At 40.0% G+C, this 124,739-nt stretch overlaps 2 protein-coding genes across 7 annotated transcripts; one reads left to right on the forward strand and one right to left on the reverse strand.

Annotated features, from left to right (window-relative positions):
* The first annotated feature begins 6,355 nt into the window (after nucleotides 1-6,355).
* Nucleotides 6,356-63,486, forward strand: NFKB1 (nuclear factor kappa B subunit 1). Of its 2 annotated transcripts, none has more exons than XM_065634974.1 (24): nucleotides 6,356-6,479; nucleotides 19,377-19,423; nucleotides 20,556-20,640; nucleotides 28,069-28,109; nucleotides 30,700-30,798; nucleotides 37,778-37,926; nucleotides 39,460-39,623; nucleotides 40,413-40,571; nucleotides 42,537-42,641; nucleotides 44,534-44,625; nucleotides 45,152-45,290; nucleotides 47,763-47,885; nucleotides 48,941-49,030; nucleotides 49,586-49,777; nucleotides 52,140-52,281; nucleotides 55,558-55,672; nucleotides 57,182-57,383; nucleotides 58,568-58,737; nucleotides 59,343-59,445; nucleotides 60,333-60,457; nucleotides 61,227-61,293; nucleotides 61,608-61,780; nucleotides 61,916-62,093; nucleotides 62,707-63,485. In XM_065634974.1, exons 2-24 carry the CDS (start codon nucleotides 19,385-19,387, stop codon nucleotides 62,892-62,894), a joined length of 2,940 nt encoding a protein of 979 aa, XP_065491046.1. In that variant the 5' UTR covers nucleotides 6,356-6,479; nucleotides 19,377-19,384; the 3' UTR covers nucleotides 62,895-63,485. The 2 variants fall into 2 exon arrangements, with proteins under 2 accessions (XP_065491046.1, XP_065491045.1); XM_065634973.1 differs by having other exon boundaries at nucleotides 6,403-6,479; nucleotides 28,072-28,109; nucleotides 62,707-63,486.
* MANBA (mannosidase beta) lies at nucleotides 60,410-114,804 on the reverse strand. 5 transcript variants are annotated; one of them, XR_010606226.1, is made up of 21 exons: nucleotides 114,302-114,804; nucleotides 105,739-105,833; nucleotides 105,157-105,262; nucleotides 103,062-103,232; nucleotides 100,308-100,431; nucleotides 97,715-97,890; nucleotides 94,593-94,703; nucleotides 89,136-89,287; nucleotides 88,225-88,342; nucleotides 85,322-85,408; nucleotides 84,574-84,741; nucleotides 81,811-82,029; nucleotides 80,336-80,500; nucleotides 79,000-79,144; nucleotides 74,863-75,005; nucleotides 72,786-73,040; nucleotides 68,866-70,602; nucleotides 67,308-67,467; nucleotides 64,118-64,203; nucleotides 62,171-62,344; nucleotides 60,410-62,075 (listed from the first exon to the last, which is right to left on the reverse strand). XR_010606226.1 is itself a non-coding variant. In XM_065634975.1 (17 exons), exons 1-17 carry the CDS (start codon nucleotides 114,509-114,511, stop codon nucleotides 70,378-70,380), a joined length of 2,670 nt encoding a protein of 889 aa, XP_065491047.1. In that variant the 5' UTR covers nucleotides 114,512-114,804; the 3' UTR covers nucleotides 67,948-70,377. The 5 variants fall into 5 exon arrangements, 1 of the variants encoding a protein (XP_065491047.1); XR_010606225.1 differs by having other exon boundaries at nucleotides 68,318-70,602; XR_010606227.1 differs by lacking the exon at nucleotides 62,171-62,344 and having other exon boundaries at nucleotides 68,318-70,602.
* Between the last annotated feature and the right edge of the window lie 9,935 nt (nucleotides 114,805-124,739).

Raw genomic sequence — 124,739 nt, forward strand, 5'->3', positions numbered from 1 at the left:
GAAAGAAACTAGAATAAGGAGAACACTCTGCTTCCTTCACTACCATCACTCATTGTTTTTCTTGTGGGACTGAGGTCTCTCCCTTTTCCTGAAACCCTGCTCTATCACAGGGCTCTTGTTACAGCATACTCTCTTGCTTATCATCAGCCTATTGCATCTTATCACAATCTTAGGTAGCACCTATACTGTTTCTGATGTTGCAGCTTTAAGTACAGAATACTATCCTAAAAAAAAAAGTTTATGGCCCTCACAGCTCTGGAGCAAAGATAGAGAACATGAGCTTTTATGAAACCAAATCCATGAGACAACTTGCCTTTCCTACTGTCCTCCAAATATTCTTTTATAATGTAATATTTTAGAAGGCCTGATCCATTACACTAGTGATTTGGCTTAGCTCACCATTCATTGTTGTTAACCCCCACCATTACAAAATTATAAACAAAGTCCCCCAAATCCACAAGATTTGCCTAACGAGAATTACATCAATTTAAAAAATACCTTTTGAAAGACGATACTTCTGAGTTTTTAAACATAAGTTTTAAGTTTTCATCAAACGTGAGAGAAAACTAGCCATGTATCTAGAGATTCTAGGACTGGAATTTTAAGGAGAATATCACAAGTTATGGTAAAGGCATACAAGTTGCATAAGAAACAGTTCAGGAAATCAATACTTCTATCAACAGTTGAGCAGAAGACTTAAATGATTCCCTGTATGAGCTCAAACAGTAATGAGAATGCCGCTTTGTGCTTCCATAGTCTGTTTTCCATTATATATTTAGATGTTGGAAATTCTGCAGCAGCAGCAGTCTCTTCCCTGTTTATCTGCACAGTGCTTAGCTGTGGAAGCATAAAAAAGCAGTAATACAAAGTCAAGTTAGCTAAATTCTGCTTTCTCTATAGAGTTAACATTGGTAATATTCAGTACACCTGACTCAAAACGACCCCATAAATTGAGCTGAGCATATATTTAAGTACTATTAACAAAACAAAGTGACAAAGATAACAAAAATCAAACAGCTGTTCTTGTTTGCATTAGCTAACTGGGTGAAATATTGCTGAGGCTCTAAAGCTGCAGTCACGTAAAGGGAAGAACTTGTGTCTTGAGAAAACAACTGGGCCCCTGAACCAGGTACTGACAAGTGTAATTAGATAAAAGTTAGAAGTACATTGCATTCAGATATGCAAAAGTCTATGAAGAGAAACTGACTACTCATGTAAGAAATACTGAATATAGTGTAGTATTAATCATAACACAGGGAGGGTAGACGGGAAGAGAAGGGAGTGAATGCAGTGGACTGGAAAGAACCTTGGGTCACTGAACTCGAATGGCAAAAGCCCATTGCTCTGCTTTCAGTGGTTGGCCAAGGTGTTAGGCAGCTGAGCAATGGAAGAGTAAATGGCTCACAGTCTGTACTAAGTCCAAATTCTGAAGAACGGACTGGCAGACTTAGATTTATTACCAGAAAGCAAGACTCTTAACTGTGACTCTACTTGCTGTAGCAGTTTGCTTTTGGCTACAAGGTGCATGTCCTTCACATTATTACACTGCTACATACCACTAATCATCCCATAAATAGTTTCTATAAACATAATCATTTATATTCTGATAATACATGTACATACTATTGTACACCATTACACAGCTCAACCTCTAAACCTGGACTGAAAACTAGGACCAGCCTAGGAAACATTTTCAAAGCTGTCTGCATCTTTTGCATAAAGCAGCTTCAGGGCCCAGGGGAGCTGGTCAGTTAACAACTTCTCACAGTGCTCCCCATTGAGAGCAGCTACCTTGCAGCAAGTTCACACAATATATAAACCACTATTTTCAGTGTAACAGAGGTTTGCTGTGAAATGCTCCTTACTATCAGGAAGGAAGGACGGAAAGGATTAGCATTACACTGCCGAACTGAGGGGAGGGTAGGCCAATCATTCCAAAAATGATATGCATAAAATTGCTTTCTCTGCTTGGCTCTTTCCACATCTTTAAGTAAGTGATGCTCTACATTGTATCATAGCTATGAAAGTCAATGTTGACCAGTCATACATGAAGACAAAGCAGATTTTTTCAGAGCTAGAGTGGTTATCATAACACCTAATCTGAGCATTCATACCTAGATTTATTTTCTAAGATAAATGAAAGGCTTACTTTGTGGAAGAAGATATAAAAGTAGACTCACAACTGTATCTATCAGCTATTAATGCAAGAAAACTCCAGAAGACAAAAGGCAATATGATAGATCCCTATTCATTCAGATCTTCTCCCCACTTGGAGCATAGGTCTGAGCTAACCTGTTATTTACTCTATTCAAGGTTTCATGATCACTTTTTTTGTTTGGTTGGGGTTTTTTTGTTTATTTTAATAATTCTTTACTCTTCCTTTTCTTGTTTGCTTCTAGCTCTCTCTAAAGGTTCCCCTTTCTCTGTTAATTATACACATCTGCAATGTCCATAGCCTCATGGTTCTCTTATTTAAATCTATTTTTTCCCCCAACAGCTATTAACTACTGAAATCTTCTCCTGCTTTAGGTCTGGAACTTTTACCTAAAATCTTTTTTAGCCTTTTAGCATAGTTACAGGTCTGAACCACTTTGGAGGTAATATGAGATCCCATATCTGATTTGCGGTTCTGTAGGAAGCAAGTGAAATGTATGTTTGGGATGCGACCTGTGTAACTACAGGTGACACCACCCTGTTCTGAGTTTGGCGGGGTGTTCCTGTGTCCATCTAAGTGCTGATGAAATACATGACAAATTGAGGCCAGGTCATCACCCATGTGAAGGTATGGGGATTCAGCAGCATCACTGAACTCTAGACCCTGCTCTAGCTGCAGTTCAAATCAGTTGGCTTTGCATATGTACTTTGGCTATTCAGAGATATTTTTTTTAAAAATACATTTTCTGTTCTCTACTTCACTAGAGCTCGATATATATTGTGTCTCAGAATAATAGCGCTATCTTAAAAATACAAACTATTTTTAAGCATATTGTCTTCTTATGTTCCTGGCAGATTCAAGTTACAGGAGATAACGGCAACACCAACAGCAAATGTTGGCTAAGCATTTATAACCTCTATGAGGACTGGAGTGTGTATAAGACAATCACTGGCTACTATCCAAGGCAAAGTAGTTTTTAAGTTAAAACTTCTGGATTATAAAGAAATAATGGATTAACCAGAAAGAAATTTGGATCGTACTACATAGCAGGCCAATGAAGACAGGAAGGTGAAAGCTTTAAAAGAAAGCATCCCTCAGTAGCTATTTTAGACTTTCCCTTATCTCTTCCTGGTTTAGTATCAAAGCTACTAGGTTAAAGGGAATGAAGAGATCCTGTCCCAATTCCAATAAATACTTCAGAAACAGGGAAAAAAAAATTAAACACCCCCCCCCCCCCATGCAAAACAAACAAACAAAACAAAAAACAAACAAAAAAACAAAGCATGAAACTTTTTTTAAGTTTAGGCATACCAATTAAAGAGTGATTATTTTGAAAATCTCTGCTAATCTTACACATTTATCTTCTTTCAGACACCCCTAGAGAAATAAAGCTTAATTCTCAGCAACAATACTTCGTTCCTGAGCAGAAACTGTATTAGTTACAGGATTAAAAAGTACTGAGGCCAAAAATTTCTGACCTTGGAAAGGGATCTGTACTCTCAGACTAAACCTAGCAGAGCACAGACACAGCTCCTAGCCTGCATTTACATATCACGGAAATTAAATACACACAACCTTAGTAAGGTAAGACAGCCTAGGTAAGTGTACAACTAGAAAGCCTTACCTCTAATACAACTCGCCAGCTACCAAAGGCTGTAACGTGGCTAAAAACATTTCACAATGTCTCTCTCAGCTTAGCAACATATGCATTTGCTCCTTTGGTTTCACTTGTAATCACCAGCTCTTCATTTGTGAGGTGATGTTGTCCAGGCACTGAAGTATCTTGATGGCAATAGTGCAAACATGTGTCACTCAGGAAAGAGGCACCACTTGATTACCACAAACCACTCACACCAGAGTCTATATTATCTGCCTAATTTCCCTAGTAGCTGGAAACAGGACTGGAGAAATAATTGCTCATTTTGCTCTTCTGGTGAGAATCTTGTGTTTAAAAGCAGTTCATTTAGCTAGAGTATCCTATGAAGATAATTTTAACAAACTCTGAGGTTACAATCTGGCACTATTGTGGGCTTCAGTAAAAATAACATTTTCATTAGAGTGAAAAGTTATAAGAAAGACAAAATGATGTTTTAAATATAATTAAGAAGAGGATTTTCTTTTAAAATTTAGATGTTTGTGGAAGCTGATTAGGATTTCATGGGGAAAGCAGAGCCTGAGTACTTGATAATGTGTCCTTTAAAAATAAATCAACCAGGTAAGTCTCCTTTGGAACTTTTCCACCTTGTCTGATTTCCTGGTACTTGTTCATACAGGTTTTGCCCTGTGAGCATGCCTTTGACTAGCTGTGACATGGCACCTTTCATTTCTAATGAATTTTATCTGAAGCACTTCTTCTATTTTAAATCCATCTAGACTTCCTTCTTAAAGGGTTTTGGGGTCTGATTATCTCCTTACTTGCTCTGCTTACTTCAGTGCACTTGCTTCCACAGGGAAGATTAATATTGGGTTTTGAGTGTTCAGAAAATACCCCCATTTAATAAGAAAAAACATGTTTTACTCAGAACTGCTGAGTCATTCTGAATTCCCAATTTGGACTGGGAAGAGAATGCAGGAATGCATTTTTAGAACTCCATCACAGAACATGAGTGGCAATCCAAGTAAAGGAAATGACTGTCTCTTCATACCTATGTGTAACCTGTATGAGATTTCAGTTCTTTTATCAAGAGACAGAGAAAATCCTTGGCATTTTCAAGCTCGCTCTCAGTCTCAGCACTGATTTTCAATAAGTACATCTCTGTTCCAACCTAGAGATGGGGCAGAAAGTAACATTTGAATCTACTCCCTTTCTAGGAATGAAATCAGCTATTACTTGGACTAGAAGTGTTCAGCAGTATTGTTTCCCTATATGACATGACTGGACTACCTATAGAGTGTAAAAGATATGGTTCTAATAGCTCCCCGGTAAAAATACCCCTTTCTTCCTGTTCCAGTCAACAGGTGGCTTATGATTTGACTCTATTTCTTTTTAATCCATTTTTGCTCTAGATTACAGTTCCTTGCTTCAATACAAGAAGCAATAGTCATATTACTTCATTAATTTATGGAGTTTTAAAATCCTTCTTATAACATTATGATTTTTATTAGTCTCAATTCAACTCTGAGATAATCAGTGAAGTTCCACCTTGTGGTCTTTGCATAACAAAATCCCTCACATGTGCTTTTCAGGTGTGCTGCTGAATTTCTGGGCTAAAACCCATCAGGTGAGCCATGCTGGCTGCTGATTTGAGATGCTCTTCACTCTGATCAAACCCAGACATTTAAGACTCAGTATTGAGATGTTTGAACTTAAATGTTTCGCATAATATTTGTGCCAATTAAACATGGCACTAGCTGACTTGGTTAGATGCATCTGGATGACTTGGTTACTGTCCTACAAACCTGGATTTCAGTATTAAGACCAGTGTATCATTGATGGCTGGCACTATTTACCAGAAGTTAACCAACCTGGGAGTCTGCTCTGTCAGAAGCTGTAGAAATCCACAGAAAAATGGTACTGTGTAGCCTGTACTCTGCTGTTTTCGGACATCAGGTGACAGTCGATCAGCAAACCTCCTTTTATTAAGTACCCATGAAAGGCAGCCAACAGCCAGGCACTATGTCAGTAGGTCTAAATTCGCTCTACGCAGTCTCTTCGAATCTTTTTAGGGGTTAACCAACAAGAAAACGTTGGCAGCCACCAGGTCTGGCCTGACTCCACCTAAGCGTCCAGCATCGCTATGTGACGGACAACGGCAGGATTACACTCGTGGCGGTAGCAGTTCCCCCGGGGTGGAAAGGCTCCCTCCAGGCGGGAGGGATTTCGGCTCCACGGGGTGTGCGGCAGGCGCTCCCCTGGCTCCCGCTGCCCTGCTCCCTCTCCTCGCCACCCCAGCGTGGGCTTCACCGGAGCCGTGAGGCGGCGAGCGGCCGTTACCGCGCGCGGCGCTGAGGCGGCTGCACGGGCGCCCCCTTTCCCGCCCAACGGCCGCCCGCGCCGCCCCGCCCCTCCCGCGCGGCTTTTGCGCTGCTGGAGCGTCTGCGGGAATTTCCAGTCAGGAAGTGCGGCGGGCCGGGGGGCAGGGGCGGGCGGCGGCGGGGGCTACGGAGGCGGCGGCCGCGCAGGCCGGGAGCGCTCTGCTGCCCTCGCCAGCGGGACGGGCGGGAGGGAGAGAGAGGGGAAAGTCCGCGCGGAGCCAGGGCGCGGGCGGCGCCGGTGGCGTCACGCCGGTTACATGGCGCGGCGCTGAGGGGACGCGCGGCCGCGATCCGCCAGCGGCAGACGACGACGAGGAGGCGCCGCCAGCCCTGCCCTGCCCTGCCCCGGGTGAGCCTCAGGCGGCCCCTGACCCGCCGCTCGCTGCCCTCTTTCTACCCTGCCCTTACCTCGGTGCCTCTGGCTGCCTTTCCGCCGTCCCGCGGCCCGATGCGGGGCGGGCGGCGGGGCAGCGCCGTGGGGTGCGCGGCGGCCCCCGGGGGAGGGGGCGGTTTGCCGGCGGGAAGCGTGTGCCCCGCGCCAGCCCCACGCCGGGCGGCCGCTCGCCTGTGACCTCGGCCCGGGCGCGGAGCTCCCGCTGCAGCGCCGGGAGCGGCTGATTGCCGCGGGCTTTGCGAGGGCAACCGGCAGCAGCGGCCGGTGCCGCGATTCGGGGTGTCGCGGGGGTGCGGGTCGTGCGGAGGGGGTGACCCGGGAGGCGGACAGCCCTTCTTCCCGGTGCGGAGTTTCTGAGAAGGGCGGTTGCCACCTCGCTTTCCTTTCTGTTGCGGATCTGCAAAGTTGCGCGGTTAGTGCGTGAACCGCCTTGCGCCTCTTCTCTGATTTATTTTTTTTTAAGCTCGTGATAGGCTTAATATATTATATGGGTCTTCCGAGCCAGGAAGGGGTGTTTGTGAAGGACTTTAACATGAAAAAGTTTGAAAGCCAAGCTTCTGCTGATCGTATAGTAGGTGCGTGTGGGCAAAGGAGTTGCTGCCTTTTACGCTTTTGGTTTCGAAGGTGACATACGTGACAACTTGAGACACGGTTTGGAGCGTCTGCTGCTGGATAGGCACTGACTTACCTTTAAAAAACACACGGTTACGGTGCAAACGTAGGTTTGCTGCGGGCAGCTTGGCGTCCTGGTCTTGGATGGGGCTTGCAGTGGTTCCCTAAGTGACACAACTGGTAAAAATAAAGACTGGTTGCAAAGGTAGTAAACAGTGAGTTTTTTAAAGGCGATTTAGTGGTAAGTGATGAAACGGAAATGTTCTCACCATGACAAGCAATATTATCAGACATCTGATCTTAAAAACAAGAATATTTGACTGTTCATCATCACAGTGTTGTGGGATTTTTATTTATTTTTTTTTAACCTATTGATTTTTTCTGCTTTGGCAACTTTGGTAAAGAAGCACTATTGACTTATTTTATGTGAACATATGTGAGCTAGTTGTTATTTGGCCATTGTCAAAACGCAGTGTGCTGCTATGTAACTTCATTCAAATAAGTAAATGAGTGCCTGTAAGCATTTGTAGAATAAGGCTTTGTAGGCAAGGGATCATAACAACTTCAGTGCTGCATTTCAACTTCCTGTTTTAAAATGCTCAAAATCTTTGCTAAAGATTAACTTTGTTAAAAAAGAAATACAGGCTATATTGTTAAAAAATGGTTTTAAAGTACTGATCCTGTTTGACATGTTTTGTGCTTCAGAAGTCCTCTTTTCATTTATTCTGTTCATGGAGAAAATTAGTACTAAGCGGATGAGTTTTCTGCCATATCATCTTGTGCCTTATATGCTGTAAGGTGCTACACGGCCACCATCAAGTTTACAGAACAGAGTTGAAAATGTAGCTCTTTGGATTTTTTGACATCCAGAGTCGATGTACTGTTGAAGTATCAGCTTTTGAAATAGTATTTCAGTTAAAGCGTTTTTATTCTTTCGAAACAGAATGTAGCTGTCGATTCTAGGAAAGCATTAATTAAGACATCATTTTAAGACGTCATCCTGTCTGCAGTATTTTGTAATCTACAGAAATGACTACAGTTTGAGAAAACGAAAGAGGAAAAAGCAGCCTGTAACTGTCCAGAGGCAGATCCTCTGTTCTGTAAACTTCCCTGGCTCAAGAATTTAACTGACAGTTATGCTGAAATATTCTCGTCAGGATCTGCCACAGAGTGTGGAGATTTCAAGGAAACTCGGTGCTGAAATATGTGCGAGATCTGTTAAATAATTTAATCTGAAATATTAAATACAAGGGGAAAAGCTGCCTTCTTTTCACCTTTTGTCCTCTCTTTAATGAAAGAAGGGCCAGTGGTAGAGTCATCAAAAACTGAAATGATTTTCTCGTGCAAGTGACAAATGCACTTTGAGTAGAGTTAAGGTTGTAAAACTGAGAACAGTTTTGTATTGCTTTGTGTCATGTTGTGTGTTTTCAAAAAATTATGTAGCAGGTAAACTTCATGCCTGTAGAGGCTTAGGTTACCAGCACCTTGGTAATGTTTTTGTAGTATGTATTTTGAAATTTAAAAAGTTAAATGGAAAAAAAAGAAGTATGCTAGGAGAGAGAACAAGGGAATCTTGGGAGAGAACGAGAGGAAAGCTGACGGTGATACTTCATTTCTATGCACATTCTAAAATTTTCTACTTCGTTTATTGAAAATCAGCAATTGTTTCTCTTACTATATGCATTTGACTTGTAAAATTAATTTTAATAAATTTAAATTTACTTTTTAATTGAAGTGGCATTATGTGAATTCACTAATGGATACCTGCAAATAAATATCACTGATGCCAATTTGCTAATTAATAGATTTTTGAGTTTTCATGAAAACAATACTCTTTTCATCATTGCCTTTTCCCAAAATCCTGCCACGCCACTGTCTCATTAATCCATGCCAGCTCCAGAAATAAGTGCAGCTCAGAATTAATGTTATCATGCTTATCATTACTGAATCTGGAAGGGCAGAAACCAAGTTTGAAGGCCTGTGAGTCCTCACTGTCAAAGATGCTCTATGCTGACTAGAAAGTTCAAGTCTCCCTCACTCCTTACAAGCATACAAAGTGAATGTTGTTTTGAAGTTACAAAGACACAGTGAAAGACAACATATTTTTTACTAACTTACAGTTTGCTTTCTGATGTAGCTAGTGATGAGAAGATTCTGCGGTCTTCAGAGGTTCTGGTTAATGACTTTGTGTTTCCACAGATCGCTTCAAAATGTGCTTTTCTCACCTTTCGGTACTGTAAATGTTTGCCAACTCTAAATTCAGAAGTATTAGCCTTAAAGAGAATTGTTACTTATTTCAATAAGCAACTAGTGAAAACTAGTTTAATTTTTTATTTCCCAACATGTTCATAACTTTTCTTTGGTTCTCAGAAACAAAATAACACAGCTATTATAAAACAGAGGAGACGCTGTTTTGGCCAAATAATGAAAAAGAAATTCCTGGTCTTGGTCACTTTTAGCTCTGACACAAGTATTTTAGAAGTGGAAGTTGTAGTTTGATGTCCTTTGAACAAGCTGTGAACATTTTATGAATTTATACATTGATAAGATCATAATTACAGTTGTAGTTAACTGTGCCCTTAGGTCAGTCAGGCCCTAAGTTTGCATCTAATTTTGAGCATAGAAATAATACAGCGAGTCTTCTTCAGTGCTCTCATTTAAACAGATGTATTTTGCTGAAGCACTCTCGACAGTTTCAGAAGGTCTTAAAAGATTATTCAAATTATTCTACTGTCAAGGTAAAAGTCCTTTGTTTAGGATTTAGGTGGAGCTGACAGACCACGTGTAGGGAGGAAACTACTAATGCAACTAGCAGTGTTTTTTACCTCTTCCAACTTTTATGTTCTTTTGAAAAGCAGTGCCAGGTATATATTTTTTCTTCATTTAAAATGCAGAATTAGCTATACTAAACATTGCATACTCTAAGCAAACTGTACTGGTGTGAACAGATCAAGAACAAAGTAAGTCTGAGCTGTGTAGTATTGCTTTTTGTTTGTTTGTTTCTTTTAAAGGTCATATTTCTATCTGTTTAAACACAGATTTTACCACACAAATGAAATTAAAACAAAGCGAGCAGATTTTGGGGGGGTCTCATTAGTTTAGTCTAAGCAGGCTTTGCTATATTGTAGGTTACTGTAGAAAATTGAGGCTGCAGGAATTTTACTATTTCTTTGTAACAGAACAAAAAAAAATAAGCCCTAGTAACCACTTTGCACCTGTAGATTTCAAGCCTAAGGTGTAACTAGAACAGTGCTAGACTCGGTTCTACCTGTTTGGTCCCACTTACTGATGCTATTTAACTGACCTTCTCTGTCGTGTTACATTTCAGTGGCTGTTCAAAGCCAAAAGGACACTGAGAATCCCTTAGCTCACTTTTGTGATTGCAGTGACAACAGCCTTTGGTGTTGTCTGAGCCCTCCCTCTCCTACCGCCGTGTTCATGAGATGAACTGTGTCTTCAGTAGAGACCCCAGAACCTGTGTGAAAGTACCAGCTGATACAGCAAACCTTGTGTGAACTGGACTTCTGAAATCTTGGGTTTGCTTGTTAGTTGGCTTCTCAGGAATGCTGTTCTTCCCCCCCAAAAAAGGAAAAGATTCGCTGTTTAATATTGATGATTCATTGCACTTAAGACTTACGAAATTGGTATGTGTGGCTTTTTAAGTTAAAATTTTACTTTGAACAACTTCATATGAACTAGAACTGTTTCTAAAGAACACTCAGTGATTCTTTGTAATCTGTAGGGAAAAAGTAGCAGCATTTTACCATAATATTCAGGCTAGTTCAAGTAGTGTTATCACCTCACATGGCTGAAATACAGTGTAGTTACCAGAGTTGTTTTGCTGTGTTGAACCTCAGTATTTTTACATATACTTAGCATTATACATATAACAGATTATGCTTGCCATATATTTGAATATTGTTTATTCCTTTGGTTTAAGTTACTTTGAATGTGTTTTAACAAAAACATTCTGATTTTATTCAAACAACATACTGGAAAAAACAGTTTATATATTTGTGGCATTTTAGTGTTTCTTCTTATCATATTCACTACTTTGATGTTTGGGAAAGGAATCAAACACCAAAAAATTCTGTTTGTAAAGATACTTAATAAAACAACCATTCAGGTAGTCCCGTTACCTTTGCCAAGTGAATTTTTTCATGCAATGAATTGGTCTTCAAATTTAGTCGTTATCTGGTGTAATAAATTTGAGTCTAGATTTCCTACAATCATTCTGCACCCAACAATTCTGATTCAGAGCATAACACTTCCAAAATCTCTTTAATACTTGTGATTGATTTAATTTCTTAGTTTTTGTACTGTTGTCCAATAATGCAGCTGCTCATGACTGAAAATATTTGAAAATTTTAACTTAGTTTTTAAATTTTAAAAATAAACAGCCAGAACTCCCAGGTCCCACCCACCAGGAAATAATAAGCAGACTTAATAACAAGAGCAAGCAATTTGTGTTGTTGTACTAGAAAAACAAACAATGTCATTAAGGGTTATGTGGTGTTATTGCAACTGCAGCAGTCTACGGATGAGGAAAAAGTCTGCAGAGAAAAGTAGTATCTTTGATAAAAATGCCTGTCTGCACAAACCTTTTCTCACTTGTATACTGAGAAATTATACTCAAATTTTTATTCAGAGATTACATGTCTTTGTAGCAGTTGAAGTAAAGTTAAAAAAAAAAAAAAAAAGAAAACCAAACAACAACAACTTCCGTATGCCACTTTTGCGGAAACTGAGCGTTGCTGGGTTTTATACTGAGCATATGGTTTCCTTAAAACAGCCTCCTGCACCTCCAGGTATTGAAATCATAGATGGGATAACTATTAATAAACTTTTAGCATTTAAAGGCAAACTTCACATTCCAAGTCTGTTTCATTACTGAGTTAAACTCCCTTCAAAAAGACATAGTTGATGGGACTCCTTGTTAACTTGAGCAAGTTAGCAATCGCTTCTCATATTTTTTAAAATTATTTTTCTTTCCTGTTTGCTCTTAAGAGATCTATGCCAATAATATGAGTGAAAGCTGCATGATGTTCCCTTAATATTTTGGTTCTGTTTACTTTGCATATTTCAGAATACTATAACTGTTTGTCACCTCTGATTTTGAATAATCCTGGGATTTGCTGTCTGTGGCACATTTTTCTTCTTTTATTTTAAAAAGAAAGACGTGTGTATCTATGTATAGCTTGTATTTTCCATTTTTTTCTGGTCTGTGTATCAGGATAGCATTCATCTAAATGATAAGTATTTGGTCCTGTCTTAACATTTGCCTGGGGACTTCAGAAACAGTATAATTTATTAAAATGGAAGCAATCAAAATGAGTAGCTGAGAACAATGTAAATAAAATAACTATTGATGAAATCTTTTCTGTGTTAAGATTTTTCTTGATTAGTATTTGGGAGGGGGATGTCTCTGTCCTCGCCCTGCTCTCCCTGTCCAGAAAATTTTCTTCTGCAGCAGCTTCATTAATGGCAACAGTCATGGAAGTGCTGGTCCTGGTAGCTCCCAGCTGTTACGAGTTCAGGTGTGTAGACCTGCTTTAAGCAGGCTCAGACAATATGTGTTTAGAGTGCCAGCAACTGTTTGGATTCCTGCCTGTACAATATTCCCACTGTTGCTACATTGCTTTTAACAAAAATGGGATTGATTTTTCCTAAGAAAAGCATCTTTTATTCAGCCTTTAAAAAATAAAGTGGTCAAAAGGGCATGCACAGCTTAAACTAAGGGTTGTCCATGTAAACGTTGTAGGTTCATGACCCAACCTCTCTGTTCTCTGAAGCTTCAGAAGACCTAAGCCTGTGTATACATATGGCCTGCTATTTTGTGCTGAGGTAGAAGATAGCACTTCTCAAGCTTCTACTTTTCCCTCATTATGCTTCTCTAAGAAGATATTCTGTACCACAGGTTTTTTTGTTCTGGAGCTGTGCTCCCACTGTTTTGGGAAAGGTACTGGGTTCCAAGGGAAATGGGAGTGCTGGATGAAGTTGAGAGAAGGTCACTAGAGCTAAGGTGAAGAGGCCAGGCGTTGAAAGGGATGGGCAGCATCCTGACTTTGAAGGCACTTCAATGATGAAGGCTTGAGACTAAACATCTTGGATCAGTATCTGTCCTGTCAGAGCAGCCTGCTCTGTCCTCTAGCCAAAATCATCTCAGCAGCTCTTGTCCTTCCAGGCCTGACCCAGCAGCTCTCAGTGTCTATTGCACAATATGTTTCCCAGCATCTCCATTTGGGAAATGCAGATTTCTAAAACAATTGTCTCTATGCAGATTATGTTTTGCAAAGGTCAGAAAATTGAGGCTCAAGGTTGGATAGTTACCACTAAAAGAAGTAAACAATACGAGGTAAAATACATTGTAGAGACTGCACAGTACAACAGTTACTGTATCTACTGTTTCTGTATTTCATAGCTGCTACAGGATTTCAGAGAACTTCACACTGTTCCTGAAAACACAGTTCTCTGCAATCAGATAGTCTACTCTGTTTTATAGCCACGATGTAGCAAAATATACTTAGAGTGTAATATATAACACTCAAATGTCTTCACCTCTCATCCTCATTCTTCTCTATTTTTAATAAGCAAAATAAACAGGCTAAGAGCATAATCACAGTGAATTTCATTACTTTCATTCAGTGTCCAGTTAAAGAAGTTTATTTTTAACAGGTAAATTCCAGTGAAAGCCAAGTTAAAGGGAAAAAACAACCTGCTAGAAAACTTGGCAGGAAGGACTATGCTTTCAATATATCAAGTCAACTGAAGTATAGTAGTTGAGTTTCTCATCTTGGGGCTTGCTTTCTGAATCTCAGCCTTGAAAGGTGGGAGGAGTTGATGAAAAATGTCTCGCAAAGGAAGAGATGGACATTGTTTGACATAGAAATTTGTTTAAACCATCAGACTAATTCCAATTCACAAGTATAGTGAACTCTGGGTAATAAAGATCATGATTCACTAACATATATATCTTCAGTGTACCTTTTACAGAATATGCCTTGTTTTCTATCCTGTTAAACTGATCTGTGCTATAACCAAACCTTCTTCCATAATATATTAATTTTTCCTGAACTCAGTCTTTACCCTGAATTAATTAAAAAGTAACGGACAAGGTTTAGAAAGGATGAGTCGATTCTTTGTATCTTAAAAAAACAGCAGGCAGACACCCTGATGCTAGTGTTTTGCATTCATTTTCTGAGGATATGATGGTCACCCTATCACATCAGGTTTTATGCTTTTATTTTGTTTGACTGGTTCAAAGTACAGAAAGTTTAGAAGAGATGAGTGGCTGATAAGAATTTCCACCAGGCATCGCCCTCTTTTATGAGGCAGGTCTTTGTGGAGTAGAGAAGTTGGTCATACTGTTCATCCTTCATCTCTCCAAGTTGATTAAAAAAAATACATTTATATTCAAAGAACACAGATTAAAAGTAGAGACCTGCTTACCATGTCTGTCTTTGAAAATCTGGGAAAGGAAGTATGTGTCATGTTTTGGTGTAGCTTTTTTTTTTCCTTTGCTCCTATTTGTAATGTTAGCTTCATTAGTAAGTGCACTCATGCACTTTAAAATACTAATAGGTAGATTTTTGGCTACTAAAGCTCCTTTCTTTTTTTTTTTTTTCGGGGGGGTGTTGTTCAGCTATTTAGGGTAATATTCACATGATTTTATTTCCTACTTGAAGGAATAAGAAGTCTTCCTAATTTGTTAACATTTATACTGTTCAGGCTTTTAGCCAGGCCAGTATGAGAACAAAGCTAGAAAGAAAAAGAATTAAGTTTATTAGTTTTTTAAAAGGCATGCATCTGCTGGGTGAGATGTCTGTAAATGTTTTCAGAAATACCTGTACTATTAGTATATGAATCAAAAATTAAAGCTTGATTCCTCTTAGATGATGAAATTTGCGTTGGGTTTTGCTTGTCTGTAGAAAGATATTAGGAAGAAGTCCCATGCCCTCTTTGTAGGTATTAGATTGGGTACTGATATCAAAGAGGAAAATGTTTTACTTCATTTTTAAAATTCAGGCTGGAAAGTTGAAGAGGAACAGCAGAGGGAAGGATCTGGGCTCCAAAAAATCAGGGGGCTAAAAAAAGTTGGTTAGATAAACCTATCTTTGTTTTTAAAAAGTTTTCAGATACAGTGGATGTTGGAGAACAGCAGGAGAGAGATCTGAAATCAAATGATTGAGATAAACAGAAATGAGAATTCTTGTTCCTGGATGAGAGCATTCTTACACTAGTTATGTTGTTTCCATTTTAAATGCCTGATCTTTTTGAAGCTTTAAAACATATTCAGAATACAATAAATGAACTTGTGTTCTTCCAGCTGTGCTTACTTGTACTTGCTATTACTTCATTATTAAGGAGGAATAGTAATGCAAAGTAACTTGCATTATGTTTGCTCGGTTCGTTGGCGCAACCCCATCATCTTCCATATATTTTAATCTATATATAGATATATATCATCCTAGGTTTTTTCTTTTTCTCCTGTTGTTTTTTTGACCTTTTTCACAATGGCAGCTGACGTGCTGTGGGGAGAAAGGAATACTGCACACATATGCAGATGCATACACACTTACAGTCACTCAGGAGGCACTGCTGTGTGGTTTTGGACCAGTTTAGCTGGATTTAATGTTTTCCCATTGCACTAGGATCTAAATGACATTTCTTCACCCACCTTTGAATTTTCACATTAAAAAATACTGTGAGTTGAAATGTTTAGTTTCCTGTGCCCCAGTAGCTGAAAGACTTCAGAAGATCTCCAGGGTGGAGACTGTCGTGATTGATTGTGGTCTGCAGTTGTAGGGGTATTTTTTATTGTAGATGCAAGTTTGCAGTACGGTTTGTGGGAATCGGAGGTTATGTGGGAAGCAGGCATACGTGGTAACATGAACTTCCACAAAGCAATTTTAATCCCAGTCATCTTCAAATGAGAGAGAGGTGGGTTTGACCTGACTTCTCTAAGATGCATATAGCAGCAAATACAGCTTGGATAAAAGCAATCTCTGCCCCAAAATACAGCTCATGTGAGGAGAAAATGAGTGAAGATACTCTGGTGGATGTTAATCTTACCACTTAATGCATGTACAATAGATGCTTAGAAACTCAAGCATTAAGGGAAGAGGCTAATTAAAAATCATACAATTAATGCTAGGGCCTGTTTTTCTACAAGTGTCTTTTTGGTTTTTAGTCATATTATTGACTCCCTGGATTTGCCCCAGTTTTCTTGTAAGAAGAGGAAGCTTTGGGATTTGTTAAATAAAAAAATCCCAAGCGAACAGATTTTAGAGTCATGACTCCTGGAATATTTTTGTCATTTGTTTGTCTTTGAAAGAGGACAAAACACAAAGTGAAACTGAGAGTGTTTTCAGTCATTTAGAGGGGTCATTTTAAACTGCTGAGTTAATTTTTGTCTAGGCCCTGAAAAGGCAATGAAGTGTCTGTTTACATACACAAAGGCGTATGTTTGCACATCTAAATCATCGTGTGTTCATAATAAACTGGTTTAGCCTTCAATCCAGAGAGAATGTCTTTAACCTCACCTCCAAACCTGCAGCTGACTGTTGAACACAAAAGATCTCAAGCAAGAGACACCTATGCTTTTGGTGTGAGAAAGGTTGTGTTTAATACCTGGTTAGAAACTCATTAGTACACACCTACAGCAGGGCAGTATGTGGGTAATTACCTTGCTGCTTCCAAGTGTAACGTTTATCTTTAATGACTGCTGTTTGCTCTCATGACATTGTTCATTGCATCAGCCAAAAAGCCAGAAATGAGCATTTTGATCAGGTGAAACTGAAGGACTGATTCGAGTAGACATAGGTTTTATTTCTGTATGGAGTCTAAATTTGATATCAAAGTGCCTTAAATGAAAAGTTTTCAGAAATTCTGCCTCTGTGGTATTTTTCCACTTTGTTGAAGTCGTGTATTGTAGAACTGTAAATGTGACTGTAGAATAGTAACTGTGACCAGCAAGTGGAGCAGGTGTGAGAACTGCCCTTCTCCTATGGAGTTCTGCTGGAGTGAGTGTGATGCAGTCTGAGAAAACAGAATAGGACAAAGACAATAAAACATGCTGTTAAATTTATCGTATTAGGCTTACAGAAAAAGCTGTGAGATGCTTTGTTTGAAAGTTTTGCATTAAGTATACATTTAGGAAACAGGCAAGTGGGCAGATGCTAGTCATATTAGATCCTCAGAACTCTTTTTTCTGAACAAGCATACTTACTGTGGTTTTTGGGTACTTTAGGTATTTTGGAACACAGTTGTGCAATATGCGACTCATAAAATAGTAAGCGATTAAATAGGAGAGGTCACAAACCGAGACTTTTAGAACGAGTTTTTATTCTGTTTATGCAGAAGAAATCTGGCATTTGCAGTCACAGTTCCGTAATCAGGGTGCATCAGCAGAGTGGGTATTTTCTGATGCTTCCTAAAAACTGTTGACTGTTGAAGTCTTCGGATTGTTTTCTGTAATATCTACACCTTTAACTGTGAAGTGTTTGCCAAAAACTAAATTACAGTTATTTCAGTGATGTCAGTAACTTGTCAACTGGTGGTGAGGGTTATGTTCTTTCTGTGGAATGGAATGTCAAATAAAAACATCTAGTAAAGTTTGTTGTATTGCTGAAGGTTTTGTTATGCCTTGTATGTTAACTTTTTCCTTAATGGTTGATAATAACAACAGAATGCTTTGCAGAATATGCCCATGAGGTAATGTGATTGACTAGTATTTTTTATATACCTGAAATCCTGATGTATTAGGTGATGAAGTACAGCATGGGTTTCTGTGGCTGCCAGTTATATCTGTTATTCATTTTTGGCTGAAAACTTGTGACCAGTTATTTGATACTTGCTCAAATACTACAAATAAGTATTACCCATTAAATTTTTCTCTCTCAAATTAAATTACAAACGGATGAGTTCTTTTATTTTCTAGGTTATGAATGATTTTATTCTCAGGGACCTCTTTTTCCTGTAAATCAAGTGGAAGTTAAGTGTCTCCTATTTCTCCATTTAAAATGTTCTTTCGTTTTCTACTTGTGTGGGATGGGTGGCTATATGTTGTCTTTGGAGCTTGTTAACAAGCTGAGTTGAGCTTCCATCAAACTGAAGTACCTAGGTATTCCAATTCTTTTTGATATTTTCCTTTCTAGTTCCTGTAGAAGGTAGATGGTGATTCAGTTTTTCCCTGCTGGTTTACTGATCACTTCTCACTCTTTCATAGGGCAGTAGGTTTTCACAGTTCACTTTGCTTTGCTGGAAAACATTGTTCATGGTCAGTGTGGTGGAACATGAGGGCTGGTGACATGTCTCTATCTTCTATTAGCTATTAACCTTATTTAGAGTGTCTACTTGCATGCAGACATGACTCTCTTGAAATATTCACTAGTTATTTTCAGATATTCTCTTGGAGAGCCTTTTTTAGTAAGATCAACGTAAATGAAATTGTAATTCTTTCAATAACTTCTACATGAAAGGAAATAACACTGATTTTTTAAAATTATTTTTTTTTTTTAAATAATAGACCTAATAAATTCCTAAAAAAATTTCCAGGCTCTACAGATGGCTTGCTACTGGCCCCAGGAAAACTAAGCCAGGCTAAACTTTCCCAGTGTTCAGTATTTACCTGTAGACAGTGAGAGAGAGTGAGGTAGTTTGTACATCCATAATTGTCATTGTCAGCACTCAGTTGTTGTGGGTGCAAAGCACTTGTGGACCTCTGGGAATAAAGGTGTCCAAAATTAATCAATGCTTGACTGTTTTTACTTAAAGAAAAAATATTGGATGTTCTTTCTAAGGCATCTTTATCTTGCATTTAGTAATAACTTCCGAAGAAAACCATTAGGCATACATGAATGCTCAGAAGTCTTTTTATTGTATAAAAATGCAGAGTCCTGTTTTTGCTAAACTATGATAATTAATTGTGCCTAAACTCTAATGGCAGAATAGTCAGAGCAAAGCCAGAAACAAATTGATTGCCAATTTTAATAAATTTTGACTTAAAGATTTTGACTGTAATTTTTGTAGTAGTTGCTTGGGAGCAGACAATGGAAAATCCTAGCTGTAGCCTGCCCCTTGCAAATACTGAGGAATTTTAAGGGTGTTTTAGAAATCATTAACATTATGATTAAAATAAGAAGGGTCAGAGTTAGGACTTTAAACTCTAACATTTTTCAAATTTCTCTATTGATATACATTTAAAAAAATGAGCATTCTGATCATGTTTTTGTGTTTCAGGACTTAAAATGGCAGGAGAAGATTCCTATATTATGTCCGATCCCCAAGTAAGTGGATTTGTATATTTTCAATATCCCCGTATTGTCTCCTAGCTCTCTGTTTTGGCTTCCTCTCATATTGTCCTGTCATTTCCTAGACTTGACAACACAGATATAAAAGCATTCCAGCTATTGGCAGACATCAGGTTTGGGGAAATCTAGATTTTTTTTTTTCTCAAAGGTATCTTGTATGTGACCTGTAAATTGCCTTGCTGCTGGTGAAATGGCTGAGTGAAAAGGAAAGCTAGGCCAAAGAAGCAATTGAAAAAATACTCATTTTTATGCCCTGTCTGCTTGTGACACTTGCTCTGAAATTTCTTCTGTCGTAGACATTGGACTTTATCTGCAAATAAAGCCCCTTATACCCTAAAAGGCCCCTTTATATCATTTTTTGTGAAATTTGCATTAACATTGATGACTAAAATGTTCCTTCACTCATACAGATCAGTAGGCCTAGTTCTTCAGAAGCTCTTCCTGATCTCATTAGGTCATTTTATGATTCATTTGAATTGTGAGACTTGCACTCAAGTGAAAAGTTTGAGTGGAGAACAGATCATTTCTGCTCACCTTAATTTCAAAAAATAAACTATTTAATCCTTCGTGCTCGCTCCACTTTGGAAGAAGATAGATTTATACCTAACAATAATTACAGTGAGTTAAGACATGTCAGTGTGTTAAAAAAAATTAAATTTTAACCTGGGTATACTGTTTTCTCGCATTAGAGCTTATAAACATATTTAGATCAGGAATGTAGTCTGGTGAGGTTTAATCAAAGAAGTGCAAATGAAAACTCAGGTACCCAGCAAGGCTTTGGGCAAGACATCTAGGGTCAGATTTTCAGAACTGACCATCTAAGCAATTTCAAATGTATAACTGTTAGTGCATATAGGCGAAATGTGTGCTTAGAAACTGATGAGCTCAGTGCAGTCTCATGATACTGCTGAAAGTTGGTCATTACTATCAGCTTTGCTTGCACTGCTGCTGCCAGCAAAAATAAAAGATACATAAAACATTTACGTACTGCACTGGGGCGTTTGCAGTTTTCAGTATTTGCAGAGAACTTTGAAATTCTCTGCTGATAGATGCTTTATGAAATTACCTATATATGTAGTAATGAAGAGTATATTTTCTTTCAATACAGATGTTTACAATGGATCAGTTCATGGGAATGAATGCGTTATTCAATAATACAAATTACATCACTTCAGACTTACCACTACGAACAGGTAAGAACTGTTGGTCTTTGATTGTGCTATTGTCCTCCTATTTCTTCCAGTTTGGTTTTTTTTGTGAAGCTCTTTTCAGAGGCTTTTTGGTTTACGCTCTTGTATTTCATAATACTAGATCCCAAAGTTGTCAACTAGACTTTTTATGACCCCCTTATGCATCTCTTTCTTACCCTCATGAAACTTAAAACAGTGAAGCTAATCTGAATTTCTTTGGGCTTGTACAGAAACTGAAAGTTTAAATTAGTTAAATGGTTTGAGTGACGGAAGAGTGACATGTTTTTATAAATTATTTTGTATTTTTTTCTAAATTTGCGTCTGCAATGACCTAAATGTTTGTATTGCCAGTTTTCAGGGTGCAACATGTACTTGTTTTTTCTTCTGAATGGTGTTTCAGTTGTAATTACTCTTAAGGTGCTTGTTTTTCACTAATAAAATATAGAGTATATTCAACTTCCTGTATCATTCAAATCTGTTTTTCCTTCTTGGTGACTTCTCTGTTTCCTGTAAAGCAACAGTCTGGTATTAAAAGTACCTGACAATTTCCTGAATAATAACACTAGTTTGAAAGCTCAGAGTAAAATTTTGCAACCCACCACTGAAAATAAGCAAATAGTATTCTGCAAAAGTGTGATATGCACTTCTTCCAGTATGGTTCCAGCACAGGAATATCAAATAGAAGTGTGTTGTATCTCAGCCAGTATTAGCTGCTTGATGAACCTTGGTTTGGTTTTGCTTATAAAATTTGTTTGTAAGTATTACTTCTTGCTTGAATTTGGAAAACTCTTGTTTCCCCTGCTTAGTTTATTAGAATAGCCGATATGAAAGGAGAAAGGAAATAAAAATTTATATAAGCATATACATCTCAAATAATGTATCTCCAATAAACTATTAATGTCTTTTAACGTGACAACTTCCTGCTGTTGATCTGTTTGGCTCTGTTGTATCAGGATGTAGTTGGTATCTTCTGTATTGCAGGTTGCTTTCTTTTGTTGAAAATGCAAATCGCTCTTGTTTGAAATATTTTATACACTTGGCAGCAGTGAAGGTTTGAAGGGTAAAATTAAATAAGCAATTAGCCTTTTATTCATAGGTAAAGTTCCACCCTAAATTAACAATAAATGATGATTTTAAAATAAAAATTGAGGCATGCTTACCGTTTCAGTGTTTCCTGATTTAAACCATACTTCAGGTTTCTTGACTAAATAGTAGCAAGGAAGGATGAAGAAATACATATGGTACAGATAATTTTGTTTCAAGATAAAATGTTCTGGTGAGCAAAGCTCTTGACAAATATGAACAAGCATCCAACAGATTAATGTTGCAATCATTCGTTTGCAGTGTGTTTTGAATCAAGACAGATACAATTTTCAGTAAGATTCATCTGTTTAGGATTAAAGGGCTTGTCCATTTTATACCAAAGGTTTTTTTTCACTGTTCTCACAGAGTTTCTGTGGAACAAATAAGATTGTTGGAATTTTGATTTCCCTATGATGATCTCTCTTACACATACTTTTTAAGCTTATTCTGTACTCCTTGTACCAGACTCATTGCATACAAATTATTCAGATATATAAAATGGATTTTCAGATATCTATGTCCTGTCTAAACTAGAAAACAGCTGTTTTTAAAACTGTGTTGGGGGAGTCAAGAATTCACTGAGTTCTGAAGTCACAGAGAACTCGAGCTCTATCCTTAATTTGCAAAATTGCTTAGAAAAGGCCTTTTTCTAAATGGCACTGCTCTTGTTGACTGCTGCACTATAGGTGGCAAGTTCCCTGTGTACAAAACAGGATTTGATAAAGGATCATGGATTTCAGGTTATCACAACCAAAAAGTTAATAATAAGCTTTAGAAAAAGTTGATAATTTCAATGCCATCTGATGATGCCATAGTGGTTTTGTTTCTTGGGTAGTATCACTACAATGCTTGCTTCCTCTCCTGCCTGAAACTAGGATGCAGCATTACTGTGGACTAGCTCTTCAGCTATAACGTCATATAATAATTTGTATATTATGCTTTAATTGCTTCCAAGCAGGAATTAATAATTTCTTTATAAGCAGCAAGGTCAGTTTAAAATTCATGCGGGATTTTCCAAAAGTTCTTCCAGCCGAGATATGGAGGAGGCAAAATAAGTGCTCTAAAAAGGACTTTTCTCTAGAACAGTTGGATGATTTAAATAGGAAAATCAAAGACATAGTTGTTGCTCGTGATTTGGTGTAGTGCCTACGTCTTCCAGCCTGTGCATTCATGAATGCACAATGTCAGATTTACTACGTTGGCAGGCAGGTTTAATGTATAACTGTGGATTGCCATATCATGTCAGCGTAGCTGAATCAACAAATAGCTGGGGAATTTGGGGACTTCCTGATGATTCTGCTGTGATGTTAATATTTACATTAATAGTAGAAAACCTTTGAGATGTTGGGGCAAGGATTTTCTCAATATAGTTGTCAGTGTCTTTGCTGGCTTCTTTTTTTATCTCATGTATGTCAGTTTTAAGTAAGGATTAAGCATGGAATTGGGTAGAGCTCTGAGCAAAATGTTTTATAATTTTGGGTGTTTCTTACATACTCCTGATTATACAAGGCCATCTACAACCATGTAACGTAGCAATCTGTGTGCCAGTTCGAGATGGTTTTGGGAACTGGTATCGTTTTGTTTTTTAGAGGCTCTGGTCTAACTAGCTGTTGGCATTGAGGTGTCGTGGGTTTTTTATTGCAGTCAGGCTAAGCCTGTAAAGTTGAAGCAGAGCCATCAGCAGCTGAACAGTATTGCCTGGAGGCTGCTAGAATTAGTTTTCTGTTATTTCTTTAACCTCCTCTGCCCAACCCTCTGTGATGCGTGCTGTTGAGAAGTGAGATGGGCATAGAGAGAAAAAGAAGTCACTTACAAAAATCTTGATTTCATATTTTTTCAGAGAGAGATGATGTTAGGAAGAGACTCAAAGACGCCTGACCATCACCAAAAATTAGATGAGTGTTCGTTTTCCCTGTCCCATAGCAGTGGCCCTAATCTTCAGAAACATGAGCAGACACGCATACTGCTTCTGGTGTTTTTTCTAGGTCTTCTGTGCTTGTATTTTGAAAAGTGCACGGAGGGAAGAGACAGGTTAAGCAAAGCCTGTGCGCTGCTTGCTGTGAGCATCATGCTTTGAACACCACAGAGCCGAGATACAGGAGAGTGTTCCTGTGCAGGTGAACCCCTGAGGGGAAGGACATACAAATGCTATGATGGGCCTTCAGGAAGGATATGACTCTAGATCGAGAGTCTGAGCTTTTAGGCGCAAGGTTCCACTGCCAGGATGGACACAAGAAGGATGGTGTTAGATTTTACAATCAAAACCTCGAGGCTATGAGTGTTTTCATCCATGTCCACAGAACAAACCAGCACACAGTTACAAGGGTGAGATACCTTTTCTGGAAGACCCACTAACAGAGAGGAGGTGAGAGGGGGACTTGACCACAGCTGGTTGCAGGTTAAATTGAATGGCTTCAGGTATGAGGTAAGCCGTTAGATAAAGGACCCCACCAGTCCTGTGGTGCTGCCAGGCTTGGAGGGATATCCCACCAACCTCACTGACCCTTTTTTTTCTTGACTTTGCTGTGATGGGAAGAAGAAACCAAGAGGAAGCCTAAGATGGATGCTCCTTTGGGAAGTGTGTGTGCAGGGTGATGCCGGTCAAGTGGAAGAAAGAATGTTAAGTGGTGGGAGTGTCAAGATGCAGGAGGGCCTCTGACTCAGGCAGGAAGGAAAATGAAGAAATGTAGCCGTTGAAGAAGACGTGGGGAAGTGGGACTGTGACTCAGACTGGAGAGGAGGCAGTGGGATGCGAGTAGGTCTGTGGCAACTGAGGCGAGAAGACAGAAAAGGAAGCGCTGAAGCATAGCCAGGATGTGACAGGCTGCACCAAAGCCCCTCCAGGCTGGAGGACTGCATGTCTTAGTTGCAATTTTCAGCCCTCCTGACTGCAGCAGTGCCAGGGAAATCAATGAGGAGTGTTCATGTCAAAACTTGGCTCTTGGCAACCGTGAGACTCATGCCAGTATAGAGGCCAGCTCCATGATTCTGTGCCGCTTGAGCCTCTCCGTAGGGCAAAAGCAGAATTTATGCTATGCATTAAGTAGCATTCCTTCTTGTGGTTGTTTAACACTTAAAAGGAGGTTGCTCATTAAACAAGAATTTTCCAGCAGCAATTTTCCAGCCTAGAACAGAGGTACAAAAGATCGTCACAAATCTTGTCATTATTAGTTCCTCTTGCAAGGTGCGCATCTTCAGGTTCCTGCTGTCTGCTTAGACCAGACGTGCCTACTAATAGAAACAAAATATTAAAAACTTCCTGGTGCAAAACACTAAACATCTTTTCTTTTCTCCATGGGAAAGGATGAGAGAGAGAAAGAAGGAGGAACCACACATAGCCAATGTTAGGCTCTCTGTCTAATGTACTTCTGAAAAGCATTCAGAGTTTAGTGAAGACAACTGTGTGAGACCTTTCATTAAGTAAAAAATCCTTTTTATTGTCAAAATAAGATGCCATTTGTGCTTGGAAGTTGCCTTGAATATTGCTGCTTTGTTTTTAAATAGACTTGCATTAGAGTGCCTTCTCTGTACTGTTACTTGGATCTGGTTCAGATGCTGTACTAGAGAACTACTTAGTCATTGTAAAAAAGAAAACGTTTAGTCACAAAACCCAAAGTTTAAAATAAGACCTTGCAAATTTTTTTAAAAAAATACGTTGGTATATGATTTATGTAATCTGGATTAATGATAACAGGCATCTAATTTGCCTTTGTACATTTACACTACACCTTTTTTGCACTTTCAGAGTATTTGTATGTGAGGGGGTTTTTTGTATTAGTATATTTATATGCTTTTTATAAACTTTTTTTCCAAGGGGGCATAAGAACCACAGTCCTAAGTTTTCCATTTTATTTCATTTTCTCGAGGGCCATGCAAGGTAGAACATTTCAGCAGTATGAAGAGTTCCCCTTGAGCTTTCCAATATGCCAATATAGTGTATTTCCCTCTTTTGGGAGGTTGAATTTCCTTATGCTGAGGAAAAGTTGGAACCTGGGTCTGCTGCATCCTGGGGGACTGCTGGAGCCACTTAGCCGTTGAATAAAAGAGAACTTCCTTTTCTGGCTAATGTTTAAGAAAAAGCAATGGTATTTTGTGCCTATACTAACCCAGTGTATATGCCTTGAAAATGAATTCCTAAGGGGAGAACAGCCAAAGAAAATTACTTGGCAGATCCTGCCCTAGAGGCTTCACTGGAAGTTGGAACTACGCAGTTGGATTTTAGGTGCGTTATTTCTGCCAGTGCCCGGAAGATATACAAGGCCTCTGGATCTTTAAACTATAAAATGTTAGGTGCCTAAAGCATGAGGAGGGTTAGAGGTCTGTGAACAAAAATCTTAAATTTAAGTGTTGATATAATGCTTAAACCAAACTGGACTCGACTCTGTATTACAGACAAAAACTGAAAAATAAAACCACACCAAAGCTAAATATTGTTCTATGCCTGTTAAAGTTTCTGAAGTCCAAACTGTTTTTCATGCTTTCTAATGTAAGTTGATGTGTATATGATCTCGGGGACACTGTTTTGCATGACTTCAGGATTTTAATTGTAGCAGTGTTTACTTTTTCACAGGAAGAGTGTTGGACTTGGGAAATAAATGAACTTTATATGTGAAATTGCTGCGACTGATGCGCAATATAACTTTGGCTTGAAGATAATTCAGTTGCTGAGTCAGCCAACTTCAACAGCAAAATACTAGTTTCATCTATTAGCATATTTATCAAAACTTTCCTTTTGAGAGAAGCCTGTTCTGTTAAGACCTGTGCTGAGTAAAGGCACGAAGGTCTGTTTTATTGAAGTTGTATTGAGGAGCTGAGAAGGATGCGTGTAGTCGTCCCACAAACTATAAATTAATGAATCCTCTGCCATTTTTAATGATCAGTGTACATTAGGCCTATTGGCAAGTGGAAGTTGATGTACGTAGTTCTGTGCTGAAGCCAAGTGCTGCCTAGTTGAGGTAGCTGGGTGGTGTGGTACTTGCAGATGGTGCAGTTGTGCCAAGGCAGATCACACATGCAGGCTGGCAGGGCACGATATGCGTCATATGCTTGCAGGCTCTGCCACATAGCTGTGGCTTGTCTGCTTTGAAGGTCTCGTGTCCCAGTGAGCTCGCTTGATTCCTTAGCTTTAATACCTTTAATAGAGTGTAAGAGGTGATACATAATTCCAACAGGAATGTAGCGGGCAAAATATTGTGTAAGTATTCACAGCGAAGCTGTCATTTGGCAACTGCTTTGATAACAATTGAATTTTTAGCGTTGAAATCCAAATCATGTTCTCTGCTTAGCAGGAGGTAGGGAAGAAATCATACCTCTCGGAACTGTCATTTTCAGACTCGGAACTGCCTTGCATTTTACTAGGTATTTCACAGCCATCCACTGAGGGAGCTTTCCTATTTAATGTAATAATCTGAACAATCGGAGTTGGAGCTAAGGTTTGATTAGGTGAAGAATTCTTAACTCTGGTGGCACAGAGTTCTCATTGGATTTAGGGCCTGCTCAAAGGCTATTTAAACTGGTGGATTTTGAATGAGGTTTATGATATGGAAGTTAGTCACTGTTGAGGGAGTGGTGCAAGACTAAAAGTTGTTTAAGGAAGCCTTCTTTGAAAGACACAAATAAAATTTTAGTAGAACGTAATCCTGTGTATTGGCATCATGCTCAAAGATGGATCTCATTATGGAGTCTGCATCTCTAGTCAAATAGAGTATGTTCAGTGTTTTTAGAGGCACAGCAGAACAGTATATTTTAAAGTGTATCTGAAATTATTAAAATAATGTAAATTGTTTAGTCTGCTCAATTACAGGGTGTTTTTTTAAAGCAGTTATGACTGTTAGGGCATGTTGAGACAGCTTAAATTCCTCCTATATTCCCATACCTCAGAGCCTCCCATTGGCTGTCTCTAGACTTTCAAAAGAACCTATTCAGTAGAAAGCCCTAGGGCCAAAAGCTTGTGAATATAGTCTTCAGAGCCCAGGGGGTTTAAATACAAAAGTTAACCTTGGCTCAGGAGGCCAGGCTGCTTGTCAGTGGCAAGGGGAGGATCCCGTTGTTACTCACCCTTGAGAGTATTAACTGAGTGATCAGAATTGCCCATTTATGCTCTCTGAGCTAAAATTAACTTTTTTGTGTTAATCCTTCCCTTCTTACTCCACTGGTCTTACAGAACATTGGAAATGACAGACTACCAGGTGAACAAATAATTTTTTTAAATTTAAGTTCTGAAGATGCTTAGGTGCTTTCAAAAATTTTATCTCAAAACATTCGAGGACATCAGTTTTACTCCTTCAACTTATCTTGATAGTAATAGAAATAAATTTTTTATTTTCACTTTTCTTTCTTTTATGTTAGCAGATGGACCCTATCTTCAAATCATAGAACAACCAAAACAGGTAAGAACACTACATTTTGAAAATCTTTAAGGTAGCTATGTCACTATGCTCAGCTTTGAATAAAATTATGATTTAAGATTAGAAAAAAAGAGTATTGAAGAAATTGAACTCTCATGACAAATGTGGCACTTAACCATGAGCAGTTTTTCCTCTGTCTTTTGTCGTTAAATCATTTCCTGTTTTGTTCTGTTTTCATCTTAGTGTCTCTCTGGAAGTGTCATAAGACCAAAAAAAAATCCTGAGGGTTTTAAAAAAATGTCTTGCTAAGTATAGACTCTTCATCTTAAAAGTGACTCTTACAGTACCCCCAGTATTTTGAAACATAAATGACTAGACCGAACATGGAAAACTTTTAGAATTTGTTTCATGTTTCTTGAAACATATGAAAGAAAAAATAAAAACATTTTATTCTGTTCCCAAGTTACAGAAACTTTTGACTTGTGTGTTGTCATCGCTAAGAAATTCTGTTGCCCATTGACATTCCTTTCATCATCTTGGCTGTTTTGAATAACCCAAGAAAAATGAAGATAAATGCTTGAATGTAGATTTTTGTGTGTGTGTCACTCTGTAGCAAACACTCACACTTCCCTGCCAGTATGAAAGTCATCCCGATGCACTGGTTAGTTTTCATGCAACTGATTTACAGAGTAATTGCTGGGTGAAGATAGCCCTAAAGAATGCCAGGTGTTGTTCCCCTTTAGCTGGTGGCATCAGCAATTACAAGTGTTCCTCCTTAAGCTATTACAGAATGGAGACCACTTTCCTGCCTCTCCCAATCAGTTGCATAAAATCCTACCTTAGGGAGCTGTTAAGTAGACAGGGAAAGAGAGTGACCAAAAGCTGTCCCATCCTAGCTTGGTCTTCTGCAGAAGCATGCCACAATCCAGTCTTCCTTTTAGGAGTTGGTAGAAAATATTTTTTTCAGCCACACACCAAAGACATTTTTGTGCTCCAGCATCCCTCAAGGAACAGGGACACTTCGTGGTCATGAGTCAAGCAGCAGTGTACTGTAAACTCTTGGAAGAATATGCTGCCTCTTCCTTGTTTTAGTTCATCCCAAATCAAGCCATATCTTTGCATGGCAGAGCCTACAGTGTGCAGCGCCTAAGGGGAAACCATCGTTTCCACGCATGACTTCTCAGCAAGCAGCTCCTGCATTGGAGCACCCATGTGGCAAGCTGGGCAGTGGTTTATAACAGGGTGATGAGGGTGATCCATCAGCAGAGTGCTGTGCTTGTGATCATTTTTGGAGCAAAGAGACAGCTGGGGGAGTAAGACCGTAGGTGTGAAAACATAGCTAGGATAGCAAGAGTAATAGGTGGGGGAAGGCCGCACAGATGACTTCTGGCTCTGTTGGACCAGAGACATAGAGGCGAAGACAGACTGAGTCATCTCATGCATCGTGACACCAGAGGTTGCTTTGCCTTTTGGACAACTTGAGTTCAAGCTTATCATAGCTGGGCGCTCAGTCACACATTTTGCCATAGGAAGGCAAATAAAATACGTACTTAAGGATGAATTACATTTTCTGGTCAGTATCTGAATAAAAGTCAGATTTTTCCACTTGCCTGGGAATCAAGTTTTTAAACTGGAAAGGCTTTAGTGAGATAGGTAGTGAAGCTAATGATTACAGAGCTATTTTTGAACCATGTTGTTTACCGTCAGCTAGTACAGCTAGTTCAGATTTTTCTGCTATTAGAAAGAAGCTGAATGATTCCAATGAAGGATATAATGCTAACTGGTGCTGTTAGAACAGGCACTGGGAGTCCTTTATAAGAGGGGGATTTTGCCAGAAATTGCAGTACTGTGGAGTACATCTGAAAGTATTCGATGTTGGGGGCCACATGAAATAATACAACTAAGCAGAATTACCAAATACATTTGCTTAAGAGTAGCATCTTTTGTGCCTTATAGATTACTTTGTAAAGGCAATGTGACTAACTGCAAATAGAAGTGGAATAAATGAACAGCTGTACTCTAGAGTGGCTGCTAATATCCTGCAGTTCCCTAAAGTATATTCAGATACCTGTTTATGTAGCTGAGATGAAAACTCAGCCATTCAAAGTCCCCTGAAGCATTTGTGCTGTTTCTGGATTCCACTTGGAGATACAACTTTCATATGCCCTGCCCAGAAGGAAGAATCATTTGTGTTTCATCCCTGTTCCTTTCTTTATGATGCTTTGGACTTCCTTGCTCATTATTGGCTTCAATTCTCTCTACCTAGCAGCAATCATGGGAGAAAGAGTATCTGCTCTTGCATTCTTGAGTTTTTATCTTGTTTTGAGAGTATAAATAGATCTCAGCTTCAAAATAGTTCCACTTACTGAAAGAAAAATTTGGGGTTGCTGCTGTGTGCAAGAGTGAGAATAGAACAGTTTCTCCAGGGCTACTGTTCAGTGGTGCTTTGTCAACCCGCACTCAGCATTTCAGGGATGAACAGTTATAACTTTTCTGTTTGTGAGCTGTTTGGGCAAGTCCTGTTTATGTATGTGTGTGTGCAAGCTTGCGCATGCGTGTTCTTTTTTTTTTTTTTTTTTTTTAAGTTTTGTTTCTAAACAGCTTTCAAGTTTATTTTCCTTTATTTCCACAGAGGGGGTTTCGTTTTCGATATGTATGCGAAGGGCCTTCACATGGTGGACTTCCTGGTGCTTCTAGTGAAAAGAACAAAAAGTCATACCCTCAGGTCAAAGTAAGTACAGAAATCGTTAATTTTGCAATCTGAATGCAAGTGCCATATATATGTGTGGAGAACCTTACTGCATATCAACATAAATTTGTATTAAATTACTCAAGACTGACTGCATTTCAATCCCAACTTTCAAAATGTAATTGATTTTGAAAAGGAAGTTGTCTTCAGCTTTATGGAGTTACTTTGGCACCATATTTATCTGCCAGCAGGTGATCAGTAAGCTTTCCTGCACGCACCACCCCAGTTCCCTCCTGCACACTAAGGGAGCTCTTCCTCAAGGTGCAGTTTTAGCATAAAGCAAGGCCTGAGCTGCTCGGTTACTCCACTTCTAGCATACTGCAAAGCATGAATCCAGTCAATTACTCCTTCAGTCTAAAATGCTGTTTCCCAACTTTTCCTTCTTTTTCTGTTCATGTTATTCCTTTTTCAATATCTCTAGGATACTCTGTTCATAAGGATTCCTTTAAAGTCAACAGAAATCTCATTTTAATAGGAGCAGCATCATGTTCAGGTGTTGGCTGAACATTTTTTGGTGCTTTTTTCCCTGGAAAAAATTCAAGTATGTTAATCAAAGAAACATTTTATGCTAGTGCAATAAGAAGATTATAACAGTGGTGATTAATCATTCTAGGATTAGAGAAGAACTGTCTTTGCCTATGATTCTTGCAGCAAGTTCTTTTTCTATGGAAATGGGGAAAAGATAAGCTGTGTCCTTTTGGTATTTTTTAACTTAATTAAAGTCTTAGTCTTGTTATTGCATTACCTCTTTGAACCATTGCACTAGAGATCGTCTCATGAGGAGCAGAGTTAATGTATTTTAATTCTGGTGTTAGCTCTTACACTCTCCTTTAGCAGGAGAGAAGGGAAGAGTGGCAAGCAGTCAGCCTGGGTCATCCCTCAGCTCTCTCAGCAGCATGCGTGTAGTTCTGCGGTTCCTGAGAAAGGCTGGAGTTTGGAACAGCTGCATTTCCCTAATGAATCAGTATGAGCATGACTCAATGGAAAATAATGGGCATTGGCTGAGATAGCCCAGGGTGTTAGTCTTGTAAATTGAGAAGAGGCTGGGAAAGCTGATTTTGTGTAGCCTTACAAAACTCCTGTGAAAACATTCTAGCCCAGGCAAAGGATCTACTTGCTTTTCCCTTTCCTATTGTGACGGTAATGATGAACTGATGAATGAAATTTCACTAGTATGTTTGGATATAAAATAGTTTATCTCATTTGAGCCAGATCTTTGGGCTCCAATCCTATCTGTATTGATAATATTACAGACGATACTTTATAAAGATGTGATAGGTCACACAATAGCATGACAAGGAGACATGCAATTAGGAGTTATACAGGAAGTGGAATTTCTCCATGAGTAAACTAGAAACCAAAATGTTCTTTGGCTTTCCATCAAACCTTCTGTTTTCATTGATCATCAGATTTTGATTTTGTCTAAAGCTTACACACACACGTGTCCCCTCCCCTCCCTCTCTCTCGTCCTACTGTGTGCATCTGGGTTTTTTCTAATACAAATCCCCACATGGCAACACCTGCTGGGAGAGGCTGGCAAGGGAACACAACAAGAAAATTCCTCAAGGCCATTGCTTGTTAGTGCCTGTTCTTGATTCAAGTGGTGCCAGTAAAGACAGAAGTGTTTCACACCTTTTCCTGTAAGTCTCTGCTGTGTTTTGTCAAAGAGTGCTTCACCTTGTCATCACTGAGGTGAGCACAATTGAAAATCGCTGGGTTTTTATTGTGTTTGGATTTTTTTGTTTTGTTTCAGGTTGGTGGGTTGGTTTTTTTTTAATTACTCTTGTGGCAAGGCTTTCACCATAAAACCTCTTTTAGTTGATCACAGTGCTGTGAAAGGACAGTAGCTTGAGCTTTGGTTGTACTGTAAAAAGGAGCTTTTGTCATAGATCTTAAAACCCTGGCCATGGTGTGGTCAGTGCAGTTCACACTGGGATCTCTCTTCTGCTTGGCCAATTCTGAAAAACAAGCTGATATAACTTACCAGTAGCTGCCAGGGGATGTCCTGAAAATTGACATATTTGGTGCCCAAAAATGTATTGCCGTCTCCCTACTCCCTTTTTGCAGGATTATGGGTTGACTGCCAAAAGAAAACACATTTATCTGATATGGCCTCTTGCATGATGTGGATTGTCAGCCTCACAGTTTGTGTTTGTTTGTTTGTTTTTTCTTGCACTTAGTCCCTAACTTGTACCTCGGCTGGAACACATCAAGATTTATCTTTCATTTAAAGGCTGGAGTGCTGAAGACTTTGCTGTGTCTCTAAGCAAGATGTTTTGGTAGTTAATAACATATTTAACCACCTCTTGTATAGTGTATTAGGAGATGGTGTAGATAAGGAGTTAGTGTAGCGGTTCTGCAATGCCACACTCTACACACTGAAGATAAATCTGTGCTGGCCAGTAAGGTGGAATTGATTTAAAACATCTCGTTTTAACAGCACAGTCATAATGAATGGAGTCTGGATAACAGTAGTATTTTTTTATAATATTAAAAATGGAATTAATTAATCTTTATGTTTTATGGAATTACATTGCTTTGTTTAATCCTGTCTTTGCTAACCGTAATCCTAATATCATGTTCAAAACATCTTCTATTTTCAGAGGATTTGATATAACTTTGCATGTAGTTATGGAGAGCAGAGAAGTTGTAGATACTGAAAATGTGATAATGAAATTACATTTTATGACAAGTTTCATGGTTACAGTAGAAAGCTACCTATAATTCTTCCTTTAAGTTTCATTTTCATCTGCTTAGTGTAAGTAACACAATGCTGGAAAATTTTACTGTCTAGAACAGTTGAAATCAAAGCTCCTGAGCTGAAATTTTTATTCCTAATTTCCTTGGGTTTATGTATTTGAAAAACTGTAAGAAAATCTGCACAGAAAATTTCCACTGGCTTTCTTACATGTTTACCATGTGTGTCCTGATCTTGCATACTGATGTTAGTGTAGGCATCTTCATGTTTTACACTGAGGTACTTGATCCAGCTTTGGGTGTGAAAAGAACTTGCTGAAAATAACAGTGTGAAGGAAATGTCCTGAATTTTCATCTCCTTGGGGGCAAATCTACATGGGTGGCTGCAAACTCAAGTTGCTCATCCTCTGTGAGCTGGATGTAAATCAGCTCCAGCCCAGAGGCTGAGTAACCAGTTAGTGGGAGGTGTACCCAAGCTACCAAGCACCATCTCTCTGCTGGTGAGTTTGGACATTGTGCAGTTCAGCTTGTGAATTGAAGCTGCGTACCAGTTAGGAGCCCTGAACCCAGGCACCTGAATGGGAGAACTGCCCATCCAGTCATGTCCTGGGGCTATCATACATTATACCTCAATTTGGAGATAAGCATTCTTATTGAAATCGGGGATTTCAGCATGTGCTTCGAGTTCAGGGTGTAAATTTATGGAAAATTAGGCAAGTTATTTTGTTGATGAGCCTTCTTGGTGAAGAAAGGAGCAGCATATTTGCTTTTTTTCTCCTGTGGGAATTAAATTGTGGAGTGATATATCGCTGATTACAAGTTAAAAGTTCATTTAACAGCTGAATTAAGGAACAGACATGAGACAAGAATGAGCAGACTTTTGATTAAGTCTTTACCCCTCCTAAATACCTGTAGTGCACCAAATTCAGCCAAAGCTAAGTTTGATGAGATTTGTGCCTTTTAGTGCTATGGTTAATTTGGCTGAATATGGGGCACTGAGTCCCTTTAGTTGGGCTCCTAAAGCAGAGCACCTAACTCTGTATTTTTGACGTGAGAGTGACCTCACACCCAGAGGATCAGAAGATCTTTCACTCCCATTGTTTTAAGTTACTTTACATTGCTTACTCTTAGATCTCTAAATGGGTATTCAGTTGCCTAAATGTTTCGTACCATATCTGAAATATTTTGTCTTAAACTAGGAACTGAAAAAAACCCAACGATGCTGCTCTGTGAAAATAAACAGTTTGTAAAGAGTGAGTGATGCCTCATCTGTGCGACACTTCTTGGATGCACGTATTGAGGCCAGCACTAGTCACACTCTGATGGTCAGGCAGGATTGGGGTATAGTTGCTATAACAAAATGATTAGAAGGAGAAATAGGGATTTTTATAGTTGCTGGCTTTGTAGGTTTGACATGGTCCTTTCCATCATTTGCTTTCTGTTGACCAGTTGCTTTCACTTCTTGCTTGTAAGAATAACTGGAAAAAACATCTTTGAAGTAGGAAAACATTCTTGTAAAGTTTTTTAAAGTTTCAGAAACTATACAATAATTGTCTGGGGTCTGGATCGCAAGAGGATGTGAAATAACTGAAAGAACTTTGAACACTTGTTTTGAAATTGACTCAATTTCAGGTTCACTGGGTCCTTTTAATCTCTCAGACAGATCTCTCAAATAGAAACAGCAGATAAATGTGAGCCTGCAGCTTTTTAACTTTATCAGATTAGATCAATTGAATGCTGCTTCAGTACAGGATGTAATGAAGTATTACAGCTATGCTCTTCCCAGGAACTCCTGATTTTCTTTTTTTCTCCCCTATCTTTAATTTGATGTTCAGTAGCTATTTTTCAGATCACAGCTCTGATTTTGAGCGGTACAGCACCCACATGCTGTTTCCCTCTTATGTTGAGTATATGTTTTTGTGTCAACACCGGAATCCTTAAGTTTCTCTAGATATTGAGCATTGTAATACACCGTCTACCTTTTGACAGTGTTTAAGTTCTTACATAAAAGGTGATACTTATTTGTATATCTTGGTGCCAGGATAAATTTTAAGTTATTCTGAAATTGTGGTGTCAGTAATTCAAGGACATCAATAAATTATTTCAGACTTAATTTGTGGTAAACAAGGATATTTAACCACTCAGACTGTGTTGCTGGGCACTGAGATAACCTGGGTGTCTCACAATAAGGTAGGAAAGTCTGTCTATATGAAATATAGGTATGAAACAGTTCGGGGACATTCTGTAGCCTTTGCAGTGTAGGACATCGGACTGGATGACAATAGTCCTTTTTCACCGTATGACCTACATAAGCTGTTACGTTTTAGGAACTCTTTTGTTTTTCCCCTCAGGGAGACTACAAAGATCATGCTGAGCTGATTAACAGGGGGAGATTGCAATCTGGTTACCGCTGCACTTATATGTTCTGCTTTCAGAGGCTGGAAAGTCCTTGACGTGCAGCAGTCCTACCTACAGTTTCACTGTGGTTTCTACAGCTGATGAAGGATTGTCTTGAACTTTTCTGATGTGATACTAGAATATGCATGTTACTCATACTGAATATAATGCTGTAGATGTGCTGGGAACTTTATAGCAGGAAAAGGCTTGTTTAGTGTGGGATAAAATGAAAAAAAGAATTTAAAGTCCTGCTCTTGAAAAGTTAATTGTAGTCGTGGTGGTGACATGTAGCATCAAATGCAGTCATTTTTATTTTTAGATGACTTTGTGTAATTACATAGGTATCTCTGCATTTTCTCACTGCTGGTAGATGGTGGAAACGGTAAAGCAGTGATTACTCTGCATCTCTGTATAGTTTCAGTCCAGGAGGGATTACAGTTTGGAAACAGGAGAGCAGCATGAGTACCCCATGATTTGTATTTTAGAAACTGCCGCTTGTAAAACGTGCATTAATACAGCATTAAATGGTTAAATAGCAGGCAGTGAGTAATGAGAGGACTTTTACACACCTATTTCTCCTGGAGCAGCTTTTCCATAGTTAAGATTTTTTTTGCTTTTAGCAGTGGATAGGAAGATGGAGAAGGGCACGCGTTATACATATGCAGAGGATTTCGGCTGTGGTGGAATGGATTCAAGAGAGGGGTTAACTGGAGTGAAGGAATCTAGCAAGACTTAGCAACATGGTGAAATCATGGCAATCCCTGCTTATCAGCATTTTATCAACAATATAACCTTTAAGTATTCAGTTCATCACTGATTCATCACTTTAATGTTTGTCGTGATCCTTTAATACCTTGGTTGATTAGATCTATAAGCTGCTCTAATACAAAGAACTTTGCCCAAGGCAAATTAGAAGAAAAATTAGGAGAGGCAGGGAAAAACCCCAACATTGATAAAAGGGTTAATTAAGTGAGTTGGAAGGGAAGGTAATGTTATGTTTGCTTTTTAAAAGTGGGGTATATTTATATTCAGCATAATTCAAAAGTGGTGCATAGTTGATACCTGACTTGAAGAGTGTTACTTGTGAGGACAGAAGGTTCTAAATAATATACATAAAGCAAATAACTTACCAATATGGTATATCGTTAGTAATTTTAAGTTTGGTTTTGAGGCGTTACCTGACATCACAATTTTGAAAGCTATTAAAAAATGCATGGTGATCAGAAATTATAACAGGGAGATAAAGCTTTGTAGGCCTCCAGAATTGGCTGTACTAAAGCACCCAGTTTATCACAGTTCCAGTCCTGCAAAATCCTAGGTGGGGATTTAGCATATATCCTCATATACACTTAAGGGTAGTATTTGCTGGACTGGGTAATTTGTGTTGATGTAACATATTGACCTAAAAAATACCTATGCAGATAGAATTATTTACTCACTTTAGTATCTCTACCTGAAGAGTCATTGTAATGACAGCAAAATGTTTAATATGTAAAACCATTTACTGTGAAACCATTTACTAACTGAAGTTTAAGGACAGCAACATGGAGTAACTGGCCAGAATGTAAAACTGAGATTCATGATTTGGGAAACAGAAGATTGCTTTCCTTTAGCTTTGTTTCATTTCTTAACTTCTTTGGTCACTGCTCCTGCCATTTGTACGTCAAGATTAACTACGAAAAAATGTTGGCTTTTCTTTGTGATGATCTGGTACAGTTAGTTTGTCATTTGTATTTTGTGAGGAAAGGCATACACATTTCTCCTATGTAAGTTTGATTGTATTTAGCTGACAGAAAATACTCAACTGGAATAATTACTTGTTCCATTAAAAAAAAAAAATCCCACATTTTTTTATATTTATTTACAGATCTGCAATTACGTTGGACCTGCGAAAGTAATCGTCCAGTTAGTTACTAATGGAAAATACGTCCACTTACATGCTCACAGCTTAGTGGGTAAATTTTGTGAAGATGGAGTATGCACGGTTAATGCAGGACCTAAAGATATGGTTGTAGGGTAAGTCTGTCAACTCATTTGTAAAGCTGAGCTAAGGAAGAGAGAATGAAGTATAAACACTGTAAAAAGCAATACAAAAATACTACTAAGAGGCAGCTAAGTGGAGCAATAGTCTTGCCACTCTGATCTCTCGGTTTTTTGTGTCTTAAATAGCAAAATAAATGGGGTTTCTTTTTACCTTTGTAGAATTTGCCCTAAGCAAGCTAAATAAGTTTCAGCAAATAATTTTCCTTTAAAATTTGTAGAGTTTCAATCTCTTGGTGTGCAGTCCAAATTTGTATTGTAAGCCCATTCTTTAAAATCCTAAGTAGTTTTGATCAAAGAGCAGGGACTGTACAATTAGTGAAGAAAAGCTTTTGTTACCATTTTGATCAATATTTTACTTTTGCTGAAATCTGCCAATAGGAATATAGTGAAGATAAAAGCATTAAGAAAATAGGGTTAGTAAATTTGAAATTAATGCAAGACATGTATAAACATGAAAATCCTAAATGAGTCAAACTTTTAAAGTTTAAAGCAGTAAGATTATAGTGAAATTGTAGTTGGTCTGTTCTTGTTTAATTTAAAAGAATAATTGGTTATATCAGTAAATGGAGCTGAGGCTCCTGTCTACGTTTTCAGGCTTAGATCAGGTTTCATGCTGGCTGTGAGCTTTAGTTCTGTGATCTCAAGAATGTCTTTGTTGGTGAAAAAGATGAAGCTTAAAAAGCTGAGAAGGTTGGGAGAGAGAGATGCTTTTAAAGTGTAACTTTTGATGTCCAAGCCCAGTGTACTAACTTTACCAAGCACAACAATTTAAATAACTTTATTTGAAATGCTCCTTTTCATCTTGAAAAGTTTGGCTCATTTCCTAAGCTCTCTTGCTTTTCATCAGATGTTTAGAAACAGCTTTTCTATCCTCAATTGACCCACAAGAAAATTGAGTTCTTTTCTTGTTTTCATACTTCCAGATCCAATTGATTTTTTTAAACATGCCAGGAGATGTTTACTAAAGCAGATCTTGTATTATGGAAGTTTTCATTCAAATAGAAACCTGAAGTACCTTGGTGAATGTCCAGAGCCTTGCTTAGAACATTTCCTTTGGAAAATGTTGCACTGTTTGTAGCTTCTCAGCCTGCTTTCCAAATCATTTTGAGCAGATTGAGCTTATTCAGAGCAGTTACTCTGGATAACATTCTATAATGACACATTAATGTCGTTGCCAAGACAGAGCAGAGTGTCACAACCACATTTTCAAGTGTTTTGTAAGTTGCTTCCACAGTCTAAGTCTGAAACCTAATAGATTACTACTTATGTCATGGGAAAATCCCGTGCACCCATACGATCGCTGCCATATAATGGTGCACGTTCTATATGTTTTGTAAGCTTGGCTGAATTTTGCTTGCTGGAAAATATGCCCTCAAGAATTAATAGTGTCTATAGAGTCCTTCCATTGACTTCAGTTGTGTAGCTGCCTCTGGTAGGAGAGGTACTGCCTGCTGCAGGTTGACATAAAGCGTTACGAAAATATTTCCCTCCATCAAAATTCGACAGGTTTGCAAATCTTGGAATACTTCACGTCACAAAGAAGAAAGTGTTTGAAACTCTGGAAGCACGCATGATAGACGCTTGCAAAAAGGGATACAACCCAGAACTCCTGGTACATCCTGAACTTGGCTATCTGCAGGCGGATGCGTGTGGAGACAGACAGCTAACGGGTACGTAGTAATGATGGCCTGGTTTTAATGGGCCTTTTACTAAAAACAGGTTTAGCTTCTGAAAACATGGATTCTTAGCCAGAAAAAGGCCTTTGGGTAGAAAAACAGTCTATGGCTGTGTGGTTTAAGAGGTGGTGTGTTGTTGCCATGGTCTAGGGAATCTGAAAGAAAGAATCTTTGCTGTCAACATACACATGAGAACAGAGCAACTTCCATCCATAGCTGCCTGTGCCCACTCTGCTCTTGTATTTTGTTGCTCTTACCCTGTTTAATAAGCTGATAGAGTCATTTTTGCATTATTGCTGCAAGACATTATATCCTTAAGGAACTTGAGGACCTTCTTTTGAGAATACTGTTTAATTCAGCTGCATTTTGCCCATATGCCTGTAGAACCTGTGGTCTACGGTGCTTTGAGGCACTGTATAGAGGGGCCAGCCTTCTCTTTATCACTCTAATACCAGGCATTCAAATGGCCTTAGTGGCAGCCTTTGTCCTTTCTGCAACCTTTATAAATTGAGAGCAGAAAACAGTAATTTTCTCTGTGTCTCTTAATTACATACTTTATCCTAAATAGCATCTGATGCACAAGCTGCAAGGTGAATGCAGTATTTTGTGAATAGCTGCTCCTCTCTGCTTAAAAAGAGAGAAGCCGATGGATACTAAATGGAAAGGAAGACATTTCCTTGGTATTGGTGTCTTTTGGTAGTGATGTTTGGATAACACTCTTTCTCTTGTGTCACGGGTTCCTTGCCCCTTGTGCTGATTCATCTGTTTACTTATCGGTTCCAGAACGAGAAAGAGAAATTATTCGTCAGGCAGCCGTACAGCAGACTAAAGAAATGGATCTCAGTGTGGTGCGTCTTATGTTTACAGCCTTTCTCCCTGACAGTAATGGTAGTTTCACACGGAAACTTGATCCTGTTATATCAGATGCAATATATGACAGCAGTAAGTATATTTGGCTTTAATTACTCTTTTAATAAGGGGTAAGCTTTTTTAAATATAAAAATGATATGTAGATATTGCTATACGTAGACTCATCTAGCACTGCTGCTTGCCTGGTATTTGGTCAATAACAAGTAAGTAGCTTGTGGGTAATTGGCCCCATGTCTGTCCAAGTACACATGGTATCATTCTGGTTTTTAATAGATGGTGATGTAAGCCATAAAGGAAGATTTTGTTTTGCTGTTAGCATGTTTAATCCTGCCACTTTTATTATGAGGGTTTTGTAAATTCTTGTGATATTCCTAAGAAGTGCTTGAATTTTGCAGAATTTTCAGCTGCCATCTATGACAAAGGCACACAAGATGTGAGGAAAAAATTACCATGCATCAATCTTGGTTGAGAATTTGCCACCTTTTAGTTTTGCTGGCCCTCTGCTTGGCCTTGTTTCATGAGACTAACACAACCAGGGTTCTCAATCCATTTCCTTTAGACCTGTCAGAATTTTTTATGCTTTTGTTACATCCCTCTGTCTTTTTTCTAAGTGAATCTTTTCACTTCATTTTTTCCCTTGTGCTTTTCAATTATACTGACCCTGTTCTGCTGCCTGAGTTTTCCTCCCTGTAGCTGTGAATTATCATGTTCCTGATGGTTATTCTGTGATGACTCTGAAAAAGTACCATTTTTTTTTCTTTGCGCAACAGTCATGTGTATATAATCACTTTTTAAGGACAAAGTCTAGATGAAAAGGTATTAAATGCAACTGTTCTGATATAGCCTGTTGCTTGCTGTTAATTGGGGAATGTAGTGATGCAGCACAGCCATTTTGCATATATTCACTGAGTGAAAAAAGTGATATCTGCTGTTCTTATGGCACACATGACCTGCATTTTCTGGATGAGAAAACACAGTCTTTTCATTAGGAGGCTGAGGTGATTTACCAAGCAGTGTCTTAAAACAATCTTGATTTTCATTAGAAACAGTTGCAGATTCCATTAGTTTTCATTACTCATCTCACACTTGCGTAATGACAGAGTATTTGTAAAGCAAAGAGGAGAAACAAAATATCAGCAGAGGTAGAGAGTGTATCAAGCCATACATATAAAATCAATTGAAGTTATCCTGTTCTTCCGAGTCTGACCATCAAAACTTTTACTTCAACGAGATGAACAGAGGGGGAATTTTGCATGCATGTTTCTGCTGGTTTAAGTTGCTACCTAGATGTCAGTTACTAGTTTCTGAGCTCCCAAGGCGAATTCTTGGTTAATTCCAAAAGATTTTTCTTGGGTTTGGTTTTTGTTTTTTTTTTTTTTTTCCTAACACTCTTCATTGGCACCATTCAAACCCCTTCCGCAGAGCAGACGCACCTTGTGGTAGCATAACTGTCTTATCACAACTGCTTTTATTTATTAGATGATAGTTCTGTCTTGAGGACCATTGGGTATCCATTGATGCCTCTACTAAGCTCCGTGGAGGTGGGCTTTTTGATCACCATCCTGTATGTTGGCCAAGGACTGACAATGCTTTCAAATAACCCAGAGCATAAAGCAAAGCATTGCATATTGCATTGAAATAGTGAGAGACAGGGAGCAGCTCTCAAGAGTGCTGCCCTGTCAAGAAAGCAGGGAAGAAAAAATTATGTTCTCTTCTCACAAAGTTAGTACTAGTGCAGAGTGCTGGATGCAGTTCACTGCTGTGCTACGTTACTGGTGCAGTAACTGTGCTGGAGTGGCCAGGGCCTTATTTTATAGTTCACAGTTCTGTCAAAGCTTAGAGGATACAAGATTATGCCTTTCAAATGAAAAACTGTTGGTTTTTTTCATGTTTGAAAAAACATAGACAAATTTAAGTAGGTTGTATTGGAGGCTCGTCTTTCTATTGCATTTCCATGTTTTCTGCTTGTTTGTTTTGGGTGTTTTTTTTAAATCTAAAACTATTATAAAGGTGTTTTTTAATCTTTCATTTCAATAGAAGCTCCCAATGCCTCCAACCTAAAAATCGTAAGAATGGACAGAACAGCAGGGTGTGTAACAGGAGGGGAAGAGATTTACCTTCTCTGTGACAAGGTTCAGAAAGGTAAGAGTCCTGAGTATTCTAAGGCACACCGGGGTTTGGTCTGGAGTACACATGAAGCCTGCTGTGCTGCCTTAGTGTTCTCCCACTCCAGTAGCACAGCAGGATTTGTAAGCACTCAGCCTTTCTGGAAGTCAGGCCAGCAGTCCAGAAAATTAATAAATCAAAATAGTCTGTTGCAAAGCAAATTCAGCTTGTGTTGCCTCCAGTGATCATCTTTGTTCTTCTCAAATGTCTGCCCTTGCCCATGTTCTGGGCTTTTTTTGTGGGTGATGGGTCCTGGGTGATGTTTGGGTCCGTTAAGTAACACTTGCTCTAAGTTATTCTGAAGTTTCTGATTTATTATTAAGTTTCTGATTATAAAGTGTGAAAATTCTCTGTTAACCACCGATGGGAACTGAATGTGTTCAGCACTGCTCTTAGTAACTTCATTTTTATGTGTATGCTAATGGTAGAGGTTACTCAGTGTAAACAGATACTTCTCACAGACTCATTTTGGTAATCTCTGCTCATGGCTGTGAATGTGTTGAGATGGGGCAGTGTGGGTTTGGATGCTTTGTTTTTGGATAGGAAGATAATGGTTAATGTGGTTGGTTGTAGTATTTGAGCTGAACTAAAAATAAAAAATAGGAGTGAAGGAAATCCTTCGCACTTTTCAGCTATGGGTAGTACCTGGGACTCCCTGGAGTAGGTTGCATGGTGGAGCAGGTGCCTCGTTCTCACCTGTTTGGAATCAGTCCCTGCACACATTGTTAAAATCACACTGGCATTTTCTCTTAATATAGGCTGTCCTTTTCCACCTCTCTTTTTTGCAAATGTTCTTCTAACACTTAGGAAAGGGAGAGGGCTTGGAAAAAAAATGGGTTTTGATCAGAAGTGTATATACCCTCTACTATCAGGAGAACTGAGATGAAACATAACTCTTGTGCATTAAATAAACAAATAAATGTCTGACTCAGTGGAAGCCCTGAGGTGGGGTTTCCCCTCAGCCGGATCGGGGTTTCCCCTGACCTCATTGCTGTCAGAAACCTCCTGCCTGAAGGAACTTGAGCGTGCAGGACAGCAGGACTGGAAGCGGTGGTTCACAGTCTTGAGACTAGCAGGTGGTGGATCAGAAGAAGCCGTCTGTCTGCCCTAAAAGCCTGTCCTGCATCAGTCACCCTAAGAGAGAAAATGCTTTTTCTGAATTGTTTTTCTCACCAGGAGTGCTGGGGAAGGAATACGCTAGTGTGATATTCCCCAGCTTCTCCTAAAAATACAAATAAATAAATACAAAGAGAACCAAAGAAAATTTGTTTGGAGGAGCAGAAGCCAAATCTCATGTTTCTGGCCTGTGCTGTGTTTGGGGGATGTGTGATCTTCGCTGACATGCAGCTCGCTCACACCCTTCTGTCTCTGAGCTGCAGCTCCAAGTGGCACGCTGCCAGCCGCAAGCGGAACTTGAGCTGTGGCACTTCAGGTTTTGCTACAGTTTTCTGAACTGAAACTGTTGGGGGAGAGAGGGTGGTTTCTACATTTCATGCTTCAGGTTCTCCCCTCCCTATATGTTTGTTCCAAATAAAGCTCCTCTGGAATGTTTTATAGCCCTAGAATAGGAAGAGGTAGTGAACCTAGTTCTCCTTTTACTGCTCAGTAAATAGAGAGCAACTTCAGTCAAGTCGGTAGAATTAGGCTGATCTAAAATCGATATACAAATGGGTTAATTGTGGTATTTGCATCAAATGGATAAAGATAATTCATGTATTATTCATGTAATATTATCATCCAGCCAAAATGTAACTGTATTGTTTTCTATCTGAAGTAAACTTAGCCAAAGGTTAAACAAATGCACAAACATCCCAAAGGTTAAACAAATGCGCAAACGTCCCAAAGAGTGTTTCTTTCACTCTTCACAGATGATATTCAAATACGTTTCTATGAAGAGGATGAGAATGGAGGTATGTGGGAAGGCTTTGGAGACTTTTCTCCTACAGATGTACACAGGCAGGTAAGTAACAGGATTTGTCATTTGTTTATGAAAGCATCTGTATCCTGTACTACCTTCTTCTTTTGTTAGTTACTTCCTAATAATAGTAGTTTTAACTGTTCTGTAAAGACGTACATGAGGTAAGTAGGCAAGTTAGGAATACAGTGCAAGGAAATTGGGAGACAGACCCATTGCTTTAACGTGAACCAGTGTAAACTGGGACAGGATATGTAAAAAGCTCTCAGAGCTCCTGCGAACATGCTGAGAAAGCCACAGAATAGATGCTAAATGATGAGGGGATGAACAACGCAGTACTAACACGTGTGATGTGGTGACATGTTGCATGGCAGTTCTGTCTTTCCCAAAAGGCTTTAGGACTCAAACTCAAAAGTGCAACTGAAAACTAGACTCCAAGTTTTTTATTGTAGCAGCCTTTTGCTAAGCATTTTTGCCTCCAAGGCTGTGAACCAGCTCCTACAAATGTAAAAGCTGAGTTGTCAAAACCCATGCTCCATGATAGATACACATATCGTTGTTTCCTTCACAGTTTGCCATTGTGTTCAAAACACCCAAGTATCGAGATGTCAATATCACAAAGCCAGCATCTGTATTTGTACAACTGCGGAGGAAATCTGATCTAGAAACAAGTGAACCAAAGCCTTTTCTCTACTATCCAGAAATCAAAGGTAATTCATTAAACCTGTTTTATATATTGGAAATAGAAACTGCAGGGTCCCTAGGAATGCTTTTAATAAGATAGGACTTGTTGGACAAGGGATTATTTTTGTAGCTGTTATTTTTAGAAAACAAGATATTTGCCTCTTTGTTTTGTGCAGAGCTAATATGAGCAGTGGTAACTCTGTAATGGGTTTGCAGATTCATTGTTGGACTGGCAGGCAGTAAATCCATATTTTCTTAGTGAGGTTTACTCCCTGCAAGTTTCCTATACGCGTGCGTGCCTGTCCATACAGAGGGTGGCACTCCCTTCCTCTGAGTTTCTGCAAAACGATATCTGAGGACATTTTACTGTCAGTACTTTCAGGTGAAACCTTAAACCAAAGACTGGTTGGTGTCTGGTGGAAAAAGGACATATTTTGCAGTTCTCTTCTGTTACCATCGTGCCTCACAATTTCACTGATGGTTTTGAATTTTCTAGTTGCCTGTACTAGTTAAGTAAGCCAAAACCACTTCTTGTGAGAGCAGGGAAAGTGCTGTTTCAGTCTCTTGTGTCAAAATGTTAGTCACTTAGCAGAAGTAGATTAGTTGGCATCTAGAAGTTTAGATGACATTAAAGAAGTTTAAGTAAATTAAATTATTAAATTTATAATTGAATTAATAGTTGGCATTAAAGAAGTTCAACTAGTAGCAGATCTGTCCCCTTTAAAGTCTGCATTTGAAATTATCGATGTGAATGGCAGCAGCAATCATGGTTTTAAATATCGATGATGTTAATGATATGGAAATGCCTTGAGGGCCAAGACAGAATTGCTTTGTCATTGTACTAAGGCAATAGTCATTCTGCTTAACAATTTAGCTGCCTGCAGGTTACACTGTTAAGTCCTAATCTTGCACATTTTCTGGGCCTTACTTAGGGCCGTGTTGAAATCAATACCCTGTCAAACTCTGGGAAATATGTGTGCATCAGTGGTCATGGACTAAGGACAGCTGAGGAGAGAGGGGTGGTGGTTGGTGTGCAAGTGAATCTACTTCACCCTTATTATAATAAAATAGCAGAAAGCCTGCATTCACAAAAACTTTTGAGTTGCTAGAGGATTTTGTATCAGTAATGATTTCAGACATCTCTTGCACCAGTTTTATGCAAAGTGAAGCGTAAAACTACAGAGCAAAGTTGCCAGATTTGAAGCAAACCTCTTTTGTGTGCTTCCTAATGGAGTAAAATTAATTCAATATAGTTATGTGCATTTTCAGATCTCCTACACAACCTAATCATGAAATCACCATTTAGGGCCAGTTTTTTTCACACAAGTGTTCTCACAAACAGGACGTGTATGTGGATTTTTTTCTGTTTGTTTCTCTGACTAGATTGCTTTCTAGAGTTTTCTCTCCTCGGCAGTGTGAGTATGCCTGGTGCACGCATGCACACATACTTACAGATCATGTATGCCTGCAAGTCATGCACTTGTACTTTTCAGTATCCTGTTTCATGTATTCAACTATCTCATATGATGCACTGACCAATGTGCCTGTGCATGAAATTTTGTCATACAGCTGTTGAAAACTACTAGTTTAATGAAAGAAGAATATTTTGTTCTTTCCTCAACAGTTCTTCTGGATTTTAACCCTATGATGTTTGTATCCCTACTTTTGTAGCTCTTGTCATGACACTTCCATTTTCTCCAGTCACTGGGATAATTCTTTTAAATCTTCATGTTTTGCTTTCCAAGGGGGCTAAGTATTATTTTGTACTTACACTATAAAATATTTAGACGTTTTTTCTACTTTTGCTCAGCGTGGTTTGACAGTATTATGTCCTGCCTGAAAATAAACTATCTTTATTCTGGTGGCTTTTCTGATAATTTAAGTAAACAATTTCAAGCAAACGTTGTTTTCACCACTTCTTGTCATCCTTGCACTTACACAAAAGCTCAAAGGGCACTGCAGGTACTTTGCACTGTTGGATAGCAAAGCGCCTTGTGATTTGCTGACCCTTTGATAAGGGCCCATTGCTGAAGTGAAGTTTTCTTAGTAGAAGACCTTGTGCTTATATTCCCCAAAGGCAAATTTTCTTGAACAAGTTTGTGGTTCGGGGCATTTGTGCTGGTTTATGACTTGGTTTAGACATAGAAGAATTTGGGGACCACTGATTTCTGGGGCTCTAAGTGCATGAGACACTTTTGAAGGAAACTCTGAGCTTCCTAAGACATCTCTGCACGTTTCCCTCCCAGTCCGAGCACAAGGCACCTCACATAACTGAAGAGACCGCACTAGTTTGTTTCTCACAGGAATTCTCACTGCCTCCTTATATGAAAAGTTGTTCTGTTATTTGGAGCCCACAGAGTGTTGACTCTTCTATAGCACTCTGCATTTTCCTTTATAAACCAGTAAACTTTAGTAACGGTTTATGTATGCACATCCTGTTCAGCGTGTGGCCACCAGTAAAGAGTGACTCCTTATCGTGTCTATTCCTTCTAACCCAGATAAAGAAGAAGTGCAAAGGAAACGACAGAAGCTCATGCCAAACTTCTCAGATGGCTATGGTGGAGGCAGTGGCGGAGGAGGCGGTGGCATGTATGGAGGAGGAGGTGGTGGTGCCGGCTCTGGTAAGACGGCAGTTTTAGGCAGGGAGGGGAAGGGGCTCTCCTTTGAGAGCAGGACAGGTGTTTATTCGGATTTTTAATATGTGAGGAGGATTTCGTCTCTTTCTAGGTAGATCAGACCTGACTCTCTGTCTTAATACCAGTGTTACTCATTTCAAGTCAAGCGTATCCTTGTTTTCTAAATATTTCATCAGCTCCTTTGCATTTCTACTTGGATATAAGGCTCTTGGCGACTTTTATTTCTCTTCCTTGAAACTTTAAGTCACAGATAACACCTTTTTAGTCAAGGGAGTCTGAGTCAGGAATCTATCATGCCTTAGCTTTGTTGGTTCTTAGGGCCTCGAGGGCACTGAAATTCAAGAGACAGCTCAGCTAAGTACCATCTTGGGGATTTAAACTGGTTCTTAATTATTGCTGGGACCAGGAGTGGAATTTGGCAAACTTACCCTGTAAGTGCAAAGAACTGTTAAAAAATTTGAGATACTCTTCACTGAACTGTCTACTGTGCTCTGTTGGAGCCAGGACATATGTGAGATGCAGGATCATAAGAGAATTGATTTGATTCTTGCAGCAGAGCATTAAAAACCTGTAGATCAGTAAATGTCATCTGAACCACAATACCTTTTTGACCCTTTTTTTAGAGCAAGGGACAGAACTGCATTTTTCAAATTGTTCTGTGCATTGCTAGCAGCACATCTATAGCATAACACCAGGATACAAATCCGTTGTAATCACGAAGATTCACAAGCATAGAGGTAGCTCATGGAGTCTCAGCTGAGTTTTAGGTGAAGCATACTAGTGATATTACATTTGTGTGATCTTACTGATACTGGGATAGAGAGTGCCACTAGCCAACCATCTAGAATTTCTTTGGATTTTTGAAGCAGTGAGGGAGAGTTCACCTTCAGCCTGATAAGTTTATTTTAATCAGATGGAATAAAACAGAAGGTATGTAGAAAACAAAATTTCAGTTCTTTAGGTTCAGTATTCTTCCAGATGGTGTTTTCATTCCTTTCAGGTGTGATTATATTAATTCTTAATCTTTTTCCTTTCTTTAGGGTTCAGTTATCCTTCATATGGATACTCCACTTTTGCAGGGATGCATTTCCACCCTGGCATAACAAAGTCCAATGCTGGAATGAAACACGGTAAGAGTAAAAATGTTGTTCTTGTAACAGTTGCACCATCTTTTTATTCTTCTGCAGTATAAGCTGAAGTCTGATAGTACACAGTAGCCCAGAGAAGTAACATAGAAGTCAATGGAAAATATTGAGTTAATAATAAGGGCATTCTTGGCTACATAAAACAGGGAAGTAATTTCAAATCTACATGTTGCATACTCTGTAGTTATTTCCAAAGTCTCAGGGATGAATTTGTTGTTTGAATGATTCTGCTAGATTTCCTGGGAATACTTCAGATTTGCATTCTTTTACCACAGAATGAAAGGTATATCTGTTGTTATATGTAAAAACTTACCTTTAAAGCAGAGACTGTCAAAAATATCACTTTAGAGCAAGTTACATTGATATTGTCTGTCTATGTGCATTGCCATCTGGAGTATTATGAGTATTTAATGATAACATCTATGTCAAAGTAAATTTTTGTATTGAGTTCTTCAGAGTTTGGTTTTCACCAGTTGGTTTTCTCCTGTGCATAAAAAAGCCACAGTATTGGACACTAATGATACTGATTTTTGTTTGAAGAACTATCAAATAGCACAGCTGATCAAGATGGGAAGAATTCTGATAAACAAAGTGACAAATGGGACACGAAACATGAAATGAAAATGGAAACTATGGAAAAGAATGAGTGCAGAACCTCTGATGAAAATGAGAAAGAGGATGCTGCTTCTTCCTGTAAAACTGAAGTAAATGAAGCAGATTGCAGGTGGCAGGGTAAGTGAACAAGTACATGTATTTAGGGCAGATCAAACTGCAGTATGGGCAAAGCTGGTGCTAAAGGCCTGTAAATTCCATAACCGTCTGCTTGCTGTTTTCAAAACATGATAATGCCTCCTGGAGGAAATGGGAGGGATTCCATTCCCTGTACATGGTTCTGTAAATAATCTTCTACCTTTGTACTGCCACAATTTAAATTTATCTGTTGCCATGTGAGACATACGCAGTAAAATAACACTGTTGGATAGCAAAGTCTTATACATCAAACTGGTGAACAGAAGGGGAGGAAGGCAAGAGTACTAAGTAGAAATGGTTCAGCAGCAGAGTTGTAAAATATATGATGACTACAGGTCACCCTTTCCCAGACAGTAAGATTTCCTTTTCAGTAATTATTTTTTAAAAGAGTTGATGGTCCCTTTCTTAAAAGAATTTGAGCAATCATGCTTCCCATAGTATTAAAAAAACCCAGCAGTTGGAGTAGAGAGACCTGGTAGTGGTAGGAATTGAGCAGGAAGGAATTTTTTGTTCTTGTCTTTTACCAAGTGCTATATGATCTAGACTACTTTTGTTCCTTCCTTGGTCAGGGAGAGGGCGCGTTATCTTGTGTGTATCAGCCCACTGTGACACTTGCTATTAACAGCACTGTGTTAATAACACAAACTGTGACCTGGGAAACTAAAATTGCATAGTAGATGGGCTGTAGTTGTGAAAACCTCCAAGGTGTAGCTTCTTGTGATCTGAGAAACAAATGCTCCTCCTAAGAAAAGCTGAAGAACTTGGTTTTTGCAGTTCTGGTTGTGATTCAGAGAACAGAATCTCTTGCTGATATGTGAAGAAATAACAATGTCCACTTAGCAGTCGCCAAGGAGGAACCTGGATTGTTGACCCAGTTTCTGAGTAATGAACATTGTAGGCAAGAAGTTGACTGTTTCTTTTCCTTATCTATTATAATGACAGGAAAAGAAGCAATTTTAAGCTCTGGATTATATGAAGAATAGATGCAGAACAACAGGTGCTATGAAATAGCTACTGCAGGCTAGGACATTGGATATTAGACTAAAAGATGCTATCTTTTAGTATTTTGGAGGATATATTTTCTGTCTGCTTGATATGGGAAACTGGGGAGATTCAGCATCAAGTTTTTTGATCTTTGGAAATGTCTATAATGAGAAAAGACTGAATTGCTTGACACTCTTTCCCTGAATATCCTGAACATAGCATCCATTTAATGCTCTTATTTAGTGTTAAGAGGTAAATAGCAAATATGAATGTATCGGCATATGGCATTGAAACCACAGTGATATACTGGCTGGAACAATAAGATTCATGGATAGCTGAGCAAGTCTCTGGCTTACAGAAATGATATATTCATGTTTATCAGGGATACACTTCTGAGCCAGTCTAAGTGCCTGGTTTTGTGTAGCTGGAAATCCTGGGCATTCTCTCCCTTTGTGTGCTTTAAATGGCAAAGACTATTTTACTTGTTTGCTCTTAGTAATTTCTAACCTTACAAGGTTTTATAGAAACTTGAAACTGTTCAAAATACAGGCTGGTTTCAGATGATACTGCTTCCCCGAATTACAGCTGTGGTTTGAAAGTTCATCTGTTTCATTTTCACTAGTTTCTTGCTGATAGGGAACCACAAAGGTATTGACAGAGCAGCTTGAGTGACTTTTTTCTACAAATGAGTTTCTTTCCTCCTCTTTCTCCCTTTGGCCTCCCCACCATGAAAAATTCTGATTTTTGAAATCTCAGCAGTTACACATTTTATAAATCTAAAATTAGGATACTACAAATACTAAGCATTGTAAACACTGGAATGTTTTAACCAGGTGATTTGAGTTGGAGAGAGGGCACAAAGCCTTGTATTTATTCCACAGCTTTTCTGTGAGTTTCTGTGCAATATTTGACAGGTCACTTAGGCTTCTTGTGCCTCAGTTTCCTCAAGTCCGAACTACTCAGAACTGCATGGGAGGTTTTTTTAAGTGCTTTATGGACAAGAGTCCTTAAATGCCACTTGTACTAATCAAGTCCAAGTCCCTGCTCCTTTTGTCTCATTACACACAAGTGCACATCAATGTAATTAATTCGGTGCCATTCAAACTAAAGGTAGCTTCCAGGGTTTGACTGTTCTCTGCATTCCTGCTGCCTAAGTGCTCATCATGCACGTGTTTTTCTTCCAAGGGACTCATTCCCTCTATCCTTACCTGTCAGGAGTAATTAGCAACCTGTCTCAGTAAATCAGTGAATAATGCTTGGTGGTCTGCACTTCGGATTTCTTTGGCAGCACAAATGCCTGTCAAAAGAAGGTGATGTTGCGAGGAAAACAACCAAATGAAGACAAAATTTTATGTTGCAGACGGTCTGTTCCTGGAGAAGGCCATGCAGCTTGCCAAGCGTCACTGCAATGCTCTCTTCGATTATGCTGTAACTGGAGATGTGAAGATGCTGTTGGCTGTTCAGCGCCATCTCACTGTTGTCCAGGATGATAACGGAGACAAGTAAGTTGGCCTATACTTACTGGGCTGAAAGTCATGTTTTTGGTGGCAGAATGGTGTAGTCAATTTGTTCTGTCCCCTGCGGGTGATGATCATGAATTGCGGCACTGCTCTAATCAAGTAAATATCGTTCTCCGTTGTGCTATTTGGTAGAAGTAGAGCTGCAACTGAGAGATTTTTGTTGCATTTGCAGAAAACTCACACCACAAAGTTCATTGATCCCTTAACTGTCAGAAAGTAATCTGGTCATTGAGGGTGTGTTGAGCAAGTTGTGAGTGTGTTTGCCTTTTTCAACGTAAAATCTTGCCTTAGCATGAAGTGCTATGCTTGCATGGTGATACACAGTTGATGGGCATCCTCAGCTTAGTGCTGAAGGAGCGTGCCCTGCTTTTTGTTCCATGCAAGTCCTTAATTCTTCATAGGAAGCTTTAAGTTACAGATACATTGGAAACAAAGGCTGGAGGGTCCATGCTGCTTTTCTCCCACTGACACCAAGTTCTTCCCAGAGGATGGTATTTTGCTCTTACATCTGTCCTGTACTGTTGTCTCCCAAGAGATTGCATGGATGCTTGTGGCAGACTTGGGTGCTAATATTTGCTCATCAGTCCTTCAATAATGTGAACTGGAGTAGAAATCCATTTTGTTCCTCTGCAGCTCTGCAGATTCTGTGGTATTCAGAGAGTGAAATACAGTGAGGAACTAATGATTAGTAGTTATTTAAAAGCAAATTCAGTGGAAGTGGCTGTGAACACGTGCAAAGATAATCTCTTGAATAAGCAAGTGACATTATCATATCCTCACCTTTTAGCTGGCAGGCTTTGGGCAGGCCCTGTGCAATCACTTACATTTCCTTAAATGGCAGTATTTTGTACAGCAGAAGCCATATAAGCCTTAAGGTGTCCATCTAGATGGAAAATTTCCAGTGACTGAGACCTGCTGTCCCACTGTTCACTTACTCTGTGAGGTGCTACTGCGTTCACTCCACTTTCAGTGAAAACAAGTCTCAGATCACTGATAAGAGGACTGCAAAATCAGAGATGCTTGCTTTGCTTTCCAGTTGGCAACCTAATGTCCGCTGCGAGGAAAGCAGGAATATGAACACGGCAGGAGCGAGCAACAAAATCTGCTAGCGCTTTGGACAATACAGCTCCTGTGTTTCTAAAAACAACAAAAAAAGCGGAGACTAAAGGAGTATTGAGCAAGTAGGACCTGCATTTAAATATCAATAAGGTGCCCCACAGATCTGAACTTGCGAGGGCATTTCAACAAAGTCAAAATACTTTTCAAAATGATGATAAGTAGTTGTTTTCTTCCTGAATCAAGAAGTACCTGCAAGTATTTGAAGCTCAAGCTCATGTTGCCTTTCCCCTGGGATGGATTTTAGTTTATGAGCATGTAATACATCTAAATTACTCTGCAGCTTTTTAACAAAGTTTTGTTGACTGTCTTCCAGCTCTCTCGCAGGAGCTGTTGCTTTTTTTTTTTCTTTTTAAAAAGTTAGAATTCATAAACCAACTCCCCTAATTTTCACTTTCATCATTAAAATGGTTTGGCAAAAACGATAAAATTTTTGCTTAAACCTTTAAAGAGATGTTGCTGTCAACAATTTTGCTCATCTTTCACCACAGTAGCACGTAGAGAATGAAAATACCTTTAATGGGACCCTGTGTTATGCTTTAGGGCTTTGAGACAAAATACGCTAATCTGTGATTAGTGTATATTTACAGTGGGCACTCCGTAATGCCAGCTGCTACTCCATTCATATCAATACCAGAAGCACCAGTCTCCAGAAGCCTGATGCTGTTATGGCACTCTGCCTCCACAGTGGTGCCAAAATGCATTTTTTTGACACAGAACTGTTTAAGAAATAGAATTTACTTCACTTTCGTGGTCTAGTCAGCATGTCTTTACAGCATGACGTGTAGTGGCAGGGTAAAACTAAGATACTTGCTACATGAAAAAGAACTAAAGGCAGGAGAAGAGCAAATTTCTTTCAGAAGCGAGATTTGGAAATAAAATGTCAGCATGATAGAGTATAATAAGAAGCATCTACCAGAGAGCAAAGGAACAGGTATTTTATGGTAAGCGGTGGGACTGTTTGAACAGCACAGGAGAGTTAAGGAGGGAAAGTGCCACGGTACTGCCTGTGGCAGCGTCCAGAACCAATAAAACAGGCCTCCTGAAGGTGAGTTTGGTTTAGAAATTGTATTCTTTCTCTTTTTCAAATATCTTCTGGTTTTGAGTGCTCTCAGTCTCAATTTCAAGATGACTCTGTGCCCCTAATGGCAAGGAACTGCTTTTTATTTTTCTGATGAAAGTGTAGGTCTGACTATATTCAGGTATTTCTGGAGCTGCACAACAAACACCCCACATGTGCTCTGTTGATACGGAGCGTCAGCAGCAATACGCTCAAGAGATGAATCTAGAAATTGCCCGGCATCTGTTAAGGGAGAGCTTGGCAAGATGTTTCAAAAACTTTGAAATGAAGTCTCAAGGGAACAAACCAACTCCAGCTCTGTTGGAGAGGGGTGATGGGATTTACAACCTGCTTTTTTCCTGGTTTTACAACTCCAGCCGCTCCAGCTGCTGGTAAAGGACGTCTTTCTGGAGAAGAGCACGGGAAAGGCCGTTGCATTAACCTGGTACAAGTGGTGAAATGTCTTGCTGTGCAGGGTCATTCGTGTCCCAAAACAGGTTTTTCCTTTGCATTGACATCTCTGGCCACTGCTGCAAATCCTGTGGCAGTTAGTCACCGGGCCTGAGTCCTTAGTCATTTTTCTGTTTGAATACGAAGAAAAGAAAAACCCACAGATCTGGGGAAACCCCCAAGGGAAAATTTGCTTTGGTGGCAGAGAGGCCTGTGGAAATTCTGAAGGAAGGTTTTGACAGTAAGAGGTGTTCATGTGCTGCATAATTGAAAACATTAAAAAAAAAAAAAAAACCAGCAAAGAATCTGGGGATTTCAAAGAAGTTCTGAAACAATTATTTCGTGCTACAAAGTTTGTATTTATTAGACTAGTAGTTAAGTTATGCTCAGTAACAGCAAAAGCCATTCCAAGTCTGCTTTTGTGATCGAAGGGTTAAACACAGTTCTCTTCTGACTAGCTTTTTTAATGTCGGGATTCATTTTAGGTGCTGATATTTAGTGCTGAAAGCATGACTTCTAATAGTCAAGTGTTTATATCCGTTAGAATTCAGTCAGATCTACAGTAAAACCTTATTTTTTTAATAAATTTGAAAATAGTGTGAAGTTGTTAATCTGTTTTTTGTTTGTTTCAGTGTCCTTCATTTAGCAATTATCCACCTTCATGCCGAGCTGGTGAAAAACCTCTTGGAAGTGATGCGTGATCTGAATTCTAATGACATCATTAACATGAGAAATGACCTTTATCAGGTATGCTGGTGTGCTGTAAGTGTTGTTGATTGTTCAGCCAGCAGAAAAGACATTACAGAACTTATTGTCTTATTTTTCGTCAATTCGTTGGAATGAGCCCAGGTCAGACTGTAAAGCAGACAAGTTTAGACACACAATGACATATTCTAAGGTGGTGGAGGAGCAAGAGCATGTTTTCACTGTTTAGTTCATAACTTCCCTTGATGTTAACAGAAATGTCTCCATGGGTTAATTGCAGAACAGGCCAAAAATACTAAATCCTTCAGTTCATGTCTTCGTTATTTGGCTCGTCTGTTGTTAAACCAGTGGTGTGGATTATGCTCTGGCGTCTTTTGACCTTTCTAACATAGGATAACTCGGGGTCATGTGTCAGTTGCTGTGTCATCAGTTATCTCTAGGCATGTGGAAGCCGTAACAAATGATGCCTTTCCTATGGTATTCATGCCCATCACACAAGCACCAAAATTTCCCTTTAATTTCTAGATTCACATCATAGCAAAACAAACAAACAAAACAACATCCCCATGTCTTTTACCTAATAGGAAAAACACTTTTAATTGCCAGGCAGAGTTCTGTCTCCTCAGCTTCAGCTATCACGTAGTCTGAGGTTTTTGTATTGTAATTCAGGCTTTAAAAAGAGCTGTGGAAACTTGCCTGGAAAAGAATCTCTTTTCAACTGTGTGTGCTGTTCAGTTGGCCCAAAGGTGCAATTTTTAGATGATTTTAGCGTTGGAAATCTGATTTCCCAAACCTTACTGGAATGCCTTACTGTTTAAATACATACATTTCTGAGTTGTTTGAGTTCTACGTGATTCTGTTCACTGGCAAGACTGTCGAGAAAGCCATATACAATTGGAAATACTGGAAACCTCTTGGTTCGAGAGCCTCTCAGTGCTGCAGGTGTCTTTGTACAGAAGTGGAGAACGTGCAAATACAATCAGCTAGCTGGACACCCTGTGTAAATGCACAGTTGTTCTGCACTTTGACAAATGCACCGAACAGCAAGATTTTCTTCTTTTCTGTGCAGAGTCGTTCTGGGGGACAAGGAAATCCCAAGCCCGTGGCTGCGAACCCCCTGTGCAGGAGCAAAATCAGGGCATAGCTGAGTGCCCAAGGCCAATTTGAGCAGGCTCTGGAAAGCACAGGTGCTCCCTCTGTGGTATGACCTTGGCCATGGGGCAACTGGAAGCGGAGTTACAGTGTCTGGGGGGCACAGGGATCATCTAAGTCCCTTGCCCCACAGTGCTCAAATAGCCAGCTCAGTGCCCTGGCTCTGTAGAGCAGGCAGCAGCTTTGTTCCTCCCAAAGTCCGACTGCTGACACTGGCAAGGCAGCTTTGATTTCCAGTAAGGAGAAAACCTGTTTGCAGTAGAAAAAAATGCACGCATGTGCGACCTTTTCATTCCTGTTAGCTTTGAACTGGAGTAACGTCTTCTCACAGTAGGAGCTTTTGTGGGTTTAAAAGATTTCTGCTGCTTATTTTCTCCTGGCTGACTTTGTCCCTTGTAGACCCCCTTGCACCTGGCAGTGATCACCAAGCAGGCAGAGGTCGTAGAAGACTTGCTGAGGGCCGGAGCAGATGTCAGCCTTCTGGATCGCCATGGCAATTCCATCTTACATTTAGCCGCTGCTGAAGGAGACGACAAGATTTTGAGTGTACTGCTCAAGCACAAGAAGATCTTATCGATGGTTGACCTTTCCAACGGTGAAGGTATGGAAAGATAATGGCTGTATTTTACACACCTCCAGGACAAGCACACCTCAGTTCCTGCCAACGCAGTGTTTTTACACAGGTAGATACAGACCGTGGAAATAGCATCTTTCCCCATTTTGCACACGCTGTCCTTGGCTTTTATATGCCTGCAGTCACAGATGGGAGAACACAGACATGTAGGTTTTGTGGTTATACAGAACATAAAGATTTGTAATGGCCATGTGACACAGTATGGATTTGAATTTTTGTTACTGTATATTCTTTTTAATCTTAAAAAACTTCAAACCCTGTGTTCCTCCTAAGATACCTTATGCAACCACTGTTTTTAGAAAAAATCGCCCCAGAAGAAAATGTTTCCTCCTCTCTAGTGAATGAAATCCCCTCAAAAATAATTTCGGGACCAGTGTCAAGTTTCATATCTGGTACTTTGTGACCATACAGAATTAGAGCCTATAAAATAACCACAAGGGCCATGACCAGTGGTGCAGGTCACTTGAATTTAGTACTCCTGCTCCTAGTGATTATAAAATGTCTGACCTAAAAATGTCATTATGGGAATCAAAAAACTGTGTTAAGTTTCTCAGAGAGAGAGATTTTTTGGTGTGGTTGGTTTGGGGGTGATGTTTGGTTGGTTGGTTTTTAGATACAAGGCTTTATTATTCTCTTTTTGAGCTGGTGCGGGTAATCTAGAGGTGACACGGCAGTGTGACCTTACAGGAGGATGACTACTAAAACATACCCATTTTTGCCCAGACTGTTTCTAAAAGCAATGTTCAGTAGCACATAGGGCCAGTGCAGGCTTCCTCTTTGTTTACTACCAAAGTGCAGATTCTCTTTTTAAGGCTACTCTCCTTTGAGGGGAAAACATGCTCTAGGTGAGCTCTTTAGTTCCTGCCTTCTTTTCTACCTTGTAATTCGCTTATTTTTTTTTTTCCCCCATGCATGGCTTTGACTTGCCATGAATAACACAACTGCTTCCAATTTATGCATAAAGAACATTTTTATTAAGACCAACTTTTAGTGTACAAGCAGGCAAAATAAGTCCCATCTGCTCAGGTAACTACAGTAATTCAATCATTTTATAATTCTCATAGATGAGGCCACTTCAAGATTCATGACACTGACATTTCCCTATTTTTCAAATATTAATGTATACGATGGATGGATTTTGTTTTGTGTAGGTCTCAGTGCAATTCACATGGTGGTGATGGCAAATAGCATGTCCTGCCTCAAACAGCTGATTGCTGCTGGCGTTAACGTCAACGCTCAGGAACAAAAATCTGGACGAACTGCATTGCATTTAGCTGTTGAACACGAGAACATCCCTTTGGCAGGCTGCCTTTTGCTTGAGGTAAGGGTGGAATTTCTTTCTCCCAGGTCTTTTCACTTATGTATTTTAAAAGTCTTGAAAAATCCTCAAGTGCCTTAGAAGAAGGGAGGTGTAAGGGTTTTTATTGACTTGATTGCTTGAATTGGTATAATGGCAAAATTATCGCTGATACTGTTCATTACTACTTGTTCAGCACTGCTGGTGAACCTTTTGCCCAAGTTGAGGCATTTACAGTTTGTGACCCTGACCCGACCGCGTATGCTGTGTTTAATTTGCACTGAGTAATTCCGGCAGCCATTAAAACTACTGACGAACAAGTTAATCACTTTATCTTTGTGAAGCAGAATGTGGATCCAGGTGTGTGCGGAGAGCTCGTTGTGTGTATCTCTGCATATTTGTCTCATCTCCTTAACACCTTGATCCTCATGTGCTTAAGAGCTCCCGCGGCAGCTGCAGCTGGGGAGGAACGCGGCAGCGGCGCTGCGGGCCGCTACTTTCTCATTCCTTCTTTTCGGACAGCAATTAGTTTTTATGCAGACAGACATGGAATGGTGCAATGTGAGTCTCTGCGGCTGTGTTGTCTAGAGGAATAGCGCTTTTCTTTTTGTCGTTAAATAAAAACTTAGGGTGATGTGGATGTGGACAGCACTACGTATGATGGGACAACTCCTCTTCACATAGCAGCTGGAAGGGGCTCTACAAAACTGGCAGCAGTTCTCAAAGCAGCAGGTATGAAAGTAAATATTTGCTGGAGAGGTTTCTTTCACAGTGACAATTCAGGTTACAAAGCTGCGAGCGGAAAAGAATGTGCCAGTGAACTTGCTTAAGGAGCAGAAGAAATCAGATGTTAGAAACAGGGAGATTTGGTTTTCATCAATGCCTACTTTCAGGCGCGCTACTCTCTAGCACCATCTAATGGCTAAAAAAGCAAAATATATTAGTCAAAAAAATCTCTCGAGCACTCTTGGATGTCTTTTGACTATTTATTTTGTAGTTTTTTTGTAGCTGAAAAAGCAGAGGAGACCTCATTAAAAAGTTGGGATAAATGTTGGGCTGCTTTAAAAACAAGAAAAAATAGGTCATTGAAACATGAGCATGCTAGTGTCTCCCATTTCATCACTGTGGAAGAGTTAGTTTTGAATATTTATTGGAACTTTTTTTTCGATTGTATTTAGACCTGATTTTTCTCCTTCGAAACAGAAATCCAAGCCTCTTATTACTCTGGCTGTGTGTCTGGTCTTTTACTAATACTCACACTTTCAGTGACACTATAAAAAGCAGCACCGCACCATTGCTTTATCACATTTGTGCTACGCTCTGCGTGAGCCAAGACTCGAAGTCAGTTTGTATAATCACGGCTCCTTCTTCGGTCCCTAACACCTGCTTGCCATTGTTTCCCTCCTTATAACAGAGCACTACATTACACAGGGATGTGAGAGCATTTAACTTTAGTTGATTAAAAATAGTTATTTGCTGACCTAATATAAAATGTAATTTAGCTTGAGTAGCTAAATTAGCAGATTTGCCATTCCGCACTTAAAATGCATATTTCAAATATTGTTGAGAAGCAACTTAAAGCCTTTTCTTAAGAATTTTTTTGCACACTTGTTTTCCAGGTGCAGATCCTCACATTGAGAACTTTGAGCCATTGTTTGATCTAGACGATGTGAAAGCTGATGAAGATGATGATGAAGGGATTGTGCCTGGAACAACACCGCTGGATATGGCGGCCGACTGTGAGGTACGTGGTCTGATTTTTTCCTTTTGTTTTTTAATAATAAATGGATAGTTCAGCTCTCCCAGCCAACGCCTTTCACAGCATCTGCAGTTATTTCAATGGACAAGCTACTAATTTGCCATCAGAAATTAAACTAGTTCAGCCACCAAAAAAAAAAAATGACCAGGCCCTTCTTGAAATAGTTGCATTACAGACTTCAATATGGAAAAGTATTTAGCTGGTTGGGCAGCTGGTGTCTGAAAGCCCATATTCAGAGTGAGACACTCTCTAGTGGGTTTTTTTGCTGCATGTTCTTCAGAATTGCAGACTTCGTGTGCAGGGAAAAGCACACTTTTGTGTCCTACCCAGACAGTGGTTTGGTATGAGTGTAAGGTACAACCAGTCAGCATCTCTGAGCAGAGGAGCTGCAGAGAGGTACCAGCTTTAGGTGGAAATCTAAGCCAGGCTTTGTTTTGAATTCCTGGTTGCAGACAGGCACTGACTCCTCACTCAACTGCTGCAACTGCCACTTACTGCAAAGACACCCTCTCTATCTTGAAAACAGTTGCCAGATGACATAGCGAAAGGGCAAGGGAGAGTCACTTCTCAAGGTTTGTCCCTCAAGCTTTACACAGGTCTTCTACAGTAGCTTTAGTCACACTGATCCTGGGACAGAAAAAAATGCCCATTTACAGATGCGATTAGGACTTTATAACAATACTACTGAGACTTACCAAGATAATAGATGCTAACCAGGTTTCTGCTAAATATTGACTTTAATGTATTCTCTTAGGTGTATGACATATTAAATGGCAAACCCTATGAGGCAGCAGTGGTTTCGGAGGACTTACTGCCACAAGGTAACATCTATAAAGACTTGACATTATCCCTCTAGTAACTGAGTACTGAAAGTGCACTTGCAGAAGTCATAGTCCTGCAAGAGCTTGTACCTGAAATGGGGAGGGAGAAGAGGTTCCCTCCCACCCACTCGTTCATAGAATGAGAGGTAGGTGACAAGGACACAAAGGAGGACATGTTCAGTGCTACAGCAATAGATTAGTAAACACATTGATGGACTCTAAAATACTCTTTAATTTGGCTTTGTTTCTGCTTAGAAATGAACTGTTGCATGATTTGTATAAATAATAAACTAACGTATTTCTCTCTTCCCCAGGGCATTTGAGAGAGCTGAATGAAAGTTGCAGGATGCAGCTTTACAAACTATTGGAAGCACCTGATCCAAGGAAAAACTGGTCCACACTAGCACAAAAACTGGGTCTTGGCATACTTAACAATGCCTTCAGGTTGAGCCCTTCCCCATCAAAAACTCTGCTAGATAACTATGAGGTAATGTGGCTGTAATGAGTTTTAAAGAACACACAGACACATAGAAAATGTTGTTCTCCTGCCTGGCGAGACAGTGTGGCCCTCTGGTTTTAGCTGGTCTGGATGATGGTGAGCATCTGGTATCTTCTCTCGTAGGTTTCTGGTGGTACAGTTCAAGAGTTGATTGCTGCTTTGAAACAGATGGATCACACAGAAGCCGTCGAAATGATTCAAAAAGCACTGTCCATCTCACGAAGCCCATCTCAGCAGCAGGACAATACAGCAAAAGCTCTTCCGTTGTCATCACCACCCACCTCTGCAAACAGAGAGACAGGTAAAATTGTCAGCAAAACATCAAGAGCTTTATTTGAAACATTATTGTTGTTTAGAAAAATACTGAATAATGCTGACCACTGTTGTAGAGACACTGCGCCCACATCAGACCTTCAACCCAGATACAGTCCTCTGGCAGTCAGGGACTCCTTTTGTGGTTCTTGGACAGACAAACAGCTGCTGCTGCCTTCTTCATATTTCAGGCTCACTTACTAGATGAGAATTGCTCAATTATTTGTCTCAAAAAGAAATCTGCAAGTGAAATAACATGAGAAAGCTTTAGGAGCTTTATACTTAGAAAGTTTATCAATGTTTTGCCCTGCTCCTACCACACCTGGGCAGAGTCCTGACCAGTGCGGTGACAGCGTTATTGTCAGATGGGCACCAGGCTTCTCATCCCAGCTGCTGCCGTCTGCCAGCAGTGCAGCAGACCACATGCTTTGGTCAACTGAAAGCATTCAGCACAACTTTTCCTATTTTAATATCTAAAGTTAGGGTTATTTTCCTAGAGAAGAGCTTTGACCCTATTGGTTTGCACTCCTTAGGCTTTTCTGCAAGCAACATTACTGAAGCAACACAAATGATAATGTATTTCCCTTTTCTCTCTCCCTCAGGTGAGCTTTACAATAGCAAATTTCAAGACACCGAAAGCACGTGTGACAGCGGTGTGGAGACCTCCTTCCGCAGACTGAGCTTTACTTACTTAGACTCTCTGAACAGCAAGTCATCAGTAACACTGAGCAAAATGACCCTGGGCTACAGCCAGGAAAGTTCAGCGCAAAGCAATTACATAGCCAACTAGTAATATTCCATGAGCGACATGCAGTTACGGGAACAAACGTGACGTTTAAAATTACATCAGTGTCATCCTGGCCCGAGGGAAGTGAATTCAGAACCAAAAGTGCGCTGGAGGAACCAGAAACGAACCTGAACCAATTGTGACTTCAGCATGTGACTCCCAGCTCTTGCTTCCTTCCTCAAGTACATTTCATTTTATTCATTTACAAGCCATGTACAATAACCAGGGCTCTCCTGCTGTATTAATACACAGGACTGGACGCTGTGACTGACCTGAGCTTTTCTGGTTTGTGAGGATTTTCTTTTATAGCCGAAAGTCACTCCTTGTTAATGCATAATACCAACTCACTTAGTGAAAAGAGGTAAGGCACACAGAGCAATCAATGAGTACAGTTTCTAGCTGCTCTCTTCATAATTTTTGCAGCACAGTTAAATGAAAAAGGCTTATACAATAGCTGGCAAAGAAAAACCATGACTTTAATCACAACAATGACAACTCAGAAAAAAGAGAATTCTAAAAAAAAAAAAATCTTGTATATTTCAAATAATGTATTTAAACTTAACTTCGGTGCCTCTTATAAAAAAAAAAAGAATCAAGTTTGGCATTTTTCTATTTGTAAATAGTTTTTTAATATCTCTTCCTTTAAAAAAAAAGTGCTTTTTAAATGCTAATTTTTATTTTACTTTTATAATAAAAACCCAAAATGAAATCTCTTGTTGACACTTGCTGGAATTTTTATGTATCTTTCAAGTGGAGTTATTGAAGATTTCTTGTTTCAGTTTTAGGCATTGATACAAGATTATGCTGATTTCCAAGTTCTAAAATTTAAAAAAAAAAAAGAGTTGCAAGGCACTTGTCTTAAAGCTTAAGTACCTCTTATAATGGGAGAGCAGGAGCACCAGGTAGTCCTGAGCAGCCGTGCTGTGTCTGTGCTTTGGAACTGAAGCCTCTGACTCACGTTCTTTTAGTTCTCTTAGTTATGGCCTCAGAGAATTATTTACTCTAAACCCAACTATTTGGCATCTCAGTAACACTCTGAAGAGACAGTTCTTCTCTGGGCTGTCTATAAACTCCTCTCATAACCGTGTTCCTGAGCAGTATTCTGTCTTGTTTCACCTCCATTCTGAGATGGTGAGTGTAACTGTTACAGGTGTCGGCTCTACTAAGAATACAGAACAGGTATCAGATTTCATGATGAAAAAGCAAAGAGGACCATTGTCACTTACTTGCAGCCGGTTTTCTTGGCACGAAGGTGGAGATTGGCAGCGATGGTCTTGGCTCGGCTCAGCCTTCAGTGACATGGGTGTCATTGCTGAGAAAAATGAATCAAGATCAACCTTAAGAATGGTTACTCTTAGAGCAGTAGTTGCTGTAATGAATTAAACCATGAGTAAAGGGAAAAAAAGCCAAACTTGTGAAATAATTTTATATCCAGCTGAATTACTAAGCATGTTAATTACTTCCAGAGAAACAAGCTGCATAATAGTAAAAATGCCATTCTTTCAGTTATTGTATGTATAACCTGGGTATGCAGTGTCAAAGGCATATGGATTTTTGTTCAATTACTGTACTTGTCCAGTGGTCTCTTTGCACTCCAGCCATAACAGAACCAGGCCAACTTTCTCATATTCTGGGGCTGGGGGATTTTCCTGAGCCCTCCAGAGCTGCTGAGTCAAACGCACCTTCTGCTGTCACAGAATTTCCAGCACAACTCAGGGGGCTGGCACAGACTGTTATTGAGGTTTTTATAATCCTGCAGGTCACCATGGCACCCTGGCTGTTGATTCATACCTTTCAGCCTTATTTCTGACCAGCTTTTTGCTTTTAAACCACCAGAAGAAACCTGGGTCTGTATTTCCTTAAGCACGTCATGACCAAATGGTGCATAATAGCTATTCATCAGGTTCGTGATCATGCGAAGAACAGCAGGACATCTGCCCTAGGCCCTGTGTATTCAAGTGTTTAAATGGCAGTCTGGCGGCTTCTTTCCTTGCAGCATCTCAGTTTCAGTCATTAATTTAACAAAAGAGGCTTTGGTCCTCTTTTTTCCCCCCTCTCTTTGTTTAGAAATAGAAAAAAAAATATTCTCATTAATTCAAACAGGAAGGCTGAAGTTTTTACAGTTGAGTCACATAACAGGACAACTTTCCCATCTCTATTAACCCTTAGCATCTGAAACATGTGCTGCAAGCATGCTGCACAGTTTGCCAGAACCAGGCAACAGCAGGAGGTAGAACACACTGGCTCGTGTAGGACACACTACAGAAAGTGGCACAACATCTATCAGGAGCCATCTGTGTCTTCTTGTATAGTTCTCATCCAGCAGGGCAAACCTATTGGAGAGCCTCGTGTGTACCTCAGGCAGCTCCATTAAAAGAAAATGCCAAACCACGCAGCTTTACTCTTTCTGCTTTACCTTTTTTCATACTAGCAGGTGGTCATCCTGGACAGGGCCTGCTGGCTGGTACTGGTGGCAGCTGGGAGAAGGCCAGGCTCCGTGCAGGGGAATCAGGCTTAGCAAGAGAAAGCGTAAGCGATGCAGACAAGTCTTAGCAGAACCTTTTATAGTTGATATATTCTTCCTCACAGGTAACTATCAAGATGTACTTATGTGCCTCGTCATCATACCTGCTTACCTCAGATACAGATTTATCCTTGCATCTCCTTGCCCAGAAAGGAAGTGCTGCTACTCCTATTTCACAAATGTGATGGAAGAAACTAAAAAGAGTCCTACAGGAGCTCAGGAATTCACTGCCTGAGAGTTCCTGTCTATACCTGACTTAAGGAGAGAAACCTCTCACTTAACTGCTAAGCAGAGGGTAGCAATGGTGTAACTCAGTCAGCATTTAAGGTTTTAATTTTTCAACACCATGAAAAAGGACCAAAACTTTCAGCTCTTGCATCTGACAACAGCATGTTTCCCCACCAGGCCACCATCTCCGCAGACAGCTCTCATTCTTACTGAGAGCTCCTGTTCTGGATTACCCAACACCATCCTGGGCCATAGAGCCTGGGTCAATGCACAGGCCAGTGGTTCAAATATGCAAGAGTAAAGTCCCTTCTATCACAGCCAATCCCCTCGACAGAGTCAACCAGGTCCCCAGCAAGCTGCAAACTAATAAAACTCTGCAAAGAAAGAGCAACGCCGAACCACTTGGCACTCACAGAGCCCATCAAGAAATCTCAAGATCAACTTCCAAATAAGACCCTCCAAGATGAGGTCCTGGGAAGCGACCAGACTCACCACCTAACTAGTCCTCAGGGTGTTGTTTCCCTTCATACTGCAGCATGTTTGCTGGAGTTGCCCAGACCAAAGACACCTCTGTTTTGGCTACAACAAACATTAATAATCAAAACTGATGTTTACAGGTCTTTACTAACTGACTCTACCTCCTACAGAGTAAGATGGCCTTTCCTCAATGTTGGCAGGGACAAAACTAAGTAATTTTAAGGTTCTATATTTTTCACTTAAGTTTTGTTTTTCCACCCTAATAAAACTAAATCAGGGTTTTATTTCACTGTCTTGTAACACCTGACTGGAAAGAAGAGTTAGGTAAACCCGATTCCTTGACTGGGACATGTCATTAAACATTCAAATCACAAGTTCCTGGATAACTCAACTTACCCCTCAGAGGGTAAGAAAGAAATCTGTAATTCTGACAGCGTAAAGGCTTCTACGCCACAGGAGAGAACAAGAAACTCACTGGCCTGCTCCTCTGCACCTGACAATGCTACAGGTCACTGAAGGGGTCTCTGCTACACATCTCCAAAACCAGAAGTGGGACTAAGAAAAGTAAAAGGACTGAAGACATGCGTCTAAGGCAGAAAAATCGTTAAGGACCCAAGGTATGCAAACAGCAGGTAACAACAAAGACTGACAAAGAGCTATAAACACTTATTTAGAGAGGCAATTTAGATGCGTTCACATGCTGCTTTCTTGGAAAATACATAGAAGAACTTGGAAAAGCTTCCAAGGAAGTGCTCAAGTAAACTGGAGCAAAATAAGTCTTCCTTGTGTGGCAGAAAGTACCAAAAAAGACATGCCTTCTAAAGCTCAAAGTGGTCTCTGCAGGTCCTGAATGAGTTCAGAATCAAATCTCTGCCAGACACCAGTTTTAGGACAGCAAACGAGGCAATGTCACGCAGCTTTCTTCCAAAGTCTGCTCTCAAGTTCTGTTCTGGAAGGGCGTTTGCCATGGCTCTGCTGAGGGGAACTCTGCCGGCTGCCTTTGCCAGCTGTGAAGAACAGCCCAGGAGGCCAGAAGCAAACGAAAGCCATCAGCGCAAGCAAACCCAGTGATCCCTTGAACAAAACATTGCAAGGCTGCACCCGGAAGGAATATTGATGAGGCCATTCCCCTCTGCTCTTGCCACCGATAATTTAATGACACTGAGGACAAGCACCATGACACTTACCAAACGCTTTTCCTAATGCTCCTGTTGCTGAGCCCAGCCCGCCAGGTACAACTGGCAATCCAGGTGCCACTGAGCAGCTGCACCAACAGTCAGACGGATGTGTAGATACAAGTGACAGCTGCTCCAAAGATCTCTTCACTGGTGCGTTCCTGTCTTCACCCTGAGCCGAGACGAAGGCACAACAATGTCACCAAGCACAGTACGTCACGGCCAAATACCATGGGAAAACGGTTAACCAAGGTACACGTTACAGCTGTGTGGGGGAGAGGAGAAAATAGCGTCTATAAATACATAACTACTACAACACCAGGAAACCAAAAGAACATATTAAAGATATTAAGCTAATAATGGAAGTGAACCTCCCCCATTCAATTCTGGTTTGAGCTCAAGCAGTTGGCTTAAGCACAATTGCTAATCTTTCATAACAGCACCTAGTGCTGGACTAAAGCTTTGCAGTGGGAAAGAATGGACCCACCCTTTAGGGAGATTCTGACCTTCAAAAATAACAATGATTTTTAAATTGTCTGAGGCTTTTTATGCCAATCTGATAACAGCAGAAAACAACAGCACAAAAAATATTATAAAAGAACGCTCTTCTGCATAACAGCGCTGATAGGCATTAGCTGCATAGCCACTCCATCAATTATTGATCATGTACCACACTATTTCTTTCATGATTTTGACTAAAATTCATGATGGGCTAAACAAGGTCACAGTTATCCAAACTCAAAGATTATGCTTTCTGACCATCCAAAATCTCTCAAACTTCACTCATATTCTGAGATACACTAAGAACAAGTATCATTTGCCTTCAGATAGTCCTCTTGATCTCCTTTGAAACAAGTAATTCTGCCAAAGTTTTTATTTATTTAACACCATTAACTGCCATTTTGCAATTCCATCTAGATGTTGCTGGAAGAGACATTTCTACATCAGTGTAAAAGAAAGACATCAACCAAACTGCAGTAATATTTATTAATCATATTTATTCCACATTTTCCCATCCTTACCTTATGTTGACTCTGTTCCTGCTTTGATTCCACTCTGATTCCAGAACACCGAAAAAACTGATGGATTTTTCTTGTATTGTTGGCCCAAGATGCCTCTCAGATAACTATTAAATCCCTTTATCAATGTCTGCATTTTCTGTTAAGATTTGTGACTATCATTTTTCCCATTTATTTTATATAACCTATAAACATTGGAACATACATATTTTGAGTACTTCCATGTTTTCTTTCAACTAGGACAAGTTTTGAATCAGAAAAGCCCTCCTGTGCAACTGCAGTCAGTTGTTTTGCTGACCTAATAAAACGTGCAAGCAACTTCCATTTATCATTTCCATTTCATCTCGAAGTTTTCCCTCTTGCTCGGGAGAATGTCAGTTTTGGTTAAGACCCAATTCAAAAGGCACCAGAGACCGCTGAGCATCAGTCACTACGCTCATCTCTTTGCCCATTAAAACTGTGATCGCTGCAAGAAAACCGCCCCCAGTTCCAAGTTCTGAGTGACCAAAGGAACGTGCAGCCGCTCTCCCCGCACAGCAAACAAAACCCACCTGGTGCTTTTGCTACCAAGATGGACATCACCAGTAGAGCTTGTCCAAACACCAACTGTGAAGTGCTAATTCTGCTAGGTGCTCTGCAAGGAAACTAATGCTTTCTTGGACGGTGAGAGGATCCTCGGGGAACCCCAGCAAGATCGTGGCTGCATTTCAAACCGCATCGGACAGATGAGAGCGATGTCCAGCGACCTGTCCAAGGCATGGTTGGGTGACCTGGATTTCCTGACTGCCAAACCCTCAGGCTTTCAGCTCCACGGGCTCCAGCAGCCCCCCATGCTGAAGCAAGCCTGCTTTCTTTCTATCAAATGCCAAAGTGAGACGACATTTCCACGGGAAACCTAGACATTTTAAAAACGATGTACTCAAACACAGGACAGTGAAGCACCATTACTTTGTATGGACTAAGGAGTTCAGTGTGCCACCAGATCTAACCATGGGGAACTCCTACAGAGAGATGTGAAATTAAGCTGAGGTTTTCCTTTGTTGGAAGGAGAGGAGGATCGGTATGGAGCACAGGGCCACTCGTGAGGAACGCCAGGAGGTAACGCAGCAGCTGTGCAGCAATGTCTGAGTGAGAACAGCAGCCCCCACACTCTGCAGCTAAGAGAGAAAAAACAGTCACTTGTAACTCTTTGGTCTTTGCACACAACCATTTTTCTTCTGTACCGCCCTCTCTTTGCACCTACGGTCAACTCTTCTCACTGTTCCATTTCCCACAGCACGTATATCTCATACGGTGCCACATTACGCAGGATCCCATGCGGCAGCAAAGAGCTTGTGACCGCACCTGCAGCGCTCTGGAAGAGGCAAAGCTAGATGCAGAGCTCTCAAGGTTGTTGCTCAATGTTGCATGAGAAGAGAGAAGAAAAGTCTTGTCCTCAATTCTCCTTTCAGACAGGGAGCAGATCTGCCCAGGTTTCCAGCCTGTCTTGCAGGAGGGATCAGGACACCTGGCAGAGCAACAGCCTGGAAGGGTAGGACTAGTGCTCTCCCAATTTGGGTGTAGATAGATAAAGGCACTCCAAGTGGGGGCACACCCATGGGGGTGGGGGCAGCTCCACTCCCTTGCTGTTATCCTAAGATGAATTTCCACTTACGGCATAGCGAAACTGGAAAAAAAAATAGATTTTTACAACCATAGACTGGAGGTGCATATTTGTGTTGCCTCTTAGGATGAATTCACAACCCAGTAAGTCATCTCATGTGAACTGGAGAAGTCGGGCCAGCTCTCTTGCACCAACTCACCCCTCCCATTTTATACATGGGATATATTTTTCCCCGTTACCTGAGAAAGCCTTACTTTCAACACACGACATATATTATATGCAAGTTTTGCTTTTGGTATCTTTACATTGAACCAGCAATTAAAATTAACATGACAGGAACAGACAGTATGCTCTCCAGTTAGCTCAAACTGTACGTCACACTTCAACTTTAGCTAAATTCTTCTGATTTTTTTTTTCCTCTTCCTTTTCCACTCCTTATCGAGAAGGAAACAAAGTATCCTCAGGCAACATCCAGCAAAGAGGTCAAGGTCAGTGACTTCGCTAGTTCTTCAACACTGGTATGTTCCCAAGGATAAAACACAACCACTTTCTTCTTTTCGGTCATGAGGAAACCATTGTCACTAAATCTGCCTTTTATACTCCCCACGTCCAGAGAAACAAAAGGAGCAATTGTGGTGGTCTGAAGAGCAAATACGTATGTGTCATCTCGTTGCGATACAGAGGCCTGGAAAAGAAATAAATTTTAAAAACCCCAAATAAATAAAATATACGTGTTAAATAACCACCCAGTTAGTTACACCCAAATTGGGAAAGACCTGCATGTCAGTAAAACAGCCTGAACAACTACATTTGATCAAAATTACTATTCTCTTCTGGAGCAAAAGGTCAAACCAACAGGATTCATATGTAAGAACTATTGAAAAACTAAAAGTGTTATTATCGCCTTCCTACAGAATACTACAAATTGTAGAAAAATGCCATGACATGTTTTGATTCTACCATCTTCTTATGAAAATAACCAAATGAATGGTAATCTGACTTGTACCTAGTGCTGGTATCCCCTGCTTACTGCAGTGAAAGAGATTTGTACTTTCACCAACACACTTCACTCAACCTACAAATTCCCAACTACTAAAGTAGCTGGCCTTCTCAATTACATTCAGTTATAGAAATACACAAGAAGCAGAAGGTGGTAAAAACCATAGTAGCACAGGAGGCCACCGAAGTCCTTACACTACACTTAAAAGGCAGCGATGTTGTGAAATATCAGGACGAGGTATAATGTTTTATATTAAGTTCCATCAGTAGTCAATCACAGAGAGGCTTAAAATCACAACCAGGATGCATTTTCACACAGCACTCTCCATTTGCCATCATGAAATACGCTACATCATTTTCAAATACCAATTAACTATATATAAAAAGCAGACAAATTATGTTAAGTGCAGAAAACACATCCTGCTTACAAGACAGACAGCACTATTTATTTTTATGAAAAAGCACACGTCATTTACATCTTTTGTTTTCTGAAGAAACACTGAAGTCTTCATGTTTTGTTAAAAGCAATGTTATGAAAAGTAGCACTTGGATTAGCAATGCATTTGAAAGGCTAGTTAGTTTATTAGTGACTATGTATAGAAGCACCAGCTCCTCACAAACCAGAATGTTTTTTAAAATAACAGTGGCATACTTTCTTAAAATAACCACTTTGCATTTATCCTCGCTAGCTATCCTTCTCAGTTAGTGCTTTGGAGACAACGCAGCTATGGGAAAAAGGAGTGAAATTTCCCAATGATGCTCCAGTTGCAGAGCTTTTATTATCGATGATGTCATCCACAAAAAACCCAGCAGGACTCAGACTCCAGACTGTGCTACCAGCTGAAAAAAAAAAAACAAAACCAGGCTGATTTCTTTCCTTTGTATACTCAGGAGGCAGACTGTGCTGCCATGGAAGAGATAAGAAGGGAAAATCTGGCCCATTTTCTTTTTGTAAAGTAATTATGCTGGTCCAGATTCAAAGAGATTGAAGACCTCTATCTCCCGCCTTGTTTAGTTTAGCTCTAAAGAGCAAAGCTGCAGTCTGGAAGCCAAATATGAAAACACACAGGTCCTCATCCAGCCAATCTGCTCATTAAGAATTTTGCAATAAGATTTACATAGTAAGAAGTAAGGTTTAACAAAACGTGTGTACACACACACACGGAGCATGTTTGCGCTCTGTATACAGAGCATGCTTGCCAGGAGCGGAAGAAATCCAGGGAAAAAGCAGCAAATAGGCTCAATGACAGTGATCCAACACTGATGCTTTCTGTGCCTGTTCAGAAGACGGACACACTTGCCAGATATTAAGAAATAATCACTATTATGCAAATCCGAACCTGTAGCTGGAAGGCAGGGATTTGCAGCAAGAGGAAAGGAACATGCAATATTGCGTGTTAGCAATGGTACACGGGCACTTCAAGAGGAAATATTGGTGACAATAATGCACTCCACACTCCATTGAATTAGTGTGACCCAGTACTGACATACAGTACTGTCTGCAAGCCAAAACACCTGCCATGATGCTATTTGCTATCTAGGGACAAAACGAATGAAAGGAGCAATGCCACAGCAGTCAGGTAAAAGACAATAAAAACAAATGAAATGAAGACTTCATTATTTAAGACAAAAAAAAAAAAATCCAAGCACAAAAAGCCAAAACACCACACGCCAAACCACCAGTGTTATTTAGATATGCATAAAGTGACAAAGAAAAAATATGATTTTGAACTCAATGTGGAAGCTAGAATCGCAACAGCTAAGGAAAAAGAACATTCAGTGCAATCAGACACTGCATAGCAGGCAAACAACTCAAACCAGTAAGATTAGCAAAACCACACACAGTAATTTAGCGTTGTCGATGCTTACACTAAGCTGGGCCTTTTCTAATCCTACGGCATCCTTCAGTGACGAAAGGAAGTGATGGTTCCTAGGGCTCTGGAGCCCACTTTCTCCCACAAGCCAGAAAGTAACAACGCAGCTTTTCCTGGTACAATTTCTGCATCTTTCCAGCAAGTTGTTTATGGACTCCTTGTAGATAGGGACAGCACTTTGTGCTTTAACGGTCACATCTTTGGCCAGGGTGCATACAGGCTCCAAAGAACTCCAGGTGTGCACAACGACCTATCAAGTGTATTGAGAGAGCACAAAGCTTAGAAGAAAAGTTGCACCTGTGAAAACAACCCAGCATCCTGGGTTTCAGATCGCTCATTCCAAGAGATGTTCTCCTGACAGGACCAGCTGATTTCCACTTAGCAAGGAACTCCACAAAGATTTAAACAATTGACATGGCATAATAATTAGATCATTATATAAACCTAACAAGAAGTCAGTTTCAAACACTCTGGATCTGTTGTTCTTGACCTGCAAGGCTTTTTGATTTCTCCAGGCTCCTTGAGAGGATGGGGCTGCCAATTCCTGCCACGGGAGTGCTGGGAAATGGAATTACTAAGTGAATAATTTGTTGAGTCCTTTTCCTCCCCTCCCTCATTAAAAAAGTCAAACAAAGGATTTTCTTGCGATTGCTCAGTGTTATCTGATGCAATCCAACTGGGTAATCTAGAGCTTCTGCACAGTCACTGTTAAAGAGAAGCAAGCTGCATCATCTTAAAAGGGATTATGGAAGTGATATTATTAAAATAAAATATGCGTTCTCAGAGATCACGCGTGCATTATGAATGCACTCTTTCATTTTACAAAAAAAGCAGCATAATTTGGAAGATAAGCACTTAATGAGAATTACGGCATTCTGTCTCTTCATACATATTAGGTTGTTTGTGAACTTAACAGGGGTCTGCAATGAGCTACAGATCTGAACTCTTTTGAAAAGCTTAAAGTTCCAGATTTTCTTGAAGTGCAAAATACATAATTTATCAGAACCACCCTATTGCAAATGCTTCTCTGACATTATCAGAAAAATCTGAATTTAAGACTGTTATAATAACCCAGACCAGAAACAAACCATCTCAGTAAATGCAGTCCTACTCCAAGAACTAACCAGCCAGAAATTGGAACCATTTTCTCTACCGGAGGTTGTCTGCTGCCAAAAAATCTCTCCAGAGCAGAAATAAGAGCAGATTCTTTTACAAACTACTAACCTTATAAATCTGAAAATTCATTGTAGCCCACCAGAAAGAGCAGTGAACTAGGAACTGGCACACTCAAACTACTAGTTCCAAAACTACCACCAAATCATTGCAGGTTCACTATTTTTCCATCCTTCCCAACCTTTTCACACGGGACGTGCTTTATGTCAGGAATTGCATCTTGCAGTGCAAAACGGCCCCTCAATTCGCTTGGGATATGGTTGCCATATGATTAATGGCAACAAAACATAACAAATCAAAAAGCAAAACCATGTTCTATGGGACAACTCAGCAGCCCAAATACTGCCTAAGAAATCCTATCTGTTTCTATAGCATTACAAGTAAACCGTTAAGGCATCAATTGTAAAATGGTGACATTGCATAGGTGACCTTGCAATTAAAGTACACCTAGATGTTCTGTTGATATTTCAGAAAATAATCTAGTTCTTCTTCCCAAAGCAGTGTAGTTTGAGTACTGGCAAGCAATGGTCCAATCCTTTTTTTCCCCCCACTTAGTCAGTTAACCCAGTTCCAACACCCAGGGAACAGTTTTGTTAAGTAGTGAGGTACCATTTTTCAAACTTTGTTCTATTTAACCGTCAATCCCTTTAAGATTTAAGCAGAACAGTTAACTTCAGGCCTATACATACGGGCTGTAAGAAAGGCCATTAATTCCTTGTTCTGTGAAGCAGTGCACGCTACTCTAAAGAACAGCATTGTCTAAGAAGGTTAAAGACAAGAATTGTACCTTGTGTTTGAGCAAGGACTTACTGAAGCTTGTCTATACAAAGATGTGCTCATTTCAGCTTCTCGCGTTCATGCAGGGAGGACACAACGGTGGACAGAGAGGTGTCACGTACCCTCAAAGTCAGCTTGTGGTCCACATGAAGATCTGAGACACCGTAGATGTACAATACACCTTTATCTTCATAGGCCACAGGCAGCAGGGGTGCAAAGAAGTTCTGGGCAAAATAATGAAGGAGTTTCCACTTGCCACCGTACTCTGAAAAGGGTTAAAAGGAAGAAACATTCAGACTGAATCCAAGATTGCCTTGGCATACAATCCCTTCCTGCACTGAGGTTTCAGTGCCTGGTGACTTTAATTCTTCCCTCAGCTTAATTTACATGATGAAAATCTAGGCCTGAACTGAAATGAAAATGAAATATGAAAATGAATAATGCAATTGAAGCAGAGCAGCTTCTGTTACTCAGTGTAATGTAAAATCCTCTTTCTCTTCGAATGGGCCTTACCCTCAATTTCTGCTGTGCTCTGATTTCCAACTGGATTATGTAGCCACATTGCAGTGGTTACTGGAGGGAAAAAGGGAAGGTTTGCTACCTAGGCAGCAGATACAGAGATCCTCAAGAAACCCGTGCAGTGGAGAAAACAACTCAGACTAAACTTGGCATTTACACTTCTGCAGGGAATAACAAACAAACAAACAAATCAATAAAAAGGCAAACAAACCACACACCAAGTTTGTACCATTTCAAAACTCATCCTAGGGTTCAACTACTACAGCTATTGTTTTGGGATGTTTGCAAACATAACCAGTCTGCTTACCTCAGATCAGCTTTTTAAGGTTGGTATTTCCCTTCCCAAAAAGCCCAGAGCCAATTTGAAGAACAAAGCTCAACTGCTGCAGCAGTTTCACACAGGAAGGGTCTTCCAAAGAAGACTTTTCCAGCAATAGGATCTTGGTAAAGCAGTTGTCAAATTAACTTCAGACAGCACATAAAACTGAAGCTCACTGATAAAAAAGCCACATTCTTCATCTCATCTGCTGTCTTGATTTTCTTAAGACCAGAGTCACATTTCTTGATTTAAAAATAGGCAAGTTGCTTATAAAACACTCCCCTTGCCCAAAAATGGATGTAAGAAATTTAGAGATCATGTAGCTCTCGTGAGAAGTCTCTGGGCTTAAACTTTCCTGTTACAGACACGCATACCCAAAGGCAATAGTCAAAAGTTATTTAAAAACCGCCCTAGGGCAGTTTTCTCCTTCTCCTCCCAGATTTAAATGAATTTTTAAAGAAATCCAAGTTCCCTAGTTTTTTTTCCTGATAATAACACGGGTTCTGCACTCTCTACATTATCAAACTTCAGAACCAGAAACTAAAATTAGCTTTGTAATGAGATCGCAGTACCCTTTTTTCTGACTGTTCCCTGAAGCCTTCTATGAACTGATAGCGGGAGCGAGAACAAACAGTTCCCCCTTGAACAGATTTTAAATTAATCACTTCACACTACTAAACGCAACCTGAGAAACACGCTGCTAGTTCTTTCCTCACCTGTCGCATGAGTGGTTTCAAGCCCACCAAGGGCTCTAAATATTTAACCTGCAATAAAGGCCAGTTCTCTGTTCAAGGGAATCTCGTGACAACCAAGCTGGGCACCTCAAGCTGATGTTTGTGCGGGAGTGAGGTAAATTGCTGTATCACAGCACTCGCTACCAAAACACACTGCTTAGATGCTACAGCATTCGACGTGGCACAACTGGCTCCACTATTAGGCGCTGAGAATCAAAACCTGGTTGTGGCAAAAGCTGTTCAGTTCTGAAGGCAGAAGTACCGTGACAGGAGTGCTGTGTTTTCATTCAATCCCCAGCAAGCATCTTAAAGGCAAGTCAAACGAGAAACGTTTGCTGCCTTCTTCCCTCCTCACTTCGTGAGGAAACATTTCCGCTTTGCTCAGGAAATGATGTAAGCCCGTCCATGGCTCTGTGAAATAAGATTTCAATAAGAAGCACTCACTGGTGTTAATACTGTGCCATCTAACAAGATGCAGAAACGTGGGTTTGAAGTGCAAACAAAACTAATTTCTCCAAAGCTTTGCATAATTTAGCCATTAGCATTTCAAAAATCCCTCTTACCACACTGCCTAATTAAATGAATATTAAACGTTTCCTCATTCCAGTGAGGGACTAGAACAAAACAAAGGGACAGCTGTATCTCTGCTGAGCTTCTTTGCTGTAACTTCAACAACATATGAATAATTCAAGTGTTTGATATATTTTCTACAATGATGTCAGCTCTGTACTTAAAAAGACATTTATGGTCTCCACAATCACTTCATGTATCAATACAACTGTTTTTGCCAAGAGACATTTTTCCAAGCATCTTTTTCTCCTGAGGCACTTAAAGCCTAAGAGCATCAGCCATTGCTAGGATCATAAAAATGAACACTGCGATATTCCGTTTCCCAATACAAGTCTACAAAGTTCAGAAAAGAGGAGCATTATTGTTGGACTGCTACCTTAATATTTCAATAAAACAGCTTGTTTCTTATAGGGGTTTGTCTGCCTTTGTTGGTTGCAGTTACTTTGCTTGGATGATAAGGGGAAAAAAAACCAAACAACAACAACAAAAACCAAACATAACAATAAAAATGGAGGGACACAAACATCTCCCAGAGAAAGAGGGGAAGGATGGGGTGGGCTACTTTTTTTTTTAAAGCAAGGCCAAATGGCATTTTGTTCTAAGGATGGATCATGAACTTCACACTAACTCTTAGCTTTTTCTAGCTCACTCATCATTCTTCAAACATTAAATTCTTAAAAAAAGGTTTTAAAAAAATGAAATATGTGAGAAATAAAGAGAATCTATCCAAGTCCTATATAGCTGCCACAGAACAGATTCTCCGTTTCAAAACTACTTCTAGACAAAGCGTTTGGAACATGAAACAGCCACTTCCCTCATACCACACATTCCTGCCCTATTTCTTACTAACTAAACAACTTATCTCTTTGTATGTCTGATTACTCCATTTTTCTGTCCTAAACTATAAGGAGATACCATGTGCATAACCAGCATATTAGCGGAATGATTTTGTCCCAAAGAGCGATTCACCTCACCTGACACTAAGTTAGGCATCAAATCTCAACTAGTCATCTTCTCCTATAGAGAGCTTCTCAGAACCCATGGTGGGAGGTGTCGTATGAAGTTCTACAAAAATCAAATTCGTCATGGAGAAGATCATCCATCCCACTTGTTAGACAGCTAAAGACACAATTAATCACACTCTGGAGATAACCATCTTTCCCCTAGCTGACTGCAGAAGAAATCTAGATGCCTAGCCTTTACATACCAAATCTTGCCCTGCTCAGAACAGGGTCACAGTTCTGTAGGGTTTTTTTGACAGTGCACTATGGCCTACTAAAGGGGCCAGGGAGAACAAAGATCAACAAAATTTGTTGGAATTATGGAAAACATAATTATACGTGGATGTTCCTTCTTACCCTGCTATCACACTAACTCCCTTTCTGCCCATTCTCACCCAGGGTGGCTGGGTACACACATGCATCTGTACAGCTGAGCCAATAAATAAAATCAGAGATTTGCAGGACAGGCCCTCACGGAAACAGAATTTCTTAGAAGCCTCCAATCTTAAAAGAATTGATCTTTCTAATTTTAAAATAATTAAACTTGTAAAAAAAAGCCAAATTTCTCTGGAAAAACCTAGATATCACACACAGTTTCAGGAAGATCCAGCTCTACACAAGAAAAGCAAGGGTAGTTGAAAGCTGACCTCGCAAGGGGGTTGTGCCCTCAATCTTAACCATGACTGTTCCTAACAGGCAGCTTTGTCTGGCTTCAATGATACTATTTCCCTGGGAGAAATGAGAATACAGCTTAAATGAAAAAAATATATTTTTAAGAAATCAGGAGCTACGTATAATTTTAACTTCTCCAAAGAAAAACCTTACTAAAACAAGGGTAAGAGTAGCTGGCTGCTAAATCTGAACTCAAACAGCAAAGCTTCCAGAGGAAGAGAATTGCTTTGTTCTTTACAGCTCTTCCACTCCCACAGACGATTAGAATGATCCTGAAAAACGCTCTTCTGGAAAGCATTTCTAAAGGATGGACAGAAATGTTGAAAGTTCGCAAAGTTGTCCAAGAGAGAGAGGAGCCATAGTTCTTATCTTGATACTTCCAGATGAGGAAAACAAAACCAGACTGATAGCTGGTGCTTTTTACCAGGCTGACACAAAACTTACCCAAGGAAGCCCATGAAGGTGCCTGCCAAATGTCATTGAGTTGCCAGTACAGAGCTCCCATTGTGTGTCCTTCTCCCTTGACTATTTCGCTTTGACTAAAACGATAGAATTCAGTTTCTGTCTTTATACACTGAGCCTGCATCACCTTGGTTAACAAAGACATAAAAAAAAATTTTTTTTTTTTTTTTTTGTTGTATTGTATTTTCTATTTTATTTAACTTTCAAAGCTTGTGCGTATATATTATGCAACACAGACTTCAACAGCAATGGCACATAACTTTAAACCTGAGTCTTCAAGAGTACACATGTGCTCGAAGGAGATCAGTTCCTAGCAGCTCCCAATAGTAAAGACACAAGCAGTATCTTTAGAGAAACTCTGGAGGGCTTACTTGCTGCCTTCCAGCCAGTGAAGATCACTGGACATCAGGGTCTTCGAAAGGCAAATGAAAGACAAGGGGGAAAAATAAAACGCTAATAAATATATTTTTAAAAATTAATGTCAATAAAAAACCCATGAGTTGCAAAATGGCATCATACTGCACTATCTCCAGTATACATTACCATCATGTTTACGTCCCTATATTCTGAACATGTAACACACATACTCAGTATACAGTCAAAATTGTGCACTGTAAGAGCAACCCTTTTTCACCTGCACTCCCTCTTCTTCTCTCCTTCCCTACCTTGTGTTTAAAAAACATTTTTCAGAATTTTTCATTGGCCAAGTTCTCAAGACAAGCCAAACAGCCTGTTACTTTCTTCAAAGTATATTACTAGGCTGGGGAGGTATTACAAGAAACTCTCAAAATAAAGGAAAAGGTTATTCTTTAGGACAGCTCAAAAGGTAAAGATAACACTTTGAATTAACCACTAGAGCCAAGTTTAGTCTCTTTATCCTCTTTGCTATGCTTACTTTGGTATTCTTACATTGTCTAACCTGTTAATAAGGCCCTGACAAACTTAACCCTGCAGAAACTCTCATAGTTTTTTGAGCCAGGATCCCACCACGCAAGTTTTACTCCTGTTTTCGATTTCACAGCATCACCTATCTTTGTTCTCTTGTCATCAGTGTCTAAAGTTCTCCAGCTGTTTTGTTTCTTATAAAACTTGCCGTCAGCAGCTCTCAAACACTAAAAACTTAGCAAATGTGCAGTTATTCCCATCAAGAGTGTTTCTGAAATTTTTGGAAAACAACCAAAGGTAACAGCACTTTAAACTTGCCTAGGAGCATTAAAAAGTTACTTAATATCATTTAGAAGTCATGCAGAAATCACAAAGAAATAAGCATGAGCTTATGAGTATTGACAGCTGCTGATATTGACGATATCACTGTTACCTGAGTGAGGTAAATCGTATCTTTGAACTTCTTTATGGGATCTGTGCTCTGGGGAAGCTTGAAATGATGCCCCACCAGTTGGAGCATCTGATCATTGCCGTTTTCATGGTGTTGTCGATGGAGAGAAAAATTGCTTGTGTAGGACCAGTCCTCCATGGAGGAAACCTTTTAAAAAACATGAAAGTAAGGGATCAGAATGAAAAGGTGAAATGTGCATTTAATGACCGACAGGATGTTCAGGAACAGATATCTATTACACTCTGCTGACATCATCCAAAACGTTTAAAATTTATAATATATTTCTGCACTGCCTCATGCACTCATGCAGCGATTTTGAATCAATAATACCCTTTGCTTATACTTCCCGTACAAATAAATGAAAGCAGACGTTGCTGTTGAATCCAGAAGAGCAACTTTTGGCTGAATGGCATTTAACTTATTTGTCCTAAGGTTCAGTTTGGCCAAGGGACCTCAGAGGTTTGCTTGTGTTCATAGTAAAACACAAACATCCTAGATTAAGATGAAAGAAAGTCCTCTGGTCAAACACATTTAAGGCATAAGTTTCAGAAGTTAGTAGAGGTAAAAATTAAATAATAGTTAGTTAGTAGGGCTATCAGTTTAATAATAATAACATTATAATAATAATAATAATTTAACCTGCCTCTGAACACAAATGGTCGTGAAACTTTTTTTTTTTTCAACTAAGGACAACAATGCAGCATAGCTCATACACTTATTATTGTCAAACTTTCATTTTAATCACAATTTCTGTAAAATCTTTTTATTTAAATTTAGTCCTTTTTAGGCTGGATTTAATAATTTCCATTGGTATTAATATGGATGAATGCACTGATTATGTCTCAGATAATATACTTCACCCAGCAAATTGAAAGGAACATTCTGACTTGTTTGCATGAGTATCAATGTGATATTCAATTCCCTCTGAACAAATGAACAAACAGCATGATATGTCTCTGCTCCAACTAGATAAGTAAGATAGAATATATCACATCTAAATTTAATGGAAGACAGAACCAAATCCTTTTACATGCAATACATAAAGAAAAAAATTATTTAAGAGAAATTGGTAAAAATGGTAAGAATCAATATACTTTAGAATTCAGCACAATTCAGCATTGGTCATGTTTCTTCTGTTTCTAAATGAACACATATCCTTAGACACAGCAAATGGAAATAGCTGTTAGGTAATAATTACTAAGCTATATATTAAAAAGAATTAATATTAAAATTTATAGTTTCATAACAGTCTCTCATCTAATCTTGGCTCCTCAAGGTAAATACATTGAACACTGAGGAGGGAAACAGCCCACAGCTCTGTCCCACGTGTGCCATACCACGCCTGACAATGCCCCATCCCAACTACAGCTCAGATGCTGCAGTTTGTTGGGAAGACGCTTTTTGCCCTCACTAAATGAGAGCAGAGGGGACAAGAAGGTGTGGAAGCCCAGCCTTACCTTTTCGATCGTACTGAAGGAAGGCCAGGATTGAAATCCGTACTCTGAAGCAAAACGAGTTTTAGGATACACTGTCCAGTTCCAGCAGTCACTGCTGTAGTCATAAAAGTGAGTGTCGCCATAATGGGTATCATAAGGGTTCTGGGAGATCCAGCCTTCTTTAACTGACTCCAAGCCATTGGTGGGACTGGATGCAATAAAAGGACGACTCTTATCTTCCTGAGATTTAAAAGCACACCAAAACAAAAACACAACCTGCTCACAAAGTGATTGGCTTTTATCACCTCAATACATAGACCACATTTTGAAGAGAGGTGGAGCGGGGTGGAGGGTGGAGCACATGCCTTTTCCAAATTTCTGCATCACCACCTAGGAGACATCCCACTTTGCGCCCCGACATTCATCATCTTTACTTGCTTAATTAGCTTTTTATTCACGTTCTTGGAGGACAGATAGTGCTTGCGCGGCTGTTCTAAGGGATTCTCTCCTCACATCAAGAGATCTATCTTCATATGCTTCTAAATTCTTAATGAAAGCTATTTAAAGCATGCCTCATGAAAAATAAACTCAAGGAACATTAGTATTTGAGTACTGTGACTTCTTTATGGAAAATCATTTCTTTTGGAGTTTTTTTTACAAAGACATGATTTTCCCCTCTCTAAATATTCACCTAAATTTAACCCTAACAAAAACCCCAGATATTCTGCTCCTAATGCTTGCATGGTAGCATTGCAAGTTACTGTCATTTTGGCTGGCTCTTCATCTTAAGATAGATGAGAGTATAAGAAGGGTTACATTTCAAATTGTTCAGCACTGCCTTTATTTATAGCCTCAGTACATTTAGTGTACTCAATCTTTTAGCAGTACCCTGCAAAGTACTGAAGGAATCCTTTTGCAGGTATAATTCATTTAGCACGCTACTTGTAGCAAAACAGAGGCCTGAGTTAGTTACCAGTTGCAAGTTGCAGCAATTGGCTCAAATACAACAAAGCTCTTAGACATGTGCTCCATTTTAAGAAACAGACCCATTCCCCTCCACCTCTGCTTTTTTTTTTTCAACATTAGTAATTAATAATTAACTGAAACAATTTACTACAGGATATCCTGGATTCCCTGAAGTCTTTAGCTCAAACTTAGAAGCCTTTTAAAGCTATCCAATCCAGTACTGCTAGCAGTTACGCGTTTCCTCAAGCTGGCTTGTATTACACAGACCCTGAAATTATTTAACTGCGTGCTTCCTTCTGGCACTCAAAATAGTTATTCTATGGGTTTCAAGTAGAAGAGGATCCGTCCTGGAGAGCAACACCACACAAGTGAACTGTAACTAAAAGCCGGTATCAAGTCAGAACACCTCACTTTGCTGCACATGTACTGATCACCTAACTCATGCAGCTAATCACAGGAACACCACAGCATATCCTTACAAACAACTCAGTTCCAAAAACCCTGACTGAAATATAGAAATCTAGAACCAAGATGTTAAGCAGGAATATAAGACACCATTACCATTTAGAATACATAACTGCCCTCAAGAGTGGGATCCTTTCCTGCAGGTTCTTTCAAACCTGGCCTCATTTTTATTGTTTCCTTGTATCTCAACTTTTCCAGTAGAAATGTATTCTAAATTCTCAGAGTACAACTACTCTGACAATGCTGGTAGCCTCCAATAACAAGCAATAATACCACTGTCACCTACATACTGAGTGCCTGTCCTAGCACTCAGGAAACTTCAGGTCACAAGCATTGTAACGTGAAATGTATCTCATCCTGAAAAAGACAGAGATTAGACTAAAATTATCATACTCTGAAGCCAGTAAGATCCTGCTATACAAGAGATAACTGAGTAGGAAAATGCTACTAGCATTTTTAGGTTAAAAAACCCCTAATACTCTTGTTGAAGAGGAAAGGTCTAACTGGACAAAACTCTTGCAACATTTTGTTGCTTAGCTAACAGGAGAGTTAAAAATACCTGTGGTCGAAGCATTGCTTGTTAACCACTATACAGTTACACAACAACAATTTGGGATGTTTAAATCAATTTCACTCTACATACACACATAAAAGTCCGTTAAAATCATATTCCAATAAATAATGAAGAACTGCAATACTAGGAGGTAAAATAAAACTACAAAAGCTACACAAAACAGGTAGTGCCAAATCACAGTACACTACATGACAGATTCCAGGTGCTTCTGGTCTGCATGCCCACAGTTTAAATCTTATGTCAAAATATTTTATTTTGCCTTCGTATACTGTAAAATACCACTAATCTGTTTTTCAAAAACACACAATATAATGGCAATCAGGACAATGTTTAGCATAGCTTTTGTTTAACCTACTTAAGCCAAAAAACTTAAGTCAACGAAATCAGAATAAAGGAAATCTGATCATCTAGATTACTTAATTGATGGGCAAGTTGATTTTGTCCACTGGAAGTGAAGGTATTTATGGAGGTATTACAAATAGGAAGGAAAAAAGAAGTGATATCCACTAAATTTTTCAGGTCTTCCTTAAGCTATCACAAACTGTTGGAGACATAAGTAATTTTTTTGTTTGTTTTACTTTGAGGATAAGCCCTGAGTTTAGAGAGCTGTTTACAAGAGCTTGGAAAGTGCAGTTCCTCAATAATGTGCTGGTTTTCATGTCTCAAAAGGATTGATTAAAAAAAAAAAAACACAAACAAAAAACCCAAGTTGCTCAAATTGCAAAAAATAAAATCTTTTGCCAAGCCATATCCCCCTACAGTTTCTTGAGATCACTTACAGCAAGAACTATTTCTTGGATGTTCTTCACATAAAGCATCACGTAGTCTTTGATATAGATTTCTCTGTCAGCATAAGGTATGGAAAACCAGTTGCTTGCAATTGCTGCTTCATTTTCATTGTTTCCACTCCACAGAATAATTGATGGATGGGATTTTAAACGTCTTACCTGAAATACAATGTACTGTTTCAGAAGTCGAGCAAAATTACTTCTCTTAAAAATTAGAAAAGAAAATAACTTCATTACTACTTGAATTACAAGTCTACATGCTTATTACATACGCTGAGCCTATGATTCCTGTTTTTATCTGCACTGTTCACTATTCCCTCAGCTCTCCATCAGGCTCAAACTTCTGTAATACGTGCTTACAGAGGGGTGAACTTTTAATATGCTGACATGTATCCACCATATGCACATGTGTACCTCCACCCTTATCTACTCAGCCACATGGAAAGGGTAAATTCTGTGCTAAGGCACATTGCAATCATTAGAGCTCACTCTCAGTGAATTCTCTGAAAACATCCTTCAGAAGACAGCAGTTTGGACACGAGGAAGGCCTGTACCTCTGCTTGACTGACTACTCTTGCAAGTAAGTTAGCAAGCATTTAGGAAGGTTACATTTTGTGTCTGCTACATAAAGGTACACTAAAACCACTTCCAAATAAGCATTTCTGGAAAGCTAACTAATACAGTTAGTCAATCAAAGCTAGGTAATGGGAAATAGAGCTTCAAAACGTGGACAAAATACCTGATGAGAAACTTCAGCTCTTACAGATTCTAAATAATTCTGGTCAGTTGGATACAGCGCACATGCAAACATAAAATCCTGCCAAATCTACAAGGAAAAGGAAAGAAAAAGAATCTGTTAGCGAACCATCTTACATACTTGAAAAACATATGGCTATTGGGATGCATAACCATTTATTCAGACAGACATTATTTGTGTAAAAAATAATTAAAATGTTCTGTTTGTTTTTCTTTGAAAGAACCACCTGAACAATCACATCCCTCCATGGGGTTCCGTGTGTGCATACTCCACCATGTCTTTCCTCAATATCACAGTTATAAAATATTTACCCTTAGGAATCAGATCCTGACAGCCTTCACTGCTCAGTGGAATATTGCTCAGTAGAGGGAGTTCAGTAGGTTTCAGTGGAATAATTGGAACCCATGTACTGCTCAAACACGAACGTGGGGCAATCTCCAGCTGAACAGAACAATTTTGTATTTACTATTTTGCAGGTGTAACACCAAATCCCCACTGCTTATTAAAAAAAGAGAGAGTAATTCTTCTAACATGGTATCAAACACACTTAACGATGTTCAAATGTACTTGTTAACAAAGCACTTCCATAACGAATGCAAAAACTGATTCAAAAAAAAAGCAAATCCTACCCAGTAAGAGGAGGCAGAAACAAACGAGCTCGTCTAACACCAGTGATCTTTCTCTTAAAAGAAAGATCAGGTAGATACCACTAGAGAACAGTAAGCCTTTCAACTCAACAATGAACTCTATTTGTACCTTGAAGGAAAAAAAAACCCACACAAAAAAGGGGAAAGGAACCCAATGAGATGAGTAAGATCACTTGTTTTACCTGTTCTGTTTTCTAAATTGATGTAACTTATAGTCTCCCAATAGTCTATCCCAAACGTTAACAGAAAGGTCTCTTGAAGGAGCACATTAACCCAAAGGAGTCTGTAGGAGACTATGCTTTTCTGCACGTGGTGCTACATAAACACCAGAGCAGCTCCTCATAAAAATCGCATTTTCCCTGCAGCGAAAACATGCTTTTCCATTACTTTTTTCAGCTTACATTTCCCAAGAAAACTGAAGATAAGGAACAGGACAGTGGGAGGTAACTGATCCATTAATAATTGTTACACTCCTAGCACTGTACCAAAAAAGCAAAGCTACTGCATAAGAATCACTCAGAATCTTCCAGTGACTGTGTAGAGTCAAAACTCTCTATTGAAAGAAACTTTCTCTTGCTGTTTCCCTCAGTGAGCTATCACTGTTTTTCCTTAAGCACAGTTTGACTCTAATGCACCTCTTAAGCCTTTGCAAGACTATCAGAAGAAACAAAACCAAAAGCCTCCAGCATCACCCCCTCCAGAATAAGGGTCTGATTTTCTGCATTTACGAGCTATTTTGGCTGCTAAATAAGACCCAAATCTTGCATTGAGCACTGTACAGGCACAGATCTAAGTGGCCTACTTAGGCGCCTGGTGTCAAAAATGAAAGAACTCTAAGTGCTCAGAAGCCCTGAAAATCAGGGCACTCACTCAGATGACTAAAATAGATGTAACATTTTATTTTTTCAAGCACACACAGCAGAAAGCAGCAAGGTATCTATTCTGTTTCCTCGCTTTTTATGCTGTAGAGAAAGACCAAACACACTACTTTGGATTTTAATACCAGATGCGACTTGGCCTTCACTCACCTAGTCACTGTTTCATCAAAACTTACTAACATGTGCCTCCAAGCTCATCTAATCAAAGGTACTCATCTAGAATTATCATTGTTTGCAGCAGGTGTTCCCCTCACAGCTATATTTATACGCAATTACAGCTTGTTCAAAATGGCCCTTTGGATCAGGCCTTCCACACTTGGCTTCAGGCCAAGTGAAATATTTTTGGTTAAAAAGTTTGAACCAAAAAAAACCCCTCCAAGCCTTTTCAGCTATTGCTATAAAAGAGAAAATACTTTTAAAAGAAATAAAATCTATTTCCACAGCAAATAAGAGCATAACTGCCTTCTTCAGTGTTTCAATAACTTGGAGGTAGCCGAAAACACAGATCTCAAATATAGCAGGCCTTAAATCCTCCTTGAGGTCAGGTTGCAAGGCCTTTGCTCGCAATCTGGGGCACATACTCAAGCACTCAGATTCTTCAGTGGGGCTGTTCTCACATAAGTAAGCCCTAAACACAGGTACAGAAAAAATATTATTTGATCTTGTGAACAACCCCCTTTCCATGCATTACTTGTTTCACAACTATTTGACTGAGTTGCAAGTCCCTGTTGATGTCTACAGTGCTCGTCATTACAGTGTAAACACCATCTTCTTGCATCAAGTGCCATCACTAGTACCAGTTCCTCAGCTATTCATTCCTTCTCTCATCCTTTCCCAAGAGAGTAGGAAATGTAGAACTGGGAGAGAGGTACGGTATACAAAGATGAGAGTTTTGGTCTGAAAAGAGATAGAAGTTAAAGTCACGGTCTTGTTGCTCTAATTTGAGGAAACGTAAAGGAGAGGGAGGGAAAAAGACAATGGGGGAAAAAGGAAGGAGATGAAGGGGAGATCTTGGGCTGGGAAAGGAGGTGGGGATGAGTGAGGAACAGAGTTGTAGCCTCAGTAACAAGAGAAAATACAAGCTGGGGTTCTAATATAAAGTTTCCAAAATATCACTTCCAGTTTCAACAGACAGCCTCGCTAATCAAAACACATTCAAATAAAAAAACCAAACAAACAAAACAAAACAACCCACACCAAACAGGTTCATGTGACTTCTCAGGTTGGTACTCTACCACATGCTTTGGAAAGATGGCTAGAACTTATGTATTAAATCTCTTATTTTGTTCATTTGGAGTAGATTTTTATTTACAAGTTCTTGTCAGTTTTTAAATAAGTGTTCTGTGTCTATTGTTTTTACCATTATTCCTATTTCATCGCAAATATCGTAAAATTCATCTTGTTCATACACTCCTCCTCCCCAAACCCGAAGTGCATTCATGTTAGCATCTGCTGCAGACTTCAAGAGTAGCCATAATCTGCCAAATACAAGAAGAAGATTTATACAAGTTTGGTAAACCTGTATCACTTAGGAGTTTCTAAGGTTATACACAAAAAAAAAACCAAAAGCAAAACCAAAAAACCACCACACAAAACCCAAACATTCATCATTAGCAGGCAATCTAAGACTATAACTCTGATAGAAACCAGACTACTTTGATAGCTTTTAGGCCTGCATGTCTGGACAGAGCTCTCAAAAAGTAATTTTTTTGCAGAAAAATTTACTTGGTCTTGTTAATGCTTATGAAATAGATGGAGTGACACATGCAAGTAAGTGCTTTTACAGAAGTATCAGAAGGACCAGATTTAGAAATACTATATTTTATTAATCAGTTTGCTCTTTTCTCTTTAGATATTACTTTAAATATCACTTGAACTCAAATCCTCATTTAAACTCATTCAGAAATCTATATTCTCTTCCTAAATTCCACAATGCATAGCGAAAAGGTGGGTAGTGAGAGGGCGAAGAGTAGTACCAATGAATGTGTCCCAGACAATAGGATCAGACAGCCTGAGGATCACCCCTAAAAATACCTGAAAGGCCAGTAACCTGTGGACAGCAAACCACCACCTGCCCGTCACTTATTGCACTTATATGTCTTAAACATCACTCAAGCCTATTAATATTAATTAAGCCCTAATTCTGAGGCCTCCAACCCACAACAATTAGTGTCCTACCTTTCAAGGAGTGCCACCTCCCAATGCCACCCTTGATATCAGGAAGAGGAAAGCACGATCCTTTCTCCTTAGAGAACATCAAATGTGGCTTACGTGTCATAGGTCACTCTGTCCTGGAAAGAATCCGCTGGAATCCAGTTTGAGCCTTTGATGAAAATGGGTCGGCCATTGATTCTAAAGTAGAAACTCAGACCTGGTGAACCAGGAATAGGCTCCTGAACAAGTTCCACTGTCCGAAAATAGGCCTGTGAAGACATGAAACTTAGGTTTAAAGCAGACAAAAAATAATTAAAACAAAATAAATGAAGGAAATCATTAAAAAAGGGATTTGACTGAAAAACAAGACCTTAGAATTTGTCAAGGAGTCAAAAGATGCGGTCTCATCTCTAAATTACTGCCTGATTAAAACACACTATAACAGGGCAAAAAAGAGTCCTTCTAATAAACCTGTTCACTTTTTAAGGTTACTATCACATTAAGAGAGAGAGAGAGAAAGTATGCTCAAACAAATGTGCATATGTGCATTTGTATAAATGTAAGAGACAGGTGCCCATTCGCTTGCTGCAGAACTCAGTTTAAAGTCCAGTTGAGGACCAGCAAGAAGAATGCAGTGGTTGCAATACATCGGACACACCATTCAATCTGCAATTTTCTCCTTACAGAAGAAGGCTACAGCAGCTTCAGCCCTGAAATATCTTTTTAATAGGTGTAGCAATTAAAGAGAAAAAGATGTGCACGCAAACACAAACACCAGGTTGGAAGCGAAGGGCCCTCTGGCCACCGCAGCTGTGTTTGAACAGCATGATCAGCAATAACGTTTCAGAGAGACCAGTTCAGCTAAATAACCACTAACTGTGTAAGGCATTAAAGGTCATTCCAGATAAAAGCACATCTCAAGAAGAAGGCAAACTTTTACAGCTGCTCTTTCAGCCTAATATCTCATATTGTGTACTGCAGACGTTGAAAAAAGAAGACACTCCTTCTTTCTGCAGGTGGGAGAAAAGTTCTCAAGAAGTCATTCTGGACATTTTTGGGGACTTTACTTCAGTCAAAGCAACAATGCTGCTCTGAGGGGTATCCTGATTGCACCAACATGAACGCAGTCAATTCCACAGCCAGGAGAGAGCAGTTAGGTGACTGCAATAATACTTTGTGCTGACCCTTCATTTGTAGAGGTGTCTTCCTCACCTGCCATGTTAGGCTCCTGCACAGCTGCAAAGTGTTACAGAAAACATCTCTTTCAGGGAGGCTTGAGACTTCTTTTTCTCCTTCATCCTTGCCCCAGTTCAAGTTATTTAGACCAGAAAGAAAAATCTCTTTCTTTCTGGTACCTGTTGCTCATTGTCACAGGGAGACAATTGAGAAAGTAAATAAAATGAAGTGAAATAAAATGGCAAATTTCAGCCAACTCACACCAAGCAACAAGTTTGGGTCAAGAACCTCTCTTTTTCTAGACTAGCCCTAAGACAGCAACCACTCCTCCCTCAAATGACTATTTGCTCTACCTTTTCAAAAGGTCAGCTTGTAGAGTACAGCCTGTTCTCTCTGCCACAAGCTACAGTTGGGACAAGTATTTGTCAGTGTATCAGGCTAAAATTAACCTAGTTAAGTGTAAGTGGTATACTTGTCTTTAAGATAAAATGTAATTCTTTATTTCACACACCAGACAAGGCTGAAGTTCAAATGGGAAAAGACTAATCCCACTGAGGGACCAGGTTTTTTAAACTTTCAGCTTATCAAAAAATCATATGGAGAGACAAAGTTATTTCTAGTGGTAGAGAAGACAAAGAAAAATCGCTGCTTTTTGTGCTTCCTCTTTGGTGCTTCTTAGTCAACTGGACAGTTATTAATTAAATACCTGGACACAGACAATGCACGAGGCAAACTAGATGTATGAGTGGAGACCACAGACCACTGACCTCAACCTAACCCCCCTCTGCAGCATGGCAATGGCCAAAACATAGAAACTGAATGAATTTTTAAAAATGGGCCCGGCCCCAAGTCCTGCAGTGTTTTTCAGTGTTGCCCCAGCTGGGTGCAGCATCCAGACCACTAAAGGCATTCCCGGCCAGAAAAAAACCTACAAAATCAGACCACTGAGAGGACATTTCAGACTCCCTGTCCAATATCTCTGTGCACATCCCTGTACTGAGGACAGCATGCCCTGCCTTTTTACTACTGTGATCCCATTGCACACTAGGTCAGTTGAACATAGACTAGCATGATGAACTTGACTTTAGGACAAAAGTCTTACATCCATTCCTAGAATTTTGCAGATTTATTTTAACACAAGTTGAATTGAAAAAACCAATCAGTATGTTGTACAACTTTCATGTTAATCTTAACTACTGTAGGCTGCAAAAGAAAAAAAGCACACCACACCTACATTATGAGTACTACACTAGCAAAAAAGTTCTAACTTTCCTCCAGTTAATTCAATTACTTGGAGAAAAACTCCTCAGTCTCCAGCGCAGCTCTTTTTTGTGTCACGAAATGGAATGGGATTTATAGTTGGGGCTCCCCAAGTATTTGGGAGGTCCTCTTAATGGCTGTCATCAAACAGGTTGGGACTGTCTCCGAGTGCATTTGTAACGGAGCATTTATATTACTAACAGAAGCAATGTGATATTGCATTATTCATGCTCAAGTGGAACTCACGCAACTGGCCAAACCCAAGGCAATCCGAGAGGCTGAAACACTCAGCCAGGACCACCCCTACAGCAGGAGCAAGAGGAAAAGCTCCTGAGCCCCATCTCGCATTGCCGGGCCGCCAGGGTGCAGTGCCTTTGTGTTCCTACACCATTGCTCCCAGGGCCCACCTGTTAACACAGGACCTGGTCCTACAGCAGCTTCTTTCTGCCTTGTAGGGTAAAAGAACGTCAAGGGGAGACAACTAACATCTGGCATGCTTGGTTATGTGCCTTTCTGGCTACTGAGACCTTGGCCACTGTGAAATCTGCCTGACAGACCTTGCTGCCTGAGGACTGAACATCTCTCCCAGTCTCGGAGCACAGAGAAGAGGGTCTCTAGCCACCACAGAGTAATTAGCTGGTTTGGGGCACAATTAAGAAACAGATACCTGTCTTTTTGAGGCGCATATAACTGCTTTGTACCTAATTAAGTGACCTGTGGATCACATTTGGCATTCCCAGATTTAGCAGTAGGAAAAGTAATAGGGATGAAGATGCCCAGAGCTGAAATATGATCACAGAACACCCCAGTGACCTAACAAATTAGAACACAGCATGAAAGCGGTGTGACAACTACAAAGCCAAAAGGAAAGACTGCTGGAAGTCATGCTCAAAGGCCTGTGGGGAAAGGAGGGCGCAGAGGGAAGGAGGGAAAGACAGCTAGAGGTTAAGCTCTTCCAAGTATTAAAATAGGCTCATGAAATAGAAAATTCTGATTACAGTGTTGAAGAAATAACCATATAGAAAGATGGGAAAACAGAATCAAAAAGCAAACAAATGCCTCACAAGGCAATGAAAGCCATAATAAATTCCTTGATGTAGGCACGGCAAGAAGTAAAGCAACTTAGCAATAGCAAACAGGACAGGACAGACCCTCCCTCAAGAAAAACAATTTTATTCTGACGTAATTTCTGGCCATGACTTCATTTCACATTCACCTGAGAAACAAGCTCTGAACCGAAGCATTCAAATGGAAAAACAAAAACAACCCTGTCCTGGATGTTGGATTTATTCTGTTTCGTTCTTCTGCTACTCTCAACAGGAGTGAGTAGGTACTTCCCCGAGTCAAAGGATTCCCAGCACTGCTGGCTAGAGCTCCCACAAGTTTTTTGGGCAGGCTACCCAGAAATTTTCCCAAAGGATTAGTTAATGTTTTGGAGACTAACATGCCAGAAACCAGAGAGTAGTTCAAGCTAGAGGAAGCCTAATCTGACATAAGACCAAGCTGTGTTTTCTCACATACACAGTTCTCGCCTGTCCAAAGTTACGTAGATACTCACAGGGAGACAAACCACCTGTGAAATGTGCCACCCCTATTTTTCTCTTTTTGAAAAGGGGGGTGGAGGGTGGGAAACATACTCCACCTGAATACAGTATTAGGTGGAAAACAGAACAACTTTCAGGAACATTTTTCCCTGATCGTATCCCCTGAACTACTCAGAGTTCTTATTAACCCGTATGAATGTTGCTATTCACTCCTGCTGACATGACAGCAAATTGTGGTAGAATATGAAAAAACTGCATATGGAGCCTTTTTCCACTGATACAGCTTGGGGTGGGCTATGTGTGTCAGAATCCAAGGCAGCTTCACAGAAGACATGAAGGAAGAATAGATTTTACACTATCAATCTGCAAAGGCTTCATATACTGGTTAATTTATAATGCCCACTGTGTGGTGCATTTGCCGCCCCCTCTGTCCCTTTCCCCTTACAGAGGAAAAAAGAAGCAGCCTCTGAATATCTTTTGTAGACTATGATCATATGCCACAGGGCTCTATGAAATATTCTGACGCAACTACCCAGGTGGAATCAATTAGTTTTCCTATCATTGTGCAGTTTTCAAACAGTAACAACAGATTTTTTTTTTTTTTTTTTTTTACCAGCTTTATAGCCATATTTCCTACAACCAGGTTTTCTAGGCATAATATGCTCTGTTTATTTGGTGTGGCTCTTTAATTGTTTGAAAATTAAATTGCTAATAATAGCAAAGAATTACTATTATGACTTCATAATCAAACTAAGGGCTAGCTCTCTAAAGACTAGGACTCCAGAAGTTACTGCTTTTCACAGGAGTTTTCTCATGAACAAATCTTACAGCAAACAGCAGTTTTAGATGGCTGGTGACCAGATTAGTTTTTAGTGAAGCAATATGCATGACAACCACCTAACAGATGTGTAAATTTACTTAGTTGTTTCCACAGGTTGATGGCATAAGGAGCCCAGTCTAATTTGTTTTTTTTTTTTCCAATGGACAATTGAAAATTACCTCTTCTAGGCTTCTTAGTAAAAACAAACATATAATTATACAGCCAGTATGTTGCAGGAACCCTATTACTTACATGGTCATATTTAAGATGTTACCTTTTCTTAAACCTGAAGCACATCTCTCGCATTCTAACAAATGAATGTATGTTAGCTTCTTAGGAATGCATCTATCCCACAAATCTTTTAAAAATTGAATGAACAAGAAAAATCTCAGTAATAAGCCTTCACATAATCTATAGAAGTCTAAAAGGGTTTTCCAGTGCATGATACAAAAACATGAGCATGATATATCAAGTTTAAAAGTGCTTTTTTCATAAGATAGAAAACTTTACAAGTAAACACCTCTTCCTTAGTTTCCAAATAACTGTAGGCCATCTTCCAGTCTGAATGCAAATAAAGGCATCCATACAAGCTAAGGCTACCAGGAAACACACAAATATACACTGTGACATTAAAAAAACACGTTTCTCATTAGCATTTTCATATGCATATCACAATCCAGCAAAATTTTTAAGAGGTCTAGATACCTGCTATGCAGAGCAGGTGTCCTAACAGTGCTAGTGCAATGCCAGCGGTAATCAAGCTCAAGGGCTTACCTTTGAAAATTTCTCAATCTGGCATCCTGCCTCCATGATGAAAGTTGTTGTCATGTTGTATCCTGTTTGCTTTCCATGTCCATTTGGCCACCAAGTCTCCACTGTAGAACTCTTGAACGTACAAAAGAAAAAGTCAGAGCAATGTGTATAAAAAGATGCATAACATGCACCTAAGGGCTCAGATATCTTTGTGTGAATTACCACAAGTCTAATGAGTTTATGTGCCTCAGCTGGGACGTGGTAACTGGGATCTCCCTGGCTGCAGCTCTGAGGTGAAAATTATTTAAAGAGAAAAGTACAATTTCTTCCACTGAAGTCCAGGCTGTCACTTCAGCTTGTGACCACAATGGGCCATGAGCACACATACACATGTCTAACTGCTACCCCTCAGCTGGGCTACACTGACAGAATATTCCTCCAAAACTCAAATATCTAAGTGTCAGAAGCAGACATTGTCCACTAGCTTCTGCATCATACCCCTCCTCTCATTGACACTTTTACCTATCACATACAACGTTCGATATACAGGGGTGATGCTTTTCAGTTGTGACCTTGGTAATATGTGACTATACTGACTGCTTCATTTATGTCAAACTTTTAAGTCAAATTATAAGTTTCATTCTCTCTTTTCAGTGTTTTCTGCTTTTTCTTTATGCTTCCTGATCACTTCATTAGTCCTCCATAATTTTTACAAACATAAAAAAACTACCTCTAGGATGACAGGATGCATTAATTTTCTCATTTTTCTAGTCACAGAGTAATATTCACATCTTCATTCCGGCAGCCTACTTCTGCTGCTCAACCCTATTGCCAGCAGTTGCCCATTGAGTACACAACACAAAAATCATGGAAAGAAAGCACTAATGCATGCAACCAAACAATGGAGGGATCAGCACTGAATGGAGCCATGTAAGGAGCGCCTCAATCTTTTCAAATGCAGCGAGGCCAGAGACCAGCCCAACAATATGTTTTGCTGTAGCCATACTTGGACAGAATCACGAAAATATCTACTAACGTTTCAGCTTCCCCGATACAGAATTATCAAAACTGCTTGTGCTGAAGTACTAATCTCTGTATTGCACAGAGCAAAATGGAAGCACAAAATCAGCGTGTGCCTCAACAACATGGGAGTGTTTGCAGCTGCCTGGCACGGCTGGAGTGTCTCATTGGCCACTAATGATGTCACCCCCACACTCACCATTAGCCGAGAAGCAAAATGCTGTCATGTTAGCAACACAGCACTTTGTGTGGCAGTTGCAGGAAGACTGCAACGCATCTCAAATGAGACACGCCACCCCAACATCTGCTGACTTCACAACATAATCTGCAATAAGCTCTCAACTAGAAATAAATTTCTGGTGAGGCCTCACTATTTAACATGCACCACACAAGCCTGTCATACAGAGTAAGGGCTCCATTAGGCTCGTTGATACATGAAGCACATTGCAGGGCATCTTGCAAGATCAGCTGATGTGAATTCATGCAGCAAAGCCTTTTATGTACAAAGAATAATAGAACACTGTTGCCTCTGCTCTGAAGGAAGGGCTTCCTCACAAACTTGCAGTCATACTCCACTGACAAATTTCTTCTGAGCTTGGGGGTAGAGCAATTAAATAAACCAAAATAATTTTTGAAGTTTCGCATTGCGGTGCCTGCTTAATGTAATCCCTGAAAAGGCTAAGCACAGGCTCATGATTGTTTGAAATGAAACTAGGTATTTGTAATTGCTCATGCAACTTGCATGACAGATGACAACAGTAACAAAAATCATATGTTTGTATGCTTTCATGTCAAAATAAGACAAAGCACTTAAGTATGCAAGTCACTGAGCAAGCATACTAGAACATAAATACCCTGCTTGCCTTTAACATGTTTTTTCTCCACTCAAACAACTGATGAGATAACTTGAGAATACACACATAATGCATTCAAACTGGGGAAACAAATGCAGAGTTACACAGCAATAATCAATAAAGCCAGTACAACATACAAAAGTTTGAGGGCAGATCCTCAAACATTATTAACTGCCAGAATTGTCAGAAGTCCCAAATTCCTGCTCACAGTACATCGCTCACCCACAGATCAAACTGTGCCCTGCAGTGAAGCAGACACGGGGCTCCCACCCTGCCTGCCGGCCGGGGCCTGCCACGGCCAGGTTCTGTTCCGCACAGTCAGCTCTACTGCAGCCCTGCGCTCTGAGTAAGAAGCCAAGACAAAGTTCATGATGCTTTTTGCCACACTGGGCTCCCTGCCTAATTCCAGACACCTACCTATTTGTCAGCTAGAACAGACACATGGATTTTCTTCACCTCTCAAGTCTATATATCTTTTCTCAATCACACCTGTGTGATAAAACTCAGCAGTTTACAAAACAAACAAAACCACACAAAACAAAACAAGTCTGCCACCAGGTAAGCTTCCCAACACCCTCTGAAGGTAAGCAGACCAATTTTTTCTTCTTTCATCACTGGGATGCATACCAAGTTCATCATTTTTCAGTTGAGTTCTCTCTTCATTAGAGCATCTTTTACTGCTCTAAAACTCCTCACGAGTTTTGTCTACCCAAGGGACTATAAGCCAATGTAAGGAAGCACTACTCCACAAAATTTCCACCAACCTTACTGCCAGTCAAGTTCTTTATAAGGCTCTTTTGCCTTCATTTACCTGAAAAACTATCTACTGAGAGGTTTGAGGAATATTTCCTCTCCTTCCTGCGAGTGCCATGCATATTGTAGACCATTCTAGTCCCAATCAGACCAGTAAACAATAGCATGGGATACAAGATACCTACTGCCAGCTAAGTGAAGTGACACAGGGTATCCAAAGGTTATCTACCTAAGTAGCTCATTTAGCAGTGGCTGGTAATGATGTAATCTTTTTGTTTTGCAGTAAGGTAAAGGCTTCATAATCTTTTTGACACAGAGCTACATGGCCCCACAGACATCAATTTTTAGAGAGGAAAACAACTCTTCTCCTGTCCTGTGAGGGATACAGAACTGTTGTTAAAGTCACCAACACAGGACGGGGTGGGAAGCCAAAAACTGGCATGGAGGCAGAAAGACACATTGGAAACCAGGAGAAACATTTTGCAGTTGGCTGGGGTTCCACACACACCTCCTTACCTTGTTGATGTTTACAAGCAGCACAATGCTGCCTTCTCCAGGTTGAAGCTTCACATTGAACGTTTGCTGCGTTTGCAATTTGGGAATGTTCACAGTCACAAGACCTGCAAGTGGCTTGGAGGTGACTACATCAAAAATAGACTCGATTTCAAGACTCCACTGCTGAACACTCTTTACTAAGTAAAGGGGGGGAAAAATAGGAATTTAGGAACTATGTTTACATACGTATTAGTTAACATTATCTCTCACCAAAGAAACAATTCAAACACCTCAGATCAAATTTAACAATTTTCAGGCTGTGTTTGAACCAGACCTACAGGGTTAATCTTCTTATTCAGTGCATTTGGTATCTGTGTTTATATTTGCCAACTCAGAAGAGTTTTATTTATGTTTTATATATGTTTTATAACTCTTTTTTTCATTCAAAAGCCATCCAGGAGTTTTTCAGAGTTCTATATAAAAGTCAGAGACCATGACACCAATCACTTCACTAGGAAGGATTTTTTTCCCACCAACTCCCATAGACATTATATTTGCTTTTAGTCAGCACTCATATGAACGTGGTACTCTTTGGGAAAGATCGTAATCACAAGGCAGTACAATCACTTTTGTTGGTGAAACAAAACCAGTATTAACAGAAAACGAGCTGAATTCATCCCAGAGTCACTAGACAAAGTGAATGGAGTTATGCTGGGGATGAATTGGGCCCATTGTGTCTAGACTGGATGGGCTGTATCTTTATGTCCCTTCTGCCATCCAAGTGTGGTGGAAGAAACAAGCTAATGACTTCCCTGAGATCTCTCTACAGTTACCTCAGGCAGTCCTCTCCTTTACGGAACTTACCGAATAAGGCAAGCTATGGTCAAGGGTACTCAAGATTAACGTGTAAATTTCCCATTAAGTTCAGCAATTAAATTACCTATCTATAAACATAGCCTGGCTAATCCTATACTTCAAATATTACAGATGAACATCTAAGCAAAAGCAAATAAAACAGAAAACAAGGAAAACTAGAACTAAGACTCATTTTGTATACACAAGCTACTGATCACTTACTTTCTCTTTTCACAGATATATATTCCAGCTCTCCTTCCTCCAGGAGAGAAAGAGAGCTCCCTCAAAAAGCAAAGAATTACATTCAGCCCTGGTGAAATTTTCACTGACGTTTGTAGAATGAGGAGCGATGAATGTGTTCCCAAGTTTAGCATTACCCAGGAAGATCAATTTTCAGAAATGTCGAAGGGGTTAAAAAACCACCCACCCAACCGTGCAAGGGTCAGCATTACAGCGTGTTTTCTCTCCCTTCCAAGGGCACATAGAAATTCCAGCCCACTCTGAACTGCATGAACCGTGGGGTCGAGGCACAGAAATCAAGAACAATGAATCTTTTACAGACTCAGTGGTCTATGACACCAAATCGGATGAGCAATACAACTGCACAGGCAGCTTGAATTCAAGTTGTTAATTTACTCTTTTATTTTTCAAACATTACTGTGTATGAATATGAGTAAGCTCTGGCTCTGGTTGCAAACCACGCTCTGCTGAATGAGGGAGGTTTGCTCTCTCAGCTCATGCAGAGAACAAGACTTTACCTACCAGAAGGTGGAGTTGTGGGAATGTGGGAGGGACCAGAAAAGATTTTTACTGTCACTAAATTTTAGAGAGCACACAGAGTCTGTGCTGGGGCTTTCCATGGAAATTCCAGTCACGTTAATTCTAGCTAAGACCTGCAGCTATTTCAGGAAGCTTTAAAAGCAGCCAGGGAGTGACGTCTTCCTCTTTTATTCATACACAACAACTCTATTCCCAAGGGCTGAAATTCAAGCCAGTGCAGAGGACTCATGTGCTTGCCTTTACTCCACTGGAGACTGGGTTCAACAGGCAGTGAAGGAAATCATGTGGGTGGTCTACTATGGGGCATATTACCATTTACGGAAAGTTTCAACAGAAAATTAACTACTTTTGCTCAGCTGCAATGATCTTCAGGACAAAAGAGAGGCAAATCAAAGACCACACCAAGGGAGGAAACCGGTTTGGTAAGTCAGGTAGCAGGAATGGAAGAGGCCACCCTCTCAAATTGCAGCCTTAACAAATTATCCTTGTGTAGCACAACTGCTCCTCTCAGACTTCATCTTGTGTCCTGAAAACTCAGCGCTCTTGAAACTCTGCTCACTGTGCATTTGTCTTCCCAACACAAAACTAAATTTCCACGGCAGCTTTGCCTTTGTTTTTAATGGAGGTGAGACAAAAGTGAGATATATTTATCGGAAGTCTTGGTGAAAACACATGCCAATAAAAAAGAAACTTTTCAAAACAGAAGACGGGACTAACTTCAGCTATACTACATATATTTGTGCACTTATTTGGGGATCTTAAAGTAAAACAAGATTATGAATTCCAACGTAGTTAATAGCTGTTGTTTGTACTGAAGTGCTGTTTTAAGACCTAAAAAAGTGTGCTGTGGTAAAAACTATGCACAAAATCATAATGAAACAACAGAACCTTTCCTAACCTGACAGTTAATCAAGCTTAAAAATAAAATGGTTTGTATTCCAAGGGTAAAATAACAACAAGAAGTCATGACAGGACTTACCAAAAAAAGAAGTTGAAGAAAAGTAAATCAGGTGATAATGATCATAGGCCTCGATCCTAACATCTTTCCAGATTCCTTGAGTGGGAAAAGAAGGGCCCCAGTCCCAACTAAATGAACACTGCTCCTGGAATGCAGAATAATTATATTAAAATTTCCTATTTTTCACATAGACATTGATGCTGTGCCAGAAATAAAAATTATTTGCTGTCTAGAAATAAAATATTGCCATGCACTGAAAGAATTTTTCCAATTTCCATAAACCCAGAAGAGCCTACAGTATTTTTTCTCTTATTTCTTGACCAGACCTCTGCTGCTACTACCTGTATTATACAAAAAATAAAACTTTGTATTAAACATCCATGTATAGCAAGGTTTAGATTAGTGAGAGAGCAAAACACCACCTAGCCCACCACTTTAAGAAAAAAAATATATATCAAAAAACCAAGCCAGCAGGTTACCCTCAATTCAGCTCTGAATTATCTTAGTTTGTAAGGTCAGCACCTACTTGTATATCTAAAAGATAAAGTAAGGGAAAAACTGATGGTTACAAAAGTTAAAGTGTTCTAAAAGAACAATATCAGATTAAAAATCATGGCTATATCCGAAATACTTCCCCATTTTTTCTTCTAACACCACACACTAGTACAAGGAAAGAGATGTGTATGTCTGGTGCGCTTGTGTATTTCAGTCATGTTCACTGTTTCTCCCCTTTTTATGGTTCTCTTATGCAAAAACAAAGGGAACAAAAACATTGTTGAGAAGTAGCTTAGTTCTGGTTCTAACGCAAGAATAACTGTCAGAATTATAAAATGCCAGTCAGGCAGAGAAGTACCTTCACTGCTCTCCATTTAGCTATTTTCAAACCTGGGCAGACCTGTAGTTAACAAATCCCTTGAAGACATCTATTCAGCTGCCCTCCAAGCTTCAGACAGTCCCAGCCCCCAAAGCAAATACAATAGATCCCCTTAAAGTCTTGTACAGTGACCTACAGTTCTAAATTTAGAGACTAATAACTTACAGCCAAGGCATACTAATTTTGGCAAACCACATTGCACAAGTCTGGCCTATCCCTTGCATCGCTGGAGTCCGCCTGCCTGCCTATCAAGTTGCAAAAGAGCCTTCCAGGAAGCGAGCACTGTACCTATTTCAAGTGTAAAAACAGGGACAACGCATTCTTAGAAAACGAGTCAGATTGAAAGTAATTTTCCCTTCATAACAAATAAACGAATTGCTGACAGACTGTCACGTTTCACTAATAATATTGCAGAGACTGCTATCAGAAACGGTATGGCATAAGAACAATACACTTGTATCACTCAAGTATCTTACCACTGAAAAGCCTGCATTTCGCCACAAATTCCTCTTAAGATTTAGATACATTTACTGCACTAAATACCGAACCTAAAACGTGTAAACAGCCCTCCATTACTTTAAGACAGTAAGCAGCCAGCTCACTTTAGCAATGTCCTAGTATGTTTGTTTACTTTAAAATGTGACATCACTGCGGTTGTTGCCATATATGTGGACCTAAAGATGTTTCTGGAAATGTCTGGAGCAGCTTCCAAGTACAGTCAGACAACTCCTTTGAGAAAAAGCACTAGGGCATTTTCTTACAAATTTAAAGGTATAGTTCAGTAAAGCATAAAATCGTTCCTGGACATTTTTGCTCCATAAATAAGAATACAGCTGTTTAAGTGCTTTCTTCCTTCCAAACTCCTCCCTGCACTGATTTTTAAGAAACACGGTGGACTCAGAAGAATTAATCAACTTTCTAAAATGTAGTGAAAACGAAAGTAGCAGCAAGTAGTAATAAAGACAACATCTTAATACTGAAGGATCTTCCCAGGACAACACGGAGTCCATGTTTCCATTAGCAAATTTGATAGGAAATAACATTCAGGTTTAGATTAACAAGATTCTACCCATTTTATTTGAGGAGGCTCTAAAAGGACTTTATTAAAAAGACTAAAAATAATGAACAAGAATGGCATTCAAGCAGAGAAAAACATGCAAAAGACACCCAAAAAGAGAAAGTCCAAAATAAAATCACCTGGCCATTTTCTCTAGCTGCTGCAAAGCTATCAGAAATAAATGAGATGCTACTCAAGTGACAGTTCGCCTTGAGTAAGTTTAAACAGCAATGAAGCCATATCAGAGTTTCTGAGCTTCATTCATTGTATATTACATTGTTGTTTTCACAGAATATTGTACTTTTAAGTCACATTTCACAACACCATAATAAGATGAGAACAGGTCCTCTGTTGGATAGCACTTCTCGGGACACACCAGAGCTGCCAGTATAAATAGCACAGCACATGAGCAATAGCAAACACTCATGAAGCTGCCTGGCTGAGATTTTTACAGCCCTGGCAATATACACTGGTATTTGCAAGTGTGAAGTCTATTGTCAGCATACATTGCTCAGCCCACCCAGTGGATCAAAATGTAACGATTACACATTTCCCAATGCTATCCTGCTCTCTTAGCAGCAAGTCTCCTTACTGACTCCTTAATGAAAACAGCCTTTTAAACATTCTTATCACCTAGATATGAAGCCCAGCCTTCTTACGCCTCTTGTATTATTGACATGCTAGATTACAGGTTTCAAGGGGGGACAGGGGAAGAAAGCTGCAATGCAAAATATGCCCTACTTATAAAATGACATTGCAGGTTTCAGAATACATCTGTAAGGAAAGCACGTGGTGCATTCCTCTTTCCAAGCCTAAAGCCAGAGACAGACAATTCTGCCCCTACCTTCCTGATGAAATTAGCATGGCACTCTCCTTTCTGCACAGGTGGAGGGCACGCCGGGGGGACGCTGTACGCTTTGTGACATCTGCTCTGCTCTGCTGCATACGAAACAGCTGACAAGAAACGGACTTCAAGAAAATTGACCTCCTTGATCACACTGGTAATATCAAAGCTCTAGGTCAAGAAAACAGAACAAAATCATTACAGTGCTGACATTTATTTATGAGATTTATAATCAACGTTACATTGGGATTTTAATACCATACATATATTATTCAAAGGCATTTGAAGTACAATCCGAACAGTCCCTGGTTTTGAAGGAAAAGAGAAGCTACTTCTTAAGCTGAAAAAAAGAGAAGACACAGTAACATTCTAGATACAAGCAGACGTTTCTGGACAAACCACTTTTCCCATACTGAGCCCCCACTGTAGGCTGCAGCACTCTGCTTGCACACAGAAGTGCTTGAAGGCAAGAGAATCTTTACTTTCCTTCGTCATTCAGAACTCCTCTGCATCTTTAGAAAGACACCTTGTTCCAACTCAGAAAGCTGGTCTATACAGGAGTCCTTCCAACTCACACTGTGCCGCCAGCTTGTCTACCACAAAGCACTGAGCTGCCTTTTGCGTGAATGCTGCAAAGCTGTATTTCATGCCACCTGCACTCTCATCCCCAAAATATATGGATACACATTCTATGCCAGCAGCAAATGAAGCATTTGGGGGCTTCCTCACCGGCTCACAGAATCCCTTGCAGTGTGGCTGGACAAACGTTTGGTTTCAGAATCATCCTGTGCTATCAAGATAATATGGTTCCAATAGCTACTACCCATTTCTTCTTCACAGTGTTCATCTGTGACAAGCCCAGTCTTGGCAATTTTTTCCAACTTGTCAGCAGCCCAGCTGTAGCATCACTTACATCTGTAGCACACAGCAGAAAATTACAAAGTAAATAGTATCCCCCATACGGAGCCTTCAGAGTCCTTCCTGCAGATGTTGTTGCCATGTGGAACAGGTGAACAAAACAGAAGTCTGGGTCACAGTAATCCTAGACACAATCTAATACAGTACACCCTGGTTTTACAGTGAAGGCCATTTCACTGTCACAATCTCAGACAGAATGAAGTTGCAGAAATAAGGGCAAAATAATATCACTTCCCGATTCTACAGAGCCTGCTACTGGCAACCCTTTAGATGCTGTCTAAATAGCAAATAATTACAATTGCATAAAAGCTCTAAGAAATTTCTTATTTGACTGATGGTAAAACTCAGTGACAGAGAAACTAAGTGATTTGTCCCAGGTCACACAGACCCAGGTGGCAGAAACTAGCTCTCATGTCTCAGGCCAGTACCTCTGCAATAAAACCTGCCAGAACGGTAAACACTGAGATATGAAGGCACCAGATTTCCTTTGTAATTCAGTTATTCCACTAACATTCTTCCTTTAACTTTTCCTTATTTGATTCTTGTAAGAGAAAAGCAAGGATTGTCCCTTCTGCTAGTAGCCAGAATAATTTTGTATTTTGAAGCTATAAAATTAGTTGGAACGTTTTTGCCACTGTCAAGGTTGTTCTATGATGAGTACTCTCATGCTGATATAGGCTAAGCTCAAAAATGCAAGCCAGTGTTATCAAAAGCCCAATATTAAAAATAAAAACCCTATATTAAAAAAAAAGCATGGAAACACTTACAAAGGCTTTGCGACATGTGCATTTTTATTTCAGTATTCACATGTAAACCATTCTAATACCAATCAGTAAGCAGATTTACAGCTAATATAACAGATCTAAGCTTATGTTTCCTTAGAGCTGTGACAGATCCCAAGAAGCAAGACTTATACTATTAGCTGAACTGATCCTCTTGCATGCGTCCGCTCATTTAGAACAACACGTTCACCTCTAGATCTGACCCTGTTGCTACTGAAAAGGTAAATACACTTCTCTTTCTAACAGTTATCTGATTACACATGCAGTCCTCAAGTCAACACTTTCTACGTCCAAGCACCTATTTTTATGTGTAGTTGAATGCACTGAAAGCGCTCACAACAAAAAGGCTTTGAAGAAAAAACAGAAGCACCTTCAGAAAAAAACACATTACTTACATATCTGTTGAACATGTTGTCTGTTCTCCCAAGAGTGATATTGTTGACAAGGATCTGCGCTACTGTATCTACTCCCTCGAAAACCAAATTCACTTTCTGCCACTTTCTATAGAATGTAATATATGCACAAAAACCTGTTAGAATACCTAGAGTTAACAATACACAAGAGACAGACAATATAAACACGTATATCACCATTATCTTTAGCAGCATTTGCATCAGCTACCTCTAAAATCATTTGACTTAGTGTGTGTCCAATAAAGATGACAGCTGCAGTGGCTCAAGTCTGCCACACAGCATGTTCACATACTCACCAGACATCAGACGAGCTGCCTTCCAAATAGCCCGAGTATTACCAGCTTCCTCAGCTGGTAATTCGTAAGTGATTTTTAACAATTAAAAAAAACTAGGAAAAAGCAACTACTGAAGTGTTCTTTAGCAACAGCTTTGCAGCTGTACATTATTGCATTATTTGTTTTATTAGACACAAAAGTATTATGCAGATTTTGAGCCGATGGATTAACTTGCAATTCTGTATGAAAGATGGCACAGAACTCTTTTAGACATATCCTTACTGCATACCTGAGAGCAAAAGGAGTTTCGAATGTCCTGCTGTAAGTCCAGTTATCCAGTGAGATCCATCTGTACATCACATCATTAAATCTATAGTATGGATCCTAGTAACAGACCAACAAAAAGAAAATTACAAGACTTATTTAGTAATTGTGTTACTACATGAAATGGATCGTAATATCCATTAGATGAGCACTTCTTATTTCAGACAGTCTGCAAATGCAAAATCCACCTTATTTAGTTAGTCCTGATATTCCTTCTCACCTTTGAAATAATATGTGAAAGCAAAGCTTTGGTAATATTTGACTTTACCTATACAGGTCAAAACCTGTTTGCTATAATCATTCATACTTAAACTAGAGGGAGCAGGATTTGTTTTTACATTAGAAATTACTTGGCTGGAAATTTAAAAAAAAAAAAAAAAAAAAGCCAAGACAGCTTGTGACTTAATCAGAGGAACAGAAATATGATCACCTTCATAATGATGGAGAAAGTATGACTAATAGGATTTTAAGAGGCAAATAAACAGCATTTTAGGCCTCTAGGGACAGCAGTGAACAAATCTCTACAGTTTAAAATAACTGCAAATACTCCAGTTGTTTTGTGTCAACTAGTCTTGATGTGGTAAGGCTGAATTAAATTGTTATATTTGGAGAAAGGGAGAAAGAGAAGCAGCAATATAATTTTGTTTGCTGTATAAAATTAAATGACTGCTTTTGAGAATAATGCTGCATTTATACCAAATGTGGTCTTTTCCCTTCAGCCACACTACCCAGGAAGAAAGAAAGGCACAACTGGTCTAAGCTACGTCCTCGACCTTTTTGGCTTCATGCTGTACTGATTACCTTACAACGGGTCACAGTGTTCCTCACCTAGGCTGAAGGAATCAGGTATGTGGACCTGATAACTCACTGCCTTGCACCTCATCCAAAGGCAGCAGAAATATATGGTGTAACACCCCCGTGGCAGACGGTTCAGAGTGCAGGTATCTGTGTCTCTGACTGCCAGCTCAGTTCAACCCTCTTCAGCACCTGCACAGCTGAACTGCTTTTCCAAAACAAAGACCAACCTCTTTGGCACTACATGACTCAAACCCAGCTAAGAGAAAGCGTAGCTGCATTAAGGTTCCCTTTGAGAGGAGTGTTTTACAGTACCAGCACACCTAATCATAACATCTAAGTGACTGTCCTCATCAGCATAGTCCCTTCTGGAGTCCCACAGCAATATAAGCATCATTCATTGAGCCCACAGAGAGGGAAAGCTGTCACCTTGCCTCTACATGTTCTGCTCTATCCATCAAATTTCTTATTACAAGGGAATAAGAGTCAAGAAAGAAAAGGTCTTGTCACCTCAGTAAAACCGTGACCTCTGTATTGGTAATACGGGTGTATTCTCTGAAAAGAAAGTAATCATGAACTAAGCAGAACAATCCCTGAATTTTAAGATATCCATATCATTAGTTTTATATGCAAAATGTTTTGGGGAATATATCTTAGACTTCTACTAAGATGTAAAATTTAAGGCTAATAAATGCATACTGAAATGCAAAATTTAGGCTCATAAAAGAAACTCCGTTAAGATTACTGTATTGAGACAATGAAGGGCAAGCTTCAAATCATCAGAGACCATGAAAACCCACAATATGTCCTTAAGAAAAAAAAGTTGCAAATGCGCTATCAACAGCAGACTGCAAAGCCAAAACCAATTTGGTTAGTGGTAAACGATCGATATCGGTGCCTCATCGAAGATCAAGACGCCGCATAAAAGAAACCTGCACTGTTTCTCCCGCAAAAGCGGGGATACTGAGGTGTTAATGAAGAAAGACCTGTGTCTGGAGAACACAAGGTGTTCTAGCAGCAGACAGGAATGTAGGAATGTTTCAGCAGAGGCAGGAATTACCAACAGAGCTGCTTGTTTGGATCTCCTCAGAGCACACTGCAGATCCTCCTTCCTGAAGGGACTTGCTTCTTCTGTATTAGCCTAAAGCCTTCAAGAAATGCATTGATTGCTAAAATACATGCCATAGAAGAGCTAATTAGCCCCTTCTGACTCGTAGGAATATTGTATCTTCCTCACAGGCATCTGCCTTTTTAGATGGGAAACCCCATGCTGGAAGATGTACCTATAGAAGTCAACTTGTTCAGATTTATCTGAAACAGAATTTCAACCCATATTAAACCAGCTCACATTAAAATTAAACGTTTATTTCAGAAAACTGGATGGGGAAAAAAAAAAAAGAAGGGAAGACATTTAAAACCCTTAAGGGCACTGGGAGAATTTGAAAGATGGTAGGAAATAGACTGCACGTGTATTAAATATACTTCACATTCATTGCCTCAACATGCTCCTGGAAGCAAGTCACAGGGGCGGATTCAACTATTTTTAGATCCCACCAAACATGACAGCTTCGCATTTTCCTGAAATTTGGGTAAAAATTCAGAACCACTCGAGCTCCCTGCCTGTTTGTTCTCTGCTCCCAACTTCAATGCAGTAAGCAAGCAGCAAATCACCTGCTGAGATGAGGTAAAAAGCCCTGCTTCAGAGCATCAAAAGGAAGCAATTTCCAGATGGGATAACAGGACATCAGCAGGAATTCAAAAGCACTGGCAGCACGGAGCTGAAGGCACTGCCAAGCGGCTGGGTGGAAGCTCCTCCTTGCAATGATTCTAGGGGGATATTGGAAAGCTACAGTCATACGAGCTAAGGGCTTCTCCTGTTAAGCAGGAAATGGATGAGACACGAACACATCAGAAATGAGGCTCAAAGCCCAGGAGAGCGACCTGTGCCAGGCACACCCCTGGCCTATGAAGGTCCAGCTTTAGGGCCCCACACAGCCAGGGGTCCAAGGGAGCCCAGCACAACCACCCGAGTGACACTAGACAAAGTCGGCTGAATCCAGGAGGAAAATCAACGTGTAATAAAATGAAATGTGATAACGGGAACAAAAACCAGATCCTTTTGCTTTATCCTACTTTTGTTATGATCTAACTTGAAATTGCCTTGCATGCTCTTCTCTCATAGATCAACTTTGCTGATATTTTATAATGTACAGCATAAGAAAATTCTGCTGACAAAACAGATTATCAAAATAAAACTTGCAGATGATGTTTCATGATTTACAGTTTAATAGTTTTGCTGTTGCCAACTTCAGACTGGGAGCTAAATAGTTAAGATACTTACCTATGTCCACACACTCCTTGATCTCTCAAGCAACGGCAGGCAGGGCATTTATACAATTTTGAGCAAGCCCAGTTTCACATATTTACAGCTTGAAGTCAAGCTGAACTAACAGTAGTGATGAATGGATCATATTCTTGGAACAAGAGTTTTGGAAGTCCATCCTAAAGTGATTCATTTTCAGTAGTTATTCTAACAAAGCAGTAAACTGAATGTCACCTTCTGCTCAAGATGTGTTACAGCCAAACAGAACCAGATACTACTAAAGAGTTAATTAACAAGATAATTAACAAGAGTTAATAACAAGATGATACCCATCGCTTAACATTCCTTGAATACTCTGCTGTATTTAACAGGCTTGTATAAATTTTATCTATTTTAACTTCACAAGCTTTTGAAAGTTAAACTTGAGTGCCCTTTAATATTCATCCTAAGTTTCACTAAGGTTTTGAACGCTTCCACCTATGTACATACAACTCAGCAAAGCAGGCTTTAATGGAAAATAAAATATATTAATCAACTATTTAATCAATGAATGCCATTTAACCTGGTAGAACCATACGATACCAAATGCAATTGTTACCTGGCTTGCTCTGAAAAATCTAAGTTACAATGAAGTGTCAGAAAATATGCAGCAACATATCGCATACAAATACAGAACAAGCCACAAAAAATACACACTGTGTCACAGAAGTGAAGAAATGTCACTCGAGATACATAAGCTTCTATCTCTTCTAATCTATTTTAATATCCAAGTATGACCAAGACCACTGTAACGTTCCGTGTCAAGTGCATGCCCTTGTTGAATAATAGGACAGAAATTGCGGTGTTATCCAGCCCCTATATTAGTATCACAGTTGCAGACCCCCCTTAATAGTTCTTTACAAATCAAAGTGACAGCTAATCAGACAAAACAGCTTTTCTGTATGAATGCAAATGGCTGTCAGATGAGAAAACCCAGCTACAATCGCCATATTCATCAGAACTGAAATTTTATAGCAGTCACGGGCCAGCAGAAATGGCATCATGCAGTACTTGGACAGTACATGCTGAAGGATGACTATTTCTAGCACAAAGATTTAATGCACAAGTTACCTGCTGATACATATTGCTTATCAGAACTGTGCCTGAAAGAAAATACTACGCTGACAGTAGTTAAAAACAAAATCTTCAGACAAAATGGTTTCTGCAAATCTTCTTTTTCCATATATGTAGGGTTAGCAAAAGATTCGCTGCAAAGTTGCAAAATGTCTGTGCTCATGCCCAAGCTTTGCACTAACTTTATTCAAGTGACTATTACCCTTGTTTATGTGCATTTCTCATGTCTTATTTTAAATAGTACACATGAATAGCAGAAAGAGGTATGGAGTCCTAATGAAATGTTATGAAAACAACCCAGCTGAGCGCACACTCTCATGGTATCTCCTACCCTTAGAGCTTTTATCACACTTAATGCAGCATTTGAACTACATTGGTTGAAAATGGAAGAAAATAATACTTCAGTAGGAAACCCAGAAGTATCTTTCCCAAGAGCATTTTCTAAGATACGTGCTTTTGGTGCATTCAGAAAGATGTGTTCACCCAATGTATATTTTATAACCCGAAGAGTAAAGAACAAATGCTAAGAGGATCCAGAGAGATGAGTAATAAACTGTCAGTGTCAGAGAGATGTCTTCTAATTCAAAGGTATGGCCTGTACAGCAGATTAAAGGCTACAAACATGCAATCAGCTAGAGCATCCCTGGGCAAAAACAGTTTGTGCATCAACCTAAATTTGAAATGAACCACATGCTGATAAATTGCTTGCAGCCTATTCTTGCAATCTAAGCCACATTTTGCAGACTTAATATTCAGCAGCTTGTTCTTACTGCCCTTCTTCCCCTCATTTGTGAGATGCCCACTAAGCTACCTTGTTGGAGTAGGTGCTTTCATATTTTGTTTTAAATTTCTGGTTTGGGTGCTAACCCATGAAAAATTCCCAAGCATACAGAAGCAAAGGATGCACTGCTATTTACTGTTTTCAAATCACAGAAAAATAGCACATAGATTTCACTATGTCACTACTATCCAGAATAATTTAGTTGCCACCAGCTTTGTTCTCCTGTTTCCTAGTACAGCTTTTCAAGCCAATCTTTGCTTTTGATTACAAGCAGTAAGCTTTTGGATTGCTGGTCTTGCAACATTTTCAGTGGGATGAATAAAAATCCTACACTCCCCTGCAAAGAGCAAAAGAAAAAAATACTCAAAACCAAAGCTTTTAGGCAGCTATAATAAAACTCCTAATTCTACACTTGACACAACCCCAAGGAGGACTGGTTTCTAGATATAATGAGCACTGAAGAAACAGAGCAAGCCTCTATGCCTCTTGAATTCAGGCTGCGTCCATCCTTTTGTATAAATAGGAATATAGGAATATGACTTTAGGCACCTGCATTTGAAAACATTTGGTCATAAGCATTTTCACTGCAATGACGAAACCCCAGGACAAACAGCTGAGCCATACTTTGCAGGACAAAGCCACGCGTTGCAATAACAAATGATGTCACTGACTCCCTTCAAACAACCCAGGTTTGCTGCCTTTCAGAATGCTACAACTACAGCCGCAGGGACTGATTACATTTAACACCATCCGTGATCAACTGGAAATCTGCTAAGGCTGCCCCCATATTTTGATACGCTCTCCATTCTATCTTTTAAACAAAAATCTGATTTTAAAATAATTTCATTATCGTAGTACAAATATTTGCGTGAATGCTTCTTTCTGTAAACTGAGCTTTGCTAAACTGAGTAAGGGGTTTAAGTTGATCTTAAGTTACCTATACGCACCTATGCATAGAAACAAGTTGGCACATTCTGAGCTTGGAACTAGCCAGGCACCAGCCAGGTCTAGTCCAGAGGTCAAGCAACCACACTAGTGGAGTATTTTGATTAACTCAGCTCCTCCACAGAGCATACTAATTCTAACACTGTGGATTCAGCAACAATTTCCAGACCACAGCAGGTTCATACTTGGCCATATCAGCACGTGTTTGGAGCAAGTTCACACTTGTATTCACGTAAGCATGTTCTAAGTGTCCACAACCAACCATCATCGATTTAACTAGCCAAGCACTCATCTACCTATTAGCAAGAGCCGTGCAGCTGGCCAGCAGGCTGACTAAGCTTTCGCGCCTCTGTGCATGCTCGGGATTCTGTCCAGGCACGTGAGAGTTCATGATTACAGCCTCACTTCCAAACATTACACTGCTGCTTCAGATGACTAAAATTACAAGTCAATTTCCAGCAATGCAGCTAAACCAGCAATCACATTTTCTCACTTTGTAAGAGTACTTAATGTGAGTAGTTAAATGTGAGTCTTTCACTACGTCACTGTCTTGTGTGAGTCAGTGCATTGGTCAGAGTTTCTCCTGAATGATTTATTCACACTTCTTACAGCAACACCTCCCAGCACAGCTGAACATCTGAGACGCTCAGTTCATCTGATGCGCTTCTGCATGGGAGAAACCGGCACAGTTCTCTTCACTGATCCTCCATATATAGTCTACTTGCCCACTGCACTTTTTAAAACTTTAGAAAAGCCATTTTAAAACCTTAATTTTATATGTTCAAAATGTCCTGTCACTAAGCACACAGATGTTGAAACAACAGACCGTCGCGGCGCAGCTTATCCCTTCTTAGTGTCTTCTCCAATGTTGACTATCTCTTTTATCTGGCGATGACACTCTTTGGAATCTATTATTATCATTACTGGGATTCACAATCTATGCCAACACAGAATAATGCTAAAATTATCCTGCCTGAAGTGGTGCCGCTTTCTCCTTATACCCCTCTAACTTTAGTCAGAGCAGAGCCGGATAATAATCTGAAGAATAAAAATTAAATAGAAAATATAAAATGCACACATCCAGACTGTATTTTAAAAATAAATGCTGTACAACAAATGCAATATTGGGCCCACAACAAATATATAGATATATCTGATATAATCAGAGAACATATAACAGTACTTCGCGTTTTCTAGTACAGAAGTGTATTTATCGGCTTTATAGATTATTCTTTTTTTTTTTCATTGTTCTAGGTACGCATTTCATTTTCCACATATCTCCTTTTAAAAAGGCATCTTATTTTAACAATGACACAATTAAGAGTCATGGTTCTTGTCAGGTTTGAGTGACAAACAGCTTACGCTGGTATAGGGTACTTTGCTGCCAATCTACAATGGCAGTTTTGATCATTTCTCCCAGTTTCCAAAAAAACCTAAAAACTAAACGAGACAATAGTAAACAGAAGCAGCAACGCTTCTTAAAAGTGTTAAGGCAGTAACTAGTCTCCTAAATATAAGTTTTATATTCATGTTTCAGAATATACTTCCTTTAAGCAGCACAACTGTTCTGATGTGCCCTGCACGTGTGAAAAGGATTTTTAATGAATTGAAATGCCTGGAATCCCTAGACTTCTTGCATCAAGCCAAACTTCAACAGGTTGGGTTTAGCTTTTCGTTCTTTTGCAGTAATACTGTAGGTAAACATGACTTGCATGCTGTGATGGTATTGTCGGCATCTGGTGTCAGCACCTTGGTTCTGTGTCAAAACCACAGAATCTCACGGGCTGGCATTTGTATCCCTGGCCCAATCTGGGTTTGCTCTGCCGTGGATAACCTCCAGTTACCCATCCACCTGAGGATACTGCAGCCACCAAACCCTTTGCCTCTGGAGGGACTGAGGAAACAAAGTCTGGCTGTTGCACCGGCAATGCCAGCAAAACCTGCAGCGGGACAGAGCGCTGTTTGGGGGGAGAGGGGGCTGTCTCTAACCGTGCTGCTGGAGATCTCACACGGGGGGGTTGTTTTTTTCCTTTTGTGGCAGGCTGCCCACTCACAGAATCACAGAATCACAGAATGGCAGGGGTTGGAAGGGACCTCGCAAGCTCACCCAGTGCAATCCCCCCGCCGGAGCAGGAACACCCAGATGAGGTTACACAGGAAGGTGTCCAGGCGGGTTGGAATGTCTGCAGAGAAGGAGACTCCACAACCTCCCTGGGCAGCCTGGGCCAGGCTCTGGCACCCTCACTGGGAAGAAGTTTCTTCTCACATTTAAGTGGAACCTCCTGTGTTCCGTTTTGTACCCATTGCCCCTTGTCCTATCACTGGTTGTCACCGAGAAGAGCCTGGCTCCATCCTCGGGACACTCACCCTTTACATATTCATAAACATTGATGAGGTCACCCCTCAGCCTCCTCTTCTCCAGCTCAGAGCCCCAGCTCCTCAGCCTTTCCTCACACGGGAGATGCTCCACTCCCTTCAGCATCTCCGTGGCTCTTCCGGGCCGGCACGGCGGGTACGAGGCCCCTCTTGGCGCGCCTCCCCACCGAGGGGGCGCCGGGCAGAGTACCGTACCTGGATGAGGCCCCGGCGGCGCAGCGCGGTGTGCACGCAGCCCGGCACCTCCCCTGCCAGCACCACCGAGCCGTTCCCGTTGCGCAGCCGCCAGCTCCCCCGCAGGCTGCGCACCTCAGGCCCGGCCCGGCCCGACGCCGCCGCCAGCAGCAGCAACAGCAGCGGCGCCGCCCGGCCCATGGCGGAGGAGCGAGCCGGCGGGCCCCTCATCGCCGCGGAACCACGGAGGGACGCCCAGGCCGGCGCGGGGAACCGCGTCCTCCGAGGGCGGGGGCGGCGCTTCGGGTCGTCAACGGCCGGCGGGGGTGAGGGCGGGGCGGGCGCCTCCTCCCGCCGCCCGGTAACGGCTCCTCGGGGCCGGGAGGCCGCTCCAGGGCCCCGCGCTGTGGGGAGCAGGAAAGATGGCGCTGCCGAGGGCGAGCCAGCGCCGCTCCGGGGAGGATTTCCAGTCAGCGGCAGAGCCGCTCCGGCCGGGCCTGCCGGCTGAGCGCAGCCCGCGCTGGACGGCCCTGCCAGCGGGCGAGGGGCCGCCGCCGCCTTCCCGCCGCCTCCCCGCCTACAGCGGGGAACGGGCCCTTGCACAGCAGCCCCGCCCAAGCGGCTGCTCAAGCACACAAGGACCGGGAGGCTTACCGAGCAGGGATACACGTTAACAGCAGAAGAAGCGGGGGGGAGGTGTGTTGTGGGGTGGTTTTTTGTTTGGTTTGGTTTTTTCCCTCCGAGGAGAGGCACCGTGGAACATTGATAACAGGAGCAGTATAAGGTTACAAATCTTCCCGATGTAGCAAATTTAGAGCTCTAGAAAAACTGCAGCGAAGCGGGAGGAATGAGGAAGAGCTGTGACAACACCACACAAAGAGAACTTTCGGTGTTGGGTCCCTCATAATGAGATTTTAAATAGCCTTGGGCTTCTACCTTTACCCCATAAAATTACAGAGGCTTATAAAACCAGAACAAACATCATGAACATCTCATAAAATAAGTAATTTCTCATAAAGCAGTGCCAGCAGTGTTGCTGTGGATTTTGTTTACAAAAATGGAGTATGCTCACCTGCAAAGGAGCAGAAGGGGCAGCTCCAAAGAAAGAACCTGAAATAGGGTTTCCAAACCACACTGCAGCTTTCCTGCATGCTGTCACTAGCTTAATCCCTCCCTTCACAGCCTAAAACCCGGAATTAAAGCAAGAAGTTCTTAAATGGCTCAGTGGAAGTAGCAAAAGGCAATCCGGCCTTCCTTTCGGGGCAGCCAGCCACCTTCCTTCACGCTCTGTTTCCACTGAACGCTGGTACAGAGGGGCCTGGATCACCTCATGAACTGGAGATGTTCCACACCGTGGCACAGTTGCACTTCATCTTGCTGTTCCTCCAGCTGAAGCTGTGCAGCAGGTGGAAAACAGTTGTGCAATCCACTGAATCTCACTTCACTATATAGAAAAGCGCTCAGACTTTCACAATTGCAAGAGTGACCAGCCCACATACCTTCCAAAGGTTATGACAGCACAAAACAGAAGACTACTGAAGAACTTGAAGACTGGATTCCCTGTATTCCTGCTTGGCTGCAAGCAAATTAGAAAGCAGTTGGTTTGCTTTTCTTCCAATACAAATGACTATTCCCTCACACAGCTCAACATGAAATTGAAAATGCTTATTTCAGCAGCCACTCCATTACCTGAATTTAGGATTGTATCATTTTTGGAGTGGGGCTTAGGTTGGTTTTTTTTTTTGCTGTTGGTGGCGGGATTTTTTGGTCATTTCTTCTTAAAGCATAGTTGAATAAATGAATGGTCCATTTGGATTCGTGTAATTTTTGCTTAATTTATGAACTAGGTCAGAATCTCAGTATACACTTAAGTGAGAAGGTGAAATGTGCTTAAAAACCAGAAAATCTTGCAGCTTCCTTTAAAGACGTAATGCTACCAGTAGTGTCACTTCCTATTACTATATATTATTTTAAGAGATGAGTCATGTTACTGTGCATACAAAGAAAGCAAACTACTAACTGCATGTAGGTACATCCATGTGATTCTACAGAGAAACGCAACTAACTGACAGCATTCAAAGAAACCCCAACTAACTGCAGGGCTTTATTCAGTTTTTCCATTTCTGTCCTTATGTTTCCTTATTGCCTATAATTATGGACTGTAAAATTAGAGGAGGAAAGAATACATAAAGCACCTTGGGATGCTAAAGAGTTAATTACTTTAACAACAGAATACATTTCATGTATCAAAACACAGAAGAATAAAGTGTGACACACAAAAACATGCTGCTGCTTCTGGTATGCAGCATAGAATGTAAGACTAGGGATACCAGAGCTTTCACACACCTAATTCAGTACAGAATCTGCTCCAGGTAAGTCTTGAAAACATTACAGAACATGGACAATATGCCTTTATATTTCAATCCAAATCCTTGTGAGCTGACAACCCTTTGTTTCAATATGAAATAAAGAAGCCAGTCTTTCCATTCATGTACCATATAAAGTACACAATATTTTTCACCTGTGAGAGCATGGGGGGCACAGTTCTGAGAAATACTGGTCCAAAAGGAGAGAAACAGTAGCTGATGCTCTTTTTGTCCCTCTCTCTCTCTCAAAAAAAAAAAAAAAAAAAAAAAAAAAAAAAAAAAAATCTCTGCTACGAGCTTCAAAAACGGATGGCTGTGACCCGTGCTGTTTGGCAGCAGAAGTCTCTGCAGAAATTCAGCTGTTGGAACAGTTAACTGTGTGTATTTTTAAGACTGAGTAACCCACATTCAATATATTGACTAACTGAAATGCAAGCCCCATTTCAGTTCAACTCCCAGCCATCTTTTAGTGAGATGGGCAAAAAGAGACTGTTGTCGTAGAACACTGAGTTACCCCAACTGCCTTTGCATGTTCTAGAGTTCAGTCAGAATTAATATCTTCTCACCTTTAAAAGTTCAGACCGTAAAATCATCATACATTAATAATAGAAAGCCTTGTTCCATTTCTGCCCTCATCTGTCAAAGAGTAATGTTTTCAGGACAATCAAACAATTCAGTGTATTTTTCCTTAAATTCATTCAAACAACACTAAAAGCATTTAAACAATGTAGTGCTGCTTGAGTGCTATCTTGTAGGATATTATTTCTCGAGAAGCAGATTGACAGAGAATTAAATTTTAATGCTACCAAAGAACAACTGCAAGCTGGCATTTTTTTTTTTTTAATAAAGCTTTTTCAGCAAGTCATGTGGTAGCTTCCCAGTAAGAAGGAAACTGCATTTCAAGATGTTTACTGTACTTCCGTGTTTTCTTTGCCTTTTATTCTTTATGCTGAAGGCCGAGTGGAGCGACACACACACACACAACCCCGACCTACAAACAATGCTGTAATTAAGTATTCTGAGAACATGCTGTTTCCCTGTTCAAGGCTTATAATTAAGTTAAATCATGTCTCATTTTCATGCCTCAGTTTTAAGGTTTGGTTTTTGTTTGTTTGAAGGTATTTTTAAACAAATGGCATTTTTACCATTTAAAGATAGAGTCTTAAAGGCTGTGGTTTTATATTTTAAAATCTTAAGAAGCAAAGCAAGATCTTTCGTGTGGCTTTCTTTTACTGTGTACCATATTCCATTTCTTTCTGAAATGCCACAAATTTAGGAGGTTACTACAATTCTTACTTTACGATACTGCAAGCAGATATTCTTTATCAACTAAAACAAAAAGCTGATGGCAAAACCATGTTCTTTGGCTGTTAGAATAAATTCAGAGTAATTCCATCGAAGCTGCCATGTTCATCCAGAAGTCTTTTGTTTCCAATTGCTACGCAATCTCTACCACGGTGACAGGCCGCTGTTTTTCACTTTCAGTGAATTCATGCAAAGGTTTCACACAAGCAGGTTCTCACAGATTTGGCTGCAGTACTTCAAGATATTACTGCCCCCACCTGTCCACCCTGTACCATTCTTCTGCTGAAGGTTCCCACCTCTGAAGCAAAACAGGACTTGTGTGTATGCCAGTCCGTATTGGGGTTTGCTATCTCTCTTGGTAACCACACACCACTGTAGATCACACCAACACAGACCGTTCATCAAAGACGCAAACCACCTAAATAACCTTCTACTTTTGGGAGTTTTGCAGAGATGCAGCAATATCAATGCAGACATGTTAGAGAAATACTGGTGTAAAACTGGTGTTTGCATGGCTGCAAATGCCTTTAGACAGCACAGCACATCTGTATCAAAGTCCTACAGCTCCTCAATGTAATGTTTCATGATTTCCTCTGCAAAACAAACCTGCTATGCAAAATAGTTACTTCCTGGGCTGGTGTAAAGGCAATATGGTGCAGGGAGCCCTCCAGCTACAGATTTGTAAAGGGCAGACAGAAAGAACACATTTCAGGCATTACTCTGTATTTATCTTGAAATATCCAGAATGGATGTTAAAAATAAAATAAGGAAATAAATTAACGTTGCTTTTAGATAAGGACGCTATTAATACATCACTAATAGAGAACATTGCACTAGGTTATCATGAGCAAACTACAAAATCACAATCTGAAGTGGTAGGCCTAAAGTTTCTTTCTTAATTATTGTAGAGTCCGTAGGTCATTGCAAGGGGATTTCCTTAGCAAACAAATTACTCAACACCAATAATCATGAGTAATTAAAAATAAGTATGTGGAAGGGAAGCTGCTGCTCCAGGCAAATGCTATATGGAGTGGAAAAAGCAAAAAAATAGGTAATTTTTAAATTACATAAGCAGAAAGGCAGACAATACCTTGAACATACCCTCAAACGTCATCAGGTATGCTAGGGCAAAAGCCTGTATTCATACCTCTATATAACATCTTGGTTTGAGATGGGCTCAAACCACAGGATTTAGGTCTCAGGTCTCCACTTTCCATAGTACAGACACAAAAAGCTTTAAGGGTCTTAAAAGCCAGCATGACCAGATTTCTAAAGACAAGTTATTTTGAAGGTGGAATTCCCATAGCTTTTATTCTCTTCAATTTATAAACTATTTTGAAACAAACCTAGTCTATTTATAAGATTATTAACACTGACCACTGTCATTTACCCTTTGTCTCATGAGCAAAGTCACTGTCTTAAGACTAGGAATGGTGCTGCCCAAGCTCCTCGTGACCTCTCATTAAAGCTTACTTAAAACACATCTAGAATCAAAACGGACTCTCTGGCACTTAGAGGAAATCAGTAGTACACACAGGGATGTTACAAACCAGCTTGCTTAGCCTTTCTTAAAGGTCTAAAACTAGAGAGTCATCTGTGACTACAGTACAATGTATGACTCGTCCCTAAACATCTAAAATGAGATCCCTTAAAACACGGGTATCACAGGTAACAAATGGTTTCTCCCTTGACAGAAGTCTGAGAGGCTCCATCAAGTCTTACTAAGACTGCGTACTTCTCTTGGCATTTTGCCGGCTGAGTGCAGGGCATACCAGACAGATTACGCTAAATATGGAACGTATATCCAGCCTACTGCTTTAATGAATGTTTTCTGTGCAGGTGACTATTATGAGAATGTCAATAAAAAAATATATAGCTGATAAATTGGATGAGTAAACTTAAATGGATTTGGAGTTGCCAAAACACCTGGGGAGCTGCATTTCTTCTTCTGGCTCAGTCATTCCAGACAAGCCACTGGGGCAGGTCAGGAGCTCTGCTTCTCAGACCTTTAGTGGGACACTGTCCATTCATTTCTGCAAAAGGGACCTCAATGCAAGGGCCAGAGAATATTCAAAATAAAAACTGTGCATACTCAATAGGTGCTTTTTTTTTCCACCTTCTGAAAGCTTAATGATTATTTCAGCACCCACAAGAATTGTCAGAATTCTTAATCAATGAAGCCCCCGCTGAATTGACTCAAGCCCCATTTATGCAACAGCGTAAGCCAAGAGCCTACCTACAAAAATAAAAAAATCCAGTGCAAACCCTTGTGTAACAGAACTACATCCTCATGCAGTCCAGGATGCTACATCACTTACTGCACTAGTACAAACATCCCGTGAGTGAGAGTTAAAGAAATGGACTCATGCATGTTCACCAAGCAGACATACTTTAATATGGGCTCTATTTTTTTTTTCCAAAATGACTTGGTACATAAACAGCACTAAAAATAACTACTTTATACAGACTAATCTGTAAACAAGCTACGTGTTTGATTCTCATTGTAACAAAAAGGAAAAACTACTGCAGCAAACAAAAATAAGGAGTACTAAATGGATCACAAAATATCTCAAATTGGAAGGGGCCCATAAGGATCATCAAGTCCAACTCCCTGCTCCTCACAGGACTACCTAAAACTAAATCATGTGACTAACACTATCATTCAGATGCTCCTTCAACTCTGAACAGGTTCAGTGCCATGACCACTGCCTTGGGGAGCCTGTTCCAGTATTATGGCTAGAAACATAATAAAGGAATCTGAAAAGAACCTTGTTTTCAGCTCAGCCCTTGGTGAAAGAAGGGCCCTGACCTCTTCAGGGAGTGGCTACATTAAGATACTAATCACACTCATTTTGTTCACAGCTAAGTTCTCAGCCTAGTGCATCCAAATCACCTGGGACTCAAATTATTGCCTGTACCTTTGATAGCTGCTAGAAGTGTCAGTTCCATGGAAGAGCTCTTTTCTCACCACTAGGACTGCAGATCAGCACAAAGGCAACAGCAGCCTGTGAGAAAGGATCTCACAAGAGACCACTGCCTGGAATCCGCTAAGATTGTTTCAGCAAGTGCACAGATCTTCAGCTAGTCTAAACTAGTACAGATCTGAAAGAGGAAAGGTACACTATAAATTCAATTAAGCCATTGTATATAAATATTCAGTATGCATTTTGATGTCTATAGAATATTTTGAAGTGCCACATTATTCTGAAAGTATTTAAAATTTTGTCGGTGAGTTAAAGAGTGAACAGCTACCCAAGTTTTCAGCACTTACTGCATACTAGTAAAATAAACAGCATTCAGCAATCATTTCCACAGGTATGGTTCTCTCACCACAGGAAGCTGTTGTGACTCCAAAAGGTTATTAAGCACTTACAAGGTTTAATATGCAAAACCATCTTGAAAACTTATCTGTCAATAAAGGTTCTATTCTGTTGGTTCTCTCAACTTTTTGAACACAGTTTATCAGCAGTGGTCATATTGACAAATACATTTTTAAAGGCCTAGAACTATGCCCTGAGGAATTTCGATCACACCAAAACATACTTAGAACTATTTAAAAAGGCAATTTAGTTTAACGAAGTAATTTGATATGCTTATCAAGTTGACAAATAATTTTTCCTTGATGTTCACTTTGGAGTCCTCAATACGTGGTCACAGCCATGCAGGTTTACTCAGAGGACAGAAGGGTATGGCCGAGCTTCCTTCTGCCATCTCCTGCTTTGGCAGTTAACAGTGGACAGCTTAACATGACTGGAAATAGTCGCTCATTGTTCAGTGACCGTCTTGGTGGCAATTTGGAGACTTGTCAAGACCTCTTCTGTTTTGTTGTGTTCTCTTAATACCAAGGATGCCGATCTGCTGTTTATCCTTCCAGCTTCCCGGCAATGACCCATAATCTTGTCACCACAAAGTATGATTGCAGCTACTTCCTCCCAGCACAGCTCTTCTACGAGAGCTTATCAGTTTGCTGCAGCTGGCTCAGAAGGTACAGCTGGCTGCCCTCTCTGCTGTCCACACCCTAAATTATTCATGAGGTATGTGTCAGCATACACTACATGGTAACTTCTCTTTAAAAATTCAGTGACACTGACAACATTGAGCTCTTCCCCTTCACTTTTTGTCCCCACATATCTGCACTCTCAACTCCTAATTCTAACGCAAGGCAGTTGTTTTACCTATACTCATCTAACTTAAAAACTTAGAAAGTTTCTTAACCCATATTTTCAGTATTTTTACAAGCTCTCCTGCCAACTAGAACCACTGAAGCAATTACTAGAGCAGGGGCGTCAAACTCATTTTCACCGGGGGCCACATCAGCCTCATGGTTGCCTTCAAAGGGCCAAATGCAATTTTAGGACTGTATAAATGCAACTACTCCTAGAGTAAAAAGATTATTTTCGACGTTATCCCTTCCGCTTTCCTTTATGCTTTGCACCTCCAGAAGCGTTACTTGCCCTAATAATTGCATAAAATACTGATTCATAATTTAGAAGCAGAGTCCCCCAACACTGCCCAGCTCAGTTACATGAAATAGGCTCCTCACTGGATCAGGGACGGCAGCAAAAAGCTGCCCCATCCAGCAGGGTATGTGTATGTGCGAGAAATGGGGAAAAAAACCCTTGTGATCTCTAAAGGGTGGAGACAAACATTACAGCATGGCTGTGGGAAGGAAAACAAGGTTAGTAGGGCTGACTGGTCAACTATAACCTATTTCTGTATCAGGCCTCCTGCCCTGTGAACCAGATCTGTTCTAGCTTCAGTTAAGTAGCAAATGCCAACTTCTCTTCTTGTTTTCCTTTTTCTTTATTTTTTTCCTGTAAAGCACAGCATAATTCACATGTGTCCAGCAAGATGCCACATCAGCCATGTTAAAAAAAGCACCATTTCAAGGAAGTAAGTTTTACATCCGAAAGTTTCAAGGTAACTGGTCAATGCCTTTCCACAAGCCTGGCTTTTCATGGTTTTGTTCTGAAAAGCTGGAATAATTTTCCACACCAGTCATATCAGTATCTGAAAGAATACTATGTGCAAAAATACGTTTCAGGGTTACCTGCATTTTTTTAAAGCTTGAGTTTTCTCATATAACTTACGGTTAATCCAAACAGAATGTACTTCTTTCCCCATCTATAAACAAAAAATTAAGGCTATGAAAATTCACATCATTTGCACTGAAACAGTAGAAACAGTAGAAAGAGCAGTGGAAAAAAGCCTGGCTAAATTAAATAACAGCCACCTACCTACCTCCACTCTAAGTCAATTGCTTGTGATTGTGTGATAACACCTTTGAAGTGCAGCTTCCAATGAATTTACAATGGATTCTCAGGAAACATAAATCATTATGTAAGCAAGACCTGGAGATATCCTCACAAAATACAACTCAAACTGTAAAAACGTTAAGAGTAGTACAGTCAACAACAGAAATAGGGGGTCACAATTCACTTACACATGAAGTTCTACCTCCTGTGCTGGTTAGACTCACTATCTGCACTTGTCCCATGGCAGCTTGTTACTGAGCTTAGAACTCATTCCTGAGCAAACCAAGAACCCCCAAACTAAAGGATTTTTGTACTGCAAAAACTGGGGTCAACGGCAGCTTACACTAGTATATGCCATATGTACTTAGACGTACACTTTGGCTTAGGCATTTCAGTTGGCTTCTCTTTGTAGACAAACCATGAGAAACTATGTCCTGCTTTTTATTGCTACTACTTAGCAATGTAAAACTTCTACCTTCTAAGTGTATGAAAAACTCTTCATTATTCATGCAAAGCACCCCCACTATATAGAAATTACTGCACCCCAAAGATTTTTATAGTGCTACTACTACATTAAAAAAATACCGCAATAGTTTGTAAAATAAGCTTATGCAAAGCCATATTTATTCTCTCTTGGGGGTATTCTACTACACATGAGACTTGCAGAATCACAGTGGATTTATACACACTAATGGCATGTTGCCTTTACAAACTTACGTGGTAAGATTTTCTACTCATAGCATCACTGAAGCAAGAAAGCCTTCTCCAAACATCATGCATCTCACACTAATTTTAATTGAACTGGCTAATGTATTTCTATATGGTTTGCCCTCTGGCCTTTCAAAAAAAACCCCAAACTTCTTCAGAAGTCAGCACTGGGGGTTCTAATAGAAGTCTCCTAGAACTCTAAGGAATTAAATCCTCAATGGGTTTCTCAGTAAGGAGAAAAACTGAAGAAAGGGTGTGTGGAAGAACAAAGATACGCAAAAGCTGAGCAAAACAAAAATAACCCCAGTAAAACTTGTACTTCTATGTTTGTCAAGGCACATACGTCAATTAGACCAGATACGCTTTGGAGACACAAGACTTTTAAGGGACCTGTCACATAGAGACTGAACAATGCTCAGTCCCAAGTACTACATTCAATTCTCTAGCCAGCACTAATCCACTCTACAAAAGGATGTATCAGTGCCACGTTCCAGAAATTGTCTTGTTCTCCACAAGTTTGTTACCTGAGAACTCCTACAGTCACTAACAGTGATCCTTTCCTCAATGCTCTTCTGAGTACAGAGACAAAAATCTAGCACCTTACGAAGAAATCTGGACCTCTTACTCCAACAAGTACATCCCGAAGCTTGCAAAAGGAAAAAAAAATATAATGGTTATTTTGGATAGATCCTTCAAGTTCTAAGATATCTGTGAATTAATTAACTTTTCTGCATTCACTGTCAGAACAGGTTTAATACCATGGCAAAGAATCTGTAAACCTTGTTTTAGCAAGAGTATAATTCCCCAAAGAATAGCTTCATTCTC

This window comes from Caloenas nicobarica, chromosome 4 (genome assembly GCF_036013445.1).
Source record: "Caloenas nicobarica isolate bCalNic1 chromosome 4, bCalNic1.hap1, whole genome shotgun sequence".
In the NCBI taxonomy this organism is placed as follows: Eukaryota; Metazoa; Chordata; class Aves; order Columbiformes; family Columbidae; genus Caloenas; species Caloenas nicobarica.

Excerpts from the sequence above, each read along its gene's own strand:
- NFKB1 (XM_065634974.1), top strand. The coding sequence starts at position 19,385 with ATGGCAGGAGAAGATTCCTATATTATGTCCGATCCCCAA. Across the intron at positions 19,424-20,555 it reads ATATTATGTCCGATCCCCAA|ATGTTTACAATGGATCAGTT; the intron begins GTAAGTGGATTT and ends CTTTCAATACAG. Across the intron at positions 57,384-58,567 it reads TGACCTTTCCAACGGTGAAG|GTCTCAGTGCAATTCACATG; the intron begins GTATGGAAAGAT and ends TGTTTTGTGTAG.
- MANBA (XM_065634975.1), bottom strand. The coding sequence starts at position 114,511 with ATGAGGGGCCCGCCGGCTCGCTCCTCCGCCATGGGCCGGGCGGCGCCG. Across the intron at positions 88,343-89,135 it reads GACAGAGTGACCTATGACAC|ATTATGGCTACTCTTGAAGT; the intron begins GTAAGCCACATT and ends TGTATTTGGCAG. Across the intron at positions 82,030-84,573 it reads TCCAAGAAATAGTTCTTGCT|GAAGATAAGAGTCGTCCTTT; the intron begins GTAAGTGATCTC and ends TTTAAATCTCAG.